The sequence below is a fragment of the Ursus arctos genome, unplaced genomic scaffold (genome assembly GCF_023065955.2).
Source record: "Ursus arctos isolate Adak ecotype North America unplaced genomic scaffold, UrsArc2.0 scaffold_4, whole genome shotgun sequence".
Taxonomy (NCBI): domain Eukaryota; kingdom Metazoa; phylum Chordata; class Mammalia; order Carnivora; family Ursidae; genus Ursus; species Ursus arctos.
Genome location: NW_026623056.1, coordinates 49,484,092 through 49,586,125, shown reverse-complemented (window position 1 = coordinate 49,586,125; position 102,034 = coordinate 49,484,092). Strand labels below are relative to the sequence as shown.

At 38.2% G+C, this 102,034-nt stretch overlaps 2 protein-coding genes across 5 annotated transcripts; both read left to right on the top strand.

The window, feature by feature from the left end:
• Nucleotides 1–393: 393 nt before the first annotated feature.
• On the top strand, nucleotides 394–55,293 carry TBC1D23 (TBC1 domain family member 23). Of its 3 annotated transcripts, XM_026492094.4 has the most exons (19): nucleotides 394–678; nucleotides 20,421–20,532; nucleotides 21,879–21,984; nucleotides 22,984–23,188; nucleotides 27,442–27,565; nucleotides 30,652–30,776; nucleotides 30,868–30,914; nucleotides 31,856–31,959; nucleotides 33,105–33,227; nucleotides 34,585–34,677; nucleotides 36,881–37,051; nucleotides 38,386–38,428; nucleotides 40,153–40,262; nucleotides 43,686–43,825; nucleotides 45,257–45,301; nucleotides 48,712–48,800; nucleotides 50,958–51,093; nucleotides 52,600–52,794; nucleotides 53,629–55,293. In XM_026492094.4, the coding sequence occupies exons 1-19, from the start codon at nucleotides 626–628 to the stop codon at nucleotides 53,708–53,710; spliced, it is 2,103 nt and encodes a 700-aa protein (XP_026347879.1). In that variant the 5' UTR covers nucleotides 394–625; the 3' UTR covers nucleotides 53,711–55,293. The 3 variants fall into 3 exon arrangements, with proteins under 3 accessions (XP_026347879.1, XP_026347887.1, XP_044237477.1); XM_026492102.4 differs by lacking the exon at nucleotides 45,257–45,301 and having other exon boundaries at nucleotides 422–678; XM_044381542.3 differs by lacking the exon at nucleotides 394–678 and having other exon boundaries at nucleotides 20,425–20,532; nucleotides 22,989–23,188.
• Nucleotides 55,294–60,150: 4,857 nt separating this feature from the next.
• On the top strand, nucleotides 60,151–77,489 carry NIT2 (nitrilase family member 2). 2 transcript variants are annotated; one of them, XM_044381546.3, is made up of 11 exons: nucleotides 60,151–60,263; nucleotides 63,888–64,006; nucleotides 65,582–65,702; nucleotides 66,916–67,004; nucleotides 70,459–70,552; nucleotides 71,050–71,124; nucleotides 72,219–72,297; nucleotides 73,727–73,825; nucleotides 75,382–75,437; nucleotides 75,783–75,875; nucleotides 75,987–77,489. In XM_044381546.3, exons 1-10 carry the CDS (start codon nucleotides 60,236–60,238, stop codon nucleotides 75,872–75,874), a joined length of 852 nt encoding a protein of 283 aa, XP_044237481.2. In that variant the 5' UTR covers nucleotides 60,151–60,235; the 3' UTR covers nucleotide 75,875; nucleotides 75,987–77,489. The 2 variants fall into 2 exon arrangements, with proteins under 2 accessions (XP_044237481.2, XP_048071226.1); XM_048215269.2 differs by having other exon boundaries at nucleotides 60,153–60,263; nucleotides 75,783–77,489.
• Nucleotides 77,490–102,034: the final 24,545 nt, after the last annotated feature.

Here is a 102,034-nt window from a genome sequence, read left to right as displayed (position 1 = left end):
TTGCTTTCAAACAACTTTCAAGTATCCAGGCAAAAAGTATGTGGCCTCCATTTGTACTTTTGACCGCGCCCCACAAATAGGGGTGGGCGTGACCTTTCCTTACACCCAACTCTTTCCGCAAACCCAGCTGTTAACAGTAGGAAATGACTGAAATGTGTCTATCCTCCTACCTTCCACCTTCCCTGTGGCATTCTCCCCTTTCCTATTCTCTCCACTGGTTGGGACTCCCAATTCTGATTTTGTTAAGTAGGACGCCAAGATATAATGAAGAAGCCAAATGGACGCTAAAAAGCGACGCTCACAGCGTCCTTTCACCAGGTCACGTTCCCTCATCAAGCTCCGCCCACTCCCCCTGCTCACTCATTCCGTCCTGGTCCCCGGGGCATCCTGGGACACGTAGTCTTTGAAAGGGTAACAGCTTTGACCAAGTCTCCTCCCCCAAGCTGCCTTTAGCCGTGGGGATGTCGTGACGTTGCGTTCCTCCCGTCTCTTGCCTCCTCCCTCTTTCTTTTCCTCTCCAGGAGCTCAGTCCCAGACTTCCGAGAATCTTTTACGACATTGGGTCTCCGAGTCTGTCCCGGCGCCGGGTCCACTTTTCGGCAAAGTGACGTGGACGTCAACAGCAATGGCGGAAGGAGAAGAGGTCCTGCCACCGCCAACGTCGAGCGGTGACGGCTGGTGAGTGGGCTTATTCTTATTACCCCTGTATTCTTCCTTCTCACCATCCTGCCGGTCCCTGAGGCACCAGCAGGCGCCAGCATGGAACGGGAAGACCCGTCCTGGACAAAGTCCACTGCCCTGCCCCGCCCCCTCTGCCGGCCGGGTCCTTTCAGCGAATTCCGTCAAGCCAGAGGGGCTAAGGCCGGACTCCTAGGGAGAGGGGTGTCGCCCAGGTATACTGATCCTCAGTTCGGTCCTCCTGTTTCGTTCACCGGTTTCCAAAACGTGCTTGAGAGGGCTGGGTTTGGCCGGAATTCGTGGCCCTGGGAGTTAGAGTAGGTTAGTTCGGAAGGAAGTTTCGGGGATACAGATCTGAGGCACTAGAATACCATTTGAAGACAAGATACTTGAAATTACCACCGCAACCTTTGCCTGAGAGGTTGAGAGATACACCCAGGGAGGATCCCTCTCACAGAGTTGATATATTTTTTATTCTAGTTTTTGTTTCTTGTTTTGCGTTTCAACAGTTCCCACTGTTCGTCTCATACAAGTGATCTTTTTTTTTCCCCCCGACCACTTTTCTCACAGCTCAATCTTTACAGCTTTGGATGCTTTGTGGACATTGATTTTGCTGCTCCCAAGACTTTGCATGCTTACCTTATACTCGAGGTTTTGGGGGGAGGGACCTCCAATAATTTTTTGGTAGACTGCAGTCACGCAGGGTCGTTAATCTTTGAGAAAGGCACCTACTTTTGAAATAGTTGATCTTTACAATACATTTTTAGGGACGATGTCATAAAGAAAGATGAAACCTTTAGATACTGTTTGAATTTTTATTTAAGTATATTGACCACATGCATTAGTTTTAGATTTGCTTTTTCATCATATGACATGTATACAGCTCATGTAATAAGCTGTTTGCCTAAAAATTATGCAGGACATTTTAGACATGGACTTTAATCCTTGAGAAAGAAATGGAAATCATTGAAAGGGATAGATAATATAGTAACTGAGAAATTCAACTCTCAATTAGCAGACATCCAGTATCACCTTAATGCATGTATGTACTCTCTCCAAGGTGTAGGAGGAAAATTTACCTGTGACCTACATGTAGTTCCTTTTCTCAATTTGCTTGTGTTAGAGCTGTGACAAATTACGATCAGTAACAAGGTAAATTAATCCAGCTCTTCGGGAATGTGAGTGAAAGTGTTAATGGGATTTCCGGGAGGGGGGGGCAGAAGCCACTTCCATTTGCAGTTATTGGGGGAAGCTTCATGGAGGCAAAGGTGTTTGAATTAGGCCTTGAAGAGTCAACAGGATTTAGACTAGTGATGTCCAGTAGAAGTATAATATGAGCTACATACGCCACTTAAAATTTTCTTTCTTTTTCTTAAAGATTAAAAAAATTTTTTTAAAGTAATCTCAACACCCAAACTGGGGCTTGAACTCACAACCCTGAGATCAAAAGTCACATGTTCCACTGACTGAGCCAGCCAGGTGCCCCTGTAATTTAAAATTTTCTAGTAGCCACATTAAAAAAAAAACAAAAAACAGTTGAAATTATTACATTTATATCCAAAATATTATTTCAACATATCATTGTTAAAAGAAACCAATTAGATAATTTTACATCTTTTTTGGTAACAAGCCTTCAAAATTCAACGTGTATTTTACCTTTACCCTACATCTCAATTGGATCTAGCCACATTTCAAATGTTAAATAGCCCTCATGGCTAGTGGCTAACATTGGATTAACAGATGGGAAAGGCCTCTGAAAGGAGCAATAGTGTGAGCATGGGCATAGGCAAGAAAACTAATTATTTGGAGAGTGAGGACTAGAACTTCATGAAATTTGCTGTCATGGAAGTGTGAATTTTTGTATCACAAACTGGATCTGTTAAGCTTATTGGAGGCCATGAGAAATGTTTCTAAAGTATCTTTGAGAAGTTCTTAGGAGGACTGTGAATATGAGTCTGATTCACAGAGGCAAGGAGCATAGAATTAATGGTATGTTAAAGGTAGCATTTGTTCTCTTCTAAGGTTGTGTGGCTTTCAATTTTTGTTGTTTTTATTTTCATGAGTGGAGGAACTCTGAGGTATTCTCTGATTTCTGCTCTCCTTCCATTCTTATGTAATCTTTCTCCTTTTTCTCTGCTTACTCCGCTCAGGGGTGTCCCCTAGGAGTGAGTTTGAATACAGTCAGAGAGGACATTTGGATTTGGAGCTACAGATTTGGTAAAGCCTCTGTACTTAGACTGGTGAATGGGTTGTTACAGAATGGGGAGGGTTTACTCTTTCCAAAAAAAAAGTCGCTTTTTTTTTTTTTTTTTTTTTTTTTTTTTTGAGAGAAGGAGGGAGAGTGCGTGTGTGTGGGGGGTGGTGGTGGAGAAGTAGAGGGAGAGAGAGAATCTTAAGCAGTCTCCACGCTGGGCTCAATCTTATGACCCTGACATAATGACCTGGGCTGAAACCATGAGTCAGATGCTTAACCGACTGAGCTACCAAGTCACATTTTTATTGTAACTTTTTCAGATGGAAGTTTTTCTGAAATGTGTTATGTATCTCATTGCCTAACCTGAACTTAGCTCAGTGACTTAGGGTCATTCAGTTTACAAATGTAAGTGTGTAAGAATAAAACTAGGTCCCTGTCCTCAAGGAATTTGTGATCCAGTTAGAGGAGGCACATTTAAGAATATCGATTACTATTATACTTCTGTAATATGGTGACAGCTATTGAAAGGGTGGATTGTTGCTATGTTAAATGGCCCCATGTGACCATCTCTTTTTGAGATTGCTTTTTGTTAGTTTTTTTCTGTTTTCTTACTTTGTGGTCAGTGGTATTTCCCTCTTTGTTCTTAATCTGTGAAACTAGGTAGCTGACCATTTAAAATTGTGTATACTTTTGTAAAAAGGCTCAGGATGAGGCCCAAAGTTCTTAAAAGTACAAGACGACACTTACATATTTTCAGTTATGTTCCAGGCCGGTCCTTCACAAAATTTAAATGTGCATTAGAATTACCTGGGGATCTTGTTAAAATGTAGATTCACTAGATTTGCTTGGGACCTGAGATTCTGTATTTCTGCCTGAGTAGCTTCTAGGTGATGACAATTGTGCTGGTTCATGGACCATACTCCTTAGCAAGGTTCTAGATGATGTATATCTCAAAATGAGTTGGCCAGAGGAATTTATCTCTATATATTATGTTATATTTTTCACCTAACACATTATGCTGTAATATATCTGATTACATGATTTATCATTTGTTGTTTACCTAGTGAACTTCTCAAGAGCAGAGGCTGATAGCAGGTGGCTCAGTAGATGTTTATTGTCTGAATGACTTTTGTAAAATCACGTGCAATAACATACCAAGCTGTCATTTCATATACATTTTCTGACTCCATTGTTTTTGTGAACTGTGTAATTGTTTGCTTGTATGCTCACCTTTTATGAAAAACCAAGGATATCAGAAAATAGCTCTGTAACTTTCTGAAACTGCAGCCATGTAAGCTCAGAGGGTGTGGAGAAATTCTTTAAAAATGTTTATAGTGAGTTTGAAATTATTAAAATTTTTTTTTTTTTTTACTAAGTAAACTCTACTCCCAATGTGGGTCTTGAGCCATGACCCTGACATTAAGAGTCTCATGCTCTGCTGACTGAGCCAGCCAGGTGCCTGAGAGCTTGAAATTATTTAAATTTAAACAACCTACTGGTTTGTAAAAATCAAACACATGTTAAATTTTTATACTTCAAAGATGGATAATTACTCTTCTCGGTATTTGTACAGAAGTTTCTCATTTTCTGAGGCTTTCTTCCTGACATGCCTAAAGATCTAAAGTCATAATTTTAAAAATATTTTTTGTATAGATAAATAATTTTACCAACGGTTGTTGGTATTCTGAGTTTAGTTTAAAATTTTTGCACAATATTCACTTTAAAGTCATGATTTTAATTTATTGCTAAACTCTTCTTAAATTGTTGCTATCCTTTTCTTAAAATTGTAAAAGTAGCAGTTCATAAAGAAACTTTAATTGTTCATTTTAAATGTGAATAGAATTGTTTTGGGAATAATAGGGTCTTTTTCAAAGTTCTGTGCACTTTGTAAATAGTATTCTCAATGCTTCCCGTTTCATAAGCTTTCAAATATGAGGAGAGATTTAAGGAGTAGGTGATTGCAATTTCAGATATGATGTAATCAATTAAGAAATACATTTAATATGAAAGAGAATGGAACTTATTATTTAAGAGGAATATTGACAGCTTGTGGTTCTGGGCAGACTAGATACTATCCTACAGAAAATGAAGAGAAAATAAACCTTATTGTTTTGAATTAGGGGTTTTTAAGTGACATCTGTTTGATTTTGTAAACTATAAGTAGAATGCCAACAATGGTTAGAAATTAAGAAGACTTACGGACTCTGGGAAACAAACCGAGGACTTCAGAGGGGAGGCAGGTGGGGGATTGGGCTGGGCCGGTGATAGGTATTAAGGAGGGCACGTATTGCATGGAGCACTGGGTGTTATATGCAAACAATGAATCATGGAACAGTACATCAAAAACTAATGATGTACTGTATGGTGACTAACATAACATAATAAAAAAATATTATTAAAATAAATAAATAAATACCAAGATTCACCTTTAGCTTTTCATGAACTCACAAAAAAAAGAAATTAAGACTTAAAAAGAAATTAAGAAGACTTATTTTGTTTATACTATTTACATTAATGTTTTTCTTATAATTCAGATTTTACTGTTTTTAAAGGTAATTCCTAAATAATAATTCACTTCTAGGATTTTGCTCCTGTGGATGTTAGTAATTGGTTTTTGCATGCCAAAAAAAGTATTCAATTAATTTATTTTCCTTTATGTGTACTTACTGTAGAGAGTACAGGTGCATTCCCTATCTTAGAGGCAAGTCAGGTAATTCTGGAGCAGCCTGTTAAGTGTGCTGGAATACACAGCCACCTTAGAGTTGGTGTCTTCTGAACAGAATTGACTTCTGAACAGAATTGATTCTGAACAGAACTGTGTGGCAAATCATTTCTGCTGCTTATGCTAAAATGTGGATTCTACTTGGTATAAACTAAAAACAGTGGCTTCCCTCATGTATCAAAAAAGCGAAACAGTTTAGCAAAGCATTCAGCAGACATTAACTGAAGACTGGTTATATTCAAGCTGCTCTGTGGTGTTTTCGAAAAAATTTGAGACATATTTGAAACCAGAAGTTGCATTGTTCTGAATTGCTTGAATAGCATGTAGCTTGAAAGGGAAAAGGGACATTGCTTGAAGTAACTTATTTAGATATGGAGAATTATAAATGGAAAAGAAATCAGTCTCTTATGTTAGGCTTACAAGAGCAAATTGTTTCTTGTGGAAATGCAAGAGCAGTAAGTTAAGAGCCAATTTGAAAAAAACCTATTTCCTGAAATTTCTTATATATTTGTTTTTAAGAGTCTGTCTAACCTTTGACCTGAGCTGAGAAAATGATCAGTAATTAAATCATTAAATCATTTAAGTTTCCTCTCTTTTTCTTGAGGATTAAAGGAGTTTTTTCTTATCCTTAAGCTGACGTAGCATTTCATAGTTAGGTAGGAATGCTGTATTGTGTGCTTTTCTTGCTTTAAAGCAGTTGTTACATAAAACTGGTTGCTATGGTGATATTTAATAATTTTAGCAAGATATAAGAAAATACTATGTGTTTGCATAGGGCTTTATCTCTTATGTAATGCCTGTATATACTATCTCATTTGGCTTTTACAACAATTCTATGAGAAGGAGACGTTATGAGTTATTGTAGTTTTCTTGTTAGAGATAAGAGAGGCTTAGGATGGTCAGATGACAAACCCAGTTAGTGGAAAATCTAGGACTTAAACTTCTCCTTTAGCCTTGTGCCCTTTCTAAAGTTGATTGCATATATATTATGTATTTCACATGTACTTGGACAGACACCTAGAGAGAACCCAATTAAAAATATGCTAGTCCTGGGGCCTGTGTGGCTCTGTCGGTTAAGCATCTGACTCTTGATATGAGCTCAGGTCTTGATCTCAGGGTTGTGAGTTCAAGCCCTGTGTTGGGCTCTACGCTGGATGTGGAGCCTACTTTAAAAAAAAAATTTAAATTTGCCAGTCCTTTGCTCAGTCTTGTGTTTTGAAAACACAGTGTTCTAAGATGTGCGTTGTTGAACATATGTATTTGATATCAGAGGCACCCATAAAGCTGTAAGGGTATGCATAAGCTGTGTACCACATTGTCTGTCTTATATACACAAAAAGGGACAATTCATAATTGATATGGTGGGATGTGATAAAGAGCATTCTATACTATATACCTCTTTAGTTTTCATAATGTATTCTCATACCCTTGCCAAAAATAAATAGATTAGATTTTGATCTTGAGATATTATGCTTATGTATCACATTTAGATAATATGTACTTATCTTATATATGTTATATATTTAAATGTATTTGTATAATTATGTTAAATATATGTTATATAAGTAATATATTACATGTACCTATATTATATATAAAATGGAATTATTATTTACAGTCTGTGAGGACATAGTACTGATATTTAATTAGAAAATATAAGTAATTATACAGTTTAGTAACTTTATCAGCTCAGTAATTTTTCTGTAGTTTTATTCAGGGATATTGAAGAAACAAGAAGCTTGGTTTTTTGTTTTTTGTTTTTAAAGATTTTATTTATTTATTTGAGAGAGAGCACGAGGAGGAGTAGAAGGAGAGGGAGAAGCAGACGACCCTACCTCCCCCAAGAAACTTGGTTTTAAAATAATTCTCTTGTGGTTACTTTCCCCTTTCAGGAGTTTCTAGCCTTTGTTTTGAAGTATAAAAGTAACATATTTATCTCATATAGAATGTATTTATCTCATAGAAGATATGTATTTATCTCATATAGCTGTGTAATTAAATACCAGCAATTCTTGAGCTTTATTTTGTAGATTCTGTTTAGATTTAACCACTGACATGAAAGTAAATGAGATTCTCTTTAATCAAATAAATTATCATTGATGATTGCAATGCAAGTTAAAAAAAATCTATTGTGTAATTTCTTTGCCAAGCTAATCTCCATTGGTAAAGTACCCTTGGAAAGACGTGCAGTGCTGTCACCTCATTTGTAGTAGTGTTCCTTTATTTTCTAAAATGATGGTGGGATATTGGTAGTGTTTCTTTTCTCATCACATTTTAGATAAATTGGAAATTTGCGATAGAAATAAGTAATGTGCTGTTCTGTGTTGACTTGTGTTGTTTTTATCCCATTCTTTCTCTTGGGCAAAGGACATACTCTTTTTCCAAATAAACTACTGCTTTGGTGGGGTGGGGGATACCTGGTGCATTTCTTCGTGCTTTGAAAGTGCTGAAAAGTCGGGGTGCCTGGGTTGCTCAGTTGGTTGAGTGCCTGGCTCTTGATTTCAGCTCAGGTCATGATCTCAGGTTCCTAAGATGGAGCCCCACATCCATCGGGTTCTGGACTCATCAGTGAGTCTGTTTCCACCCCCCCCCCCGCCCCCCTACATATGCCTACAGTCTCTCTCTCTCTCTCAAAATTAAATAAATAAATCTTTTAAAAAAAGTGCTGGAAAGGTCACCTCTTATCTATAGAAAAGCACAGTATATGCTGTTAGGGACTTTTCATTTTGAGGAAGCATGAAAGAGGAAAGGATTTGGAGCACTCTCTAAAGTCAGCTTCCCATTAGTAAAGAAGATACTCTTCCATTTTGCAAGCAAAGTCTTACAGCAAATGCATTGCAACATTATATATACAGTAGAAATTATGAGGAGCTGCTATAGCTGCTTTTTTCCCCCTTTTGCTAAGGCAAAAATTCCTGAGTTTTTTCTTAGAAGGGGCACACCCCATTGATACCATTGTTGCAATTTGATCTACTTAGATTATGGATCAAAAATAAGTCTGAAGATTTAAAGCATCTGTTCTATTTGTAGTTAGTTAATTTTAGTAGTTTACAGAGCAGCGTTGTATGATCTCTGACTCCTTTGCCTTTGCACAGTGCTGAAATACTGTAGATACCATGTTTGTTTGGCTTGTCAAGCACAGAGGACTAGATTTACACCTTCTTTACTTGGCACAAGATCCTGCTTAAGCATAAATTCTGGAGAGGATTGTATAATTTGGTAGGGGAATCTCCCAAAGCTGCTTTTGTGGATCTGATCCTGATACAAAGTTTCACTAATTTTTTTTTAAAGCTGGTGAATGGGATTTTTTTTTTCTTGGCATTCAAATATACAACTTGTTAAAGTGCTATAATAAGTGTGTCTGATTCTGACAAAAATCTAGATAACATCAAGATTTCACAATTACCATATTGTGCTTTCATTGACTGTAAAGTATCATGGTCATTTCTTAATGTGTCTCATACTGTTGTTAGAAAGTTTTGATGGTTTGGGGGGCACCTGGGTGACTCAGTCGGTTAAGCATCTGATTCTTGATTTCAGCTCGGGTCATGATCTCAGGGACTTGAGATGGAGCCCCACGTCAGGCTCCACATTGGGTGTGGAGCCTGCTTGAGATTCTCTCTCTCCCTCTTCCTCTGCCTCCCCCCACCCCGCCCCACTCGCCACCTTGCATGCACTCTCTCTCTCTCAAAAAAAAAAAAAGAAATAAACCTTTCTTTAAAAAAAAAAGTTTTAATGGTTTGAGATTGGTATTTAAAAATAAGTTACACGTGGGACACCTAGCTGGCTCAGTTGGTAGAGCTTGGGACTCATGATCTTGGGGTCATGTTCAAGGCCCACATAGAGCGTACTTAAAAAATTTATAAATAAATAAAATAAATAAGTTACACAGTACATATAATGGTCATTGAGCTTCATCCATATCTACTGTAGGAGTGAATGTGTAACAAAGTTGTCTTATTTCGATTTCTAACAGATATCACACAAAACATTCAGGAACTAATTAAGGAGTATGGGTGTGGTAGTAATTTGTAACCAGTTTGCTAACAATGGTAGCAAAATAAGTTCAAGCAAAGCTTTTGATGCTGATGTGTCGGGACCTGGGCATTAAGAAATAAACAGAAATAAGGTGGCACAAGGTAGTCATGAAACCACAACTTCACTTGTGCAACTTGACACTTACACAATCTGCTGGTTCTTACAACTAGTTAGCTGGTCGTTTTTGAGTTTTTAAGTAATTGATCAGAGGCTTGTGCCTGGATGCAATATATATATATATGGGCAAGCTGGCCTGTCATGTTTTAATTTGTGCTCATAGTGATTTACATTCCAGACAAATACAAACAGACTGCACTTCAGAAGGACCTGCTCCCACCTTTTTTGCGTGGGTTTCAGGTAATAGGATTTAAGATAAAACTAATGAATCATGGAACTTTACATCAAAAACCAGGGATGTACTGTATGGTGACTAACATAATATAATAAAAAAAAAAAAACATTAAAAAAAACAAACAAACTTGGAATCGCCAGCTGGAATGTAGGCTACATGAGAGCCTGACTTTTTGTTCACTGCTAGATCTCCAGTACCTCACACAGTGGCTAGCAGGTAGTGGTGCTCAACATGTATTTATTGAAGGTTTGAATAAAAGAGTACTTTTGACAGGGAAGGAAAATTCAGAGCCAGGGTTAGAGGTATAGGAAAGTAATGGAAACTTAAGGAGAGTGATTTAAGGAGAGAATCCAGCTTTGCAGAGTATGCAAAGAGGACAAGGACTGAGAGAGATAATCAATGATTTTTTGGAGCAGTTTCAGGAAAAGGGTGGAGGATTTGAGTGAATGAGGAGAGAGTTAAGTAGAAATGAGTGGTGACTACTGTTTTCAGGGAGTTGAACTGGAAAAGGAGGGGGAGAGAGGACTTTGAAAGGGAGTGGGTCATGTATAGGACCTGTTGAATAAGCAGATGTGGAAATATTTGAGGAAACAATAATCACAGACTATATTGTTCTTTATATTTTTGAATGCTCTAAGTTATGAGTCCATTTTATCTCTTGGCTCTGTTTAATACTGCTAGCAGACTCAGAAGTTTGAGTAATATCCTTTGCAGTAGAAATAACATGTTTAAGATGTTTATGTAGCACACTTTGGCTTTTATTGATTTCCTTATTAGTGCAGCTTCTAAATTTTTATTTTTATCAAAAATAATATATCTTAGACCCCAACCAGTTGAAGATACAAAATTAATTTTTAAAGATTGGAAAAAATTTGGTGATTGTTTTTTCTCTATAGTTTCTTTGTACTCTTTGAAGTTTAGGTGATTAACATATATTCTAGGTCCCATGTGGTCTTTTTTTTTTTTTTGTAGTGGATTAGATTTTTTTAAATTTAAATTCAGCTAGCCAACAATAGTACATCATTAGTTTCAGATGTAGTGTTCAGTAATTCAGCAGTTGCATGTAACACTCAGTGCTCATCACATCATGTGCCTTCCTTACTGCCCATCATCCAATTACCCCATCCCCCCACCCACCACCCCTCCAGCAACCCTCAGTTTGTTTCCTATGGAGTCTCTCATGGTTTTTCTCTCTCTCTGATTTCTTCCCATTTAGTTTTCCCTCCCTTCCCCTATGATCCTCTGCGCTGTTTCTTATATTCCACATATGAGTGGAACCATATGTGGTCTTTCTCTGACAACCACAGTTGTCTTTCTCTGATTGACTTATTTCACTGAGCGTAATACCCTTCAGTTCCATCCACGTTGATGTAAATGGTAAGTATCCATCCTTTCTGATGGCTGAGTAATATTCCATTGTATATATGTCATACATCTTCTTTATTCATCTGCCGATGGACATCTGGGCTCTTTCCACAGTTTGGCTATTGTGGACATTGCTGCTATGAACATTGGGGTGAAGGTGCCCCTTCGGATCACTATATTTGTATCTTTGGGGTAAATACCTGGTAGTGCAATTGCCGGGTCATAGGGTAGCTCTATTTTTAAAACTTCTTGAGGAACCTCCATACTGTTTTCCAGAGTGGCTGCACCAGCTTGCTTTCCAACCAGTAGTGTAGAGAGTTCCCCTTTCTCCACACCCTCTCCAACATCTGTTGTTTCCTGTCTTGTTAATTTTAACCATTCTGACTGGTGTGAGGTGGTATCTCATTGTGGTTTTGATTTGTATTTCCTTGATGCCAAGTGATATAGAGCATTTTTTTCATGTGTCTGTTGGCCATTGTATGTCTTCTTTGGAGAGATGTTTGTTCATGTCTTCTGCCCATTTCTTGACTGGATTCTTTGTCTTTTGGGTGTTGAGTTTGTTAAGTTCTTTATAGATCTTGGATACTAGCCCTTTATCTGATATGTCTTTTGCAGATATCTTCTCCCATTCTGTAGGTTGCCTTTTAGTTTTGTTGATTGTTTCCCTTGCTGTACAGAAGCTTTTTATCTTGATTAAATCCCAATAGTTCATTTTTGCTTTTGTTTCCCTTTGCTTTGGAGACTTGTCTAGCAAGTAGTTATTGTGGCTGAGGTCGAAGAGGTTGCTGCCTGTATTCTCCTGTAGGATTTTGATGGATTCCCATCTCACATTTAGGTCTTTAAAAAGGATTAGATTTCAAGAATTTGGAAAACTGGTGAAGTTGATTTGGTGTACTTGGTAGACTGAGAGGCTTCATGAATTAAAAAAAATTTTTTTTCCATTCAGAGAACATCGTATCTGAACTTAGAAATTTATCTCAATATGCTCAGGTGACAAGAGTGTTACTCTGAAGTTGAATAGGCTATGAGAAATCATACAGACTATCTAATAAGTTGCTGGGAATGATTACTAATTGCTTAATTCTAGGACTTTTTCATTATTTTGTATGAATGCTTTTTCTTTAAAAAACTTTTATTGAGTGCTAATTTTGCCTTTAAATATTTATTCTTAACTAAATAAGGAGTGGCTTAGTGTTCCTGCATACATATTTTCTCTTTTCCGTGTTTTATTATTCCGTTTGTCTCAGGATTTGTGTCACATGTACCCATAAATGGTTAGGTGAACAACTTACTGTCTGACAGCTACAGTGAAGGCTTCAGTGCCAATGGATACTATCCAGAAAGAGAGGGTTGAAAAGGACAGATTCAGGCAAGCTTTAGGCATTAAGATGAAATGGAAAGAGGAGTGGGAGGGATACTGTGGTAGAACAGAAGATATTCATATGCCGTATGAATACTTCCCACCTCTTGATTCATTGGTATCAATGAATCACCCCATTTTATAGGTGAAGAATAAGTTTGTATTCTAGGTCACACGGCTGTTAAGTGTATAGGTGTGATGTCACATTTTCTGATTTTAAATTTTATGTTATTTTCTCTGTAATATGTCGCCTCAAAGCCTTTATATCCTCAGTTTCTTGGTGGTCTCGCTATTGAGCTGCCATATCAACTGTTCAGGAGTTAGTTCCTTCCCCACAGTGGTAGTTAAATGTACTGCTCTCAAGTCAGGGAATTAAAGAGGCAAGGCAAGCTCTTACCCTTTAACCTGAGGTGTGGCTTGAACCTTTCGTATGATACACTCTTTTATTGAAATGGTAAATGAGGGTTTGACACAGTAGCTTTATTTGAAAGCCCTAAATTAAAGCATCCCTAAACTTTTTCTGATACAGTTACTTCTTTTGTAACATTTTTATTGATGTATAATTTATGTACCATAAAATTCACCCATTTGAAGTGTACATATACAGTTCAATGGTTTTAGTGTATTTGAAGTGTCAGGCAGTCATCATTGTGATATAAGTTTATACTATTTTCATTTTCCCCAGAAGAAACCTCCTACCCATTAACAGTCTCTCTCATTCCTTGTCACCCTAGACCCCCTGACAACCACTGATCTACTTTTTGTCTCCATACATTTGCCTACTTTAGATGTTTCATGTGAGTGGAATCATACAATACGTGGCCTTTGTGTCTGGTTTCTTTCACTTAGCATAATGTTTTCAGGGTTTATCAAGGTGTTACATGTATCAATAGTTCATTCCTTTTTATTTCTGAGTAATATTCCATTGTATGAATATGTTACATTTTATTCATCAGGTGGTGGACTTTTGGATTCCTTCTACTTTTTGGCTATTATAAATAATACCATCATAAGCACTGATGTACAAGTTTTTGTTTTTTTTTATGAGGTATAATATATATAACATCTAAGTTTTACCATTTTAACATGTACAGTTCAGTGACATTAAGTACATTCAGTTATGTACAACCATCACTCACCACTGTCCATTTCCAGAATTTTTCATCATCCCAAACAGATGCTTTATAACTAATAAGCAGTAACTTCCCATTCACTTCTTCTACCTCTATCCCCTGGTAACTTATATTTTCTATCTCTATGAATTTGACTATTTTGGGTACCTAATATAAGTGTAATCATACAGTATTTACTCTTTTGTGACTGGTTTATTTCATGTATCACTTGTCTTCAGAGTTCATCCATGTTGTACCATCTGTCAGAATTTCCTTCCTTTTTAAGGCTGAGTACTATTTCATTGTATGTGTGTACCACATTTTGTTTACCCATCCATTGATAGATATTTGGGTTGTTTCCACTTTTTGGCTATTATGAATAATGCTATGAATGTGGTTGTAGAAATAACTATTTGAGTCCTTGTTTTTAATTATTCTGGATATATATACCCAGAACTGGAATTGCTAGATTATATGGTAATTCTCTGTAACTTTTTAAGTAACTGCCAAACTTTTCCACAGTGGCTTTACCATTTTACATTCCCACCAGCAGTGCACAAGGATTGTAATATCTCCATGTTCTTTTCCTTTTTTTGATACTAGCCATCCTAATGGGTGTGAAATATAGTGTGTCTTTTTGATATTAGCTATTCTTGTGAATGTAAAATGGTATCTCATTGTGGTTTTTATTTGAATTTCCCTAGTGGCAAATGATGTTGAATGTCTTTTCATGTACTTATTGGTCATTTGTATATCTTTTTGAAGAAAGAAGAGTTGTCAGATGCCTTGGAAAAGTTGCATTAAGGTAAAGATTTGGATATTAGGCAGGAAGTGGGGAGCATAGGGAGAGTGGTCCCTATGGAGTGGTGGGGGTGAAAGAGGGAGGAAAAATGATGGGGAGTAAAAGAGGGGGAATTGAGAGGAAGATGAGGGAGAAATAGTGACATATATTGTTGAGAATTCTTTGTTGTGAAAGGAACAACCAAGAGTTTGGTAACTAGATGGAAAGGAAAGTTTGGAGGAACTTTCGTGGTGTTGTTGATGTTGTTTCTAATGCTGATATAAAGCATACTGGAAAAAGAGAAAGTGGAAGATAGAAGAGAGGGGATAATTGGTGGCACATGGTTTCAGAAGAGTTCAGGGGAAGAGAGAAGACCCCGGTGAAATTACCAGTGTTAAGACTAGAGAAAGGATACATAGATGTCTGTTCACAGAAGAAAGACGGAAACGCTGTCTGGAGATGATGGTAAGTTGCTTGTGTTTGTTTTTGGAGAGGAGCCTGCTGGCCTCTATTTTTTCTTTCAAGTCAGATGAGGTAAAGTGGCTGTATAGGGGTTCTGAAGAAAGTGGTGAATAGGAAATTTTCAGCCAGCATTGATGCCAAGCGGATAGAGAAGATGGTGAATTTATGATAGCATCATAAAGTTGTCTTAATTTATTTTCCCACGAAGTCTTTATTGAGCGGAGTGTAGGAACAAAAGACAGAATTGGTTAGATTAACCCAATGCTGAGAATATGTAGCTTTCTGAATGATGCAGGAGGACAAAGGAGTGACATTTAGTGCTTAAGGTCTTACTTAGGCCATGGTCAGGGGGCTATGGGGGGTGGTCTTACTTAAGATGGAAGACAAGAAGTGAGGCATCATTCTTGTTTCTTTCTCCTCACAAATATTTGTTCATTTTAGACTACAATAATACCCCCTTCAAAAAAAAAAAAAAAAGGACACATTAAAACTGTCCTATAAGCACTCTACTTGAAATAAACATTTTTTCATAGCTTCCCAGTGTGTGTGGGAAAGAGTGGATGGGAAGTGGGGATAGTATACTATTTCTTTAGCACATATATGCTGTATGTTAGCTTTAAAACTGCCCGTTTTTAAAAACTTGCTATATGTCATTAATATGATAAACATTTTCTGTGTCATTTTTTGTTTTTCAGCATTTTAAATTGTTGCCTCATATTCCCTCTACTAATTTAGATCAGTTCCTCATTTTAAGACAGCTACATTGTAATTTTCATAGTCATAATAAGCACTACTTTGAACATGCTTTTAGCTGAATCATTTTACTCATTCTCCATTATTGCTGACTGAAAGGGTATTAATGTTAAAAAGGAATCCATAAATATTTAAATTATTCAAGCAGTACATACAAATATACGACATAAATATACTCAAGCTTTACTGACTAATGCTATGTGCAAAGTAATTGTCCTTCCCATCTCATTTCTCTGAAGTAGCTACCTTTCACAATTTTGGTTTTTGTTCTAATGGATACTGACATACCTCTGACCTACTTCCAGTCCCTAGCAACTACTATTTTCTTTCTGTCTGTGAATTTGACTGTTCTAGGTACCTCAAATAAGTACAGTTGTACAGTATTTGTCTTTTTGTGATTGGCTTATTTCGCTTAGCATAATGTCCTCAAGATCCATTCATGTTGTAGATGTCTCAGTTTTTTTCCTTTGTAAGGATGAATGATATTCCATTTTGTATGTATATACCCCATTTCATTTATTCATTTATCCATTTATCCACTGAAGGATATTTGTGTTGCTTCCACCTTTGGCTATTGGGAATATTGCTGTTATGAACATGGGTGTACAAATATCTATTCAGGTTCCTGCTTTCACTTCTTTTGGGTATAGAATCAGAAGTGGAATTGCTGGATCATATGGTAATTCTGTATTTTAATTTTTTGAAGAATAGCCATACCATTTTCCATAGTGGCTACACCATTTTATAGTCCCACCGATGGTGCACAGGGTTCCAGTTTCTCCACATCCTCGCCAACACTTATTTGCATGCAATTCTTGATCTTGGGGTCATGAATTCGAGCCCCATGTTGGGTGTAGAGATTACTTAAAAAATGAATAAACTTTAAAAAATAAAATATAATGTCCAGAATAGGTAAATGTATAGAGACAGAAAGTAAATCAGTGGTGGTCAGAGGCTGGGAGCAGGGTGGGGAGGAGTGGAGAATGGCTGATAATGGATATGGAGTTAAGTGCAGAAAGATACATGTTAAAAAAAGAAGACACAGATGAACTAAGTCTTGTTTTCATCTCCTGTTTGGAGTATGTACAATTAAAGTTTTCATCAATTTTTGAAATTATAGGGAAAAGAAGTTTTTAAAACATGGTTAGGGGAAAAACAATTTAGAAGATAGTGTAGGGGCCCTGGGTGGCTTAGTTAAGTGGCTGCAGGCCAAGATTTCAGGATCCTGGGATCAAGCCCCACTAAGCAGGGAGCCTCCTTCTCCCTCTCCTTCTGCCCCTCCTCCTGCTTGTGCTCTCTCTCTCTGTCTCTCTCTCAAATAAATAAATGAAATCTTTAAAAAAAGTGTAATATACAGTCGTCCCTTCCCCCCCACCCCGGGGCAGATTTTCTATGACTTTTTAACTTCTAGGAACACAACTTATATAATCTAGTTGCTTTTAAAAATTATAATTTCAAATGGATTCATTTTATGGCTTATTCATAAAATAATTATGTACAAAATTTCGAATTGAATTTATTAATCCTAGAAGCATTTAGAAATCCATATTTAATTTGGTAGCGCTTGAAAATTCATGTTCCCCTCTCCCACCATGCCCTCTTAAATTGCTTTGTGCAAATGCTTCCATGTGCCAGAAGTTACTCACCATTTGGTTGACGAATAAAAATCTTAATCTTACTCTGTTGCTAGCTTGAATAAGCATTAAACTAACTTCATATGAATGTAGTCAGATTGTTTGCCTTGCCATAATTCTAAAACAACTTGGGTTACAATGCTTAGATTAGGTGATTTTGCCACAGAACATCAAGTGAGGGAATATTCATTTATGTTTTATTTAGGTTTTGAAAATAAGTCATTGCTAGATCATCAGCAGTAACTTATAGTATTATACTAACAAATACAGTTTCAGTGTCACAGAACCGGGAAGAGATGCATTTCTGTTAATTTGCAACCCCAATGTTTTGAATTTGCTCTGCCATGAACTTTCTGAGCAAAGTAGACAATAATTTTTCGGACTTAACTAGAATTAATGGATAAGGCCTGTGCTTTTCTATTTTAGGACCTGCCTGAGTGTGCAGTACATTTCTACCAACCTTTATCCTGTAAGAAACCACCATCATCAAAGAAGATTTAAAAAACCATAGTCTGCCCAATCATACTCCATCAGATGTGGGTCTTGCTTTCGAATGTTAGGTATTGCTTATTCAAAAGTAGGGGGAAACTTGGTTCAGGGGAAGGAAAATTCTGTTTGAGAGCTAAGTGCCATAGAGTTCCTATCTCTTGATAGGAACTTGAGCCTTACATGAATTATTGAACTTCACTATTTTCAACTCTTCCCTACTTTCACAAGTGCATTTATAATGTTGAAGGTCTGATAACTGAACTTTTGAGTACCTTGTTCAGAAAATAACGTTACTTTTAATTGTTCCGTTTGTGAGAAATTCCTTTTACTACTTAAGTTGGAGCATTTGCTGGTTTCTTGCTTATGACTGCTCTGCTGGACACCACGTTTGTGGTTCCCTGGGGGCAGCATCAAAAAATCCAACAGCAGCTGTATCAGTAGGGATGTGCTTGTACATTATTATGATCTAAAAAGTATGTTGAGGGTTGGGCCTTTTGCCCCAAAATACTGACTTTGGTGTCTGGAATACTAAGGGATTTGGCAATGTTACTTCAAAAAGAAACGAAAGATTTTTGCATTGAAAAATAGAAAAATTCTAGTTCTTCATTTATTTGGTAGAAGAATTCCATCTCATGCAGTGGTGTCTTCAGTTCGTTTACATACTTAATCATTAAAAATACGGTATTTATTCATCAAAGATCACATTAAATTTTCTTTGTTTCATGGTTACAAACAATCTTTCAAATTCTAACAGGATCTCTCTTACATTTCGTCCAGAATATAATAGATTAAACCCCATTCTTTATCAGCTACAGGCCTGAACCATTTCTCAGCAGAAGACTTGAAATCTCTTTCCCTCACTTTCTCCTCCAGCACTTTGGTGACCATATAGCAAAAGAACAAAATGTTTCTTGTGTCATTACTGTTATCTTCTTGTTCTTATGAATTTATAGTAGCTTTGTTAAGAAATCTCTCAAATTTGATCACTACATTTCTATTGAATATGATCCCAAGTGATTATATTTTCATTTAATTCCTCTTAAGAAGGGAACACTTTAGTAAATTTATACATTTAGGGGCACTTGAGTGGCTCAGTTGGTTAAGTGGCTGCCTTCAGCTCAAGACATGATCGATCTCAGGGTCGTGGGATGGAGTTCTGCATCGGGCTCCCTGCTCAGTGGGGAGTCTGCTTCTCCCTCTCCCTCTGCCTGCTGCTCCCCTTGCTTACATTGTCTCTGTCAAATACATAAATAAAATCTTTCAAAAAAGTTATACATTTAAACTAATATTTTTGGAATCCTATCAATAGGGGAAATTTAAATTGTCTTATTGAGAGAATATAGAATGGAAGTAAATTATTTTTCTCAAAACCACCTATACACACAAAAATGTGACAAAATCTTCGTTTCCTGATTGTAATGGGAGACTGCCTTTTGGTCTGCTTCAAAGAATTTTAGAAATTGGCTGAGTTGTGGATTTTTATTTGTGTAGATTTTTTTTTGTATTGCATATTAAAATTACAAAGAGTGAAACTTCAGCTTTTGAGAATTCTGGGGAATTAATTATTTTAAGTGTTATTTCATGGTTAAAAATTCATAACATTTGTGAAAGTTTTTTTTAATGTATTCTTTTTAAGTATATACAAACAAAATTTATTTCATGTTTAATTTTCTCTTTAAACATGGTAGACTGAGCATAATTGCCTGATGATTTACTTGGTGATGTTGTCTTGTTTTGCTTTACTATATAATACAGTGGTGCCATTAGAGCTTTTTTGTTCCTCTAACATTAATTGGACACTGTAAGCCAGGCACTGCTCTAGGCATGATATCTGTATAAGTAATGTACTAAGTATTCCCATACTGCAGTGCTTTGAATTCTTGGCTGAATTTTATGATTTCTCCTCTTTGCCACTATTTAGCATAATATTAGGAACATAAATTCTGGAACCTAACTGTTAAAGTTTGAATCTTGGCTCTAGTACTTACTTGATAAGTGATCATAAGCTATATAATTCCTCTTTGCCTCAACTTTTGCATATGTAAACTGGGGCCAGTGATGATTGTGGTTACTTCATAGGGTTGTTGTGAGAATTAAAAAAACACAGGGACAGTGTTTGGAAAGGTGCCTGGCACAAAGATAGTGCGATATAAAGTGTTAGTCATTACTACTACCATGAATAGTACTGTTACTATGACTTTTCAGTGCCGTCAGCTTGCATGCCCTGTCTTCTCTTTTTAAGTTTCGTATCTTAGAAAACATAACTCAGCTTGTTAGAACTAAATGCAAAGTAAGAGTAAACTGCGTGAAACCTGAGATTCCCTTTCAAGCAAATAAAATGCCGTGTATGCCTTGGCATTACGTTTTGGCTGCTGAGAACCTTCTTTTCATAGACACGACCTTTAATTGGCCGTGCTGATAAATGAATCTCGAATAAGAAAACATAAGTAAAATTGATCTATTAAGGACTTGTTTTTTAGGGAAAAAGATCTTGAAGAAGCTCTGGAAGCAGGAGGTTGTGATCTTGAAACTTTGAGAAATATAATTCAAGGGAGACCACTGCCTGCTGATCTGAGGGCCAAGGTTTGGAAGGTAACTGGAAACTAAAACAAAATATGTTCACTTAAGAATAACATTTGAGAATTTTTATGTTCAGCTGTTTAAGTTGCAGAAAACTTTATCTTATGAGCGTGCTGCATCTAGAGAATTTATCAAACAGAGCAACTTACTAAAAATGTGTGTTTCTGTCATGTTTGGTTGTTTAATAATTTAGGTTTTGAAAGGCAGTGTTTCTTCTGTAGTTATTAGAAATGATGTTTATGAAGATAGTTTAATGAAATGAGAAAATGCAACCAATGAATAAAATAGGATTTATAATTGGAGCAGGAATTACCTCAGCTATGTTAAAGACGAGGTGGGGAAGGGACATAGGTCTCTCTGTGTGTTGGAATTACAGGATAATTTACTTTGCTTTATTTTCCTCTTCAGCTGTTCTCCAGTGCATGTGTATTATCATTTTTTTTAATTTTAAATTAAGATTTTGTTATGATTGCAAAAGAAATACTCATCTTTGTTAAAACATATAAGCATAGAATAAGGTAAAAATCATCTGTTGTCTATCACCTATGGGTAAAACATATGTCTTAGTATGTATCTTTTTATTTTTTTCTTCTCTGCGCATATGTATGTAACAGAAATGGAATTATAACTGTATGTAGAATTCTGAATGTTTTATTATAGAAATTTAAAACACATACAAAAGTAGATACTTGTATAATGAACCCCCATGACCCATCACTTAGCTTTAACTGTTTGGCCAATCTTGATTAATTAGTATCTCCATCTTTTCCTCCCCACTCCACACACTGGATTATTCTAAAGCAAATCCTTGGTAGCACACCAAAATACTTTAGTATGAAAGTCTAAAAGATAAAAACTTTTAAAACAACTGTAATACCATTAAACTGAAAAAAAGTGAATCCTTATTGTGTCCTCACATGTCTGAAGGGCCAGGGGCTCCTTCTGGAGTCTTTTGTATAAGGACACTAATTCCATTATGAGGGCTCCACCCTTGTGACCTAATCACCTCCCAAAGGCCTCACCTCTAAATAGCATCATATTGGAGATGTTTCAACATATGAATTTTGTGGGGTGACACAAACATTCAGTCGATAGCATTGATGATGTTTGCTTGAAATAAATTTAAATATGCTATTCACTGGATTGATATGAAGTAGTAAAATTTAATGTAGGAAGATTTAAAATAATCATGTTCATTAAGATATGATCAGCAATTGGTGGAGCATAAATTTATTACTTTGTAATCTTAGAAGTATGCATTATTATTTCTAAATTCAGGACTTTCCATAATTACAGCATTTTTTTCCCCAAGAATGAGAAATGACATGTGAAGCTAGTTGCTTTTATCTTTCTTGCAGATTGCTCTAAATGTTGCAGGAAAAGGCGACAGTTTGGCATCATGGGATGGTATTTTAGACTTGCCAGAACAGAATGCTATTCACAAAGATTGTCTTGAGTTTATTGGTAAGTTTAATAATTGTTTTCAAACAGTGAAAATTTTGAAAATAATATTTTGAGGTAGAGGAATTACTCTCTTAGAATCATCCTGTTATAATTTGGGATATGTTGTGTTTGTGAAGGGCTAGTAAATAGTTTTAGAACTTCTCTTTTGAAATTCTTATGAAGTAATGTCTAGTATTTTTAAGAGAGTCCAATTTTTAGTGGGTTTTTTTTAAATTATATGTTCAGTTCTTTACAGTTTTAAAATTCTTTTAGTGGGTTTTTTTTTAATTATATGTTCAGTTCTTTACAGTTTTTTGGGTAAAGATCTGTATGATTGTATATCATCTCCACATTAAAAAGGTCTGTGTTCCCAAAGTTTATCTATCATTGGTAATGATCTGCTATAAAAAAACTATTGTAAGTCATGGGTGAAAGGTTTCTAATGACTCCACAAGGTCTTTTTCAACATTAAATGAATTTAGTTTATATTTTTAAATTCATCTACAGCCTTTGGTGTCTTTCTGTTTCTCTTTTCATCACATTTTAGTTAAGTTTTGATTAGATAAGCTTTTGTGTACTAACCACAGCAGTAACATTATTGCTGGTGTGTGCAAAGGAAAGGGAAGTTGGTGGTAGAGAATGAATCACCGTCCCTGACAGAGCTATAGAGGCAGCTGTCCCTCATGGGGTAGATGATAATCTGTTGTTTAGAAAAAACCTTTTTGCTTTTGAGGGATATGGGTTAAGCCTATGTTTCCTACCTCTCTACTTCAGATTATCCATTCTTAACGTTTAACATATATATAGGTCAAATATTATTACGTTGAGTTAATAAATATTGAATATTTAGTAAATACTAGATAAGTAAAAGGAAACGTGTGCTTTCATGTAGTTTTATTTTGTCCTTTTCATGCTCCAGATACACTAAGATAGTATCATATGTTTGTAAACAAGTGTTATGTGCAATAATGGAGTCTCTAACAGACCCTTGGTAACTTAATTTTGACACTTATTTTCTAGAACAGCTTTCAGTGCCAGAAGAGAAGGCAACAGAATTACTTTTGGATATTGAATCTGTAATTACCTTTTACTGTAAATCACGTAATATTAAATACAGCACGTCCCTTAGCTGGATACATCTGCTGAAGCCATTGGTGCATCTTCAACTGCCACGCAGCGATTTATACAACTGCTTTTATGCTATCATGAATAAGTACATTCCCAGGTAAAATATGGTTTAGTTATTATAGTTTTAAGAATGAATAAAGGTCTAGTTTGCTTTGAACTATAGTTGTTAGATTTACTTTGGTGGTAAAGTAAGAGGCTAAAATAATTTTTAGGATTGTTTGAGTCTTAATGGTTATTTGACTTTATTTTTGTGGTTATAGATTTTAAAGGATTCTTCAGTTAAGAATTTATGCTTGTAGAGTTTATGCCAATTTTTTCATAGTATCCCTATTTTAATTTCTTTCCTTATAAAATAAAAATAGCATTATAATGTCTACATGGAAAGTAAAATTTTTGGAGTGCTTCCTTAAGTGAGGTGCTGGCATTACAGCTTGGAATGTAATCTTAGATATGCAGGTGTTGAATGAGTAATTAGAAGTGTGCTGTGTGTTAGGAAGGTGAAATATAGAATGCTATGGGAATTTTTTTTTTCAGTGGGAGGGGCAGAGGAAGAGGGAGAGAATCTTAAGCAGGCTCCATGCCCAGTGTGGAGCCCGACACAGGGCTTGATCTCAACAACCCTGAGATTATGACGTGAGCTGAATTCAAGAGTTGGGCACTTAACTGACTGGGCCACCCAGGTGCCCCTAGAATGCTATGGGAATATTTGATGAGGGTGACCTGACTTGCTCTGGAGGTCAGAGATGGCTTTCCTGGGCAAGTGACACTTATGCTGAGAATAGATAGGTAGATGTTTACATGGTTGTAGTAGTGGTGGTGAGGGCAGGGAGGGTGGGGAGGGAGTACAGGAGCTGCATTCATGAGGCCAGAAAGAATTCTTGTACTTCCCAGTGGTATGGGTGAGGTAGTCAGGATTTCAGAGCCAAAAGGAACTTTTGACATGATCTAGACCAGTGGATTGGCTACACAGTGAACCTTGGATGCGCATTGGAATCATTGAGGGAGCTCTGAAGAGTCCTGATGCTTGTTTGTGTACCTGATTATCAGATCTCTTAGGAGGGCACCCAGGCATCATTGTTTTTTCAGAGCTTTTCAGTTGACTACAGTATGTAGCCAAAGTAGAGATCTGTTCTGGAGCTTAGTGGTTAAATGACTACCATTTTTTACTGCTTCCTGTAATACACATTATACTAAGTGCAGGTGCTTTTTTTTCTCATTTCAACAATAGCCACTAAAGGGTAGATATCCCTGATTTACAACTACAAAAACTGAGGCAAGGAAAGAGAGATTAAAGACCTACTGAGGATTACGCTTCTGGTGTATGTTTGAGTCAAGATTTGAACCTAAGTTTAGATGGACACCTGTGCTTTAACGAATGCAGTTCTTCACCCTAGCTGCTTGTTAGAATCAGCTGAAGAACTTTTTCTTTAATAGTTCAAGATATTATTAGTGTGTACGTTTAGTGTGTACGATTCATTGGTTTTTAGTATAGTCACAGAGTTGTGCCACCATAACCACAATAGTTTTTAGAACATTTTCATCACTCCAAAAAGGAATCCTGTCCCCGTTAGCAGTCAGCTCTCCATTTTCCCCCAACTAGTGGTTCCCTAGGCAACCACTAATCTTTCTGTCTCTGGATTTGCGTGCATTGCCTGCATGCACCACATTTTATTTACTTACTCAGCAGTTAATGGACATTTGGATTATTTTCACTTTTTGGCTCTTATGAATAATGCTGCTGTGAACTTTTGTGTACAAGTTTTTGTGTGGACATGTATTTCATTTCTCTTGGTATGTACGGAGAAGTGGAATTGCTGAATTATATGGTGACTGTATGTTCGTTCAGCCGTTCGAGGAATTGCCAGTCTTTTCCACAACTGTATCATTTTACATTCCCACCAGTAGTGAATGAAGATCCCAGTTTTTCCACATCCTGTCAACATTTAAAAAAAATTATTGTAGCTAAACTAATGAGTGTGAATTGGTATCTGTTTATGGTTCTGCTTTGCATTTCCCTGACAGTGATGTTCAGCACCTTTCATGCACTCATTGGCAGTTTGTATATCTTCTTTCGGGAAATGTCTGTCTGTTTAGCCGAAGAACATTTAAAACATGTGGGTCCTTGAAGTATCAACTATGAATAGACGAGATAGAGCCTAGGCATATTTTTTAAAAACTCCCCAGGTGTTCTCATGAAGCAAGGTAGAGAACCTCTGTGCTACCTTGAAGCCATGGTGCTTCATGTAAGTAAAACAGACCCAGAGATGCCAAGAGACAGGCCTACTATGGTCATGGTAGAGCTGAGATTGGAATTTATATTTGTGAGTCATACTGAGTCTCAGCTGCTTATATTTTAGCTTATATATTTACCACCATTCAGTGTAACAGAGCTAGTGATAGCAAGGAACATGATGTTCAACTTTTTCTCTAAAGGACATTGGTGGTGGTAGGTAGTAGTAGTGGGGGAGAGGAATTTACATTCAACTGTGTAACACAGGGTCTTGTTAGGTTCCTCCAGTTACTTTCTATGAATTTCACCTGTAATATAGCACTCCAGCAAGTGTCAGTGTTAATGCCCCTGGATAGAACACAGCCCACAAAATGCTGCTAGAACTCCATTGTAATGTATCTTCTTATTACAGAGTTAATATAAGTTGGGTAGAATCCTGTCAAGCACAGTGCCTTGCAGTAATAGTATACAGCTATTAAATGAATAGATGCTGTTGCAGTGGCTGACTCCCTGAGAGGTCCTGTTAGGGACACAAACTAGGCAATTGTTTCTACATTTTTATGTCCCTGCACAATTTACTGTTTGTTTCTGTGTTTTGCCTTAGCAGTCAGTTGCCTTGCATTTATAGAATGGGGAGAATATTCAGACAAAGGAGGAGGTAGTCTTGCCATTTTGAATCCAGTTCTGTCTCTGGGCATCTGAATTAACAACCTAGGGCTTTCTCTACAAAACTTCCCTGTCACTTACCTTATCAAAAAATGGTAGATAGAGGTTCGTACCAAATCCTGGCATTCATCTCAGATCTTGGTTTTGTAGAAATTATTTTTCAGTATTTCCACTTAAATAGCATTTGACAGCATTCTTTATCAGAGTGCTTTTATGTCAAAACTGTGACATTCATTTCTCTTTTTTTTTAATAGATTTTATTTATTTATTTGACACAGAGAGAGACAGCCAGCGAGAGAGGGAACACAAGCAGGTGAAGTGGTAGAGGAAGAAGCAGGCTCCCAGCGGAGGAGCCTGATGTGGGGCTCGATCCTAGGACCCTGGGATCACGCCCTGAGCCGAAGGCAGATGCTTAACGACTGACCCACCCAGGCGCCCCGATCATTAGCTTTTTCACATGAAGCCTTTTACTTTATTTCAATTTCTTTACAGTTTGTTTTTTTAGAGACTGTATCCATACCAAAATACTGCTTGTTGAAATACCAAATTATATATAGTGAAGAGTGTGGCATGATAGTTTAATACAGTTTCTGCGTAGAGGTCTTAGCTGACTTCTTAGCTATGTGACCTTGGGTGAGCTACTTGCCCACAACTAAGCCTCAGTTTTCTCATCCGTAAAATGAGGGAAAAAATAGTAACTATTTCATAGGGTTGCTTGTAAAGATAAAATTAGGTAACTTTGTAGAGTGCCTGTTACAGTGTTTGGCACATGATATTTTCTCAATAAATACTGACTTTTATTGAGGTGGCCTGTACTTTGAGCTGTTTACATTTTTATTGATTCATTGAGACACAAGGGAAGAAGGAAAGAAGTAGTACACTTGCTCCATAAAGTGTTTTGTACCTCTTGGAGTTCATTCTGAGCACTAGTTCCCAGGCCACTTCAACAGCTTCTAAGGCTCTGGTCCAGTATTTTGTTCATCTGTGGCCCTTTCACACTTTTACCTTTGTTAAAGGACATCCCTACTTGAGTATGTTAACTGTGGAGCTAACCTGAAGCCTTTCTAGGAGTTTCTTCTTATTTGGTAGGGAAAAAGAGGGCTGGACTTCTTTGGAACTCTATAGATATCCTTTTGGGATCCAGAACTTGTCAGTAACCTAAATGGTCCTGCTGTTTTCAGTGGTCCCTGCAGTCCTTTCATTTGAGTGCTACCTGGGTTTACCTGGAGAGAATCTCCCTAGAGTTGGCTGTAGACCTGCTGTTTTCTACAAACTTTTTGTCAGACAGGTGTATTAGGTGTTGTGAACCTGGTTGTATCAGATAGGCTTGTTATGAATGCTGTGGTGTTCAGGTGTTTTGTGGCGGGGGAAGGTAAGTATTCCAGGGGGACTGGTTACTAATATGACCATTTCTGACCCATTAATGCAAAAACCTTGCTTCTCTTGTCTTTTAGGGATTGTTCTCTGAAGGGAAGACCATTTCATCTTTTCCGATTACTCATCCAATACCATGAGCCTGAGCTTTGTTCTTTTCTTGATACAAAGAAAATTACTCCAGACTCCTATGCACTCAACTGGGTAATAAAGTGAAAGTAGGAACACTTAATGAAAAATAGCTTTCTATAAAACTTTAGTTAGGTTTTTTCTTTTCCCAAGGAAGAGAAAGAAAAGTACTAAATTATAGACCATTACTACTTAAACCAAAGGAATAAAATTTGGGGAACTTCAAAAATTGGTTTTTTAGCTCTTGACTGTTCACATTATTTAAAATGAAGTTTAGACATTTGTTGTTTTATATATATCTCATATATATTACATATGTATGTGCTATATATATAATATATGTGAGATATCTGTATATAATATGTGCAAATATATGCATGTAATATATGTAAATACGTGATATGTATTGGTTCACTTTAAAACTTTGATTAAATTGTTGATGGTGTGTATAAGAATTAATATCTAATCATAAGGAGAACATCTCAAGATTGTCAAATGATCAGTAGAAAAGAATATAAAGTACATCTCAGCTCTGTTATTCTATATTTATATTTTCAGTGGAAAGTTTTATTATTCTAGGTCGGTGGTTTTCAGACCTTTTGGTGTCAGGACCTCTAATACTCAGTATCTATTGAGGATCCACAGTTTATATGGATTATGTTGGTTAGAAATTGAAACTAAGAAATTTAATAATTCATTTAGAAGCCTATTTTTCTAATGCACAGCCCAATTCATTTAAATAGCTTATTTTTCTAATGCAAAATAACTATTTTCCAAAAGAAAATTAGAGAATAGTGACATTGTTTTATATTTTTGTGAATCTATTTGGCTAGATCACAGATAGGTGGATTCTCATATCTGCTTCTTTATTTAGTCTGTTATGATACTACAGTTCATGTAGCCTTTGGGAAAGTACTGTTCATTTGTGAGAGAATGAGTATGAAAAAGGCAATTAAAGTTTACATATCATTATGAAAATAGTTTTGACCTCATGGACTCCCCTGTAAATACTCTTGGGGACTTCTAGGGCTCCTTAGACTACGCTTTGAGAACTTCTCTTCTAGATTAACTTGAAGATTTTTCTAAAACAGTGATTGGGTGCTAGAAGAATGTATATTCAGAAATTAAACATTTTCCTTGATCATGTCTTAACCGAAATTTTCTTCAGAAAGGATTCCTTTCTGCCACTTATTAACTGTGTGATTTAAGACACTTAGCCACTGAGCATCAATTTCTTTATCTGTAAAATGGGAATAATAATAATAATAATAATAATACCTATCTCAGAGGGTGATGGGATAAGTAAACAATCAAGAAATGGTACTTAGAGAATTCTAACTGGTTTCGGCTCTGGCATATTAAATCTCAAACTGGAGTAGCCTACTTTTTAGTTCTCAGCCACAATCTTGTCACTTTGAATTAAAATAATAAAATACCTGTAAAATTATACTTATCTCTTGCTCTCTTTTTTTTTTTTTTTTTTTTTTTTAAGAGAGAGTTAGTGGGCTTGTGTGTGTGCAGGCAGGGGCAGGAAAGGCAGAGGGACAAGGAGAGAATCTTAAGCAGGCTCTGTGCCCAGTTTGGAGCCCGATGTGGGGCTGGCTCAATCTCACAATCCTTAGATCATGACTTGAGCTTAAATCAAGAGTCAGACACTGAACCGACTAAGCCACCTAGGAGCCCCTACCTGTAAAATTATGGTTTCTCTGAGATACATATGTTGCCATTCAATGTACTTATTTGTGTTAAAGTAAAAAACTATTTCTTTTATGCATTCTGATATCTAATGGAGGTCTCTCCTGTCACTTCTGCCATTTCTGTTGCCAGATCTCTGATTCAGTCCTCAGTGCTGGTAGCAGATTTTAACTAAGTACTAAAACAACTGTTCTGTCTTCAGTGCCCCAAATAGTTTGTTCTTGCTACTAGTATCTTGTCTATGGAATGGAGTCTTTTTTTTTTTTTTTAAATCATGAGATGAAACAGTTAAAGCTAATTCCTGAACCTTGAGAACCTGTAACTGTGAGCAATGCAGTGATAGTTGTAGTTTGGCTACACGAGTTTAATGAGGACCATATATTGTGATTGTTTGTATTTACATCTTTGGTATTTGTAATGGTATTCTTATTTGTAATAGTAATTTTAAAAACAATAAAAAACATTAGTACGGTTATATACTTTAAAAACTTTGTGGTCAAGTGTAACGGCAGTTAGCTGGCTGTGGAATAATATCAGGTCATTTTTCTAGTGCAAATACCACCACTCACCATCTCTGTGAGCTTGGGAAGATTATTTAATACCAGTCTGTTTCCTCACCTATAAACTGGGGAGAAAAATGTCAACTTTGAAGACCTGTTATGAGAATATTTAAAATAAGTGATAGCTAATAAAGAATATGAGACAGTAGTTTAGTATTGAAATGTGCACTAATGTATATGTTTCCATTAGCCTTTAAAAATGTTTTAAATTTAAACCTCTAGATGGAATTGTTTCTGTATCTAATGAAAATTGAATACTTCAAAAATATCACTGCGTTTATGCAATTTAAAACACAGGCTCTAGAGAAGCTTAAACAACTCTTTTATTTGAAATAGAAAACCATAGGGCTCCTGAAACATTGAGGGATATAAATTTGTCTCATCTATTTCAAATGATGGACAAGTAAGCTTTGGCAGCAGTTCACCATTATACTGTCATTAAAACTTTTCTCTGTGTTCTTAAATTACCATGTTTGATCCTTTATAGTTACCTTATAAGTACCATAATAATTATGCTAGTTACCCTTTTAGTGGTAGTTATGCTAGTTATTATGCTATGGCAGATAAGTGCTAGTTACTTTAGATACTCTAGGTTAATTCTCTCTCTCTTCCCAACAATGGTAGAAGAAGGGTAGCAGTATTCCTTTTTTTTTTTTTTTTTTAAGAAGTAGAACTGGAACTTTAGAGGTTAAGTAATGTGCCTTAAGTCACACAGCGAATAAGTGGCTTCATTGTGCCTTGAATCCATGTATTCTGCCTTTGCATTACATGCAGTAAAATTAAGCTACACATTAGGTATCAGGTGCAGATAATTTGATGTAATGTTACTTACACATATGCTTTCATACTTTTAAAAGAACAGGTCATTTCCAGTGGTTTATGTCTCATTTCATTTCCTGATTACAGCTTGGAAGCCTTTTTGCATGTTACTGTTCCATTGAAGTCACTCAGGCAATGTGGGATGGATATCTACAACAAGCAGATCCATTTTTTATTTATTTCTTAATGTTAATAATCCTTGTTAATGCAAAGTAAGTATCAAGTTGCTTAGATTTTTTGCCTTTGTATTCTCAGGATGCTTTGTTAATATTTAACTCAAATTCATGTGTTTCTCTTTTACAGAGAAGTTATTTTAGCACAGGAGTCAGACAGCAAAGAAGAAGTTATCCGTAAGTATCACTTACTGTAGAGAAAATATTTCAAGTCACTTTATTTTCTAAAACTCATGTTCTTCATCTATAAATTTAAGAGATTAGTCTATAGAACTCTGAGGTTTCATTCAACTCAGACACACTCTGCAGGTGCAAACCTTAAGGACTGTTTTCCTTCAGTTTTGCCATCCTCATTCATTTCTTCCATGTTTTTTCACTCTTTCAATTCCTTTTCATATACTGTTACTTTGGTGTCATTGTTCATATCACATTCCCTCCTCTCTCTCCCCTCTTCCCTTCCTTCTTCCTTAATTTACCTTTGAGTATTGAGATTTCATAATTATTTCCATTGTGGAAATTTGGTTCTTTGGGGTTCTCCCCATTCTAGCACTCACACAGATTAAGTTGCTTCCTCTCTATATTGCCTGCCACTTTGTACTTTTTATATTATAGTGTTTATCTTGCTACATTATAATGATTTATTTTTACATTTCTCACATAAAACAGAGTTCCTTAGATCAGGAACTATTTCCTAGTCATTTTTTGTTTCCAGGGGCCCTGGCACTTAGCATGTGTTTGTTAAATAAATCACAGTACTGCCATCAAGGCTAATGAATTTGATTGGATTACCTGAGCCGATCTTTCACTAACAGCAGAATTACATTAATAGTTTCAGCTCTTTGAAGGAGCTCTGCTTCTCCTCAGGTTTTTTTTGAGGGGGGGGGACAGCAAAGCAAGGTTTATTGAGCAATACCAAAGTCATAGTACAAAGTTCCCAAGGAGGGGGGGGGATCCAAGAGGGTTGCCCTCTTTTCAAACAGTTTCAAAGCATTGCTGTTAAGATTCCATTTATGTAGTTTTTATTATGTTGAAGGTAGTCTCTCTTTGATACGTAAATGTTCATGATTGTATTCATCACAATTTTTTAAATGTTCTCGTTATCTGTAATCCTTTTTCAGAGTTCTTGGAAAATACTCCATCCAGTTTGAATCTAGAAGATATAGAAGATCTTTTCTCTCTGGCTCAGTATTATTGCAGTAAAACACCAGCTTCTTTTAGGAAGGTAGAAGACAAGAAATTGCCAGCTTCAGTATTTCACATTTTGTACATTGTTTTATTGTTTATGTTGTGTCCACTTTAGTTAAAATGCTCTAGGTTGTCACTCTTTTCTTTTTATGTGTTGCAGTTTTGTGTGATTTTTCACTGTAAATACTCTCCATAGTAGAGGAACAAATTTAAAAAGATAGTATACAGATACGCTAGGAATTATTTCATTTCTACTCTGATTATTGGTTACTTTTGATCATGAGAAAATTGAGATATTTCTTAAGTTAGTGCTTTCTTTAAAAGTTTCAAAAATCTGATGGAGGATGTATAATTATGCCTCCTTTATCTGGAGTTCAGCTTTGTGCAGTGTTAATGGTGCAGAGCTGTCTCATGAACGAAAAAGGGTCCCTGAGCTGCATAGAGACTTAGAACCTTTCTTAGGTGCTTTCAAGTGAAGGACACCAGATTAGAAACATGAGTGCTGTGAGCTCCTAGAAAGTAAAACTCCAAGAGCAAAAAGTTAATAGTGGAGGAGGCACAGAAGTACCATTTATAAAGTAAATGGGTTCATCTGTGACCTCAGGTGCTTGTGAGAGCATTATTGTCTTTTCTTTCTTTTTTTTAGGCATTCTACAATAATGATTGCTATTTGGTTGTCATGTCACTGAAATATCAAGATGAGGTTAAATTATGTTCAGTGTAAGACGTTTCAGAAGGGAGACAAGAGAAACCTTTTAAAAACATTTCCCCTGAAACTAATTAATTAAAAAAGAGATTTGTTTCTAGGGATTCATTTTAGCTATCTTAATAATTGCCTTATGTAGACCATCTCAGTTCCTAACAATGTCAAACAAGTCAGATGATGGGTAGTGGTTTAGGATGCTGGATGAAAAAGAAGTCATATTCTTTTCAGTCTTTTAAGAGGAACAGTTTTATTCTTCAGACATAGTAAATAATATGCACTAGCAGTTGCTAATTAAATCAGGCTGTAGATCTGTGTATAACATAATTTTTGCCTTATTTTTGTTTTTATTATATAATGTTAAAATGTGAAAAGTTGTAACCATTTTACCTTTCATCATGGTTTATTAAGAATATTTTTTGGAAGAAAGATTAATTTTGTTTTTCTTTGTGGTGTTTTAAAAATTTCTTTTCAAACAGGATAATCACCATCTATTTGGTAGTACTTTGTTGGGAATTAAGGATGATGATGCAGATCTGAGTCAGGCTCTTTGCCTGGCTATCTCGGTGTCAGAGATCCTTCAAGCAAATCAGCTTCAAGGGGTAAATAAAGAAAGCCCACAGTTTGTCAGAGGAATGTCCCTTTTAAATGCAGGGAACCGACATGTCCTCCTTGTTTGTCAGTTCCCACAAAATTAATTTCCTGCAACAATGTAGCTGTTTTGCTTTTTTTGAATGATTAATGTGTTTAATCTATGTGCTCATTTTTAAACTGCCAGCTTGTGTGTTTGTCAATAATTATTCTTAATGATTATTTTTTTAAATTGCCAAATCTTTTTTTATATTTTAACAAAGCAACTCAGTATTGTATAAAGTACTTAAAAAGGTGAATTTGGCATTTAATAGTTAAGTTCTGGGTAATTAGACAGCTAATTGAATTACATGGTCTAATGCCATGGAGCATATAACAAAGGAGAATTGAGGATACACCATAATTTTCTGTCTACTGCTATCTTCATAAAAAGTCTAACGAGCCAGTTTTTTTCAGTATATGTTCTTAATTGTTGGTAGTGCAACAGTTAACCATGGGTATGTGTATTTGGAAGGTTGGGTATATTTCCAAGATGGAAGGAAGAAGAATGGGCATGGAAAGACAGGAGTTTTATAATAGATCTTTTTAAAACAAACATTTCTCATGTTTTTCTTATTAGAACTAGTATTTTTTTTTTAAAGATTTTATTTATTTATTTGAGAGAGAGGGAGAGGGAGCCCAAGCGGGGGAGGGAGAGAGGGAGAATCAGACTCCCCCCGCTGAGCAAGGAGCCTGATATGGAGCCCAATCCCAGAACCCCAAGATCTTGACCTGTACTGAAGGCAGACGCTTAACTGACTGAGCCACCCAGGTGCCCCTTATTAGAACTAGTATTAAAAAACAAATGACCTGTAATCCAGTTTAAAGACCTCTTGTGAATTTCTTCAATTCAAACTAGCATTGCAGAACTTCCTCTCATCCCCAAGATGTTTAGTTCTTACGTGAATTGAATTGCTAGCAACTTGGGCACCTATTTGCAGAAATAGTAACTGTATCTGGATCTGTGTTTATAACTATGTAGTTTTTAAATATATATTTAACATGATACACATGAAAATTTTAAATTCTAATACAGTTTTATAGCCCAAACTGATATTCTGCTGCTACATATTTTAGGACTTTCTAGTCAAGAACAGTATATATAAAGTGTTTCAACTGTTGAAAATGAATATAGTTATTTGAAATTTTGAGATTTTCTTGGTCTCTTCTAATTGGGTCCTCGTAATTCTGTGAGAGCCGTGTTTAGTTTAGTTTAGTTTTGTTTTTAATAGATCTGTTCCCTCTCCTTTGGCTAATTGTAACATTATATTGTGTAAAATGTGACCCTCACGGCAAATTCCAGTAAGTCAAATGTTGTTTTCCTCTTAGGAAGGAGTCCGGTTCTTTGTGGTGGATTGCCGTCCTGCGGAACAGTATAATGCTGGGCATTTATCAACTGCTTTCCACTTAGATTCAGATCTGGTTAGTATAAATGCTAGTTAAAATTTTTTATAAAGTAAGAGAATAAATGGTTTTTTTTTCTTTAGTTCATAAATAAATATACATGTACTAGACTGGGGCCATTTTCTTTCTGCTTAAGGAGGGGTCTCTGAACTTAAAACAGGTTTCCTTTTCACCAGGACACTCTTTGGGTATGATAAAGGATAGATGCAAACAGTTAACTGTGGCTTACTATTGCCTACCATTGTTATGTCAGTAAATTCTAAGCTACTTACTGTGAGTTGTCTGATGTAGCACTTAGCATAGTGCCTTGCATCTGGTAAGTACTCTATAAATATAAGCTCTTATTATAATTGGGTAATTGTTTTAAAACTTTTTAGTATAAGCCTTTTTTTCCATCATGAGCACTTATGCATATAATAAACTAATATTTAGTAAGTAGTATCTGTCACAACACAAGTAGTGCTTGCTTGTTAAAATTGCTATCCAAGAGTCACTTTAATTAAAAGAGTAGATGTGAAGTAAATAATGAAATATTGTCAGAAATATTTAGAGTGGGATAGTCATCATTTAAACCATTTTGGGTTATAAGAGCCTCAGGGATGGGGAAGACAAAGGTAACCCTTTTTGCTGACTATGCAATCTGCCCTTCTTCCCATCTCATCTGAAAAAGGTGATGCTGAGGCCTGAAAAGGTGACAGTGAGAGGTTTAGGTGGTGTTGAGAGGAAGCTTAATGGAAAATAGAGATAAAACAAATCAGACGGTTTTGCGTGCTTTAAGTAAGGAAGGTGATCAAACTTGTTTGCATCCTGAAAGTGAACCCTGAGCCTTTCTCATCCTTGATTTGCCTAGGAGGGGTTAGATGGTTCTTCTTTTATGCTTATTTAAAAATTTGCTCAAGTGATTCATGAATATTTGATTTCTTTCTTCAAAAACTCAAAAGAATATCTCCATAGTTAATTATTACCAACTTGTTTAATCTTCCAGACCTTTTAATGTGTATTTATATATTTCTTGTTTACTTTATTCACTTAACCGTTCACTTGCTTTTTCAGCAAACTGTTTCTTAGAGATTTTTCCACTTAAGTACATTCTTTTTTTTTAATATCCCCACATTTTATCTATGTATTTATTTACTTATCTTTAAGTAAGTTCTACGGCCAACATGGAGCTCAAACTCATGACCCCACGATCAAGAGTTACACCCTAAGTACATTCTTTTTAATGACTATATTGTGAACCATGGTACAGATATACTGTAATTTATTGCCCAGTTGATGTACATTTGGGTTATTTTCAGTTTTCTTGTAGTAAACAATGCTGCAGTTGAGCCTTATACATGTTTTTGAACTTGCACAAATATTTCTGTAAAATAGGCTTCTAAAAGTAGAACCATTGGTTTGAGGGGCGTGAGTATGTAAAACATTACTAGAAATGCCTAATCACCGTTTAAAGAGACTGAACCAGCTTACACATTATAGCTATAGATGTGAGTAATTTTCATACCATTGCGTTGTAGAATATTACCAATTATTTTTTATTTTACAAGAATGATGGGTGAAAAACAGTGGTAATTGTAAGTGATACTGAGCGTCTGTTATTTGTATTTTGTTTTACAAATTGCTTTTCTTTGGTTTATCCATTTTTCTGTTGGATTTTCACTGTGCTTTTTATGTAGCCCTATTAAACAGTTTTAACAGATTTTTGTAGTTATTGGCATATCTTTCATTGAGGGAAAGAAATTAACATTTTTCATCCTTTTATCTCTAGTACCTAGAGTAGTGCTGATAAAAAATGGCTTCTATTTCTGTCTTCTAAGAAATATATCATTTGCCATATAAGTGGAAACTAAAAAAATATACCATGTTTTAATGTATTGTTTTTAGTTATGGACCCTTCCACTCAGTGTTGAACTTTTCTTGTCATGATACCTAATGACACCATAGCTCGTTTAAAAAACAACAAAAGACATTTTTCTCTTAGAATATTTTCTTTGCATATTTAATCTTTCTGTGAATCTTCAACTTTTGTTCTAGTGTATTATAGGTACATTTATATACATTTCTTTTCTCTTATCCCAGAAATTTTATTTATAAGAGCCTTTATTCCTTTGTTCTTATGGTAGCTATTTAAATTTTTTTTTCCGTGGGAGAATATTTCAAATTTGGAAATGTATGTCAGATACCATTTTGCCACATTTTTAGTTTTTAAAAAATTGTCTAGATGCTCCAGAATCCATCTGAGTTCGCACAGTCAGTAAAATCTTTGCTGGAAGCACAAAAGCAGTCCATCGAGTCCGGCTCCATCGCTGGTGGGGAGCACCTCTGTTTTATGGGCAGCGGTAGAGAGGAAGAAGACATGTACATGAACATGGTCCTGGCACACTTTTTACAGGTATGCTGACAAATTATTTCAGCTATTGCTGAAATAATTTATTGCTATCACCTTTAAGAAGTTAATAAATTTAATTGGCCTACTTAAAAAATGCTCTGGTATAAACTATATATTGTAAGGCCGTCACATGGCAAGAATTTGAAATACTGTGAACTTCTTTTTTATAACTCAAGTTCTTGGTGAGGTTTTAGAAATGTTTTCCCTAACTTTTATCATGGAAAATTTTAAACAAATACAAAAGTAGGTAGAATTGAACCCTGAAAACTCTTTATAATGACATAACCACATTATCATTATTAAACTTTATTATAAAAAATCTAACCATTTTCAGGTTTCCCTGATGTTCCCAGGACCCAAAACAAGATGTTGCATTTGGTTGACATCTTTTAAGTCTCTTTTAGTTTATAGTATCCCTTTCCTAATTTTTTCCTTGCAAATTAGTTGGAAAAAACTGGTTACTTTGTCTTATAGAGAGTTTCCCATGTTGTAGATTTTGCTGATTGCATTCACATGGTGTTGTTTATCACGTTCTGTCCCTGGTATTTCCTCTAAATTGGTATTTAGATCTAGAGACTTGGTGGGGGACAGGAAGTCCTGGGTGTTGTGAGCTTTCATCAGGAAGTACATATTGCCCAGATCGATCTCTCTCTCTCTTTTTTAAGATCTTATTTATTTGAGAGAGAGCACCAGCAGGGGGAAGAGCAGAGAGAGAGCGAGAAGCAGACTCCCTGCTGAGCGGGGAGCCTGACATGTGGGGCTCTATCCCAGGACCCTGGGATCGTGACCTGAGCCGAAGGCAGACGCTTAACTAACTCAGCCATCCAGATGCCCTGATATCTCTCTTCTTTATATCTCATTCTTTCTTTGCCATTGTTTATTAGATCTATTAATTTTTATAATAGTTTGTAAAATGGTAACATTCTGTTATTTCTTATTCATAATTAGCTCTAATATTTGTTTTTATATTTCTTTTTTATGAAGGACACAACATATTTTGAAAGCTTTTAAAAACCACTCTAATTATATCCAAAAGTATAATTTAACTGGTTTTGACTTGACTCTTTATTACATTATTGGAACTATAATACAAATAAAATCATAGTCTTGTTAGTAGCTATGAAGTAGTCCCCTTCTTTCCACACAAACACCAGGCCTTACAATATACAAGGTAATATATGTATATCTTTTTGTCAGCTTCCAAAATGTCAAAGAAAAGAAAAGGTCCAGAAATCTAATGTATAACTTTATATTACATTTGTCAATGTTTATAGAACTATGAGAGGTTTTAATTAAATTACATTTTGGAATAATTTAAATTCTGTTTTTTGTTACAGAAAAACAAAGAATATGTGAGCATTGCCAGTGGAGGATTTATGGGTAACGTTTTAATTTATTAATTGCTTTGCCTCTACTTTTCAGAGGAAATTATATCATCAGACCTGATTTGGAGTGACCAAATTAGTTAATGGATAAACACCCTCTTCAGTCATTCTATATTTTCAGAAAAGGCAGGGCAAGCAGGACATATAGATAACAAACATAATAGACAATTGAAATGAGCAAATATTTGATGGAAGATTATTTTAGTAGATATGTTTAATGAGCTTATATTTGTAAAAAGTCGTTTTATGAAGATGCATGAAAAACTGTGTACAAGATTTGTTTTTATGGAGAAGGTGGAATAGATAGGACTGGAAACAAGGGTAGGAGGAATACTTTTCATACTCTTTCCTTTTTTGTTATGTTTTTATTTTATTTTTGAGCTACTTGAAAGTATTAGCTGCTAAAAAAATGTGGGATGGAATGGAATAAAACAAATAAGCTGATGTTTTCAAATCTTCAAACTAATATTTGGTAATCGAGGATAGTAAAACAATTGCCAAAATCTCTGCAGGCAGAGATTTGAGAATTTATGAAGGATTAGGTCAGGGTAAAAAGATTAAAAAGAGCCTGTCTTTTTTACGCATGATGTTATTAAGGGTACAAACTTGTGACTAGTAGATAAATAAGTCCTGGAGTACTGTAAGTATAGTGAACATAGATAACAATATTGTATTATAATAGTCAAACTTGCGAAGAGACTAAATCTTAATTATTGCCACCATAAAAAAGAAATGGTAATTATGTGATGTGATAGAGGTACTGTTGCTGAATTGGAAATCATATTACAATATATGAACCAAACATGTTGTATGCCTTAAATTTATACAGTGTTATAGGTCAAATATATTTCAATTAAGAAATAGTAAAATTAAATTAATATTTGTTGAGTAGTAGAATCATGAGTCTGAATCATGGGAGTCTCATAAAGATTAAGTTCTGACCTAATATAATCTTGTGTTATAACTTAGAATTTTTGATAGATTAGGATCCATTTCCTCTTGGTCTCTGTTGATATTAGCAAGGATTATGATGATTTCCTACATATCATGGCCTGATAACTAACAACCTTTGGGGCTCATACCCAGAGATATCTACAAAAGGGGTTATTTTAGTAAGTAGTATTAAGCCTTAAGCCCCAGTGTGATTTATTAGGAATTTTGACAGCATGATACAGAACTTGGTTATTAAGCTTATTATCAAAAGTATCTGAAAAACAGTCTTTTATAGTCTGGGTTTTAGAAGCTTTTTTCTAATTATGGATTATTTCTTTTTCAAGAATAATCTCTCCATAGCAGTTAATACCTCCTTTACTATGGGGAAGATTAATTAGATGTGTGTGGTAAAACAAAAGTCACCATAGGTTTTCTTTTCATCTTTTATGTCATAAAAATGTTGCTGAGATTATCTCTTAATACTTCAAAGATTCCCTTTCAAAGAGGAAAAAAATCAAGCCTACATATAGTTATTGTCGTCTTTAAGGTCAGTTATGGAAAACTGTAGTTGTACAGAGGGTTTTAGAAGAAGGAGAAGAGGAAGGCTTTCTGTAGCTTACAGTCCTTCATTCCTTTACAGAGGTACAGAAAAAAATAACAGTAATCATCTTCAGATACTCTTTTCATTCAGCTATGACATGTTTATTACATTTCTCTGGTAACAAATCTTTCCAAAGGGGGTTGGTATGTGAACTGTTGTTTTTTTTCCTTCTTGTTTATCTTAAGCGCTGCAGCAGCACCTGGCAGACATTAATGTGGATGGACCAGAAAATGGATATGGCCATTGGATTGCTAGTACCTCAGGCTCAAGGAGCAGTATCAATTCTTCTGTTGATGTAAGTGTATGTGTCAGTACGTCACCAGATTTGGATAAATGCCCAGAAAAGGTGACTGTTAAACCCTCACCGTAACAGAAATGGAGCCAGAATATTTCAAACACTGATAGTGAGGAGTCATATTATTGCAAGGTTAATGTAATGATGGAATAGGCCTGCACATCTATACTAGCCAGGAGTTCTGGAGAGCCACCTGCTGAATTCAGATTTCTCCCTGTCCAGCTGCAGTTTGGTATCATCTAGTGACAATTTTTTGCTTCAGCTTAAATATCAGTGGAGATAATACTGAGCCCTATGACTAGCTGGGATTCCCAAGTGATCTGGTTCTAGGAATCTCCCAATTAGTACAAACCAAAAGAATAGTGAGACTTGTGATCACATTTCCTGCAGACCATGTCTGTACCTCTCCCCACCACAAATTTACATGATTATAACTTCAGTCCACCCATATTTGAGAATGGGCTAGGCAGAAGAAGACAGGAACTGATTGTCAATACCATTATATTTGATTTTTAGTTATAGAGCTGTATGTTACTACTGCAGGGTTTTGGTATAGTGGGTAAATTTACTTTTCACTTTCCTGTGCTTCTTTGGAAATATTTGGGCAATAAGTCTTTTGTGCTCTTTCAAAAATATTTTACGTCAGTTGAATTAGGTGTCATTAAGTCATTTTCTTAACAAGTAGTAGTTCACACCTACCTAATGATCATTCTTTAAAACAGAAATAGAAGGAAACTGCAATACAGATCATGGTTATTACTAGCTTAGGTTTACCAGTCTGACTTACCTTGATGTTCGGGTTTTATCTCCACAATTTATATTCTTCATGATCTCCAGCAGGATCTTTTCAGCATATTCTTCATGATCTCCAGCAGGATCTTTTCAGCTCTGGTTTCTCCACCTGGGCAATTGAGATTATAATAACAGAACTTTCTTCATGGTGATGTGAGGATTAAATGTGCAAGTGTATGTATAGTGTTGTACGTATCACATATTTGATAGCAGTTATTACAAAATTATAACTCTCTGGATGATTAATTACTGTTTATCTTCAGCCATAAAAGTCAGATCATATTATTGTCAAATTATCAGGAGATAAACCTCTGGAATTTGTTTTCAACTTAATCTTCTAGGTATCTAAGAGCTCTTCATGTGAGGGGTGTCTGGGTGGCTCAGTAGTTAGGCATCTGCCTTCGGCTTGGGTCATGATCCCACGGTCCTGGGATTGAGCCCCATATTGGGCTCTCTGCTCTGTGAGCCTGTTTCTCCCTCTCAATATGCCTGCTGCCCCCCTGCTGTGCTCTCTGTCAAATAAATAAATAAAATCTTTAAAAAAAAAAACTCTTCATGTGAGATCACCATTTATTTAATAAACATTTGCTGTTTTTATTTTGAATGACTAAGTAGTATTCCACTGTATGGATATATTATAATTTATTGTTAGCCCCAATTTTTGAATATTTATATTGCTTTTAGTCTTTTTGTGTTATAAGCACTACTATAATTAATTTTTGTAGTAATATATTTACATATGCCATGATTATTTAGCGCTAGGAGAATAACTTGATCAAAAGATTGCATATCAGAATTCTTAGAATTCTACAGTATCATCAAACTGGCCTTTAAAAAACATTTTTTTTTGAAGATGTTATCTAGTTATTTGAGAGAGAGTGAGCACTAGCACAAGTGGGGGGAGGGGCAGAGGGAGAGGGAGACGCAGACTCCCCTCTGAGCAGGGAGCCTAATTCGGGGCTGGATCCCAGGACCCCGAGATCACAACCTGAGCTGAAGGCAAACACTTAATTGGCTAAGGCATTATCCTAAAAAAACATTATTCTAATTTATATTGCCACCCACAGTATTGGATAGTAATTCTATTCAAGTTCCTATCTTCAGATTTGAAAAATAATGAGTGAGGCCTTTAAAGAAACTGTCTTAAAGATGTGTTATATATTATATTAAAAAGTACCAAAGGATTTAATTTCCATAGTTAATATAATTTGGTTTCAAATTTGGATATGGAAATAGAAATATGGTTTTGTGTTATTTAATAACTTATTTCTCTTTAAAAATGACACATGTTCATTTTAGCAGCATACATAAATGTGAAAAATATAAAGAAAAATAACTGCTATTCATATTTTCATATTTTGAAATATTTCCTTCAAATATATTATATATATATATACACACACACACATATAAATATAAAATTTAGAGAAGGATGGGAAGGGCAGAGGAGAGGGAGAAACAGGCTCCTTGCTCAGCAGGGAGCCTGATGACTCAGGGCTCATTCCAGGACGCTGGGATCATGACCTGAGCTGAAGGCAGACACGTAACGGACTCTGCTGCCCAGACATCCCACCACCAGAATCTTATGTTATACTATATGTTAACTAACTATAATTAAAACAAAAATTTTAAAAAAACAAAGTGCTTATTTAAAAGCATTTCTTTTTTTTTTAAATCTTTATAATTTTCCATCTAATAATACCTGAATCCTAGGGCACTTTCTAATTATTTCCTTCTCTTAAGTTCTAAAGAGGAATTAATGGGCAAAAGATGGGCACACTTTTAAACTTCTGACACCTCTTGCCAACTTGCCTTTTAGGGAATATGGCGCAATTTCGTGAAACAGTTTAAGAATTATACTCACACCTATTACATTAGGTACATAAAAATAATTTTTCTTGAGAAATTAAAAGCCTAAGTGAAAATATTTAAACAGCAAAAATTTATGAGGAATAAATGCTTAAAAATTTGGCCACATGAACGATATTCTGATACTTATGATTATTTTTATGGAGTAATTGAAGTTAAGAAAAGGTCAATAACTTTATTTCTTATCAAATAAAGAAGGTAGTTTCAGACTTTATACATTTATATATGCAACAGATAGCATCATTTTTCATTTCTAATTCCCATCCCTAAAATGGTTTTACCTAGTGTATCGGTCTGCTAGGGCTGTCATAACAAAATACAACCAAGTAGTTGGCTTAAACAACAGAAGTTTATTTTCTTAAGAGTTTTGGAGGCTGCAGGTCTGGGATCAAAGGGTTGGTAGGTTTGATTACTTCTCAGGCCTCTCTTTGGGTTGCACATGATATATGCCTTCTTGTCTGTCTGCACGCACGTGGCTTTTTTTCTATGTGTGTGCATCCCTGATGTCTCCCCCTCTTCCTATAAGGACTCTAGTCATATTGAATTAAGGCCCACCTGTGTGGACCTCATTTACCCTTAATTTACTCATTAAAGCCCTATCTCTGCATACAGTCATTTTCTGAGGTGTACTAGAAGTAAATGAACTTTAACATGTGGACACAATTCAGTCCATAACATCTAGATAACCTTTAGCAGTAGTGTGTCTGCTAATCATTAGGAGAGCAGTTAATTTATCAGTAAGTTCTTTTTTTTTCCCCCCAGGGTGAATCTTCTAATGGCTCAAATGATAGAGGAATGAAATCACTAGTAAATAAAATGACTGTTGCTTTGAAGACGAAATCTGTTAATGTCAGGGAAAAAGTTATCAGTTTTATTGAGAATACATCAACTCCTGTGGACCGGTGAGTTGCTTATATGGTATGAGTTTATGATGGGTAACTAAAGAAACGTGTCTTACGGTAAATGCTAGTTGAATTGAATGTGTTCTAGGAAAATCATAAAGTCCATTTTTTAATTAGATAATTTCAGTTTTCATCATAATTGCAGAGATGTCCTTTATTGCTATAAAATTTGACTGTAAAGATTTCTTTCTTCTGCTCAGAATAAAACTCAAATAATGGTACTGCCTCTTTATGCGGTTCATTAAAAAAATACTAAGATGCTATTATATGTATTACACTTCATATGGTAGCGGTTTCCCACATGTCAGATGGATGGGAACTGTCTATTAAATGCAGTAATCACAAAGCAGGAACCTCCTCTTCTCCTCTAGGAATTTATAACCTAGAAAATTTGATCATGCTAAATAAAGCAAAAACCCATTTTCTTTCTTTCTTTTTTTTAATTAATTATTTTTTAAGTAATCTCTACACCCAACATGGGGTTCAGACTCAACAGCCCATGTCAAGAGTCGGATGCTCCACCAACTGAGCCAGCCAAGCACCCCAGAAACCCATTTTCTTAAGTTTAAGAGTTTAGCTCTTCATAGAATTGTGTTCACAGAATCTAAGTGACCCCTGTTTTCCCATGAATTACAAATAAAGGGTTTAGCTAACAAATGATAGGTTTAGGAATTGTGTTAATAATGTTTCTTACTGGAACTGTAGAGTCCACAGTGTTTTTTCCTCCACATAGTAGTCTTGTTGATCTTTCTTGTTCCTACAGTTTGAAGCTAACCTAATAATTCCAACACAGAATTTGTTGCTAAGCAAGCCTGATCTTGAAAGTGCATTATTTCATTTCACTCTCATGTCTTCCTTGCAGTATCCTGGGAAAGTTGAAATATTTGACTTTAAGGATTGAATGTCAGAAATTTATTATTTGTCACTTTTTAATTATAGCACATATTCATACAAAAGTACATTTTCCCCTTATTTAGTAAATAATAGGTTATTTCACAAATCCAAAAAAAATTCTGCCTGTCTAAAATGGTCCACTGATAAATAATACTAAAGTATTTTATCAAGCCTGAGAGTCTTTTTTGCTCATTAAAATTGTTCTCAAAAACCTATAATTTTTTTACTTTAAAGTTAGTGCATTCTGAACTAGAGTACTATTGCTAGATTTTGTAGCATGAACATTTAAAATTTTATTAAAATTTTATTTTAAAATGAACTAGTGATAACTGTAACTTGAAAAGACTATTGTGTGTGTTTAAAAAAATCTGTCAGAACTAGCTTTTCTTCATTTTTCTTTGTACTTGGGATGATCAAAACATTTTCTTTATAATGCACACTCAGGGTTAGAAAAAGTGATTATACTATATTTTTGTTTTAAAGCCTTTGTGTTTTTAATAATCATTTTGTTCTGTCCTCTGCCTCAATTTGCCATAGAATGTCTTTCAATCTTCCTTGGCCAGACAGAGCATGTACAGAGCGGTAAGCCAATGAGGAGAGCAGCTTTCTGGGACCATCCTTTTCCTTTTTAGCATGCCTCATGCTCTCTATAAGCCTCACACTGTCTCAGCTAAAACTTCATGCAGCTGTTTCAGATGCTAAACCTTTCTTATTCTGCTTTTCGAAGTGTGTGATACTGATTAAGCTGTATTTGTTTTTCGCTTGATCATTTTAATTGTTTTTCCTTGCATGCTTCTTTGTATGTCCCATTGCTCAGATAAAAATCAAATACATTCAAATCCAAGAACTTCATAAAACCTGCAGGTTTTATTCTGAAAGAGAGGAAAGTGAAGCAAAGAAAATACTTAGTCTCAGAGTTGGCAGGGTGGTAGCTTTGGAGATAATTTGCTTCTATCTCCTGCCCTAACACTAGAGACTATTACTGAGAGAAGGCACACACGTCATGGTTCAAAATTGTTAATTCAAGTATGTTATGTAATTTTACAGTCTTTTTAAAAAGATTTTTCTTAATTAGATGTACATATTTAGGTTGGTGAATAAACAAATATAAATCAGTTCCAAAGAACCACAGTTCTTTGGTTTTCCATGAAAGAAATTAGGTCATGGGGGACATGTTAATGTATAATCCATCTCTTCTCTGCCCCAGTAAGATGGGGTACTTGTCATTAGATTCTGTAAGTCTAAAGTTTAAAAATCTACTGGATCTTCAATTAGGATACACAGAAGAACTTTACTAACTTAATAATTTTATATGGCTTTACAGTTTTTATACGCACAGAATTTTTCTGCAGTTTAAAGTATCAATTACAGCAATATCTATGGACATTTTAAAAGAAATTCTAGTTTTATTTTAAGATTTATTTATTTATTTTAGAGAGAGCGTGTGAGTGAGGGGAAGGGGGAGAGGGAAAGAGAATCCTCAAGCAGACTCCCCACTGAGTGCAGAGCCCAACCCAGGCTCGATCCCAGGACCCTGAGACCATGGCCTGAGCTGAAATCAAGAGTTGGCGGCCCAACTGACTGAGCCCACCCAGGCACCCCTCTAGTTGTATTTTAAATATAAGTTAAGCTTTGGAATAATGGAGTTTACTTTTTTTTGGTCATTTCAGTATTTTCAGTGACTAGAAGTAGCATTTTTAAAAGCAGTAGTTTACCCCTAACTTATTGGTAAGAGTTTTTATTTTATTTTATTTTATTTTATTTTATTTATTTATTTATTTTATTTTTATTTTATTTACTGTGACTATGCCAATTATAGAGCTTCTATTATAATTTAATCTGAGACTATTTTAAGGGTAGTTGCTTCTTTTAAAATTATAATCTATTTGTGAATCATCTTTCTACCTTCTCTTGTTATAGGACCATTGAATTAGTCTAATTTTAAATCCCAAGTTTTCTCCCAAATTCTGAAGTTTTTAAAAATTTAAATTATCTTCTTTGGTCTATAGGCAAATATCTATTTTGAAAATAGAATTTAGTGAAAAGTTAGAAAGAACCGGGTTTCTTTCTGAGCACGGTAAATAAATTAAAAGCTGGTCAAACTATGTTATAGCTGTTTTTGTTATTACTTCAGCTAAAAAAATATAAATATACTGCTTTTTAAAAAGAGTCCAGCCATTGAATTTCATTAATTTTTAGCCAGTGTTTTAAGAACTATTTCAGTAATCTTTAGAAATCTTGTTTATAAAAAGTGCATGCGTTGTATTATAAATCTAGATCAATAATGAATAGCTTTAAAAATATATATATTTTTAAAGTTTAAGTAGGCTGCACTCCCAGGGTAGGGCCTAAACTCACAAACCTGAGAACCAGTCACATATACCAACTGAGCCGGCTAGCCAGGCTCCCCCCCCCCTTTTTTTTTTAATTTTCGCTTTATTTATACTTGCCTTCTGGTTCAAGCATCTACTGTAAACATCTTTGTTTCTATGTTATGTCTGTTTAATTATGCTTTACTCTCAGGAGAAAACCAATAATCTCATACAATTTTATCATCTAGGCACTGAAGTATTTTCAGACAAAGCTATATTATCTTTGTCTTTTATAAGAAAACTCAGTCTGAGTTTCATAGGTGTTTGAATTATTTATTTCATTTTCTCTCTAATGAGTATAATTTGATAATTTATTGGATAATTTTATATTAGGTATTAAGTTTTAACATAAAATCAAATGATTTTATTATTTAATTTTAACTGTATACTATATTTGATTAATTTATAATTCCCAAAGAATGTTATACATTCAGCTCTCAATTGATTTTTCTAGTGAGGTTTCTGTTGAGGAATGTTGTTTTGGGAGAAGTAAAGATTTAAGCCTATTTCAACAAAATTGGGTCATAAGATTTTTATTGATATGTATTAAGAAATTATTTAAAATACAGATTTGATCTCCATATTCTGGAAAAATTGAATTTTAAGATTAAGTAAAGACTTGTAACTTGAATTTTTTCCATATTGGACTATCTCTTGATATATGACCCAAAAAAGGTCAGTTTTTCTTCATTGTAGATAATCTTGATGGAACATTTATCTTACAAATAATACAGTGCTTTTTCCCCAGAAACATGTATTTTGTTGAAATATTTTCATTTTTCTCCTTGGTTTGAGATTACCTAAAAAGTACTAAGGTATAGATTTTTATATTAAAAAGAGAGAGGTCATACTTCTACAGAACTAATCAAGTTTGAGTTTGATGTTGTTTATACTTCTGCCACTTGAAAAAGAAAGGCAGATTAATTTTTCATGATTTATTTACATTTAAAAGAGGTAGCATGTTTCTATTAAAACAAAAGTAACTAATAAAAAATGGGAGGATTATAATGTGAGCATTAGATAATATATAGAATTGTTGAATCACAGTGTTGTTCAACTGAAACTGTGATAAAAAAAAATAGGAGGAGAAAACCTTTAGGTATTTACTCCCATATGAGAAAGCCTTAACACTTCTCCTGGAATTTGAATATTTGGTTCCATAATCTATTTTATCTAACAGATATGCATAGCACTTGCTGTATGCCAGGCATTGTTCTAAGAGCTTTACAAAATACTGATTTAATTCTCACAGTAACCTTGAAGGGTAGATATTGTCGTTACTACTGTTTTACAGATATAGAAACAGAATCACAGAGAGGTTAAATGACTTCCTCCCTAAAGCTACACAGATCTAAGCACTGGTTTTAATATAAATACTAAATTTTTTTTTAGTTTTTACAGATTGAAAGCATTCAGCCTATCAAGACATAATGCCACTTTTGCTAACATAATTTCCTTATCTTGTTACAGTTTCCCTAACATAACTGTTCTAAACTGGGTGATATGGGGGCTAGAGACAAAGAATATGTACATTTTGTTTAAATATTCATATGATACTTGGTGAAAATCTTTGGTAACTTCCTAAGTGATGATTTCCCCTCTAAAATTCTTTGAATATAGGCATGTGAGCAGCAGTGACAGAGTGGGCAAGCCTTACCGTGGTGTAAAGCCTGTTTTCAGCATTGGGGATGAAGAAGAATACGACACAGGTGTAGTAATAACACTTATCTGTAGATGCTTTCCTCAGGCACCAGCAGTGATTAGAGAAGGCATTCTGGGACTAGCCAACAACGGCTTAAAAAAAAAAAAAAGACACAGTGAGATTTTGTAGTTTGGAGAATCTGTAGTTTTTCTGCTCAGGGTTTGGGTTTAGACACCTCAAGTTACGCCCATTAGAATTCAAGCAGAAATGCTGAGTAGGCAGTTGATTATAGGAGTCTTCAGCCAAAGAGAGAAGGTCTAATAAACTGGTGATGATCTGGGAATTATCGGTGTTGAAATCGTACTTAAGTCCATGGGATTTTATTTAAATCCCCTTGATCCATCCACCTAGAAGACTGAGAGTTGTGGGACTAAAGTCAGGGAATTCCAAAATGGAGACGTCTGGAAAGAGCCTTTTTGAATTGGAGGCAATATGCTGAAGGGCCACAAGATGGGGATGTTGTCCCAGGGAAATTCGTCATTGTCTGTGGTTGTCTTCATATTTTTCAAAATAATTTCTTACTTTGGTTCATAATGGTGCTGCCGAGATTACTTTGGTTAAGTAATCATAATTAATATGCATATTGGGTTAGAAAAAATAAAACAGTAAATAAATGTACAAAATAAGAGGGGAAAAACCTCCCAAATTTTACCTTGCCTTTTCTATTTATAATACATGTTGCATATTTTCCATCTCAGCCCATATTCCACCATTGTTCTCTTTCTATCGTTAAAGCATACCATAATTTATGTAATCATTTTTCTCACAATTCACACTGGTAGTTTTTTAGTTTTTTGTCTCAAATGACAATGGATATTTTTACACATATCTATATGAACATTTGTAAGTATATACAGAGGGTATATTCTTAGCAGTAAGATTGTTAGATTATAGGGAACCACATTTGACAGTTTAATAAATATTACAAATTCACCTTCCCAGAAACCTATATTGAGGTAAATGAAATTTTTTGTGTGCTATTTCTGATTACATCTTTTTGTCCTTCCCCCTCTCTGTTTGTTGCTATCTTCCTGTTATTTATAAGTTTCTAGCTCTCCCTGAATATTTCAACTTCTTTCGTTAACAGTTTTCATTTCAACTGTTTTCATTCCTCTGAGAGGCATATGGATGAATAAATTATGGTATATTTTCACGTGTCATATATTTACACCTATATTTATATTATGGAAAATTGCACAGTAATGAAAATGAGAAAACTAGAGTTGTGTGTATCGACGTGGATAAATTTTACAGTGTTGGAAGTGAAGAAGCAGTTGTGGAAGAATACAATTGAACATTCTGTTATATAGATGTTACTTAAAATGCAAAACACTACTGTATATTGTTTAGGGATATTCGTATATGATTAAAAGAAAGGATGGAACCGTAACAGATTGTCACTGTTTCTTAGTGGACAAGGGAGAGGATTGTGATTGGGGAGAGATATATAACGAGTGTTTCACTTTTTATTTAGGCTGAAGGTGTATAGATGTATGAGATTTCCTTTTTTATTATGTCTCTTTATATTTTGAAGTATTTCTTAAAAAGGAAGGAACATTTGTAATTACTAACCTAGCAACTGTAATTCCCCTTTCTTAAATTAGAAAAACAAAATAATTAGAGTGTCTTACAGTTCTCTCATGAAAAAGAAAAAACAGTAAAGAGATTTTTACTCATTTATCCCAGGATGGATTTTTTTTTTTGTTGTTTTTCTTAAAATCAAAAACCAGCAAGAGAAGAAGAACTATGCCATTTTTGCCCTCAAGATATATGTTTATTATTGGACAATTCAGCCATCTCTCTAGAGTTTAGACATAGATTAGAGTCATGTGACATAAAGCAAAAGTATTGAAATTCCTCAGATAGTTCAGTCTTTTAAAAATTCATTTACATTATTTATTTTTTACTGAAGTATAGTTGACACACAGTATTACAAGTGTATTCTCAGTATTTTCACCTGACTTTCTTACCATGTGGTCTGATGTTTCATAATATTTCTGTATTATGCCAGTGGCATAAGGAAATATAGTAGCAGGATTAGAATTGTTTTGATTTGTTTTTCAAACTATATGTTTAAAATATTCAAAATTTTTTCAGGCTGTTAAGAAATGTCTCATTTTTAAAGTTGATAATTCCCACTTTTAATACTTTCAACGCTTCGTAGATGAAATTGACAGCTCTTCAATGTCAGATGATGACAGAAAAGAGGTTGTAAACATCCAGACTTGGATAAACAAGCCAGACGTCAAGCATCATTTTCCTTGTAAAGAAGTTAAAGAAAGTGGACACATGTTTCCTAGGTACTTTTTAAAATGCCTTCTGCTGAAGTAAAATTAAATTTAGGGACATTAATAAAAAAAACTGCAGAAGAAATTTTCTTTATTCAAGTATAAGATATAATTTCACTTTGTCAACTTGTATTATATGTTTTTCTTTTTCTTTTTTTTTAATTTTATTTATTTGAGAGAGAGAGAGAGTGTGTGTGTGCACAAGCAGGGGGCAGAGGGAGAGGGAAAAGCAGGCTCCCCACCGAGCAGGGAGTCCACCACGGGGCTCGATCCCAGGACCCCAAGATCATGACCTGAGCCAAAGACAGACACTTAACCAACTGAGCCACCCAGGCGCCTCTGAATGTCTTGATTTTTAAAAATATTTCTTATATAATTTTTTATTCTGAAAAATTTAACCAGAAAAGTTGAAGAAACAGTACATTGAACATCTTTATAAGCCTCTCTTAGGTTCGTCACATTTTAATTTCTTTTTGTACTGCCCTGTCTCTCCATTTATGTATGTATATATAGACACACATACATACACAGTTCTCTTTTGTCAAGCCATTCAGAGGAATCTTACAGATATGACACTTTACCCCTAAATGCTTCAGCATAAATCACCCAAGAATGTGAGCATTCTCTTACACAACTTCAGTAACATTATCACTCTTTAATAACCTTAAAATGAACATCATTCAACATACAGTTCACACTCAGATTTTTCATAGTGTCCCCAAAGTATCTTTTATAGTCTCTTTTTTTTTCTTCCTGATCCAGGATCTAGTCATAGTTCACATAATGCATTTACCTGTTAATCTATTTAGTCTCACGCAGTGTACAACAGTACCACTGCCCTCACCACCATCTCCCCTTTTCTCCATGATGAATGAATCCTCTGAGACTAGGCCATTTATTCTGCAGAATGTCCTGCATTCTGGACTTTTCTGATATTATTCTTATTGCATTAAATAAAAGTGTATGAGTATATCCCTATATTACGTGAGCTGAGACACAAGGAGGAGGTGTGTTAATAATTCTGTGCCCATTCTACGGTCAAGATCCAGCTACAGGATATTATAAAATATGTAAGGCAGCCCAACTACTGCTTAGTGGTCTTCAATGTAAAGTATACACTATAGTATAGTGAATGAGAGTAGTTTATGAGTATAGACGATAACTGTGGAAAAGTTTGAAAAGTACTGTATTCTGTATATCATACAGAGTAGATTCTAAAAATATTAATGATTTTTAATTGTATTGTCCTTTTTATTATATAAAATATAAAACTTGCTCTTAAACAGTTACAGGATTTTCTGTTAATAAAGTATTAATTTTGCATACAATTAAAGGGAAATAAAAAACTATTATTGGTTAGCTTTTTTGTTTTTAGGTGATCTTTTGTCTGTATTCTTTAATTCAAAAGTAATTTCATCTGGAGTTGAGTATTTTTTATTGTTGAGGTAACAGCTGTTTTGCATGACATTTCTTTAAAATTCTTTTTTGTTTTTTAATGTTTTTTTTCCCTCTCTCAAGTCATCTGTTGGTTACTGCAACACACATGTACTGTTTAAGGGAGATTCTTTCACGGAAAGGATTGGCTTATATACAGTCTCGACAAGCACTAAATTCTGTAGTTAAAATTACATCTAAAAAAAAACATCCTGAGCTAATTACCTTCAAGTATGGAAACAGCAGTGCTTCAGGAATAGAAATCTTGGCAATCGAAAGGTAAGATTTTCTTAGGATGATATTATCTGCATGAATTAGTTCATTATTAAACACATTTTCTCTCTTAGGGGAATAGATGGTGGAATAGGATACTTGAGCCTTATTCATTAGTATTCTTTGCTGATCTTTTTCTTCCGTATGCTTCATCATATGTGGTTAGCAGCACATGGTTCCAGTGAGTGCCATAGTTAATTTCATAAACGTTTTGACAGAAGGGTCTTTAAGTAATCTGTACCATTGCTGTACTAAATGCTGGTTTGCAATCAGATAGGAAGCTTGTTTCAGAATATGTCAGTGTTTCTGTTTTCCTTCATTAAAAAAATTCTTGTTTTGAAAAAGTGTCAGTGAAGTAAGCAGTGTGCTGAGTTGTAGGTTTAACTTACAGTCTGGTACAAGCTCCTCCTTGTCTTATTGTGGACCTGTGACAAACGGTTCATGGACAGCACCAAGGGCCATAGGACCACACTGATCTCAAAATTAAACCATCCTTATAATCCTATAAAAATGTGAAGCCCAGCAGAGTTGAATGACTTCCAGGTCTTCACACCTAGCTTATGATTGGACCAAATATAGCCCTTCTGACTCCTGATCTACGATTCATTCCATCTGGCTGTACATACACTGTATGAAAACTCACTTTGCTTTTACATTTAGATTTTCTTTCTTTCAAAATATGCTTTTGAATGTGTTTTGAGATAAGTTATGGGGAGTAAATATAAGGGTGTCTGCTCGCTTTATAGGTTAGGGGAAGCTTCCCACTGGAAGTGACATCTAAGCTGAGTCCTGGAGTGAAAACAATTGTTATTAATATATACGTGCATTTCCCCCCCCCAGGTATTTGATTCCAAATGCCGGAGATGCTACCAAAGCCATAAAACAACAGATCATGAAAGTTTTGGATGCTTTGGAAAGTTAATATAAAGGAGAATTATTTCAAAAGAAATTAAGGCAACCAAGAGAAAGAAACATGGACACATTTTCCTGATTGAATACTAACTGAGGACCTTTCATTTGCTCATGGGGGTGCTTGAATTGCAGGTTTAAGAATGTGTAAATTATTATAATCAATTTCTGGACAGTTAAAATTTTTCTTAAATTTTCTTTTGCGTTTTTGGTTTTGTAAAATGATTTATAAAGGTCAGTTATTGAATGACTTTGACCCTATGCCCTTATGAACTAAGGGTGCAGAATGCAGTTCTGTTTTGAAGAGCTGTGTTTTAAAAGGGAACATGCATCACTTTCAGATTTAAAAACACCCGTACACATATATACTTGCAATGTCTTCACTGAAAATTAGAGATAGAATTAGTTGAAGAGACCCCTTTAATTGCTACGTTTAGTTTTATCCACTGAGCAGTATCAGAAGCTGAAAGTATTACATAGATTAATAGCTTGCTGTTTCTGTTTTTTAAAAAATGTGAGATCTTTTTAATGAAGTGGATGAAGATTCTAGCTAACCCGGAAATGCAGTCCAGCTAGTGAAATGTTGAAGCATCAATTCCTAAATCATTTTTTGTGCCATTAGCTAATGATTTGAACGCTGGGTGCTTCTCATACTAAACTTCATCCTAATGGTTTCTAAGGAGCAGTTAAAAGCATTACAAATAGGTAGGCGTATTAAGATTAAAATAAACATTTTGGGGACAGAAGTGTACCTTTAAAAATGTCATTGGTCTTTATTACAAGTGGAATATTTGATTTAGGATATTTCAGAACAGGTGTTATACACGCATTGATTTACCCTTACTGAGATTATGGTCTGTGACCACACTAGTAGCCACTTAAAAAAAAGCCACATAATAAGAGCTGTATTAAGTACAGTTGTTTTATCATCTGTTTCTGAAATTTCTTTCTCTTCTTTGGTTTTTGTCTTCTCTTGCTAAAGTTCCAGTGGTTTGAAACTATTTTTATCTTTTAATATGACAAAACTAAAAGGTGATCTGCTTCATTTTGCGGCTTTCTGAATTTAATTTATTGAGGTCTATATTAGACACATTTGGTGAGAGAAATCTGGGAACATGTTTGTGGCTATGGAATGACTCCTTATAAAATCTTTTTGGGAACTAGCAAATCCTAACAATCTGCCGTGTCCTAAAATGTAATGGATTATCTCTAAGGGGTTGATAGGAGAAATATTTAGATGTACCCTATTTATAGCCAGTTATTTTAATTTACTTAATGGAAATCAAGTGAATAACAGGCAACATAGTTCAAGATATTTTATTCTAATATCTAAATAAAAACCGTTTACTTGAGTGGTTGAAGACATTTGCATGAAATTGCACCTGGTGCAGTACTTGATATTTATAACTCTACCCACAATGGTTGTATTGCATTTTTCTTTTTTTCTTTCTTTGGTTCCCCCTTTAGAAATGCCCTGAAGTCTCCATTTTTTGCCCATTTCAGCCATGGGACTTTTTTCATAATATCAATGTAAAGATGTTTGTGTTACTGTTTATAAATTACAGTTGTAAATAAACCCGTACAATTTGCTCATAATTTTTTTAATGACTCTCTCTCCTGCTCTCTTCCTCCCCCCCCCCCCATTTGTAAATCTCTGTCAATAACACAAAATTAGAAAATTGACGGCTATCCTTTCAGGGGAATTTAATGTTCAGGTTTTAGGATTGAAAGTATTAGATTCCTATTTCTGCTCATCTGTATGGGGAGGGGGGAAGAGGTAGTTTAAAACTAATGACATTAAATCCCACGTGTAATAAATTTCTACCTTGACCTGCTTAACTTCCCTGAACTTTAGTTTTCTCATCTGCAATAACACCACAGTTACTAGTCATAAATATTAAATGAAAATACATGTCACTGATTGTATTAGGCACTTATGTAGGTCATCTTTCCTTAATGGGCCCACTAAGTACAGAGCTAGAATTCACTCTGGGATATCCACCTCTTATGGACTCTCAAGGATTGCAGAGTTTGCAACATTATGAGGTGGTTAATATTTTCTGTATTTCCAAGATTAGAAAACGAAGGCTGAAAGAAATAAAGTGAGTGAAAAGGGAAGGTATTCCCTCTTCCCTGCCTGCTCCCTGAGAATCCTTATTGCTTATTAAGGTAGAAAATCAGTTCTCTTACATAGATTTGATGCTAATAGCCAACCATTAATGAAGCAGGTTTTCTAGTAGGGATGATAAAATTTGTACTGATACATCCTCAACCATTTTTGCTGCCAGTATGTTTCACACAGGACCTTTAACTCCTTAGCATGATATTATAACATACTAAACTAACCAGCCATAGTTTGGCACTTCTATTTAAATTGACAGTAATGTTTCAACTTTACCCTTAACATTTTGAATTTAAAATTTTATTGAACTATAATCCTCATACCATAAGGTTCACCTTTTCGAAGGTCAACAAAGTAGTTTTTAGTATATTCACAGACTTGTGCAACCATCACAACTATTTCAGAACATTCATTGCTCAAAAAAGACCCATACCCAGGGTGCCTGGGTGGCTCAGTCATTTAAGTGGTTAAGTGTCTGCCTTTGGCTCAGGTCATGATCCCAGAGTCCTGGGATCCAGCCTCCGTTGGCCCCCTGCTCAGTGGGGTCGGGGTTGGGGGGGGAGTCTGCTTCTCCCTCTCGCTCTGCCCCTCTTCCCTGCCCTCCCCCCTTGTGCTCTTTAATGCGCTCGCTCTCTCTCAAATAAAATCTTAAAAAAAAAATCCATACACATTAGCCCCTTTCCCCTTTCTCCCTCTAGCCTTTGGCAGCCGCTAATTTCCTTTCTATCTCTATGGATTTGCCTATTCTGGACATTTCATGATAAAAGGAATCATACAGTAAGTGTCTTTTGTGTCTGGCTGCTTTCACTTAGCATAATATTTTCAAGCTTCATCTGTGTTGTAGTATGTATCAGAATTTTATTCCTTTTTATGTCTCAAGAATATTCCATTGTATGGATATATCACATTTTATTTATCCATTCATCACTTTAAAAAGGGTTTTATTTATTTGAGAGAGAGAGTATGAGCCGGGGGAGGGGCAGAGGGAGAGGGAGAGGCAGACTCCCCGCTGAGCAGGGAGCCTGATGCGGGACTCCATCCCAGGACCTGAGATCATGACCTGAGGTGAAGGCAGACACTTAACTGACTGAGCCACCCAGGCACCCCTATCCATTCATCACTTGATGGACACTTGTGCAAAGCTCTAAATCCAGTGTGATAATTCCCAAATTGGATCTTTCGTTTTGTAGTATCATACATTCTCCTAAGATCTCATCTGCTCTTAGAGTTCCTGTTCTTATTATGGTGGTGATGATTTGAATTCTGATTTTTAGCCCTTTGTCTCTGACTGCTATTAGTTATTTGTATATTGACCTCACCCCCAAAAATTGAACTTTATGTCCCCCCAGACTAACTTCCCTAATACTATGAAGAGTGATTGGAGGATAAGATGCTGCGGGAAAGGAGATCAGTTAAGTTGCCTAAAGTAGTCTTCCCCAAATGGGGAAAGCCTAGCCATGAATGGTGGTCACAGGGACAGAAAAGAAGGCAGCAATCAAGGGGTATTTTAGGAGAATCAGAAGGGCCCACTCCTTCCCCAGTAGTGTACGACGAAAGAAAGATATGAACTGATTTGGATTTTTGAGGAGAGGGCATGGGGAGCTAGGAGAATTGGGAAGCAGCACAGACGGGGGTGCGGTGCCTGTCTGTAAGAACAAAGCTGGGAGAAGCTCTTCTAGAGATGATAAAATTAGTTTTGGATGGTTGAGTTTAAAACGGATGTCAAGACATGTAAATAGAGATGATTACAGGCAGCTGGGGATGCTGGCAAAGCTCCTCTGGAGTAAAAATAGAAAGCTGACCAGTACCGGCCTAGACATGGTCATTGAAGCTGTGAGACTTGATCGGCAATACCAGATTGTGAGCCGGGCTTCAGAGATCCATTTAGCGTAGTGCTTGGATTCTTTGGCTACTTTTCACATGTTAGATGAAAGGGAACATGGCCGCAAGAAGGCAGAGCTGCTGTGGTTCACGGGGAGTGAAGAGGTGACAGGAAGGACTGCAGAAACTCAGTCCTCCAGCCTCTCCTTTTGCCCCTCCATCCTTTTGTGCAACAGATGATGAGAAGGTCCTGAGAAGGAGGTGATTTGCCTTAGCATCGTATCCGTGGCAGAGCCAGAACTGGAACCCAGCGACTAGCTTTGCCCTTATGCCCAGAAATTCCTAAAGGAAAGCTCAAAGACAGTTTTCCTATTCCTTACTGTTCCCTTCTCTAGAACCGTAGTCACTAGCTTCCCTGCAAGCAATGTAGGGAACACAGCGCCCACAGACTCTTGGTTTTGACGTCCCTCTCCTGGTTCTCCTACCTCTCAGGTGGCTCCTTACTGGGTTTCACAGGCCCTTCTTATACCTGTGGCTTTCACAGTCCACTCGCGAGTTCTCATCCATACTCAGAACTTTGTCCTAGTTTAAATTGCTGATGATTCCTAAATCAGTCTCCAACCTGAACATCTAAGTTGGAGGCTTATGACCAGCTGCCCAGTGGGCATCTCCACCTGGATGTTCCAATAACATGTCCAGCCATGTGTGGTACCGCTGTTAGATACAACTTTATGCCAATGAACTTGCAAATCTAAATGAACTGGGTGACTTTTTTTGGCAGATTATAAGTGGCCAGTACTGACTTAGGAACCTTAATAGGCTAATAAGCATAGCAGAAATTAAAAGGTTATTATCTTCCTGCTACAAAGCCAGGTCCAGCTAATCTGTTAAACCTTCAAAAAAACCATAATTGCTATGTATTTCTCCCCAACTTTTTATTATGAATGCTTTATAATTTGAAGTTTAATAGTTTAAAACCTTTAGAGAGTCTTAAAATAGTACCATGAACAGCTATATATTCTCCTCTTAGATTTAATAAATTGGCCACTTTTGTTCTATAAGCACATATTTCCTTTTTGCCTACCATTTTCAAGTCAGACATTCTGACACTTTACCCCTAAATACTTCAGCATGCATCTTCTCAGAGTAAAGACATTGGCACAATCACAAAATTCATTAAAGCATCAAATACCCAGTTCATACTTAAATGTCTCAATTCCAAAAGTGTTTTTAGATTATCCTTTTAAAAACTAGGATCCACTTCAATAAACTACTCGAGCATTGAAAAGGTAGCAAGAAGAGAAGAGGCTAAGCTTTTATTCGTTTTATGATTTTTGATCCCCAAACATTACAAAAAGCACAAACACACGAAACACAAAAATCAAAAAGCAATCTGGGGCGAGTGGGTGGCTTGATTAAGTGTCTGCCTTTGGTTCAGGTCGTGATCTCAGGAATCCTGCTCAGCAAGGAGTCTGCTTCTCCCTCTCCCTGTGCTTTCCCCCCTCTCCCCCAGCGCTCACTCTCTCAAATAATAAAATCTAAAAAATATCAAAAAGCAATCCTAGTAAGTATAAATGCAAAAGTCCTAACAATATTAGTGTATTTCAGTAATCATGAGTAAGGGACCGGTGGGCCTATGCAGGGAGAGATAGGTAGGGGTTATCAGGTTCACAGAAATCCAAAAAATGCTGAAGTATAAGGAAACCAGAGATAAGGGAACAAACCAGACCACTCTGCCCTAGGCGTGTGGTGGGAGTTCTTTTTTATGATAGTCACCTGTGACCAACAAAGAATAACCAGACCCTAAAAAAGAAGTAAGCCATTAAAGATACCACCAGTCCTTACTCAAGCCAAGATGTCGCAAGAATGATAAGGCCACAAGCTCCCTGGTCAGTTCTAAATAAGGCTGTCAGTGGAGGCCCTCCTTGGCAGCCCTGTTGGGACCACTCTCACCCCTAAAAGCTTTTTTCCTGTATCCCTGCATCGCTGTACTCACTCTCGTTTGTCGACTAGATTTATTCCCCGACTCCGTGAGACAAGAACCTATCTTCCCCTCTTCTAGAGTACTGAACATTTGAGGATACTGTGTTTGAACTGTTTCTTTTCTCCTCTCCCCCATGACGCAGCAGCCTTGTGGTCAGAGCCCACTGGTAAGTCTTGAGTGACTAAAGGAACCTAGGTAAGTCTATCCCCGTCACAGAGACTTGTTCAAGGAGCAGAAGGCGATCAGCATATATGGTATTAATCCCGGCCAGGGGTGATCTAACCAGCAAGAGGTTCAGTCCTTTTGCTGAGAATCGGAGAGGCTGATTGTTAACTACCACCCCAATTTAGGTCGCCCCCCTTGGTCCCTTTGCCTTTTAAGGCATTCCTTTTTCTGGATTGTGTTGTTATTCCTAGTGCAAACAGCAGAGGACTAACAGGTGTTTGAGGTTTGCGGGAAAGCAGACACTCTCTGGGCGGAGCCGGGAGGCGGGGTGTAGGCGGAGCCTAGGGCACCGCCCCCTCCTGCGCGCGGCTCTGCCGCGGCTCTGCCCCGCCCCGTGCCGAGTCGCCCTTCTCGATCTAGAGACCTCCGCTCGGGCCGCGCCGCCGATGGTGCTACCTGGGAGAGCAATGGCCAGTAAGTAGCGCAGTGGCCCGAGCTCCGCCATACGGGAGGGAGGCTTAGGTTGCGGAACCGGCGGCGGGTCTCCCCGGCTCAGCGCGTCGCCTCCGCTTCGTGTCCTCGCCGCGCCCCAGGTCTTCCCCGGCCCGGCGTTCGCGGGGCTGGGGGCTGGGGGCTCGGGCGGCTTGGCGGCGGAGGTGGGCAGGGTGCGGCGGTGGAGCGCGGCCCGGCGCACTCCCGGGGATTTCCGGCTTCCGGGAGGGCCGACGCGGCCGCGGGAGCGCGGGGCCTCCCGGCCAGGAGGGCCCACACCTTGCTCCTCGCTGGGCTCCTGCGTCCCGTGCTTCTCGGTGCGTTCGGGGGCCGCCCCCTGCAAGTTCACCTGCGCGGGAAGAGGCGGGTTTACGGGTGCTCACTTAAAATCCAAGTTCCGCACCCCCTTTCCCCTGCCCCAACTCGAAGACTGCACTTTCAGTAAAGCCTTCAGTGATTATGTTACCTCTCCGAGTGTGGCAGCCACTGCCTGGTGAGATTCTTGGAGGCTCTTAGGTTTTGCGTTAGAAAGCGCGACTATCCAGTGGGGTCGCTTTCACTCTCTTCACGGCAGATTGATTTTTGGACTTGGGTTTTGCAAAGGCATCAACCCTAATTATTTGTGGTTGGAACCCTGTCATGTGAAAATGAAGCATCTGTTTTCTTTCATTTGGTCTGTGTGATAAGGGGACTGGTTAACTTGCCCCATGTTGCACCCCACCCCCCACCCAGTGGAGATTGCAATCTTCTGAACAAGAAAACTGGACAAACTGTTTCTGCATCTGGACATTGAGCTTTCAAGTTAGGTATTATATGTTACACATCCCTACCCTGGATTGTCCCCAGGGGCACGTTTCTAGCTCTCTCTGCCCCCAGGCCTCTGCCAGGTTCTTTTACAGAAGGCTTTGGAGTGCTCTGGACTCATAGTCCGGAGACCTGGATTGTTACAGTTTTGCCTCAGCCCATGTCAACAAGTCATTTAATCTCTCTGAACCTCAGTTTCTTGACCTGTAGAATGGACATAAACTGCCCTTGCTGAGTCTTGTGAGGCTCCCAGGAGATGGTAAGGTTTGTGGAAGTGCTGTTTTTCATCTTAACCTTCCAGAGCTCAGTGCAAGTTGGTAGCTGAATCAATGTTCAGGATCGGGGTATGGAAGTCCTTGTACACCCCTCCCTCTGGGTGTGACCACTACCTTTGAAGACACAGTGCATGACAGAGGCTGGTGGACTTGAGAGCTGTGATTCCTGATGGGGTTGAGGGTGGTGTCTGATTTCTTTGCAGAGTGTTTTCAAGTTACATGACCTCCCCCCAGCCCACCCAAAAACAGATGAAGTTCCCATCCTGCTTTGCAGTTCCAGATTTTGGCTTGGATTGTGCCACTGACTTTGTTCACTGATTCTGTGCAGCGTCCCCCCTGCAATTCCGTTTCCTCATCTGCCAAATAGTGTTAAGGACACTCACAGATGCTCGGGTGCCTAGAGGGCCTGGCACATTACTTATGCTTTTTCCCATGTTGGTCCCTTTACTTACGATATTTTTTTATCCTTTGGTCAGTATTTCATTATTAGATTATGGTAAATATTAGAACGGCCAGGGACCTTCAAAGTCATTGTATTTTCATTTTCCAGCTGAGGAGATGAAGTGACTAGTATTGTTTTCAGCATCAAGAAACTTTCCTTGCCTCAGCCCCTCTGTGGAGGGGGTGGCTTGCAGAATGTCAGCCAGTCCCAAGCCTGGATCAGGACAGCTGCCTCTCTGGTAGGATGAGGGGGAGGGGAAACCGTCAGCAGAGCCGCGGTGAATTTCAGCTTTTAATCCCTCAGAGGTGAAGCCCAGCTTCTGACAGAGTTACAGCGGTAACTTCCAGTGGGTCTGTGGGATGGTCTAAAGGTATATTTAAAGATACCTAAAGGGATCTGTTTGCTCCAGAGTAATCCCAGCTTTGGTTTTTCCTGTTTTAGTTTCCATCATTTTCACTCAGATTCTTTTTTTTTTTTAAAGATTTTATTTATTTATTCGACAGAGATAGAGACAGCCAGCGAGAGAGAGAACACAAGCAGGGGGAGTGGGAGAGGAAGAAGCAGGCTCATAGCAGAGGAGCCTGATGTGGGGCTTGATCCCACAACGCCGGGATCACGCCCTGAGCCGAAGGCAGACGCTTAACTGCTGTGCCACCCAGGTGCCCCTTCACTCAGATTCTGAAACAACTCAAGAAACTGCATTCAGGGTTAAACTGAGCTCTTCTCACTGTATTTAGGACAAACCAAGGAATGGAACGTCTGAGTTTTCCTACTTTTAGGGTTACCACTTAGCCAAAAAGGCCTTCACAGGTAAGGGTCTGTCGGTGTTGCTTCTTCTGGGGACATTTGCACCATTGTAGGAGACCCTCAGGGGAGAAGTCTCTATTGGTTTTCAGGTTCTAGAGCTTTTCAGATTTCCAGAGCACAGGTGGGGTAGGGAAGCCAGGGGAGGCCATTACTGATAATTCCTGAAGTTTTGCCGAGCTCCATGGGTTACCACGTGCTTTGGATCCCTTAATGTGCCCTTCCTCACACCCTGAGCGAAAACTGCGCATCAGTTAGCGTGCAGACAGGACACAGAAACCACACCAGTCACTGGAACAGGGAAAATTGTATATAAAGAATGATTAACCGGTAGGTGATGACTCGAAGAGCTACAAGAGAACTCTAAAGAATATAGGAAAAGCACATGTAGGGTGTAGCTGTTACCTCAAGCAGGGAAGAAGCCTGGAGGAGCCCCTGACCTCCTTGGCTGACAGCATTTCTTCTTGGCCACATGATCTGTGGGACTCAGTCTCTGATGGAAATGTGGAGCCCCTTACTCAGGTAGCAAGAAAAAGCACTGCTAGCTTTTCCTTCCACAGTCTCTCTCTCAAGCTCTCCTGGTGCTTTTTATTTGCTGCTTACTGTTGTGCTCTTTGGGGCACAGGAATATTCATGGGGTGAGTGCAAAAGCTCGCAGGCACCCGGGGGCTCTGGCCCGTGACTAAGCACAGGTGCAGCTCATTGGCTGCCAGACCTCCCCCCCCAACCCCCATCAGCTGGCCCGTGACACCAGGTCCCAGCTGGTGGTGGGGAAGCAGAGGCAGGCATCTCCCCCTCCCGTGGCCCCGCTGCCCCACTTCACGGGGAGTGGGTGATTTCTGAGCGATTTCACCTGCACTGAGATGTGCTCAATACCCGGATCAGGGGTAGGTTGAGTCCCAAGATCAAAGAGTAAGGGATAATTCCATGTTCAGACTCCATCTCCTTCCTTCAAGCCGTGTTCTCATTAGCACATAAGAAGCTGGCCTGCCTGCCTGCCTTGAGACGCTCGAGCCGGCGGGGGCACGGCCGGTCCTCTGTGCCAGGGTGTCTCAGCCTCAGTCACATCACGTTGGGTATCTTTACGGTGGACTGTCTGCGGCCTGTAGCACGTTGAGCATCGTCCCTGACTTCCGCCCACTAGATGCTAGTAGCACCCCAACAGTTGTGACCATCAAAAATGTCTCTGTTGTCGCATGTCCCTGGGGGTCGGACTTGCCCTGTGGTTGAGAATTGCTCTGCGTCAGCAGTCAGATCTGACGGTTTTCTCTTCATCCTCAGCTTTCCGCTTGGCCCTCATCCAGCTTCAGGTTTCTTCCATCAAATCAGATAACCTCGCTCGAGCCTGCAGCCTGGTCCGGGAGGCAGCAACACGAGGAGCGAAAATCGTTTCTCTGCCGGTGAGTATGGAGGCGGAGGTGGCCACCTCCGTCCGGGAACTCTGACCGAATGGAGTACTGCCTGCTCGCGCGGGGGGTCCTCCTGCGTCCAGGGGTCCAGCAGGTCTGTGGGGCCCCAGGATCGTTCCACGTGTGTCTGGAAGGTGGCCCTAGCAGTGGTCTTTGTGATACGATGTGCCAACATGGTTACAGGTCTTTAACGTTAGCAGCGTTTACTCTGCTCAGAATCCTGGTAGGTTGTGAGACCTACTTAAAGGTCAGTGCCTTGGATACTTACCTTCTTTCCTTGTGTAATGAAGTCTTTACGGGACACAGTCACACAGTGACTGATTTTAATGCTAAGCCTCCGGCATCGTTAGGAAATTGGAACTTGTTAGAGACCTTGAGGAAGCCTGCGGTACCTTCCCAAATGTGGCAGGCTGTAGCAAGCTGGTGGGACTCTGTGTGTGTTTCCTAGGTGATGGCTTTTAGAACGGAGCCAGGTAAAGATTGCACCCCATTTGTTTGTCAGCAGATGTAGGGTGAGCCCCAGACAAGGGGCTCGCACATGTTGGGACCAGCGAGTACTGCATCTGTGGCCAAGGACCGCTGGGATCTGCAGCAGAACTACTTCCAACCGCCCCTTCCTTCGCTCTCCCTCTCCCACTCTCGGGCGGAGGTAGCCCTTTGTAAACCCTGCTTCCATTGACTAGAGAATTTTCCAGGCTCCAGTCCATCACAGATGTGGCCAGTGAGTAGGAATCTTTAACAGAGGAACTCGAGGTCTTAATGTGAATCCAGCCTTCCTTACAGCACAGTTATGGGGCTCACCTGTATCTGTACCCTGACGTGGTCTCCTGTTGATTTCCGTTGCCAGGGGCCAGAGTGAAAGCACGTAGATTCTGCCTGTGCCCTCTCTAACGTGTGGCTTGTACAAGCTGGCTGTGCTCGGGTTTGAGTTTCCTAGCACAGGGCCCGGTGCACAATCTCAGTGGATACAAATAAATGAATTCGAGTCAAAATCTAGTTTTTGCTTTTCTACTATCACAGCTGCGGAAGACAGACATATTCTGGGGAATGAGAGATTGGGCAGGATCAGAATGATAGTGCTGGAAGGGACCTTAGAAACAGCTCATTTTACAGATGAGGAAACATTTGTGGCTTTTGAAGCTTCTGTATTTTTCTCAAGTACGGGCTTTATTGGTTTCCATAGTTAATAATTTTGAGCCTGACACCCAAATTTCTAACACCCAAGGTCCTATGATGAAGCCGAGTTGTAGCGGGGCCTGGGTGCCCAAGGTTGGGAGCTTGTAGTTCTCCTGCAGACAGTGAGGAAGAGGCAAATCTGGGTAGATGAGGATCTGGGAGAGCACACGGGACTCGTGGCCCCTAGCGCCACCGGAGCCAGCCCAGGTGTTCTTCTTATGGCTGCAGGCTCTTTAGCTCTGGGATTCTGTTGTTTTTCTCATCAGCTGTGTTTTACCCCTTCGAGAGCAGAGCTTATGAGAGGCAGCTATGCCTTCTTAAAGCAGAACTTTAAAATCAGTTGGATATTTTCGTGTCTACCCCCCCTTTTCTCTGCCAACATTATTCTAGGAATGTTTTAATTCTCCATATGGCACAAAATATTTTCCTGAGTATGCTGAGAAAATTCCTGGTGAATCCACAGAGAAGCTTTCTGAAGTAGCAAAGGAGTGCGGCATATATCTCATTGGAGGTAACTTCCTACCCCCAAGGTATAATGGCCTAAACATTAAAAACATCTGAATAATTTCTGTTGTTACATTTAAACCGTGGAATACAAGCCATGTAAATTAGGGATTGAAAAGAATGAGGTGGGGGCACCTGGGTGGCTCCTTCTGCTTAAGTCATGATCTCGGGGTCCTGGGATTGAGCCCCGCATCAGGCTCTCTGCTACCGTGGGAAGTCCGCTTCTCCCTCTCTGCTTGCTTGCTCTCTCTCTGTCTCTCTCTCTCTCTCTCTCTCAAATAAATAAATAAGTGTTTAAGCCAAAAAGAAAAAAGAACAAAGTGGATCTTATGTAATAATGTGGAAAAATGTTCAGGACACACTCTTACTTGGAAGAAGCAAGTTCAGCATGACATGAACAGGTACTCCCGTTCAGATTAGTCCCTCACACAAGAGGTTGTGTATTTTCGTTTGTCTTTATATATGTAGCACATAGTAAATATTGTGTAAGGACACACCGAACTGATAATGATGATTTTCGCTGGAGAAGCAGCGGGAATACAGGGGCAAGTAGAAATGTGGAAAGGAAAACTGTATGGGAGTGTCTTTCATTATACTAATACAACGTTAAGAAATTTGTTTTTTCACAAAGAGGCCATATACATCGAGGTAACTTTATGTGGTTTTGAAATGTGGTTTTGAAATACATTTTAAAATGTTCTATTTGCTTAAAGAAAAAATACTGTAAAACTGTTTAATAAATATAGCAAAATTATTCTGTTATATTAAGAATTAGAAATGCATGAGAGGTGAAGAAAAGACAAAGCAAGGAAAGAGAGAATTGCAGGAACTACATTCCGTGACGGCAGGACTGGCTTCCATTCCCTTCCTGAGGCCGTTCTGGATACAGTTATGTTGCAGGGCTTCCCGACTTTGAGCTGAGCAACAGTGACCCCCCACGTTACAGATTAAGTGCAGCTCCAGATCAAAGAATTCAGAAACAGTTTGGTTATTTTTGAAACCTGTCTTTGGCATCTGACTTGATTATATTTCATCTATACTCTGGAGTTTATCTCTGAAAGATCATCCTCAAGAAGACAAGAAAACGATTAATAACCCTTAGAAGACAGTATACTTTATTGTTGGACCCAAGTGACAGTTTATCACGTGTTTGTCCAGTGATCATAAAAGAATGCTTTTTTCAGAATATTTTCTTTGTGTGTTTCCCCTCTCAATGAAAGGCTCCATTCCTGAAGAAGATGCTGGGAAATTATATAACACCTGTACCGTGTTTGGGCCTGACGGAACTTTACTGGTAAAGTACAGAAAGGTAAGCATGGTGTGTGGCAAGTCTCATTACCTCTTGAGAATTTGCTGTAAAACCCCCTAGTCCCTTCCATCATATTGTACACACACGGGGCATTAGACTAACTGGTACAGTCAACTTGTCGAATATTGGCTGTTAACATTTTGATATAAATTTTAGACTTAGCCTGTCAATTTCAGCAAAGGAAAAACCTACAGGAATTTTGATTAAAATTGCATTGAATACAGAGAGATCACTTTGGGGAGAGTTGACATCTTTGCTGTAGTAAATGCGTACACATTGAGGATTGAAAATATTCCTGAGAAATTGGTCCTTTTGGCATTATGAAATCCTTTTTTTTCCTCATAATACTCTTTGTCTTAAAGTTTATTTAATCTCTGATATTGCTGTGGCCACTCTAGGCTTCTTATACTTAGTGTCGTATGATACACCTTTTTCTAGTTCCTATTTTCAACCTGTATGTGTCTTTATTTTTAAAACGATTCTCCTGTAGCGTGCAGTTGGGTCTCGTGAACGTCTTCGTTCTGACGGTCTCTGCCTTTTTAGCTGCAGTGCTTACTCCACTTATATTTAATTATTGATGTGGTTGGACTTAGGCAGTAGATATCGGGTTGACTTTTTTTTTTTTCCTTCCTTGCATTCTTTTGGCTTAGTTGAGTATTTTTTAGAATTCCATTTTAATTTATCTATTGGCTTTTAGTTGCACCTCTTTGCTTTTTCTTAAGTTGTTGCCCTCGGGATTACAACATGCACCCTATCTTTTCGGTCTCCTTAGAATTAATATTATACTGTTTCATATGAAATTTAAGAGCTTCCCAGTTGTATAGGTCATTTCCTTCCCCACCCCATTTTCTCTGTTGACGTACATGTTGCATTATATAGGTTGTAAATCCCACAAAGCACTAAGTTTTTAAGTAATTGTGTGTATTTTAAAGAAATATAAAAACATTTTTGTTTACTGGAATGTTTACCTTTTTGGTATTTTTCTTTCTAAAGAGTATAGTTCTATCTGGTGTCTTTGCCTTCAAACAAAAAGACCTTCTTTAGAATTTTTGTAGTGAGGATGTGCCAGATAGGAATTCTCTTAGTTTTTGTTTATGAATATATCTTTGTTTTGTCTTCATTCTTGAAAGATACTTTTGGTGGAATAGAATTCTGCGTTGACAGTTTTCTCTTGTCTCCTAGCAATCTGAGTGATGTTTTTCAGGTATCTTCTAGCTCTGTTTAAAAATTTTTCTGATAAGAAGTCAGTGGTGATTCGTATTGTTCTCCTGTATGTAATTCATGTTTTTCTCTGTCTGCCTTCAAAATTTTTTTCATAATCTTTAGGTCTTAGTGTTTTGATGGTGGTGTGCCTGCCTGGACACAGTTTTCTTTGTATTTGTCTTGCTTCATGCTTCTTTAATCTGTAAATTTCGCTCTTTCGTTATATTGGGGCATTACTTTGGTAAATACTTTTCCGTTCCATTCTCTTCTTATTGGACTTCAGTTTTGATACTGTTCCACCAAACTAGGTCACCAAGACTCTGGTTTTTTGTTTTTCCCAGCTTTTCTCTCTCTCTCCTTCAATCTTCTTCAGTGTGGACACTTTCCATTGATCTGTTTTCAAGTTCACAGCATCTTTCTTCTGTAAACCCCAGTTTCCTGTATGCCAATCCAGTGAAATCTTTTAAAATTTCATGTAAACTTTTATTTTTCTACTGATATTTCCTATATGTCCATTCATTAAGAGTTTCAATAGCCGCTTTTTTTTTTTTTTTAAAGATTTTATTTATTTATTTAACACAGATAGAGACAGCCAGTGAGAGAGGGAACACAAGCAGGGGGAGTGGGAGAGGAAGAAGCAGGCTCATAGCGGAGGAGCCTGATGCGGGGCTCGATCCCATAACGCTGGGATCATGCCCTGAGCTGAAGGCAGACGCTTAACCGCTGTGCCACCCAGGCGCTCCATCAATAGCCACTTTTTGGTAATTATCACATCTGGGTTTTGCTGGAGTCTGCTTCATTGATTGCCTTTTCTTTAAAGTTGGGTAACATTTTCTTGTTTTCTTTGTCTAGTAATTTTGGATTGCATATTGGATTATATGTTGTTGAGATTCTGGCATCTATTACTCTGAAAAATATTGTACTTTTTTGTTTTAATAAGTAGTTAACTTGGTCATACGCAAACACCCTACTCTTTTTCCTTTGGGAGGCAGGTAGCAACACCAGCTGCTCTGTTCTAAGTTGTTTAGCTTTAGCTGGGCTGCTTGGAGTCTGCTCTACACATCTTTAATTCAGTACTTAGCCAGAGACTTGGACAGATTTTTATATGTAGAATTTAGGGCTCTTCCTCTTTGGCTTTCTCCTTTTCAGGATTTCTCCCTCACTTTCCAGCTGCTGTGAAACTCTGTCCTCTGGTTCCTTGGGCCAATATGATTATAGGTGATTTTCACCACCACTCCTAGCAACAATTGGGACCTTGCTTCCAACTAAAAGGTATAAACAGGAAACTCACCCAGTGTCCTTGTCTTGTTCCTGATCTCAGTATGAAAAGGCTGTTAATATTCCACCATTAAGTATGACGTTCCTTCCCTTTTTACCCCTACCTCCCCACAGATACTCTATCAGGTTAAGGGAGTTTCCTTTCTTGAAGAGTTTTTTTGTTTTGTTTTTAAAATAAGAATGAACTGGGGCGCCTGTGTGGCTCAGTCGTTAAGCGTCTGCCTTTGGCTCAGGGCATGATCCCAGGGTCCTGGGATCGAGCCCCACGTCAGGCTCTTCCGCTGGGAGCCTGCTTCTTTCTCTCCCACTGCTTGTGTTCCCTCTCTCGCTGGCTGTCTCTCTCTCTCAAATAAATAAATAAAATCTTAAAAAAAAAAAAAAATGGAAAAAAATAAGAATGAATGTAGAAGTTTACCAAATGCTTACCGTGCACCTCTTAAGATGATCATATGACTTTTCTCCTTTATTTTGTTAGCATGGTAAATTACGTTGATTGATTTCCAATTGTTAAACATTGGTTTCCTTGAATAAATCCAATTTCAAAGTGATGTGTTACTCTTTATATACTGCTGTATTTAGTTTGGAAAATTTTACCTATTTTTAATTGCTCTCCCACTTTCCACCTCTCGTGCCAGATTGTCAGGCTGATGATGATTCTGTGAAGACTTCATTTAGCATTTATATTGAGTAAAAGAATAACATGTTAATTGCTTCCCAAAAGAAAGCTAGACATCAGCTTGCACACCACCTAGGAAAGAAGTGTCATAAACCCTCCAGCATGATTTTTCCGTTCTGCTCCTTAGAACTCATTTTGATAAGATGTCAGTGTGTGGGGTGGGTTGTGGGCAGGCGGGGTTGCTGTTTGTGTAGTTGATCACAGAGCATCCCGTTTCTGGCCATGGAAAGATCTTTGTTATGACTGCCATGAACCCTGCTGGAGAAGAGGTAACCAAACTCATTACTTGTGGTGCAGCTCCATTTGTTTGACATCGATGTGCCTGGGAAAATCACATTTCAAGAATCTAAAATACTGAGTCCTGGCGATAGTTTCTCCACATTTGATACTCGTAAGTACCAGACCCGTTCACCTGTTTTAGTAGTATCAGGAGAAGAGAATCAGGTATTCCTTCCTTTTTTTCTTCTTATGTCCCTCCCCCACTTCTTTATATATCCTGACTGCAAGACCAGAAGTGAGACGGGCAGAGAATGGTCAGAGATCTAGAAAGGGCGGGCTGAATAGAGAACGAAGGGTTTTGCTCTACCATTTGGTCACAGCATGCTAGTAGTATGTTTGCCTCCGGAGTTTACCTCTTAGGCTGTGATTGAACACCTCCCCCAGAGATAATAAGCATTCAGTTAGAATGAATTTCTCATTTCTAATCTGCGATAAATGATGTCTTTATGAGGTAAAGTCCAAGCAGGATTAAGTTTATACATTTTCTCCGTCCATGGCCCTGGGGTAATGTATTGCCATCAGTGTTTTGTGATCTTGGAGGCTTTTCTCTGCCACACCACGTTGCAAGAGGTTAACTTTTCATTTGTGCATTTTCTGTTTGAAAAACAGCGTACTGCAGAGTGGGCCTGGGCATTTGCTACGACATGCGCTTTGCAGAGCTCGCGCAGATCTACGCACAGAGAGGTGAGACAGCACCACGGCTGTGTGGCATAGGTGCTTAGAGACTTGATTCTGCCTTGGTCTTTGTGGGTCGAGGGAGCCCTTAGGCAGAAGAACTGGAGAAGAGGTCTTAATCTCTCCACCCCCATCTGGTTGCTTAAGACTTTTGCTGCCTGTGGACAGTATGGTTTTTCCGAGGTTGTATTTCAACACCCCATGCAGCTAAGGCAGGAAGCATACCCCTAAATCGGCTCTAGTCTCTGAGCCTTTCTTGTCCCCGTGTTTGGAAAGGCTCCCTTGGAGCCCACTAGAAATGAAGATGTGGTCTCTGGTGTCTGTCGTGGATTTCACACTCAGTTGTCCTCAATGTTGGGTACAGTAGAAATGTCGTCTGGACCTTTTGGTCCAGAGAAGAAGTGTCCTACTGCCCTGGAAGAACACTGAGCCAAGTCAGAAGATCTGGGTTCTGGTTCAAGCTCTCCTCCTTAACTGATGTGATACTTTGAGTAAATTATTTAATTTTTAGAGTAGTGTGGATCTCAGTTTTTCCATAGGCATGGTGTGGAGATTAAGGGGGGAGAACTTAGCTCCTCGTATGGTACTCAGCAAATGTGAGCATCCCTTCTAGACTGTCCAAGCTACTCTGATCCGGACTTGACTCTGACCTAACAAAGTGGAGTGGGTGTGAACATTTTGACGGCCTGCTCAGCAAAAATGGTGGAGGTGCGGGGGCTCTGGGTTGGCAGACCCTATTGAATTCTCTCAATAAGCGTTAGAACACCTACTCTGCCCCCCATTTCATTTGAAAAGCATTACAAAGTGTCCTTGGCGGTGCGGAGCTGACCATTTGGTGCTGAGAGAAACTTGAATGATTTTTTTTTTTTTTTTAAGTGAAGCCACATACCATGCTTTTGGTCATCAGTATCACTGTTTCTGTATGTCTGTAGCATGTGCGTGTCTCTGAAGGAATTCAGAGCCATAGCTTAATATTCCTGACACTGTCCGGCTTGGCTGACATCTTTTTATGCTTGGTCCCCGCTGGGTAAGGGACAAAATGGGGAGCTAGTGCGGTGGGGTGTTAACCTGCATCCACTCTTCTCTGGCCTTTCTCTCCCAAGGCTGCCAGCTGTTGGTATATCCTGGAGCTTTTAACATGACCACTGGACCAGCCCACTGGGAGTTGCTTCAACGAGGCCGGTAAGAAAGAGCCTCAGTCGAACCTTCAAGTGTCTCAGTGTAGCTTTGTGCGAAGATTTCCAGTTTGGTGGCAGTACCGACCTTCCTGATTCAGAATGCTGCCCCTGACCCAGTGTGCCTTGACATTCAAATGCAGTCGGGAAAGATGAATCACCCCGTTGACTGTGCCGTTCAGATTGGGGTGCTTCTCCCACCCCATCCTTTACGCCATTTTGCTAGTCCTGGAATACTCTGCCTAAACACTTGTCATAAGCTCTTGTTTTTCTAATCTGAAGTCCAAGGTGTTGCGTAGTGTCTTTGGCATGTGACAGTAGCCGTGTCCTGAGTCCCCTAAGGTTGGGGAGTGAGCAGTGAAGGGCAGATAGCGGAGGTGGGTGTAATGTGGAAGGGAGGAGGAGTGTGACCATGTGTGTTTGTGTAAAGTGTGCTGAAAACCATGAAATATGGGTCAGAAATGCTGGTTTTCGTCATTCTGTTCATTGAGGTATAGTATACTGATAGAAAAGTAAACTGATTTTAAATCTGTAGGTCAGTGAATTTTTACACGTGTGTTCACCTGCGACCAAGGTCAACATGGAACACTTCCAGATCTCTAGAATGCTCTCTCTTATTCCTCCCAGCGACCCTCTCCTTGTTGGCCCAGATGTAGCCGCTAGTCTCACTTCTGAAGTTACTGGTGATTTTTACTGGAGGAGGCAGCAGAGGTGTCCGGCTGCTTGCTCGGTGGAAGGTGGGGTAGGGATGTCCGATACCATGTATATTAATTCATGCAGTTTTGTAGAACGCCGGAAAAGCTTGGGAGGCATTGGAGTGGCCCGGCGTGATCTGCGGATTGAGCCCGGAGAGCTCCCAGGTGAGGTGGCTTGATGCACCTAGGCTGCCACCTGAAGTTCTTACCTAATTTGGGCTGATGGGACTTCGGCCTCCGGGGGCATGGAAGTGCCATGCGGCCCCGCAAGGCGTGCGGCCCGAGCAAGGCCAGGCCCTTCCCTCTGGCCGCCTTGACTTGCTCTTTTTTAGGTGAACAGGTTGGCTCAGGCGAGGGTCTCCGCTGCGCCGGCACTGAACTTCGGACTCGAGCATTCTTTGTTGCCGGTGCGTCCTGCACACTGTAGGGTGTTCGGCAGCAGCCCTGGCCTCCGGCTACTAGGGCCCGACAGCAGCCCCCATCACGAAAGTCCGAGTCAAAGTCAGTGTCTTCGGAGGTTGGCGGATGTCCCCACCGGGCAGAATCACCCCCAGTTGAGAACTGGTTTATGCATTAACATAGTTTTCGAAGAGAGGGTTTCATGGCTTTGGGTATTTCCTTCCACTTCTGGGCCAGCCTATCCTGTGCCAGTTTTCGAACGAAGGATCTGTACGTTTGGAATAGAAAAATGTTGCCAATCTGTAACGTATGAATTATCTCTTTTTTGTCTGTTGACAACAGGGCTGTTGATAATCAGGTGTATGTGGCCACAGCGTCTCCCGCCCGGAACGATCAGGCCTCGTACGTTGCCTGGGGACACAGCACTATTGTGAATCCTTGGTGAGTGGGCTGAGTGAGGACAGGCTCACCAGGAGCTTGAGAGAGAGGGCACATGGTGGGTGGGTTTGCGGATTCCTGACCAGCCCTGCCCCCAGCCCCCATATTCTCACATGCCTGCCAGGTCTGCGCCTCGTCCGCGAGAGACGCTTCTGCTTGAAAACCGTGTGAGAAAGGAACGGTCCTGCTGTCCTGATGGAGTGTTTGGCCTTAGTTCTCTTCCGGGTTTCTGAGTGGCCTTTGTCAGACTTGGATCACATGGGGGAAACAAGGCAGCAGTGATGATTTTAGTAAAAAGGGCTCCCAGACTCTTGGTTTTTGGTTAAAATTGAGGCTGGGTGACTGGTTCTAGAGCAGGGATTAGTTACAGGGTGAAGATTTCGCTCCCCGCCTAGTGAATAGAGGATGGGGGAGGATGAGTTCAATTAAGGGAAACTCCGACCTTGATCTCTGAGAGAGTGAAAAGCATCGTCCCAGTGAAGCCAGCACGAAAGTCTGTCCAGCTACACACGCTGTCATTTGTTACTGTACGCACCTAAGGTCTGTAGTTGTGTGGTTTTCATAGCACTTTCACACACGTGGTCCCCATGTGAACTCACAGAGACTGCCTGTATTAAGCTCAGTTTATAGACACACTGATGTGTATTTCTATAACTTCAGGGTAAATATACCAGTAACAAGGCTGAGAAGGGTTCTGTACCACTGTGGGGTCCCTGCAGTTCTCTCTTCTGATTTTATAGGCCCCACAGATTAAAGTGTGTGATAGGGGAAGGCTGTGGAAGTTATGCCCAGGGAGCCTCCTGCACATTAGGACTCGGGAGGCACCCGCAGCCTGGAAGGATTGACTTGGCTTGAAGATTTTCTCCACCTTAGTGCAAGTTCCGCTGTCCAGATATTAGTGCTAGGCTTCCTGGACTCTTGGGCAGCTCTGCTCCCCTGCTGGTTCTCCCGAGGAACTTTGTTCCTGATCACTGCTCTGACACGAAATAGTTGTACGAGATTTATCTTTATTTTTCCTTTTCAAAATTCTGTGGATTTGGGGGGCCTTCTGGCTTATATTGACATCAGGATGGGTGCCTGGGATTACCCCAGAGAGAGATTTTTGAATACCAGGGCAGATGGGGAGGAAATAGAAAAGAATAAAAAAGAATTCAGTTAAATGGCATTAATGATGATGTTTATAGCTCATCCGTGCCAGAAATGTGTTTTTGGCCATCTGGGAAATGGAACCAGTTACTATGTCAGATTGTTTGTCAAGTCAGATTATTTTGTGCTTTGGAGAAATTTCATTTCGCTAGATGTCTTTGAAGTTCTGCTTTGGGCCAAGACACTCAGGACTGGAAGGTTTTCCAGGTCAGCCTTTCCCCAGATTTAGGAAGGAGTGACTTGATACAAGGCCACACGGCTGCTTAAATGGTAGAGCAGGAATTCATGCCCCTCCCTCCTTGTCTTTAATCCCCTGGTTCCTTCCCCTGGGGCCTGTGAGGTGGGAAGAGAACAGGGATCTTGATGCCCGCAAGCATGAGCAACGCACTCACTCCCTCCTGAATCTCTTTCAGGGGGGAGGTCCTTGCCACAGCTGGCACCGAAGAGACAGTCGTGTGTTCAGACATAGGTAAGATTTGCCGTGGCACAGTTTAGGTCCGTGGTGTCCCCATCGGTCTGAGGTGATTCCGTAGCTCTGAAGCTGCTGTCACCTGGAGGGGCTCCCTTGGGCCCCCTTCTCATTTATCCTTGGTTCTTTGGGCAAACCCTGGGGGCTATAGCTCAGCTTGAGTTTTCTTGGTTTGGTTTGAAATGACCCCAGGGGCAGTGCCAGGCCACCTGCGCCTCTGGACAAGGCTGATATTACCGAGTTACTTGCTGAGATTCTGGTGGTTTTTATCCTGTTTGGGAAGAAATTCTCATTGGTTAGCGAGGAGTTACATCTTATTAATGGTACACTTTCCTGTTTTTGCAGACCTGAAGAAGTTGGCTGAAATACGCCAGCAAATCCCCATTTTTAGCCAGAAGCGATCAGATCTCTATGCAGTGGTGGAGAAAAAGCCCTAAGGTTTATGTTTCTAACATGTCATGAAACAGCCTGATATGTTTCTGCAACGTAATCTACTCCCTGCTGAATTCTTTAAAGAGATCTTTTTTTTTTTTTTTTTTTCCAATTCAGCTTTTTCCCTTCCTGGGAACTCTCTAATGAGACGATGGAGCATCAAGCAGCAGGTGGTATTTTTCACACCTTATTAAATAGTTAAGAAGGACTCAGGCTGGCATTGAGAGCAGGAGGAAGAGGGGAAGACTAGGTACCTTCCTTGCTAAGTTGCCTCATAGTAGTTGGTGAAGGTATCAGACCTTGGTATCCAGGGTGATTCACCTGGTACAGATTTGTGTCACTACACGCCTCTTATCTCATTGCTGGAGTTGGAATCCATTATGTAGACAACTTGGTCCGATGCTGCACTTTTTCGAGCAGGATGTTAGAGTTTTCGTCTGTGGTAGCTGTGGGAAGTAAGGTGATGGACCGCTGGTGTTTGCTAGAGGAGATGGCAGCCCCAGTCTTTCCTAGCAGCCTGGGGAGTCTTCAGATTCAAGAAGGAGCTAAGGGGTCAAGCCCAGACCCTCCTGATCTTAGGGGAGAGGCTGTGTCAGCAGTGAGTCCCGTGGGAGAATGGCGGTGGTGGCATTTAGTCAAGGCAACTAAAGAGGAGTCTCGGCAAAAGATTTTCTTGATGGGGGTGAATGTCTGAAAATCTTTTTGTTTTTCTGCCTAGTAACATTTTCTAGCTTGATAAAGGCAAATTTTTAGCCTAGTGGTTTTCAGAATCCCTTTGCACAATTAAAAATTAAGAATTCCAATGAACTTTATTTTTATGCATGTTCTATGTTGGGCTGGTAAACGTTTAATAACCAGCTGTCCTCCAGAAAGCCCTGGTTTCGCAGTAGCATTTGCCAGTTTCCATGGTGCAAATACTTTCACCGTGGCTAAGGTTCAAACAGTCAGTATGACACCTCTGAACACAGAGTTGGAAATAAAAACACAATTGGCACTTTGAGCTGGTGCAGTCCTGCTCTAGCACAGCACTGTTTACGTATATATTTACCACCCTGGAAAGTAAAACATTTTAAAACAAAACAAGGCATGCACACACATTCTGTTAGCTATAAGAGCGATGACGTCATGTGTCATTTAATCTTTGGAAACCAGCATGTATGCTCAGGGAAATATAAGAATGAAAAAGGTAAACGACATTTTAAAATCAAGAGTACAATTTGGTAAAATTTGGCTCATGTATACATCCATGAAACCACCCTAATCAAGATAAGGAGCAGCCCTCCCTCCCCCCTTCCCCCCACCGCCCGCGGTTCTCTTGAGCTCTTGTATAATCAGTCCCCTCTGTCTACTCTTCTCATCCCCAGGCAGTCGCTGAACAGCTTTGTCACTGTAGATGAGTTTGAATTTTCTGTGATTACCTAAAAGTGGAATCATACCATGTGTCTACTTTTTTGTGTTCTTCCACTCATCATGATTATTGGGAGACCCATCCCTGTGTGTATCACTCATTTCTTTTTATTGCTGAGTGGCAGTCCACTGTATGGATAAACCATAATTCGATAGACATTTGAGTTTCCAGTTTTTGGCGATTAGAAATAAAGCTGCTAAAAACGTTTTGTACAAGTTGTTCCTTTTTCTTGAGTAAATATCTAGGAGTGGCATGGAGGGGTCCCACGTGTATTTCACTGCCAAACTGTTCTCCAAAGTGACTGTGCCATTTTACTTCATCGCCATCGGTCTGTCAGTGTCCCAGCTGCCCCACAGCCTCACCAGTACTTGGTATGACGACTGTTTAAGTTTAGCCATTTTGATGTGTGTGTAAGGTTATTTCTTTGTGGTTTTTACTTTGTATTCCCCTAATGACTAACGCTGAGCAACTTTTCATGGCTTTGCTGAGTAACCCTTTTGGTGAAATGTCTCTTCATGTCTTTTCCCCATATTTTTGTTGGGTTATTTATCCTCTTATTGATTAGTAAGAGTTCTTTCTGTACTCACGATAAAAATCCTCTGTCAGATACTATGTGTTGCAGATAAATTTTCCAAGTCTGAGAAAAAAAAAAGTCTTCATTTTTTAAAAAATATTGTTTAAAGCAGTGGTTTTTAATTACCATGAAAGCCAGTTAATTGCTTTATCTTCTTTTAAAAAGTTTGTCTTTTTTATGTTGTGTTTAAGAAATTGCCAAACCTGATGTCACTAACTATCCTGTGTGTTCTTTTGGAAGTTTTAGCTCTTATATTGAGGTCCTGGATCCATTTTGAATGGTCAATTTTCTATATATGGTGTGAGGTAAGAGTCAAGATGCTTTTCAGGGCACCTGGTGGCACAGTTGGTTGAGGGTCCAACTCTAGGGTTTGGCTCAGGTCATGATCTCAGGGTCCTGGGGTCGAGCCCCATGTCAGACTCTGCACTCAGCATGGAGTCTGCTTGAGATTCTCTCCCTCTGCCCCTCCCACCGATGCTGTCTCTTTCTCTTTCTAAAATAAATAAATAAAATCTTAAAAATAAGTCGAGATTCTTTTCTTTCTTTTTCTTTTCTTTATTTTTTTATTAATTTTTTTTTTTTTTTGCCTATGGCTATCTATTTGTTCCAGCACCATTTGTTGAAAAGATTACCCTAGTCCCATTGAATTGCCTTGGCACCTTTAAGAAAAATGAATTAGCTGTATATATCTCAGTTTACCTCTGTGTTCTCCTGTTTCATCAGTCTATTCATCTATTTTTACACAGTAACTTACTGTGTTGATTATTGTAGCTTTATAACAAATACTAAAGTCTGATGGTATTAGTCCTCCAACTTTTTTCAAAATTGTTTTGACTATTCAGAGTCCTTTGTATTTCCATATAAATTTCAGAATCAGGTTGTAAATTTCTACAGAAAAAAACGCCTGCTGGGATCTTGATTGGGATTGCATTGAATCTATAGAGCAGTTTGGTGGAAAATTGACATCTTAATATCAAACCTGTAAACACGAGATATGTCCTCAGTCATGTAGGCCTTTAATTTCTCTTAGCAATGTTTGTTTGCTTCTGTAAAGGTAATACATATCTTTTGTCAGATTTATCTGTAAAAAGTACAGATTTTTTGATGCTGTAGTATTGTTTTGTAAACTTTAATTTCCAGTTTTTCACTGCTAGTAAAAATAACATTTATTCCTGTATTTGGTCTTTTATCTTGCAACCTCACTAAACTCACTTGTTCTAGCAGCTTTTTTGGGGTAGATTCCATATGATTTTTTACATAGATGATCGTGTCTGCAAATAAAGACATTTCGTAAGATAAATAGGCTTTTTCCTTCCCAATCTGGTTTTGTTTATTCATTCATTGTTTCATTGATTCATTCATTTTTGGCCTGTGGCATTGGCTAGAAGTTCCAGAACAGTGTTGAATGGAAGTAGTGAGTGGATGTAAGTTGTCTTGGGCCTGATCTTAGAGAAGAATTTAGCCCTTCCTAGATGCCCTCTATCAGGTTAGGGAAATGCCTTTTCATTCCTAGTCTGGTGAGAGTTTTTATCAGAACAGGATGCTGGATTTTTTTTAGATTCCTTCTCAGTCTTTACTGAGACAACCATGTCTCTTTTTTCTTCTTTAGGCTGTTGATATGGTGAAGTACGTTGATTTTGGAGTTGTAAAACCAACCTTCCTTTCTTGGGGTCAACTTCACTTGACCATAATGAATTAGTGTCGGATTTGATTTGCTAACATTTGAAGAATTTTTGCATCTGTGTTCATAAAGGAGTTTGGGCTGTACTTTCCTTGTAGAGCCTCTTTCTGATTTAGGTATCAGGGTTTGCTGGCCTCCTAAAGTGACTTGGAAAGTGAGGCGCCTGGTACGCAGTTGGCTGGGTGTCTGACTCTTGGTTTCGGCTCAGGTCGTGATCTCAGGGTCAGGAGATCAGGCCACACATGGAGCTCTACGTGTGGCAGGGAGTTTGCTTGGGACTCTCTTTTCCTCTCCCTCTGTCCCTTCCGCTTATACTCTCTCTCAAATAAATAAATAAATCTTTAAAACATTTTTAAAAAATGACTTGGAAAGTATTTCCTGCTCTTCAGTGGTCTGAGAGAATTGCATGGTAATTTGCATCTAGTCTCTTGATTTTGATTATTCTGGTTGGAGGTTTATCAATTTTATTGATCCTTTCATAGAACCATTTTTTGATTCCATTGATTTTTTTTTTTTTAAATCTCTTTTTTAGATTTGATTTCATTGATTTCTGCTCATTTATTTTCTTCTGCTTATTTGGGTTTCATTTGCTCTTTTTTTTTTTTTTTTCTAGTTTCTTAAGGTGCTACTGAGTACTTTGGAGACTTTTCCTTCTTTGCAGTATAGGTGTTTAGTGCTTTAAATGGCCCAGGATTGCTTTAATTGCATCCCCAGCCTTTGTTATGTTGTGTTTTCATTGTCATTCAATTTAAAATCCTAACTTCTCTTTGTCATCTTCTGTGACCCGAGTTATTTATGTTATTTAGTTTCTAAATATTTGGATATTTTCCAAATCTTTCTGTTACTGATTTCTAATTTGATTCCACTGTGGCCAAATAACATACCTTGTATAATTTGAATCGTATTGAATTTTTTGAGATTGTTTATGGGCCAGAGTATGCTCTGTCTTAGTAAATGTTCCATGTGCAGTTGAAAAGAATGTGTATTTTGGGGCGCCTGGGTGGCTCAGTCGTTAAGCCTCTGCCTTCGGCTCAGGGCGTGATCCTGGCGTTCTGGGATCAAGCCCCACATCGGGTCCCTGCTCTGCTGGGAGCCTGCTTCTTCCTCTCCCACTCCCCCTGCTTGTGTTCCCTCTCTCGCTGGCTGTCTCTCTCTCTGTCAAATGAATAAATAAAATCTTTAAAAAAAAAAAAAAGAATGTGTATTTTGCTGGTGGGTATTCTATAAATGTCAGTTAGGTCACATTGGGTGATAATGTTTTTAGTCTTTTATATCTGTATTGATTTTCTAATTTTTTGATCAATTAACAGGGGTGTTGATATCTCTGATTATAATTATGGATTTTGGATTTGTCTATCATTATACTTGTATTAATTTTTGCTTCATGTTTTTTGAAGCTCTCTTATTAGGTGCATAAATATTTAGAGCTGTTACATCATCTTCCTGAATTGACCCTTTTTCCATTATGAAGCAAGTATCTATTTATTGCCCTAAAGTGACTCTGTCTGATATTAACAATGCCAGTCTTTCTTTAGATTAGTATTAACATGATTTATCTTTTTTCATTTATCCTTTTAATTTTAACCTCTTCGTGTCTTCATGCTTGTTGGTTCATTAGTTTATTTTAGAGAAAACAAGCTAATGGGGTGAGGAGGGGCAGAGGGAGAGAAAGAATCTCAAGCAGGCTCCATACCCAGCACAGAGCCCAGTGTGGGGCTTGATTGCACGACCCTGAGATTATGACCTGAGCTGAAATCAAGAGTTGGTTGCTTACCAACTGAGCCACTCAGGTGTCCCATGTGTCTTCATGTTTAAAGTGGGTTTCTGTTATGCAGCATATAGCTGGGTCATGCACTTTTATCTAGTTTGACAATCTGTCTTTTAATTGGGGTGTTTAGGCCATTTATGTTTACTGTGATTATTGATACAGCTGGATTTAAATCTACCATCTTTTGGGGCGCCTGGGTAGCACAGTCATTAAGCGTCTGCCTTCGGCTCAGGGCGTGATCCCAGCGTTCTGGGATCGAGCCCCTGGTCATGCTCCTCTGCTGGGAGCCTGCTTCTTTCTCTCCTACTCCCCCTGCTTGTGTTCCCTCTCTCGCTGGCTGTCTCTATGTCAAATAAATAAATAAAAATCTTAAAAAAAAAAATCTACCATCTTTTTATTTTGTATTTATCCCATTTGTTCTTTGTTTCCTTTTTCTTCCTATTCTTTCTCTTGGATTAATTATTGTTCTGTGATCTTTATCTCCTAAATTGGATTATAAATTATAATTCTTTATTGTGTTATTTTACTTGTTGCTTTATGGCTTATAGTATATATTCTTAACGTCACAGTCAACCTTCAAGTATTATGCCCGTTGACATGTAAGAATCTTAAAGTGGTATACTTCATTTTATCCCTTCCTTTGTATTGTCATACACTGTACGTCAGCATGTGGATGAACCCCACAATACATTGCTAATTTTGTTTTAAACACCCAGTAATCATTTAAAGATACTTAAAAAACAAGTGAAAAAAAAAAAAAGGCAACATCTTTTATAACCAACATATTTACCCTCTCTGGTACTCTTCATTAGAGTAGATCCTTTGTGTTTCTGTTTAAAGCACTTCTTTTAACATTTCAGGTAGCGTAGGTCTGCTGGTGATTTATTCTTTCAGTTTTCGTGTATCTGAAAAGTTTTTATTTTATTTTCATTTTTTTAAAATATATTTTTATTGATTATAGAATTCACCTCTTTCCTTTGAATACTTTAAATATGTTGCTACGCTGTATTCTGGCTTGCATTCTAGAGGCAAAGTGTACTGTCATTATTATCCTTTGTCCCTCTCTGTAATGTTTGTTTTTGCTCTGTGTGCTTTTAAGATTTTTCTCTTCATCATTAATTTTATAGAACTTGATTATGATGTGCTTTAGTGCATTTTTTTCCCCATGTGTCTTGTGCTTAGGAGTTCTTTGTGATTTGTGCATCCTTGATTTTATAATTTTCATCAAATTTAGAACATTATCCACTAGGATTTCTTAAAGTGTTTTGAACCCTTTCCTGATTACATGTACATCAGGCTGCTTGAAATTGTCCCGACAATGATATTGTTGTCCTCCCCCCCACACACCGCCCTCATGTCTCTTCTGTGTATTTCCTTTTGTCTAGTTTCTGTGTTTTGGTGTATTTTTTTCTTTATCATTGTCTGATGTATCAGTGGCTGTCTTTTCTTTGTCACTGTCAGGTGGCTCCTGCCCATGATTCCGGTAGTTTCTTTATATCCATGTGCTGATCGATACTCAGCTGAAGATGTGAGCACCGCCCTTTGCAGATCTCTTGAGATTCCTCTGTATGCAACTCTCTCCTCTCCGATACCTCTGCCCTGTGAACTCTTACCTTCTTGGCTTCCCGGGGCTTCCAACTTAGCCTCCTCAACTCAGGGAGACTGTTAACCTCCAGCTGTGCTCCTGCTCCCTGTGCTGCAAACTGGAAACTCAAGCTGGAGCAATTAGAGGGTTCGCCTCGTTTGTTTACCTTCTCTTGGATCACTGTCCTGAGGTCTGATGTCTGAAAAATACTATTTCATATGTGGTCCCTTTTTTAGTTATTTCAGATGGGAGGGTAAATCTGATCCCTATAACTCCATCTTGGCCACAACTGGAAGTTCCCAAATGACTTCTTAGTATTTTATAAAAATACTTTAAACCTCACAGATCCTTTTAAAAGATGTCAGAACTTTCAGGTTACCATGGACTGTATTTTGAGAATCATTGCTCTGTATCCTAGTAGTCCCACAGATAAATATTTACCCTTGATCTTAGCCAAAAGGCCGAGAAGCGATCCACAGATAAATATTTAAACTTCATAATTTTAGCCTGAAACTATTTTTTGATAGATAATCTTGCAGTAAACCCTATATCTGTAAGAATGATCTGACTGATGTGGGTGTGGTAAGCCTAGGAGCCCTCTGCCTTGGATTCCCTCTTCGTCCCCCAAGAACACTTTATAGTATTTTCTTCAAAGAACAGCTCAGAATAGCTTGAAAATCAGTGGACAAGCCATCCTTGCTGTAGAAGGAAAGATACTTTACCTTTATGCAGCATTCCTATAACAGATAAGCACATGGATGCTAAAACTTGTCATTAAATGCATGTCTTCTTGTCCTTTTGGTGTTGTATTGGGTGGTCTTGCCTCTGGTGCATTCAGAGACTGTAAAATGAATGAACGAAGTAGGCATCTCCATTCGTAGGTAACATTTTATTCTCATGCAGCTTGTGGTAACTTGCCACCTGATTCCACTTTTAAGGAAGTGATACCTGATCAAAGTGAACCGTGGATTTGGTCCACTTGTAACAGTAGAATACTGCGTTCAAGGCCATGAAAATGTTTTGATTAAAGGTCATTCCCCTGTAATCCCTCACGTTTTGTTGACTTAGGCAGTGATATTTTTTGCATAATACTTTGAAGTTTGCTATTACATGTCTCAGTCTTTCTCCTGCAATTCACATAAGGCCGCACATTTAACTAATTGAAGTGACTCCCTTACAGTAATGGTGTCCTTTGTTGAAATAAGTCAGGATATGCCGGTAGTTATGAAAGTGCCACTCATCATTGGCCTAGCTATTTAAAGTTGAGAGCTAACAGACAATAATGGGTTTTGCACTGGTTGCAATGAGTAACTTACTAACATTACAGAGTTTAAACTGTTAGATTGTGACATCAGGTGGTTGTTTCAGGAAGTACTTCTTGCCTCCACCAAAAGTTAGGTCTCTGCAAAGTCTACCAAGTGAAAAAGGGCTTAGACAAGAGTTTAGGTTTCAGGATCAAAGTTCTGCTCTACTGGCAGTAGGGTTTTTTTTGTTGTTTGTTTTTTTAAGATTTTATTTATTTATTTGAGAGAGAGAGACAAAGCCAGTGAGAGAGGAAACACAAGCAGGGGGAGTGGGAGAGGAAGAAGCAGGCTCCCAGCAGAGCAGGAAGCCCGATGTGGGGCTTGATCCCAGGACCCTGGGATCATGCCCTGAGCCGAAGCCGACACTTAACGACTGAGCCACCCAGGCGCCCCTACTGGCAGTAGTTTTAAGTCTTTTATGCCGCCTCCTAAACGGTGTGTGGTGTGTTTTGATGGTGAGTGGGTCATGAATCCAGGGGATGGAAAGGGAAAAGCTGTGTGTTCTGTGATGTGTGCACTGGCCAAACATATTGCCAGTGCAGCAGGTTTCATCTGGGCTTTTCTCCGTTATGCCTTACAACCACTTTTGTGTTGTAGTTATGTATTTCTTGTTAAATTATTATCTTCATTCAGCTCTATTTCTTCTTGAGCGAAGATTGAAGAATAAGTAAAAGCTAGTTATTGGAAGAGAGAATACACTTTAGAATAAAGTGGTTTGTTAAAATCAAAAGTTAAAAAGTTAAGCTCTGGGGGCGCCTGGCTGGCTTGGTCAGTGAAATGTAAGACTCTTGATCTTGGGGTTGTGAGTTCAAGCCCCACTTTGGGTGTAGAGATTACTTAAAACAACAACAACAGCAAACAACTCAAGCTCCAGATCTACCATCAAATAACCAAAACTCAAACAGGCGAGGACATTACTTCTTGTTCAGTAATTACTTTGTAGCTGGTTCATAATTCACCAAGTGAACAAGAATCTGGAAGAGTGGAGCATGGTGGGCAAGGTGTAGTCATGCTCTGAGTGTTGTGATTCCTAGCTCTTCCGGAAATACTTAAAACCCCATGAATGTGTTCCTTTGTGTTCGTGTTAGTACAGTTGTGTCTGTAGATTCATTCTCAAAGTTTCTCCCTTAAAACCGTACCATCCTGTAAAATATTCCTATTTTTTCACATTTCTTTTTATTATTGTCTATCTAAATACTACGTTAGTTGAAGTGTACAACGTAGTGATTCAGTAAGTCTGTACGTTGTGCCGTGCTCACCACAAGTGTGGCCACCGTCTGTCGCTGTACAATGCTGATATAATATCAGTGACTATTCCCTACACCATACCTTTCATCCTCGTGACTTACTCATTTGATAAGTGCAAGTCTGTGTCTCCTACTCTTTCACCCATTTTGCCCCCCCGCACTCCCACAAGCATCAGTTCTCTGTATTTATGGGTTTCTTTCTGCTTTGTCTTTGTTTTATTCATTTGTGTTTTGGGCTCAATTTATAAGGGAAATCACATGGTATTTGCCTTTCTCTGATTTACTTAATATGATACCCTCTAGGTCCATCCATGTTGTCACAAATGGTAAGCTCTCATCCATTTTATGGCTAGTGCTCCGTTGTATGTATAGGTCACATCTTTATGCATTCCTCTGTGGACGGACACTTGGATTGCTCCCATTGTTTTGGTTATTGTAAAAGCTGCAGTAAACATAGAGGTGCATGTAACTTTGAATTTGTGTTTTCATGGTTTTGGGGGGGGAGGTGAGTACACAATAGTATAATTCCTGGATTATAAGGGCTTTGTATTTTTAATTTTTGTTGAGGAGCCTCCATACTGTTTTTCACAATGGCTGTACTAATTTGCATTCTCATCAAGAACACACACGTGTCCCTTTTTCTCCACATCCTCACCAACACTTGTTGTTATTTGTCTTTTTAATTCTACCAATCTGACAGGTATAAGACAATATATCATTTGTGGTTTCAGTTTGCATTTTCCTGATGATTAGTGATGTTGAACATATTTTCATGTGTCTGTTGGCCATCTGTTTGTCTTTGGAAAAGTGTCTCTTCAGGTCCTTTGCCCATTTTTTAATTAGGTTATTTGTTTTTTTGGGGTTGAGTTATATAAGGTGTTTTTTTTGTTTGTTTTTTGTTAGTCACCATACAGTACGTCATTAGTTTTTGATATAGTGTTCCATGATTCATTGTTTGCGTATAACACCTAGCGCTCATTGCAGTACATGCCCTCCTTAATACCCATCATCGGGCTAACCTATCCCCCAGCATCCTCCCCTCTGAAACCCTCAGATTGTTTCCTGGAGTCCATAGTCTCTCATGGTTCATCTCCCCCTCTGATTCCAGTGCTTCAGTTTTCCCTTCCTTTAATGTCCTCCGTGCTAGTCCTTATGTTCCACAAATGAGTGAAACCACGTGATAATTGTGTTTCTCTGCTTGACTTCTTTCACTTAGCATAATCCCCTCCTGTTCCATCCATGTCGATGCAAATGGTAGGTATTCATCCTTTCTGATGGCTGAGAAATATTCCATTGTATATATGGACCACATCTTTTTTATCCATTCATCTGTTTTGAAGGGCATCTCGGCTCCTTCCACAAGTTTGGCTATTGTGGACATTGCTGCTATGAACATTGGGGTGCATGTGCCCCTTCTTTTCACAACATCTGTATCTTTGGGGTAAATACCCAGTAGTGCAGTTGCTGGGTCATATGGTAGTTCTATTTTTAACTTTTTGAGGAACCTCCATACTGTTTTCCAAAGTGGCTGTACCAGCTTGCATTCCCACCACCAGTGTAAGAGGGTTCCCCTTTCTCCACATCCTCTCCAACATTTGTTGTTTCCTGCCTTGTTAATTTTAGCCATTCTAACTGGTGTAAGGTGGTATCTCAGTGTGGTTTTGATTTGAATTTCCCTGATGGCTAATGATGAACATTTTTTCATGTGTCTGTTAGCCATTTCTGTGTCTTCTTTGGAGAAATATCTGTTCATGTAGGTTTAATCACTGATAATCTATTCCTGTGTGTAGCTGTCCAATTTTCCCAGCACCATTTATTGAAGACACCGTCTTTTTTCCATTGGATATTTTTTCCTGATTTGTTGAAGGTTAGTTGACCATAGATTTGAGGGTCCATTTCTGGGCCCTCTTTTCTGTTCCATTGATCTATGTGTCTGTTTTTCTGCCAGTACCATGCTGTCTTGGTCATCACAGCTTTGTAATATAGCTTGAAGTTAGGCAATGTCATGCCCCCAGCTTTTTCTTTTTCATCATTCCCTTGGCGATTCTGGGTCTTTTCTGGTTCCATACAAATTTTAGGGTTGTTTGTTCCAGCTCCTTAAAAAATGCCAATGGTATTTCCATCGGGATGGCATTGAAAGTGTAAATTGCTCTGGGCAGGATAGACATTTTAACAATGTTTTTTCTTCCGATCCATGAGCATGGAATGTTTTTCCATTTTTTTGTGTCTTCCTCAATTTCTTTCATAAGTGTTGTGTAGTTTCTAGAGTATAGATCCTTTACCTCTTTTGTTAGGTTTATTCCTGGGTATCTTGTGGTTTTAGTTGCTATTGTAAATGGAATCAATTCCTTAATTTCTCTTTCTACAGTTACATTGTTAGTGTACAGAAAAGCAACTGATTTCTGTGCATTGATTTTGTATCCTGCCACATTGCTAAATTGCTGCTTGAGTTCTAGTAATTTGGGGGTGGAGTCTTTTGGGTTTTCGACATAAAGGGTCATGTCATCTGCAAAGAGAGAGAGTTTGACTTCTTCTTTGCCAATTCGGATGCCTTTTATTTCTTTTTGTTGTCTGATTGCTGAGGCTAGGACTTCTAGCACTATGTTGAACAGTAGTGGTGAGAGTGGGTATCCTTGTCGTGTTCCTGATCTTAAGGGAAAAGGTCTCGGCTTTTCGCCATTGATAATGATATTTGCTGTGGGCTTTTCATAGACGGTTTTTATGAATTGAATTTTGTTCCCTCTATCCCTACACTCTGAAGAGTTTTAATCAGGAAAGGATGCTGTATTTTGTCAAATGATTTTTCTGCATCAATTGAGAGGATCATGTGGTTCTTTTCTTTTATTAATGTGCTCTATCACGTTTTGATTGATTTGCAAACGTTGAACCACCCTTGCATCCCAGGAATAAATGCCACCTGGTCGTGATGGATAATCCTTTTAATGTACTGTTGGATTCTGTTGGCAAGGATCTTGTTGAGAATTTTGGCGTCCATATTCATCAGGGATATTGGTGTGTAATTGGTCTTTGCCTGGTTGTGGGATCAGGGTAATGCTGGCCTCATAGAATGAGTTTGGAAGTTTTCCTTCCATTTCTATTTTTTGAAACAGCTTCAGGAGAATAGGTATTATTTCTTTTTTCAATGTTTGGTAGAATTCCCCTGGGAATTCATCTGGCCCTGGACTCCTATTTTTGGGGATGTTTTTGATTACTGCTTCAATTTTGTTACTGGTTATTGGTCTATTTAGATTGTCAGTTTCTTCCTGTTTCAGTCTTGGCAGTTCATAAGTTTCCAGGAAGGCATCCATTTCTTCCAGGTTGCTTAATTTATTGGCATATAGTTGCTGATAATAATTACTAATAATTGTTTCTATTTCCTTCGTGTTAGTCATGATCTCTCCCCTTTCATTCATGATTTTATTAATTTGGGTCCTTTCTCTTTTCTTTTGCGTAAGTCTGGCTAGAGGTTTATCAGTCTTATTAATTCTTTCAAAGAACCAGCTTCTAGTTTTGTTGATCTGCTCAACTGTTTTTCTGGTTTCTGTATCATTGATCTCTGCTCTAATCTTTATTATTCCTTTTTTTTTTTTTTTAAAGATTTTATTTTATTTATTTGACAGAGATAGAGACAGCCAGCGAGAGAGGGAACAGAAGCAGGGGGAGTGGGAGAGGAAGAAGCAGGCTCAAAGCGGAGGAGCCTGATGTGGGGCTCGATCCCAGAACGCCGGGATCACGCCCTGAGCCGAAGGCAGACGCTTAACCGCTGTGCCACCCAGGCGCCCCTAATCTTTATTATTCCTATTCTCCTGCTTGGTGTAGGTTTTATTTGCTGTTCTTTCTCCAGTTCCTTTAGGTATAAGGCTAGCTTGTGCTTTCGGGATTTTTCTACTTTTTTTGAGTGAGTCTTGGGTGGCTATGTATTTCCCCCTTAGGACCGCCTTTGCAGTATTCCATAGGTTTTGGACCAATGTGTTTTCGTACTCATTGGTTTCCATGAATTGTTTAAGTTCTTTAATTTCCTGGATGAGCCAAACTTTCTTTAGCAGGATGGTCTTTAGCATCCAAGTGTTTGGATTCTTTCCAAATTTTTTTCTCATGCTTGAGTTCAGTTTCAAAGCATTGTGGTCTGAAAATATGCAGGGAATAATCTCAGTCGTTTGGTATCAGTTGAGACCTGATTTGTGACCCTTTATGTGGTCTGTTCTGGGGAAAGTTCTGTGTGTGTTCGAGAAGAATAGTATTCTGTTGTTTTAGGGTGGACGGTTCTGTATATATCTATGAAGTCCATCTGGTCCAGTGTGTCATTCAAAGCTCTTGTTTCTTTGTTGATCTTCTGCTTAGGTGATCTGTCTGTTGCTGAGAGTGGAGTATTGAGGTCTCCTCCTATTAAAGTATTATCAATAGAATTCTTTATTTTGGATAATATTTGGCTTACGTAGTTTGCTGCTTCCATGTTGGGGGCATAGCTATTTACAGTTGTTATATTTGCTTGTTGGATAGACCCTTTAAGAATGATATAGTGTCCCTCTGGATCTCTTAATAAAATCTTTTTTTTTTTTTTTTAAGATTTTATTTATTTATGCGACAGAGACAGAGACAGCCAGCGAGAGAGGGAACACAAGCAGGGGGAGTGGGAGAGGAAGAAGCAGGCTCACAGCGGAGGAGCCTGATGTGGGGCTCGATCCCATAACGCCGGGATCACGCCCTGAGCCGAAGGCAGACGCTTAACCGCTGTGCCACCCAGGCGCCCCTCTTAATAAAATCTTTAGCTTAAAATCTAATTTGTCTGATGTAAGAATTGCCACCCCAGCTTTTTCTTGAGGTCTGTTGGCATGAAAAATGGTTCTTCATCCCCTCACTTTCAGTCTGGATGTATCTTTAGGGTCAAAATGAGTCTCTTGTAGACAGCATGTGGATGGGTCATGTCTTTTTATCCAGTCTGCAACCCTGTGCCATTTCATGGGAGCCTTTAGGCCGTTCACGTTGAGAGTGACTATTCGAAGATACGATTTTAGTGCCATCATGTTGCCTGTGAAGTCCCTGTTTCTATGGATTGTCTCTGTAAATTTCTGGTCTGTACTACTCTTGGGGTCTTTCTTCTTTTATAGAACACCCCCCCCCCTTAATATTTCTTGTTGGGCTGGCTTGGTGGTCACATATTCTTTCAGTTTCTGCCAGTCTTGGAAGCTCCTTGTTTCTCCATCCATTCTGAATGGCAGCCTTTCTGGCTGCCTGTTGTTCTCATTTAGTACCCTGAAATGTCTTGCCAGCCCTTTCAGGCTTGCCAGGTCTCTGTGGACAGGTCTGACTTTACTCTGATGTTCCTTCCTCTGTATGTAAGAAAGCTCTTCTCCCTAGCTGCTTTCAGGATTGTTTTCTTGGATCTAAGATTTGTGAGTTGTACTATTATATGTCAGGGTGTTGATCTGTTCACATTGATCATGGGAGGGATCCTGTCTTCCTCTTGGACAGGAATGCTTGTTTCCTTCCGAGATTAGGGAACTTCTCAGCTACGATTTGCTCAAATATATCTTCTAGCCCCCCCCCCCCCCAAGGGATCCAGTAATTCTGACATTGGAATGTTTCATGGTGTCTTTAATCTCTCTCAGTCTGATCTCCTGGCCTTTAAACCAGGCCTCCTCGGTTTCCTTCTTTTCTGTCATCTTATCTACCAGCTCACTAATTTGTTCCTCTGCCTTGTTTACCTTAGCAGACAGAGTACCCGGTTTAGACTGCATTTTATTCATAGCATTTTTAAGTTCAGCCTGACGAGATCTCATTTCTGCCCTTAGAGATTCTATATTGTTGCTAATATTTTTCTCAAGCCTAGATATTGACTTCATAATTGCTCTTCTGAAGTCTGTCTCTGACATCTTGCTTACATCCATATCCATTAGGTCTGTGGCAGAGGCCATAGTCTCTGATTCTTTTCTTTGTTAGGGTTCCTCCTCTTAGTCATTCTTTTGGGGGGTGGTTGAGGGAATGTACAGAGTCCAAAGTATTAACCACGACCCAAGCAAGATACACCTGTTTTATAGCGACCCTGTGAATGCCGTCCTCTTGTTCTTCCAGCAGTCTTCTGAGGGAGGGGCCTGTCATGCTGTTACTCATGCAACCCTGCTTGGGCAGAGTTGCCCTGCCCGCTGTTGGAGAGGTGGGCTCAGTGGAAACCGGTTTTTTGAGCTTTTGTTGTCTGGCAGCTTTCCGAGTCTCTTCCGAGAGTCAGAGCAGAAGTGACTGTACCCAAACCTCTGTCCCAGAGCAGAGAAATCGCAGTCTGCTCTTCACTGAGCTCTCTATGACAGTCTCTGTTTCCATCTGCGCTGCTAAAAACCTCAGCCTCCCGGTTGTGCGCCCCACAGCAACACTCCCAGAGGTTGATCCCAGGGCCGGGCACACGTCTGCCCTTTGTGCTTCTGAAACGGCGAGCCACCCGTGGGTCATGTGCATATGCACCCACAGCTCCTGGATCCTGTCTGGGGGCTGGACTGAAGTCTTTTCACTGCCACTACTGGTCTGCGAGTCTGTGCCTGGTCCCCAGCGTGGGTCGCTTTTGCTCTCTGGTGTTACATCACCTTCCTGGCGCCAGCTTATGGCAGCTCCCTCTCCCTTCTGTTTCTCTTCTGATATCTGTGCGCAGAATCACGGCTCTGCCCTTCATACCTCGAGACTGTTGAAGATTTCCTGCTTGTATAGATCCAGATATATATTCTTACATCTCAGGCTGATTTTGTGGGTGTTCGGAATGGTTTGGTAGATCCCCAGCTAAATTCAGGGGACTGGTTGAAATACGGTACCCTACTCCTTCACCATCCCTCCACCATCTTCCCTCCTCCCCTGAGTTGTAGAAGTTCTTTATATATTTTGGATATTACCCATTATCAGATACATCATTTGTGAATATCTTCTTCCATTCAGTAGGTTCTTTTGTTCTGGTGGTGGTATCCTTCATTGTGCAAAAGCTTTTTACTTTGATGTAGTCTCAGTAGTTTAATTTTGCTTTTGTTTCCCTTGACTGAGGAGACAGCTAGGAAAATGTTGCTATGGCTGATGTCAGAGAAATTACTGCCAGTGTTTTCTTCTAGGACTTTGTGCTTTCAGGTCTTACATTTAGGTCTTTAATCCATTTTGAGTTTTACTTTTGTGTATGGTTTAAGAAAGTGGTCCAGTTTCATTCTTTTGCATGTAGCCGTCCAGTTTTCCCAGCACCATTTATTGGAGAGACTATCTTTCTCCATTGCATATTCTTCCTTCCTTTGTCATAGATTAATTGACCATATAAGCATGGTTTTATTTCTGGGATGTTTGTTCTGTTCCATTGATCAATGTCTTTTTTGGTGCCAGTACCATATTGTTTTGATTACTACAACTTTGTAATATATTTTGAGATCTGGGATTTTAATACCTTCAGCTTTGTTGTTCTTTTACAAGGTTGCTTTGGCTATTCAGGGTGTTTTTTGGTTCCACATAAATTTTAGTATTCTAGTTCTGTGAAAAATGCTGTTGGTATTTTAATAGGGATTGCACTGAATCTGTAGATTGCTTTGGGTAGTATGGACATATTAACAAGATTGGTTCTTCCAGTCATGAGCGTGGAATATCTTTGCATTTGTGTCATTTTCGGTTTCTTTCATCAATTTTTTTTTTAATAGTTTTCAGAGTACACATCTTTCACCTCCTTGGTTAAATTTATTCCTAGGTATTTATTCTTTTTGATGCAATTGTAAATGGTATTGTTTTTATAATTTCTCTTTCTGCTACTTCATTACTAGTGTATAGAAATGCAGCTGATTTCTGTGTTAATTTTATATTCATTATTTCTAATGGGTTTTTTTGGTGGAGTCTTTAGGGTTTCCAGTGCATAGTATGTCATCTGCAAATAGTGACATTTTAACTTCTTGCTTACCAATTTGAGTGTGTTTTATTCCTGTTTCTTGTCTGATTGCTGTGGCCAGGACTTTCAGTACTATGTTGAATAAAAGCAGTGAGACTATGGGAGATCCTTGTCTTGTTCCTAATCTTAGAGGAAAAGCACCCAGTTTCTCACCATTGAATAAGATGTCAGCTGTAGGTTTTGTTTTGTTTTGCTTTTTTCACATGTGGCCTTTATTACGTTGAAGCGTGTTCCCTGAAAACCCACTTTGCTGGGTTTGTATCATGAATGGGTGTTTAATTTTGTCGAATGCTTTTGACAAAATTGAGATGATTATATGATTCTTATCCTTTGTTCATGTGGTGTATCATGTTGATTAATTTTCAAATAGGGAACCATCCTTGCATCCCTGGAGTTCTGTGATCACAATGAATGATCCTTTTAATGTATAGTTGAATACAGTTTGTTAATATTTTGTTGAGGATTTTTACATCTATGTTCATCAGAGATATTGGTCTGTAATTTTCTTTCTTAGTAGTGTTTTTGTCTAGTTTTGTTACCAAGGCAATGCTGGCCTTGTAAAATGTTTGGAGGCTTTCTTTCCTCTTCTATTTTTTTAGAATAATTTGAGAGAAGTTATTATCTCTTCTTTAAATGTTTGGTAGAATTCACCAAATCCATCTGGTCCTGGACTTTGTTAGGAGTTTGATTACCAATTCGGTTTCATTACTAGTTATTGGTCTGTTCAGATTTTCTGTTTCTTTCTGATTCAGTTTTTGAAGAATATATGTTTCTAGGAATTTATCCATTTCTTCTAGGTTGTCCAGTTTGCTGGTATATAATATTTCATAGCATTGTAATCCTTTGTATCTCTGTGGTGTTGACTGTTACTTCTCTTTCATTTCCAATTTTATTTATTTTATCTTGTTTTTTTTATTTTTTCAAAGAACTGACTTGGTTTCATGGATCTTTTCTCTTGTTTTTTTTTTAATTTTTCTGTTTTTCAGTCTATTTTATTTCTGCTCTGAACTGTATTATTTCCTTCCATCTACTAACCTTGGGTTTTGATTTTCTTCTTTTTCTAGTTCTTTTAGGTGTAAGTTTAGATTGTTAATTTGAGATTTTTCTTATTCCTTGAGGTAGGCCTGTATTGCTATAAATTTCCTTCTTAGAACTGCTTTCGCTGTATCCCAAAGAATTTGGACTACTGTATGTTCATCTTCATTTGTCTACATGTAGTTTTTTGATTTCTTCTTCCTTTGTAACCCATTGGCTGTTTAGTAGCATGTGGTTTAGCTTCCATGTTTGTATTTTCTTCAGTTTTTTTCTTGTGATTGTCTTCTGGTTTCATACTGTTGTGGTTGGAAATGATGTATGATATGCCTTTAGTCTTCTTAAATTTGAGATTTGTTTTGTGGCCTAACATGATCTGTCCTGGAGAATGTTCCATGTGCACTTGAAAAGAATGTGTATTCTGTTGTTTTTGGAAGGGATGTTCTGTGTATATCTGTTAAGTCCATCTGATTTAATGTGTCACTGAAAGACACAGTTTCCTTATTGATTTTCTGCCTGTATGATCTATCCATTGATGCAAGTAGGGTGTTTAAGTCCCCTATTGTTATTGTATTACTATCATTTTCTTCCTTTATATCTTTTAATATTTGCTTTATGTATTTAGGTACTCTGGTGTTGGGTGCATACATATTTACAATTGTTATGTCCTCTTGTTGGATTGATCCCTTTATCATTAGGTAGTAGTCTTCTTTGTCTCTTGTTATAGTCTTTGTTTTATTTTTATTTTTTAAAGATTTTATTTATGAGTCAGAGAGTGCACATGCACAAGCAGGGGTGGGGGGACAGAGGGAGAAGCAGGGTCCCTGCTAAGCAGGGATCCCAACATGGGGCTTGATCCCAGGACTCTGGGATCATGATTCGAGCCAAAGGCAGATGTTTAACCAGCTGAGCCACCCAGGTGCCCCTCTTGTTATAGTTTTTGTTTTAAAGTCTATTTTGTCTAACTGTTGCTACCCTGGCTTTCTTTTTTTCACTTCTATTTGCATGGTGTATCTTCTATCCTTTCACTTTCAGTCTGTATGTGTCTTTAGGTCTAAAGTGTCTCTTGTAGACCACATATAGAGGAGTTTTATTTTCTCCATCCATTCTGCCACCCTATGTCTTTTGATTGGAGCATTTAGACCATTTACATTTAAAGTACTCATTGATAGCTATGTACTTGTTTTCATTTTGTTTGTTTGTTTCCTGGTTGTTTTTGTATTTCTTCTTTGTTTCTTTTCTTGCTGTCTTGTGATTGATGACTTTCTGTACTGTTAGGCTCGGTTTTCTTTCTCTTTATTTTTGTGTAACTATTACAGGTTTTGGGTTAGTGGTTACCATGAAGTTCATTTATAGGACCCTAGGTATATAACAAACTACATTAGATTGGTCATTTAAGTTTGAACACATTCTTCTTTTTTACTCCCTCTTTCACATTTTATGTGTATTTTGTCATATTTTACATCTTTTTATTCATAATTTTCTTTTCTATCTATGGCTTCCCCCCTCCCCTTAAGTCCCTGTAACATTTCTTGAAAGGCCAGTTTAGTGGTGATGAACTCCTTTTACTTTTGCTTAGGAAACTCTTCATCTCTCCTTCAGTACTGAATGATAACTGCCTAGTGGAGTATTCTTGGTTGTAGCGTTTTCCTTTTAGCTCTTTGAATATATCATGCTGCTTTCTTCTGGTCTGCTAAGTTTCTGCTGAAAAATCACTTGGTGGTTTCCCTTATATGTAACTTTTGCTTCTCTTATACTGCTTCTAAAAATTTTTTTTTTATCTTTAACCTTTGCCATTTTATTTTTTAAAAGATTTTATTTATTTATTTGACAGAGACAGAGCAAGCACAAGCAGGGGGAGTATCAAACAGAGGGAGAAGAAGAAAGAAGCAGGTTCCCTGCTGAGCAAGGAGCCTGATCAGGGCTCAATCCCAGGACCCTGGGATCGTTACCTAAGCCAAAGGCAGATACTTAACTGACTGAGCCATCCAGGCGCCCCTAACCTTTGCCATTTTAATTGTGTCTTGGTATCGACCTCCTTGGGTTTACCTCATTTAGAACTGTCTTTTTTCACCCCATTTCTTAAAGGAGTCATTTCTGCTCCCTAGTCCATTCTTGTCTTTCAGTGGATCTGCCCTTACCATTCCAATGACACTTCTTTGGCAAAGATTTCTGATAATCTATTTGTAGACCTGTCCATTTGACCTCCCCGAAACCTAACACTATCATTGGGACCTTGGTCTTACTGTGGTTAGTGGTCTACAGCTTTTCATTGCCACCTTTGTTTGTCCCTTAGATATTGATGTTTCCAAAGGTTTATTTTTAGCCCTTTTTATTTTCTCCTGAAGTAATCTCATCTATGTGCAGTCTTAAATATATGCGGATAGTTCTCAAACATGAAGCTACACTATTGGCATCTTCTTACCAGTTAAAATAAAAACAGCTTCATCTTGCTGGACTCTTAACTTGGAGGGCTTATTTTCAGCTTATAATGTGTCTTCACTTAGGTTTTATTTTTAAATTCTGGTGGTTTTTCCCATTTTCTAGAAAGCTCTTACCTAAATCTATTTATCCGTCAAGCCCTAGCAGGATTCATTACTGTTGTGTGTGTTTCCATACCACATTGTATAGATAGAGCTTTATGGTACCAATTTTGTTGTCTTCATTTTGGAGCTCCTCAAGCCTTTATGTTCACCTTTTTATGGCTGGTCCTCACCATGATGAATGCTCAGTAAAAACGTGATACGTTGGAGTGAATTTATTCCTCCAGATTGCACCAATTTATGTATAAGTTTTCTGGCTAAATGACTTCTACGTGTTCTGGAATCTTTTCTTTACCCTAAGGGATTCTAATTGGGTATGGTGTAGCTTCATGTAATATAGAGCTGGATAGGACATTATTTACTTAAGATCACACAGGCAGTGGAAAGCGTTGTTAGTTAGAACTTGGGTCACTTCATGCTGAGGCCAGTAATATTTTTCCCTGCACCATGCTATTGTCCAAGATAGGCATTGTAATTGGTGAAAGATTAAGCTTGAGATGAATAAAAGGTAAAAATATGTACAGATAGGTAGTCATTTCGCGGTGAGTCTCTTTTAAGTTTCTGCCTCTCTTGTGAACAGAGGCATTCACAGCTTTTCTTCCAGGCTGTCCTTTCAAAAAAGTTTATATAGTGAATGGTTTGGGAAGATAGAGATATGTCTTTCTGGAGAATAGGACAGGCTTGTTCACAAACCAGTATAATAAAAATGTCTTCCTCTGACGCCAAAGTCAGGCATGTTTGCTTGCAGTCAGCCCTTTAGGATTCGATTTCTTAAGCTCAGAGTTTTTCATCTGTGACACAGTCCCTCTGCCTGTGCAGCATCCACCTGGATTACTTCAGGACATCTCCATAGTATTTGGGGTACGAGGGAAGCAAAGCAAACATGAAGCTCATGGTGCTTGCCCTTCTTAAGTAATTATTAAGTCCATTGTCTCTGGATCTGAAGTCTTTTGCCACCATTCGTGAAACTAGTTTATAAGAATGGCAAAGGGTTTGCAAGAATGGTAAAAATCTTATATTCTTCATGGTTCTTGACATAAAGCAGACGTTCTGAGATAAAATTGGGTACAAGCTGTTTAATATAGCAGTTCACTGATAATTTAGATGATGGGCCATCTCTGCAGAGAATCTCACCTGTTCTGTCTGGTCCCCTTTAAACTTTCCCTCCTCCAAAATGATGCCTAGCAGTCCCTTTTCGTCATGGTCTTCTTCCCCCACATTTGCTCTGTGAGCCTTTTCCGTTGAGCCCTCCCATGGCTTCTAGGACACCGCTTGCTCAGAGTCCTGTTTTCTTTCAGTGCCAACAAAAGAACTGGAGAAATTTCGCTGAGCTCTGAAAGGGAATAGTCATGTTGGTCCTTAGCCTACTCCCACTTTTAACTCCCTCCCCTCCTTTGGTTGGGGTCAGACACCACAGCCATTTCTGTCTCCGTGATCAGCAGGACCTTGAATAACCTCTAGCATGAAGACCATCTAGAATGGTCTAAGAATACTAGCTTTCAACCCCCAATAGAATTTGTGCACTGTCACCCTAAAATAAACTAGGGTGTAGTTATTTTTACATTGCTTAACTTTAACACTTCTAAAAATGTTTGAAAATAGTGTCTTCGTTTTCATGTTTCTTCTGTGCATTGGCAGAGGCATCTGAACTTTACTGACAGTGTTTTATTAGTTTCAGATGTGCCATACGGTGATTCAGCAATTCTACACGTTTGTCAGTCCTCACTGAGCTAAGTGTAGTCTTAATCCCTTTCATTTCACTCATCCGAATACCCAGCTCCACTCTGGAAACCGTCAGTTTGTTTTCTCTATTTAAGAATGTTTTTTTGTTTCTTTTTCCCTTAAATTTCACATATGAGAAATCATGCTATTTGTGTTTCTGTCTTATTTCACTTAGCATTATATCCTCTAGGTCTATCCATATTGTTGCAGATAGCAACATTTCATTGTTTTTTTAATGGCTGAGTAATATCCCAGTGTGTGGAATTACATATATACATGTACATACATACACCACATCTTTTTTTTTTTTTTAATTCCAGTATAGTTAACATAAGGTGTTACTTTCAGGTGTAAAAATAGAGTGATTCAACAATTCTATACATTACTCAGTACTCATCATGATAAATATACTCTTAATCCCCTTTACTATTTCACCCATCTCCTCCCCACCCCCACCTTCCCTCTGGTAACTATTTCTCCATAGTTAAGAGTCTGCTTTTTGGGTTGTCTCTTTTTTCTTTGTTGTTACTTTAATTACACGAGTGCAGTCATATGGTGTTTGTCTTTTTCTAACTTATTTCACTCAGCATTATAGCCTCTAGATCTATCCATGTTGTTGCAAATGGCATGCTTTCATTTTTTATGGCTCAGTAATATTCCACTGTGTATATACACATTTTCTTTATTCATTTATCAATGAATAAATTATGCTTCCATAATTTGGCTATTGTAAATAATGCTTCAATAAGCATAGAGGTGCGTTTATGTTTTCAAATTAGTGTTTTTGTATTTTTCGGTAAATACCGAGTAGTGGAATTACTGGATCATATGGTAATTCTCATTTTTTGAGGAAACTCCATATGTATTCCACAGTGGCTACACCAGTTTGCATTCCCAAAAGGGCAGGACAACTCCTTTTTCTCCACATCCTTGTCAACACTTTTTATTTCCTCATTTTTATTTTAGCTATTCTGACAGGTGTAAGGTGGTAGCTCATTGTGGTTTTGATTTGCATTTCCCTGATGATTAGTGATGTTGAGCATCTTTTTATGAGTCTGTTGGCTATTTGTATGTCGTCTTTGGGAAAATGTTTGGGTCTTTTGCCCATATTTAAGTGGATTATTTGTTTTGCAGGGGTCGAGTTGTTTAGTCTGTTTTGGACATTAACCATTGGATATGTCATTTGTGAATTTCTCCTATTTATTAAGTTGCCTTTTTGTTTTGTGGATGGTTTCCTTCACTGTGAAAAAGGTTTTTATTTTGATGTAGTCCCAATAGTTTAATTTTGCTTTTGTTTCCCTTGACTGAGGAGACAGATCTAGAAAAATGTCGTGATAGCCAGTGTTACTGCCTGTTTTCTTCTGTGAGTTTTATGGTTTCAGATCTCACATTCAGGTCTCTTCTTTAATCCATTTTGAGTTTCTTTTCATGTATGGTGTAAGAAAGTGGTCCAGTTTCATTCTTTTGCATGTAGCCATCCAGTTTCCTTAGCACCATTTATTGAAGAGACTATCTTTTCCGTGTTGTATGCTTTTGCCTCCTTCTTTGTAGATTAATTGGCCATGGAAGGGTGGATTTATTTCTGGGTTCTCTATTCTGTTCCATTGGTCTGTGTGATTGTTTTTGTGCCTGTACCATCCTGTTTTGATTACAGTCGTACAGTATAATTTGAAATCTGGGATTGTGATACACCTCCGGTTTTGTTCTCAAGATTGCTCTGGCTTTTCAGTCTTTTTGGGTTCCATACAAATTTTACAATTATTTGTTCTACTTCTGTGAAAGATGTTGGTATTTTCACAGGCATTACATTTAATCTATAGACTGCCCTGGGTAGTATGCACATTTTAACAAGATTAGTTTTTCTATTCCATGAGCATGGAATATCTATTTGTGCTGTTTTGTTTCCTTCATCGTTTTATAGTTTTCAGAGTACATGTCTTTCACCTCCTTGGTTAAGACTAATCCTAGCTATTTTATTCTCTTTGATGCAATTGTAAATGAGATTGTTTTCTTAATTTCTCTGCTACTTCACTATTAGTATATAGAAATGCAACATTTCTGTATGTTGATTTTGTATCCTACAATTTTATTGAATTCATTTATCAGTTCTAGTAGTTTTTCAGCAGAGTCTTTAGGTTTTTCTGTATATAGTATTGTGCCATCGACAAAAAGTGGAAGTTTTACATCTTTCCAATTTGGATGTCTTTTGTTTTTCTTATTGCTGTGGCTAGGGTTCCAGTACTGTGCTGGACACTAAAAAGACTTGATGTCCTTGTCTTGTTCTTGATCTTAAAGGAAAAGCTCTTGAGTTCTTCATCATTAAGTATGTTAGCTGTAGGTTCTTTCATAAATTGCTTTTATTATGTTGAGGTATGTTCCCTCTAAACCTCCTTCGTTGAGATTTTGTTGTGAATGGATGTCGTACTTTGTCATATGCTTCTTCTACATCTATTAAGATGATTGTATCTTTTTTATCTTTTCTCTTATTGTGATATAGTATATTGATTTGCAAATTTTGGACCACCTTTGCCTCCGTGGAATAAATCCTACCTGATTGGGGTGATTTTTTTTTTTAATGCATTATATGATTTGGTGTGCTAATATTTTGTTGAGGAATTTTGCATCTATATTCATCAGGAAGATTGGTCTGTCAACTTTTGCCTCATATCTGAAAAGCAGCCTTTTGGTCTGGTGAGTATACCATGGTCACATATATTTTACATCACAAATGCCCCAGTTCTTGATTTAACCTCCACACTGTGGCCTAGGTGTACATTCGTTGCCTAAACCACCTTTAGTCAAAATTTAAGAGCAGGGGAAGACATGCTGTACTTTGAGATATTCAAAAGAATTCCTTTAAACTGTAAGTTACCTTGTGCACAATAGCCAAAGGAGTGTGTGTTAGTTTCCTATCACTCCTGTAACCAAACTTCTACAGATTTAGTGACTTAAAACAACAGATTCTTATTGTCTTAGAGTACTGGAGATCAGAAGTCCGAAATCAGTTTCACTGGGCTGAAATCACTGTTGGCAGGGCCAAACTCCGCTCTAAGGCAGAATCTATTGCTTTCCCAGTTTCTGGTGGCTGCCAGAATTCCTTGGCTTGTGGCCACATCACTCCAATCTCTCCCGCTGATCACATTCTCTTCTATGATTTCTCTCTTACAAGCACACTTGGGATTACATTTGGGGCTTACTCAGATAATTCAGCATAATCTTCCTATGTCAAAATCATTAATTGAATCAAATCTGCAGAGTTCACTTTTGCCATGTAAATTAACATTCACAGGTTCCAGGGGTCAAGATGTGGATATCTTTCAGGGCACCATTATTATTCTATCACAGTGTGTTAAGGCTTGAAAATAGATCAAGTTCCATCACTTTATTCACAATTTTACAGAGGACTG

Bases quoted from the DNA above. Each gene is read 5' to 3' on its own strand.
- TBC1D23 (XM_026492094.4), top strand. From the start codon at position 626: ATGGCGGAAGGAGAAGAGGTCCTGCCACCGCCAACGTCGAGCGGTGAC. The intron at 20,533-21,878 runs GTAACTGGAAAC...TCTTTCTTGCAG, and splicing joins TGAGGGCCAAGGTTTGGAAG to ATTGCTCTAAATGTTGCAGG. The intron at 30,915-31,855 runs GTAAGTATCACT...ATCCTTTTTCAG, and splicing joins CAGCAAAGAAGAAGTTATCC to AGTTCTTGGAAAATACTCCA.
- NIT2 (XM_044381546.3), top strand. From the start codon at position 60,236: ATGGTGCTACCTGGGAGAGCAATGGCCA. The intron at 67,005-70,458 runs GTAAGCATGGTG...CTTGTGGTGCAG, and splicing joins TACTGGTAAAGTACAGAAAG to CTCCATTTGTTTGACATCGA. The intron at 72,298-73,726 runs GTAAGAAAGAGC...TGTTGACAACAG, and splicing joins GAGTTGCTTCAACGAGGCCG to GGCTGTTGATAATCAGGTGT.